Source organism: Pomacea canaliculata, linkage group LG3, assembly GCF_003073045.1.
Source record: "Pomacea canaliculata isolate SZHN2017 linkage group LG3, ASM307304v1, whole genome shotgun sequence".
In the NCBI taxonomy this organism is placed as follows: domain Eukaryota; kingdom Metazoa; phylum Mollusca; class Gastropoda; order Architaenioglossa; family Ampullariidae; genus Pomacea; species Pomacea canaliculata.
Genome location: NC_037592.1, coordinates 20,505,020 through 20,646,966, shown reverse-complemented (window position 1 = coordinate 20,646,966; position 141,947 = coordinate 20,505,020). Strand labels below are relative to the sequence as shown.

The following is a 141,947-nucleotide window of genomic DNA, read 5'->3' as shown; positions in this document are numbered from 1 at the left end:
CAGAGGAAAGATTTAAATCCTTGATGAATGAAATAACAGTAAATTTATTTTGCAATATCAAGTATCGACTACCATGGGAAATACAAATGTGTGCTGTCCCATCCCATCCCGTTTCCCATGGGATTCCCATGGGATTCCCATTCCTATGGACAACACTGTCTATTACACCATCTTGTGAGGTATGGCAAAGAGGGCAATTCAAATCTGAAACTAGGGCTGTTTGATATCTGGATTTGTGGGTTTTTAGATAAAAGAAATTCCCATACTAATTAGAGCATTTCTTAAAGCCTTGCTGACATAGTATAAATAGTATAAATAAGGTTCCACATGCAATGAAGACTTAAAATTTTCGTGAACGTTGCTCTCTGTAACATGACAATGCCAGTCTTGTTTATGATAGTCAACAAAACCCTTTTTAAACACAAAGAAATTTGCACAGGTTAATTCTCTCAGACATAAGCAAAACCATTCATATACAGCCGCACTCTTTCCCTCTATTATGAAGCTCGACCAGCACATTGTAAGCTTTGCATGGAAGTCTGCTGGGGTCAAGTCTTGTCAGGCGTAACCAGTATCGTATGTATGAGGCTTTGGAATACACATAGAGGGGGAAAATCTACCTGTGACCATAGACCATATCTTTTGGGGTTTGGAGCTGCATTAATTTTTTTAGGTGTAAAAGTATGTACCATTTCTACTGGGTGATTATTTTTTAAAGCCCCCATCTTTCGAATCCACGTGAGAGCAGAGGCTTTATCAAAAAGCTTCAGTGGAAGATTTGGGGTGTAGCCCTGGATTTTCCAAAGAGTTTTAGCGATTTGAACAATCCATTGTCAGGTGTTTGAATGCAGAACCCAGTAGTGAAAAGTGAAGGCTTGGAAAAATATAATAAGGTTTTGTTTGATAGTGGTTAACAGAAGGTGGCCTGGCCAGTCTCGGTCAAACAGGAAATTTAGCTCAAAGATGCAGGTTAATCAATAAAAACATGCCGCTATCATTGTATTGTCACGAAAATGTGTTGTGATGTTTTATTTTATTTTATTGAGAGGGAAGCACACACGGCATTTACGTGGAGGTCGCTGAAGGCGACAGCTGTTGCGAGAGATTCGAATACAGGTAGTCCTCGGGTTACGACGGTCTCGAGTTACGTCGTTTCGTGGTTACGACGCTCATTCCGACTTACGAGGTCAGTGCATCAAAGAAAAGGAAGGCCATCACCATGGAGGTGAAAGTGGATATCATAAGGCAGTCTAAGAAGGGGAAACAGCAACAGAAATTGGCAGGTCATTAGGACTTAGTCGCTCGACTGTCGCTACGATTATCAAGGATAAAGATCGCATCCTTGAACACGTGACAGGATCTGCTCCTATGATAGCGACAGTGATAACAAAGTGTAGTGTACTGCACAATATTTTACTGTACTTATGTTTATTGATAATTATGTAGGGTACTGTGTTAGGATAGGTGTGTGGATAGGCTAAGTGTTTGCACTACTGTACTGTTATTATGGTACAGTACTGTATGAACGTATGATCCGACTTACGTCGAAATTCGGTTTACAGCGGCGCGTTAAGAACGGATCCCTGTCGTAAGTCGAGGACTACCTGTACATATTAGGCCATGAAAACAAGATAACTTAATTCTTGGCCTCATTCCGAAAAACAGATGAGATGTTCTGTCTTGTGTGTTGTGAATGTAACAGACTTGTTCATTTGTATGTCGTGGAATGTACACAGACTTGTTCACTCAGTCTTATATGTCGTGAATGTAACAGACTTCACTCAGATTTGATGAATATTTCGTAATTAACTATACTCAGTATAATAATGTTGTACCTAAGCCAGCTTTCAATTGCAAAGTAAGTATTATGGTTTACTATTCGAATACAAGGCTAGTTTTCTTCAAAGTTTCAAAACTGTTTCAGACTCGCACGCGCGTATTCCGAACCTCTCACCTCTAGCTCATGGCTGACAAAAGGTGACTGACAAGCAACTGGTATTAAAGTCATAAAGCACCACATGTTGTGTGTAACATCATCTGTCGTGACCAGCGGTGGTAGCATCTAAGGCACCGCAAATATTCCTTCTTCCTTAGACTAGATACTGAGGTGCCTTGTGCCGAGGGCCTGGTGACATTTTACGACTGAGAGATTGTGTGAGCCATCAACGGTCCTTCCATTGTCACTCAGTCGATAGGCCAATACCTGCCAACATGGCCGCCCTGCACTTGCAATAGATCGCCAAGCAATTATCTTCCACCCGACAACGCACCTCGTCTTGCTGTCGAGGATAGAGGCAGCTTACTGACGTCATGCACACTTGTGTGACAGCCACCCGGGGTATGATCAGCGCTTTGACTGGGAGCCTTGCGCGGCCAGAAATTTGCGACGACAGGTTGTGATAGCCGTGGGTAGGAATATCATCCATCCGTTGTCATATTACATAAACACCTCCACAGCTTATCAGCCTAGCGAATCTTTATCTTTTTCACCGCGTACCTACTCGCTTCCGTCTCCACCCCTTCTTTCTCCACTTTCCTGTCTTCGCTTTTTGTTGCGTGGTTTCTAAGCGATTGACTTCACAGTTGGTCAGTTTTGTTTGTTCTTTAGAGTAAAGCTACCAGAATTTGTGTGTGCGTGCGTGCACACGTGTGTGTGACTTCTTTCTGAGCATGAATAGGCTTCTATCTCGAGAACAGAAGATGGGCTGGGAAAGGAGATAGGTTGGGGTAGCCTAACCTTCTAAGCTCATCCCATTAACCCGGAGCAAGTTGTGCATCCCTTGTGGGTAATAATATTAGATGAAATACGCGGAGATGCATTTACTCACTGCTGTCATTACCAGCTTGTAGTTACCGTATTAACAACGTGTGCTACAAGTATTAACAGCCTGTACTAACGGTATTAATGGCTATACTACTGTCACTAACAATATGTACTAACGGTATTACTGTGCTCTATGTCTCATTAACCGTCGTCTTCATGGCGGCGCTCTTCCTGATTTTGTATCCCGGTGTGACGAACATTCCCTTGTCTTGAATGCCTCAAAGACACAGGAAATGATCTTTGACTTTAGGGTGAACAAGCCTGATGCAGTCATCAGTACTATCCATGATGCTGTCACAGAGATAGCCAGCTTTTATAAATATTGAAGTACTATCTTTGTAAGAGCCAGCAACGCCTGTACTCCTACGGAAACTCAGTTCTTTGTCAGCTCTTTCATTTTCACTCGGTTCTATCAGTCATTCATTGAGTCTCATCACTTTTTCTTTCATTTCTTGGTTCTACAACCTCTCAATAGGGAACAGGAATAGATTGTTCCAAGATTACTGGAACTAAGCAGAGGGACTTGGTAGTCTTGAGTAATCAACAAATCCTTAGGATGGCATCCCGGATCCTTACTGTTCCTGATCACGTGTTAACGTGAGGGTAGGGGTGGAGGTGGGAGCATCAAAGGGAGGTCACTCCACCAGCTCGCCTACTACGTTTGTGAGGCACAAAAAGTGTTGACAAACACAGGTGAGTGTTGACAAACGCAGGTAGTAAGTACACTGAACTGAAATAGTTATGATACAGTCCAGTACGATGGCCGGGCCATCAGCCCCGATCTGTCCGTGCAGCCATTAATCGAAAGGGATTTAGCTTTCCTCGTCCCGTGCCTCCGTTCTCTTCCATGTTCCTGATCACGAAGACAGAATGTAGCAATGAGAGCAATCGAGGGAACTGAGAAACAGTTTCTTGTCCTTCCTTCAGGCTGTTGAGTTCAAATGGGCGGGGCTTCCGCCAAGGCGAGGCGTGCCAACTGCTAAATTTTGTGTCAGGATTGGCTCCTGGGCCCTGTACTCAGCGTTTTTTGAAAGTCAGTCTCTCGTGTGTGTGCAAGCGTGTTATTGAAACTTGTATCAGTTCTTGAAATTCTCAAACACACAGACCGCGCGAGAGCTGGAGTAAGGGAGGCTGTGTGTGTGTGCGCGCGCGAGAGATCGAAAACGAGAACGAGAGAAAAGAATATGTAGAAGTGTAAAAGATTTTTCTGACTAATGTATCATTAATTGGAGTCAATCAGAAATTGAGATGTGTACTGGGTCATTTGTATATCTATATGTGTGTGGCTAAGTATGCATCCATGTGCCGACTGCTTGCCTGGTAAAAAAGTAGTTGTGGGTGTCAGGCCTGTATGTAGACCTACCCAAGCCTGTACACACCCACAGATCAACGTGTCCGTTGTTCATTCATTTTATTTTATTCATTTACAGCATTTTATTTAAGATGTTGTTGAGAATGCTGTCTACATTTGGTTTGAGCATTATAAATAACAGACCAGCGTCGAGTCACAGTCTTATTTTGTTTTCTTGTTCTATAGTAGTTCTCCCTACTTTTAGACTAAAGCATAATAAAGAAATATTGCTATTAATCTCGCAATCAGCTTGTGTGTAGGTTTGCGTGTGTGTGAGAGAGAGAGAGCCTGTGTTAATGTTAGGAGGTGAATGTCTTCGGAGTTTTAAAAAGTTCTTGGTATACATATTAATCTTTCAGGAATGCAGAAGCTGAAAGATTGCGCCAGCGCATAGGTAACACGAAGATACACTTATACATACATATCTATCAGTTTAATTCTTCATGCATACATACATGTACACGCGAATACATACAGAAATTCACACATTTTACACGTTTGCCCGGCTGTACAATTCCCGTTTCTTGAGTATTTGTGTCCCAATCTTCCCTTACTCAAGTGAATTTTAGAGCACACATCCACTGGCGTGTTTTAATTAGCACGGGTACATCCTCACACAAGTACTTGAGGCATCCGATCGTCCATCCTAAGAGCATTCTTTAGTTTTGTTTTAAGTCAAAGAAAATATTTTATGTTCTATGCACGGTTATACTGCTACAAGCCCACGAACTCACAGACTGCAGGAATCTCATCAGTGGAAAGAATCTCAGAGTATTGTCAATAGTACTGGCAAACTACGAAGTAAACAGTGTGTCCATTGTGGGAAAACTTCTGTATTTCGACTGTGATACAAGGCACAATCGCATGATCCATGCCAGTACTGCCCCTTGGAATAGAATACAAACAATGTCTCTCTTATGTTGCTAATTGTGAGAAGAGTGCACCACACAAACCCTGAGAACTGCGCAAGTGGGCACTTGGCTTTACACCCGACTTCGTGTGGGGTAGAGAGAAGGTGGAAGGATGGAGGAAAGACAGGGAGGTAAAGCCTTATTTTGTAAACTGATCTGCAATAAAAAAAAAAAAGTAAGCATACACTCCCCTTAGAGGTGTTCCTAGGCTCTTGCTGTATTCCCACCCCTCCGTCACAGGTGAGAGAACAAGGGTGAGAGTGAGGTACTGCAAAGGCGAGGTCGCCGCGGGTCGGAGGGTAGAGACAAGTGAGATCTTGTCCAGACTGCACGAAGCTGTCTCCTCTCGAGAGTACCTTTCGTAAAGAAACTTCGACTTAAAGATCTCTCGACAACTGTAATATCGTAGATGTCGAAAACAGACAGAAGGACAATGTTTGAGCTTTCATCTTGTGTTGGTGAACATGGGCGGCCATTTCGATCTGACAAACTAAGCTTTGCAGAAATATTTCGTCCTGGAGCGTGCCTTCTTGTATTACTACTGCAGACTGGCACAAAAGTAAAGTTTTTTGTGGGTAGACAATGGTCAGGAAAGGGACTTGTCAAATGTGTAACCGTTGATGAATTAGCAAAGTAAACACCATTGAGTTTCTAGCGCGATGGCCAGTGTTATCACGTGGGACGTCTTCTTGTGTTACTTCTGCAAAAAAGCTACGAAGGTGACTTCTTGTGTTAATGACACAAACTAGCAAAGAAAAGGACTTTTTTGTATCAGTGGTACTTTGAGTGAGTATAGTGACATCAGGTAATTGAACCGTTGATTATTCGATACATGACAAGTGTTCAGGGATTTCTTTGTGGACTAAAGTTGACAGGACGATTTCTGTGTGGCTGGCACGGCGATTCTCTAACTTTTATATTTCTTTCAGATTTTTGTGTGTGTACCAGATTTTGTGAACTGCGCTAAATTCAGTCTACTCTTATCGAACACATACAAAAGTGCCAAGTGTCAGATAAAACAATTCCCTGCTTACATATGACTAAGTCAGGAAATCCAGGAGTGTTCAGCTTCCAGCCATGCATCTGCACTGCTCCACCCCGCATACACGCGCGTGTGTGTGTTCTCTCTATGTAGGCTATGAGGCGGTGGCTGGATCAGTGGTTGAATGAGAGAAAGAGAGGCAGATAACACACAGAAAGGGAAGGTGGCGATAGAAGAGAAGGATGGGGGTGTCAGAACTGGGTGCAGATCTGCCGGACTCCTGGAGTCCGGAATATTAAATGGAAACGCGGGGGAATCGCAAGAAAATAATGATGAAGTGGAATAAGTTTATTAAATAACCATTGCACAGACTGGACGGCTGCGTCTCCATCCATTTCCTAGTCAGTCAGGCAACGGTTGTAAAACACAGAAATCTGACAACCTAATTAGCAGCCAGCCGGCCTGCGCGCAGTAATACCTTCACCAGTGTTCGCGCAGCCATAGCACCGCTTCTAATTACTCCGCTGGCAGAACGCTGGGGTTTATTTGACAAAGGGTCAAGGGTCGCAGGCGCGTGTGGTGCGGGCTACGATTGGATGAAGAGGTGAGAGGGGGTTTTCTGCTTCGCAGAAACGTTCACCGTTGCCACGGTAACTTCAGGGATGTTTATGTTGCCAGCGTCACGACCAGAGCTTATAGCGACAACCGCAACAATGACCAGGACTGTGTCATCTTAAGGTCGAGAGGACTAACTGTATACGATAAATTGTCAACATAAACAACGCCCGCGGGAGCAGCACCAACAATGACAGGGGAGCCGGGTGCATCGGGAAGGCTGTCATGGTGTACAGAGAAAAATTTCCTCAGGGTGCTGTGGTCGTCGTTTGATGAAGATACAGAGAACTGCTGTATTCTTGATGTCGTCGTTTGACGAAGATACAGAGAACTGCTGTGTTCTTGATGTCGTCGTTTGACGAAGATACAGAGAACTGCTGTGTTCTTGATGTCGTTGTATGATGAGATACAGAGAACTGCTGTATTCTCAGACTGAAATACAGCAAGCACTTCTTTCTATTCTTCCCTTATGTATGCACCACCTGTGAAAACTTATCGCCCTTATCGTCTAAACAAATCAGTTTAGTAACCCTCGCCTGCTTTCGCTCCCTACGGAATTATCTCCCTTTTCCATCGAGAGACCAGGGGGCCTGGTGGATAGGTAGAGGGAGAGTATGAGTAAAATTTCATTGTACTTACATATATATACATGCTAGGGGTTGTTACTACTAGTATTGATTAATATATAGAAAATTTAACGGCTTTCATTGTACCTGCCAAGTGTTCCACCACCACCCTCACCCGGTTCCTACGCCACATTTTTCGTAGTGAACAGTCAGCGCTCGACCATCTCTACCTTGCCCTGTCTCTCAGATTCAGGTCTAACCCTGGTAAAATACCGATTATACAACCATTGGTCCTCGAACCGTATTTATTATTGTTGTTTTGCTTTTGTTGTTGATGGGAAAAGCGTTCATTTTTTTCTATCCTCTTTGTTCACAATTCACGTTTCCTCAGATACAGTCCCCAGAGAATGTTCTCAGGTTCATGTCGATTTTTGTTTTCACACGTCACAAGAAAAACAGGAAAAGAAAGGTAAAAACAACAGCACAACCGGTTGTTAATTGTTGTGCTGCACAGCAGTGTCTGTACCTGTCGTTCCGGCACCGCGGTTTGCCACACTCACTCAAGTTCAGCACTTGGCGGCTTTGTTGCTGCAGCCCCGGGACGGCAGACACGTCACAGCTGCAGTTGTCCTGCAAGCGCCAGATCTGTCAGGGGTCAGCGCGCACGTGCCGACTGTGACGTGGTGTTTCCGCTGTGGTGTGAGGTGGTGTCAGGGGGAGTTACTGGCTGAGTGCAGGCGCGGCGTGGACGCACAGCAGTCATCCCGCATAAATCAGGCGCCGCGCCGGGGTGAGCGAGGGCGCAGTGAGAGCGCCGCCACGCACTGCCACACCGTCCACAGAGAAAAAGAAGAAGAAAAAAGGAAGATTATGAACAAATAGTAGGAAGGGAGGATAGAGGAGATGACTGTAGGGATGAATAGATGCAAGAAAGAACAAGTCGGAAACATGGAGGAATTAGTATGAATAAAAGAAGCTCGTCTTCCGTGCCACAAACGCGGAAGAAAACCTAGATCCTCACTGCAGCAAAAAGCTTACTGCCTTAGTTAATGACAGTGATAAGTGACAGCGGGAGGTTATCATAATCACATGCTACGACGACAGGCAAAGTGTAGCACTGCCCCATTGTCTTAAACAAAAGTACGACTGGCAGTTCAATAACACACCAGGTCTAGACACATTTCTATTTTAGTTTTTCGCGTGGTTGTGTGTGTTTAAAAAACTTAATAAATTTATTATTTCTTCTGCAGTTCCGCGCCATACTTTTAGAGTATAATAATGAAACATTGCTGTTAATCTCGTAATCAGCTTGTGTTTATGTGTGTATGTGTGTGTGAGAGAGAGAGACTTGAATAGTGCTTTTGTTCATCGTAAATCAGAACAAAAGCTGGATTAGTAGATTGAACATAATGAATAATGATGTGAAGATTTATTCATCTTTAACTTTGCTGATTCCTGCTAAAATTCCTACCTAGCTGATCGTGAATATACATTTTAACTTAGCTTTATGAAGAAATGCAAATCTTGTCTTATTCATGTATGTGAGTTCATGTACCTGTACTCGCACCTACCCAATGTCATCATGTCTGTGATATCAATACTCTTCCTCTCATTTCTCTTTCTGTCCACTGGCACTGTTCCAGGCATCGGTTCCCTCCACTCCACCCCTCTTCCGCTTGTTCTTACCTACCTGTACACCCGGCAGGGCGGCTGCTGTGACAGTACACAAGGCCGGGTAGAGTTTGTAATCGAGAGTACAAGAGATGTGGACGAGAGTTGGGGCAACAACATTAATGACATCATGGAAGTGAATAATAAGTTTGTCATGAAATCGTCGTTAAATCTGACAAATATTTGGCTGTATCCAGGGTGATATCCAGGGATCTTGAGTTTTTTTGACAACAGTCAAGCTATCTTATCTGGGGGAGGTTATAGTCGGTGACTAAGTGTGAGCTGAGGCGTGTTCAGTCGCTGGATTGTGCGGACGTAGAGAACATGGCGAGGTTGTTGACCAGTTCCCTCTGAAATCATTGGCTCGCTCCTGGCGTTAAATAACAGCATTACAGTTGACAGATGACGTCACATAGGACGTCACTGGGTGTTGCAGGGCAGTGGCTGACCGTTGTCCTTGATATCTGTCGTGTGAGGACAGTACTGCTGGAGGTTACACATGCACAAGCGGACGATCATGGCGCTTGATATCAATACCCGTGAGCCTCACCCTCCCCTGGGCGAAGGTCTAATCCCTAATTTTTGCACCTGGCCATAACGAGTTGACACCTGTTACCTGTTTGAATCTCCCCTTTGCTCCTCCTTGGCCTCTGAGCTTTGCTTAGCTCGAATTATTGTAATTTGTCTTATCGTTTCCCGTTTATCAGTTAATATTGCAAGATGTCTCCTCCACCTACACGTGAGAAAAAGATTGTCAAACTGTGCTTTCGTATGGGGTGCGTGGGTGGGTGATGTAACTATATATGTCTTCCTGCCTGTCTGTCTCCTTCTACGTCTGTCTTTCTTCCCGTCTCTATATTTGCTTGTCTATCTGCTTGTCCGTCCGTCTATAAACGATATAATAGATAGTTTTGGTAGGACTGTAGAAAAAGTAATTTTTAAACAGCGTTTCTTTCATTGATGATCGCAGCAGCGATGTCGCCGATAAGATAGAAGGACTATCAGGGTGGGAGAAATGGGAGCATAAAAGCGTTAACCGTCCTCCCACTTCCCCCACCTTGTCCCCCCTCCACACACACATTAAAAACACATCAGGGCGCCGTCATGCCATTGCCCTGCACAGTTACACAGGTACTCCTGTCAATCGGGCGGTGCCCCTCAGGTCCCTCCAGCGACAACTGCAGCTTGATAGCTAGTTTATCACACGCCTTTGTACAGGAGCTTACTGCCCACCGCTGCCACTAAGGCGTAGATGATGCATCCAATGGCTCGTGCCAACAGTCTACCAGTGTCACCCCACCCCAGCACTCCATGCGGCCTTACCTGCCCCAGGTAATAATGGTCTTCTGGAAGGTAGCGCCACCTTGATCTTAAGGCAGTCAGAGCGCGCGCTACATCTTGTGAAGACAGACATGATTGCATGTTGGCACAGCTTTAGCTTTGGGTAGGGGGGGTAGCTAAGTTAGGTTACATTTTGCAAGTGTTTTGTGTGTTGATAGCAAGACCATTCTTAGTATGTCTAACTTTATCTTCCATTTATTTCTTTATTTTATACTTAACTCCTTTTTAGCCACACTTCATGACACAACAGATATTTCCCAAAGTTTTTCTTAGTTACAGATCAAATACTCCCTTGACGTCTCCCCCTCGCCTCTTCCCTAACATTTATGTTAGAAGAATAAAGACGAGATAAGTAAGTGAGAACATATTTCTGTAAATTACTGTATATTTTTGTACTGACAAGTACTAGCAAGAAGGCAATACACTCTTGTTTTACAATTCAAATGTCTTCCTGACTTCAAGTTTGTTAGTACTTGCTCGGTGGTACATGCTGTAACAATACATTGTATTAAATACTGTAATGTAAGAAAATGTGGGTGTGATACAACTCTTAGCCTTGTAGGATAGTTTTGACAAAGACTAGTATTTTTATTTATTTTAAGTCTAACACTTTCAGGTCCCTTATCCTACATAAAGTCACAACATATTATATCAGACATTGTGTCATATTACTTCTCCACCACCACCGTCACCGTCACCACCGCCACCACCGCCACCACCACCACCACCACCACCACCACCACCACCACCACCACCACCACCACCACCACCACCACCACCACCACCAAATGTGTACTTTCAATGACTCCATCACCTAAAGCTCTCTCTCAGCAACAGCCTACATGACTTGAAGTAGAAATCATTAAAATTATCTCTTCTTTTTGAACCTCCTTCACTGCAGCAGGCTGTGAGAATAAGAAGTAGTTTCATCGACTGCAGACCGCCATGTAACGTGACCTAAAGGACAAATCCAGTGAACAAAGTTCAGAAGAATTGATTTTACCGACAACATTTTGTTATTATGTGCACAAACCACTGCGCACTCGGAGGTTTGGGGAGTTTCTCCCGCCCTTCCACACAGCTGTTGCCGAAATTGTAACATTTGTCCCGGCACTTGGGTCGCCATGTCGATGGGCACTTAAGAAATGAAATTAATGATTCCCGTGAAAGGTTTTATTTCAATTTTAACTCTTTGCACCTCAAAAGACTTTGGACATTCATCATTAGAGGACATTGAAGACTACCACTCCCCGCCAACCCCTACACAAACGTACAAAATGAAACGGAAGGACAGAAAGAGACAGAGAGAGACACACTGGTGCATTTTAATAATAAATGTAAGCGGATGCAGCATGAATGTCATGTCAGCCTCAGCAATCAGCTCGAAACTAAATGACTCTCACCATCCCACTTGGAAAATCTACGTTCCTCGTTATTGTCTTCAATATTGTATTTTTAAAGAAGAGGTTCGAACTAGTTCTATACTTTCGTCAGCCATTCACCCGAGTTCTGTACTGAAATACTTCACACATCAGTTCAGGCTCTCCAGGTTTCTATTCGGACACCCAAAGCCAACCCTGACTACATCACTGGAAGCTCATCTCGTCACACTAAGCCTCAGTCACAGACCCTCTCCACCTCTTCCTGTGTGCGAATCTGGTGTAGGCAACATCCACCCACGCACCTGTTTGTTAACAAGAAGAAGACTAGAGATGATCAAAGCTGACAAACATCATATCCCAGAATTCGTGGTCAAATCGCTTTCCTGAAGGAGACGAGCAGCTCTCCCTTCTCTCGGCTGGCAGCGCTGCAGGTCAAGGTGCATCAGCTCAAAGCAGTCAAGCGTGACACAGGTTGCGCGCGCTAATGTGACTTTCGTTTGCCGGCCTTTGAAGTTTTCAATCCAGTTTCTGTAATTCTAAGGCCGACAATCTGTGGACTAGCTGTGACAGTCAGACTAGAGTTCCCCCCGTCGCGTGCATGCTGACGGCCACATCTACTGTAGAGACATTAGACGGGAACAGGCTACTCTCATTTAGTGCAAGGAGTCGTTGAAGTGAAGACTGCCGAAGGGGAAGAGATTAATAAAGAATCTTGAATCTTGTCTGCAAGATTTCACCACGAACATGCTCCTGGAGTTCACGATTTCTGTTTTGCTTTTGACTTTATTTAGTAGCTATCTATACGCTTGGAATTTTCTTGTCTACATCAATTAGTAAATTAAATGTCGTCAAGCTTGTCAAATAAGTTGACGAACTCGGGTACCTGCCTCTGTCGCACGCTAAGGCCTGCATCAAGGAAGACCATGAACATTTATCGGTGTCTTTTTGAAAATTTGGCAAAAAATCCTGCTAGTCTTCAAACGAGGGGCACTTAGCAAAGAAAATTTGATTAATTGTCAGACTATGGCGGCTGCACATCTGACATGACATCCGGGTGGAAACGATGCGCATGCTGGATGTGACGTCACATCGAACACTGCCAGTGAGTGACTGACATGCCTGTTCATCTCTCACTCCGCTCTATGGTCTGAAGCACTGCTCTGGCCTCTTTTCTGCTGCCGCAGCGGTAATGAGTGCGGGAGATTTATTACTCCGCACGCAAATAAGTTCTGATGGGAGGACGATGGCGTCTAGCGGAGAATTAAGGCGGCAAATTGGCGACCGACACGGACCCTAGAGGACATGATAATCAGACTACTTCACAGAAGAGAGAAAGTGAGCGAGGGAGAGAGGGAGAAGGAGACAGACTGGCATGAAGAGATGTCTTGTCTGTAATAAAACATGTTGTTGCTAATATCAGTGTTTCAGGATGACAGCGTGGAAACAGCAATACCGTTTTTATCTCGCCCACATCTTCCTCACCTTTTTTTTCTAGAAGGTATTTATTTTCTATGCTAAAATAAGCTTAAAATGTTTTCATGACATGTCACTGATGTTATGATGTTGTCACAGCTGTTCCTGTGACATGTCAGCAGAAGACAATCGATGACAGGGTGGTCAAGGGATGCCAGTGACATGGAGACTGTGGAGTCTTGCAACTTGAAGACAGTACAAGTGCTTCTATCAACACATCTCAGATTTCGCAGTCACAATAGATGGTGATGCTTTTGTGTAGTATAACATGAAGCACATTTTGACTCGTAGAGGTACAATGGCTGCCAAGTTATCATCATCATCGTCGTCTTCGTTATTGTCGTCGATTTTACAGTTAGAGTTGTCTTCTCAGAACACACACATGGTAAGGCATGGTAATTAAATATTACTTTAAATGATGATCAGGCAGTCTAGAAAACACGTACAAGGCTCGACTGCCACAACCCTTGCTAACAGTAACCAATTCCAAAGTTTGGCTGCATCATGGATGCAATGGATACCAAAACACTTTTAGAATTTCAAGCACGCATGCGCACGTGTGACTAGTTCAGACTTGGTAATGACTTTTGAGAAGCTGTATGTGTGTGTACGCGCATTCATGTCGCAGACAGGCAGACAGACTGACAGCAAGCAGGCAGAAAACAGGAGAGCTAAAGTGTCCTGACATACTGCAGGATGGACAGACAAGGTTAACTGTCAAGACATAGACAACTGTCATTACATGGACAGACAAAGTTAACTGTCAAGTAAACTAAATGAATAACTGTCTCTTCAACGGCGGTCTCTCCCGTGGACAAACAAAGAAAATTGTCACAAAGGGATAATAGTCACTCGGACAGAAAAGATAACTATCACATAGACAATATTCACTGTCTCCTGGGCAGACAGGGATAACTGATACATCGATAGACAAAGGTAAGTGTTAGACAAAGAGAAAGACAGATTAAAGAAGAGATATGGAAATTTTTTGGACGAGGACATTGAAACACCCGTGTCATCTGCCAAGAGAGAGAGAGGAATCAAGAAAGTCCTAATAGAAGGAAATGGCTACGAAAAAAAAAAAAAAAAAAAAGAGAAACTAATCTCATCGCATGAGCAACAAAAAGGACAATTAGAAGAAAAACTCCAGATATGCTGGAAAGGAAAAGTTCAAGCGCAGTAAACACATATTGTATCGCACCCAACATTGTGCCATTACCATATGAACTGCCCCGGTGATATACGTCAGCATTTGTTAAAATAAAAAGTGTTTCGGCATCTTCACACCAAATGTTACAGAGGTAAAGCTATCAACATGTCAGCAGATGTGAGAGGAAATGAATGTCTATTATGTGCCTGTGTAATCATGCCTCCGACAGCCAGGCCTTGTAAATATTTCTCAGGGACTCAGGCAGGCGTGGGCAACCTTGACTTTTATAGATGCGTCGCAGGGGCCGGAAGGAGAAACCAATGTCGTCGGAGTTGAAAATCATCGAGAAATCTAGTCGTGCGACAGATGTGCTTGAGATCTGTCCTCGCTGAAATTAACGGCCGGCTGGGGCTGGACGCCATGTTGGATGTAATCGCTCTGCCACGAAGCAAGCCGGCAGCTCTTTTGATCCTCCGCAAACAGCCGCGTTCACCTTTGAAAAACAACAAAATGTTGTTAGGAGTTATTGAGGGGGAGGGGGTAGGGGTGCCAACACAGTCAACACCTAATGTCAGGTAAGTCTTGTTCTCAGGAGCTGCAGACTGTACAGGTAGGGTGGGGAGAGCAGGGGAGTGGAGAAAACTAGTGACACCCTTTTTATGTGCATGTTCTCTGCAAGACTTTCTTACGAGTGGTCTGTCCTTTGCTGGAGCAGGTGCGTGTGGCTCACAGATACAAAAGACACAAACGATATTATATTCAGCTCAACGTTCTTCAGAGATGAAGGGTTTTGGTTTACAATTACGGGTGTGGGTAGGTATATATGAAAAAAATGTATATATATAATATTAAGATTAAATATCAAGTATCACATTTAAATACTTCCACCATGCATGTAGAGGTGAATTCTCTCTTCCCCACCCCTCTCCCCTCTCCCAACGCGATTGACCTCAAGCGATCAAGTCTGTTCATTAATGTCTTGCAATCAGAGAGCTTTTCATGCTTCTTTGCTTTTGTTTGTTTATCCTTCTCTATCTTTACATGCGATATTGTAAGTATTTATGAATGATGTATTTATATATGATTATGGACATACAATTCACCATTTGTTCTGATTCTGTTGTCACGTCTTCTTTAGGTCGTGAAACAAACCAGATCCCTGTTAAATAAACGAACGAACGAACGAACGAACGAACAAACAAACAAACAAACAAACAAACAAACAAACAAACAAACAAACAAACAAACAAACAAACAAATTATAAGTGACAGCTGATAAAAATAAAACCTTCGAGCCATCTGCAAGTGCACAGTGTAATGTGTAGCAGTGAATACTTGCGCCTGCATTATTCCTATTGAGCTGTTTGTTGTTGAGTATCACGTGATATGTAAATGAGGGTCATAACCCTTCTGCGCGTCATCAGTTGAGTTTGTTTTCTTTGCTCAGTTTTTTACAGCTGAGGTTTTGATAGGTTTTGTTTTAATAATAAAAGTGAAACTGGTATGCAAAATTATTGTTTGTCAATTAAAGTGCATCTTAAACTGCCCATTTTGTATCTCACTTTAAAAAGAATGTAAAATATAATACTTGTACTTCAATTCACTACGACATAACAAGTAATGACGGAAGTTTTCCTCAATCTTTGAATTCTTTTTAAAACTCTTTTGGGGGAATTATTCTCCTGATATACATTAAACAATGCAACTTTATCAATGTTAGTATAGTATCTACATGTTTTGAAATGTTTTCATTGATAAAATGATCGAGTCATTTATACATTTACACGTTGGAATTTCTTAGGACCTGGTAGATAACACGTAGGTTTCCAGTGTTCGAGGAATGAAACAATAATTTTTCAGCAGATGCACTGTTTTGTTAGGCTTGTTCGACTTCTATAATAAAAAATATTCACATTCTTGATTCTAGTTTTCCAGACCATGCATTTACAGATTTCCTTTTGGGATATTTTACAATGAGTGTGTGGTATCATATCCGTTACAGAGAATATCAACTGGGATGTGGGTGATTTTTTGACGTTTGTAAAACAGTAATTAATAACATATAATTCAAGAAAATTAATCAGAAACTTAAAAGAGCTGTCATTATCCAAAAGCAGTGTGATATTTCACGTAAGCAAACAAACTAAACTTTCTGTATCCTGTATTTAAGGAAACTAATAAGATATTATGAGTGTAAAGAGCAAATTAAGATATAGTAAAGTGTCATTGCGATACTCTGAAAATTAGTCCTCAGAGGGTTGCTGGATTCTTTAAAATATGTTAACAAAGTTAACACGAGAGTAACACAATGTTGCAAAAGGAAGGGTGTGAGAAAGGACTAGCATTATGGGAGAGGTTGTTAGGAGTAATGTTTACAGAAGTGCGTTTTCAGTGGACGTTTAAAGGATTTACTAGTGGGTAGGTGGCGGCTATGGAAGGGGAGAGAATTTCATTGTTTCGCTGCACAATAACTAAAATTCCTGTGACCATATGTTGTTGTTTTGGTGACAGGAAGAGTAAGGAGACGATCATCGGATGAGGAGCAGAGTTGTCTAGCTGGGATGTAAGAGAAGAGCAGTTCAGAGAAATAGGTGGTTTCAAACGAGCAACAGTTGATCGAACGTTTTCTCCGTCGTCTGCTACAGTCGAATCAAATGTGCTTTTGTTTCTGTGCACAAGTACAGTAAAAAGGCAGTTTGTGTGTGGGTAAACCAACACCTTTTTTGTCATTTCAGTGGCCAAGCTTAAAAACACAACAAAGCAAACTATGATGGTTGTAGCAGTAACACCGAAGTGCGGCTTTTCAGTTACAGCGGCTGAGCGATAGGAGGCTGGCTGCCCTCCACACGTGGTGTGAAACAGTTCAATACCGAGGAGTAGTATTAAAATCGCCAAGAACTACTTTGGATTGTTAAAAAGGAAGACTTAGAGACTTTCCTCGGCGAAAGAACTACAAACACGAACTGTCTCACAAAACAAACCTGATGCTAACCCAACCCTAAATAAACTTCGTCCTCTGTGGCGGAGACAAACGCATTCAGTCCTCAGCTCAACGTTCGACCGGCGCGGACACCAGGGGAGCTCACTCCGAGCGCTGGCTGGTCGCTGCTCGGGCCGCTGGTGGTTTCGTCTGACGAGATCTGTTACACGACGACGCTGCGCGATGAAAGAGAGGTAGACGGATTATGGGCCCCTGGGCCACAGAAGCAGAGCTGAAGCAAAGGCGGTGTTTCAAGCATCAGTCTCAGAACTCCTGGTGAAAGCAGTGGTGACAACACAGAGTTGTTTCCCTTCTCATGTCGCACCTGCGGACAGAGATGATGATGTCCGTGTCTCCACAGTCTCATCTCACGACAGTTCGCGTCCTGAGAGTAGCAACCCTTGCTACACGAGATACATCTTCCGCTGTTTCATTATATATATAAACTAAGTGTCAAAATCCATTTACTTGACAACTGGAAAACAACAGTAAAACAACTTCCAGGTATTAAGGGTGTTGTCGGTGTTGACGTTTCGGTTACGTGATGTACTCGTTATTAACAGGTTCGAGGTCCTGGCCAGGTACACCTTTTGTCCAGTATCATCGAGCCCCGACGTTCCAACACGCACCACTAACATCTAGCAGAGAGAATGCTGATCTGCATTAGTAACATGTGAAAGGGAAGTGCCGACCTGCACCACTCGCTGTGGGATCGCTTCTTGCCAGCTCACCGGCTGTTTTGCCTGCCGGACGTATCTAGGAACTCTGCCTGTAGACTTCCCTGTGGGACCTTGTAGACATGACGACAGGACCCTGCCTGAAGACATGCGTGGGGTCGCTGTGAAGACCCTGTGGACCTGACTGTGGGCCAGTCGTATCCCCGAGCCAGTGGGCACAGCTTGAGAGGAGAAGGTTGCTTGGGCACGAAGTATTGCCCATCATTTTTGTGGTGATATTTTCGTTTACACACCACGCGTGTTACACGCATGATGACATTTTATTTGTTGGTAAAATACTTTCCCACAGACGTCGTATCCGTTGGATGTGGAGAAGGTCGTAGATCTCTAGAAGCTGGACATTTGTTAAGAGAAAACCATGGCAACGCGACACACATCTCGGTTGTTCAAGGCACAGACTTGCATGAAAGGGCTGACGGGTGAGGGGGAGGGGTAGGGGGAAGAGGAGGGGAGGAGACATTTGGGACCAAGGGAGATGATCTTCTATGCTGAGTAATGGCGGGTCCTATGATTTGTGTACGAAGCTCTCAGTCAGTTCTCTCCCTGGTGGTCATGTATGTGGAAGTGGAAAGGGTGGGACACTGGCCTGTGTTTGTGCTTGGACGGCCGCCACCACTCGGTTGGGGTGTTTCCATGACAAACTTTGAGGCCACGTGGACCGTGCGGCATGTAACGTCACTCGAACACGAGTACTTCACAACTCAAGCAGTCATGGCAATTACGCATTCTTTCAACAAATACTAAGACGATTGCCTTGGGCGGCCCAGGTCATATGCATTTCACGAGACAAAGATCAAACAATACCCCCTTCCACAATCACCCCCCACAAGAATACAAAGTCAATTATGCGAAATACCACAAGTCAAGATCGGTCTCAACATAATATATTACAAGGTATCTCCCATCTCTCTATATTTATATATTCATTAAACATTACTCCTAACACCCTTTCCCATAATGCTAGTCCTTTCTCACATTCTTCCTTTTGCAATATCATGTTACTCTCAGCTTTGTTTCTGTAATCTAGCAGGAAGCACTAGCAGGTCCCATCCTTTGACACGGGATGATTATCCTCTTCGCCACTATGGTATCAGGAAGACAGGACATATACTCCTCCGACTGCGACCTGTAACTTGTATGTTAGCACTGTTAGCACTCATCTTTTATCTCATTATCCCTTTCGTACTTCTTTTCATATTATCCTCCGTCCAAGCATGCTGCTTACTAAAAAATTTGTGCTTCAATTGCACACAGTTCAACACTCATAAGCTAAATAAAAGAACTTACCCACTATAGATAAATGAAGCATTTTTTTCATGGTCTAGGTGAGGTAGCATACACAAAACAAAGGCTCGCGGGTACAGATAACTCCGGCACGTCGCTCGGACTCTTGCTGTCTTACATCCTACACTGTCGAGGGGGCAAAAAAACTGCCTCCCTTCAACCGCTCGATCAGTCGCTCACCCTCCTTCACTCACTTCCACCTTGCTTCCCTGGACACCATCTTCACTAAGGCAGCTTCTCATACTTACGCACGGTCGATACGTGACAGACAATAATGGCAACTATAGTGGTCATGATGTTGAGAGCTAAATCCATTTTCGAAGATACAACTCATTGTCAAAACCGGAATCACAAGAAAACAGTTTGACAAACAAACACGCTGCAGTGTACGTCAGACGGCAGACATGGAAACACGAAGCTGCTTCCAAAGAAAAGTGAAGTTCAAACACGCTTGCAAATATCGTGTGACATAGCTTGCAGGTTGACAGAAGGCGCGAGTACTCTACTGCTGGGCCTCTGGTCACACTGACATGGTGTGACGTCAGTGTGAATGAGCCAACATCACTGCTTACTTATTTAAGAACGTAGTCACGGCAGTTACCTATTTTCTGAACTGAGGATTCCCTCACGTGACTGGCTGGTAACAGACAAAAAAAAAAAAAAAAACCAAAAAAACAACAACAACAAACAAACAAACAAAAAAAAAAACAAACAAAAAAAAACAAAAAAAAAAAAAAAAAACAAAACAAAAAAAAAAATCACTTTGTTCGTAAGCACCCAATGTTTGCTCCCATTTACTTTGGCTTCAGCGACCAGAAAGTTCCACTGCCCTTGGATTCGGAAGGTGCTTAAAGTGAAACTAACAAGTTTAGCAATTAGTGACATACGCTCTTGGGGACATGAGAAACTGCCAGTGAGTGACGTACACATGTGCACGTGAGGCACTGCGTTATCTGGATGATGAACAACAGATGAGGGCGATGTGCTCTGCTTACCATGGTTTATCCTGTCGTCAGTAGCTACCACAACCAACGTCCAGCATCCAACATCCTCTTCCTTTTGTTCTCCCCAGCACGTCTCGAGTCCCGTCTGTAGCTTAAACCCAGGCCTGACAAGAGGGTGGGGACAGGTGTACCCGGGTACGCGTTTGTGAAGGGTCTGGCCTTGGTCAGTGGATTTTGTCTTTCTTTTCATTTTCATTTTCTTTGAAAGAAAGTTTGACATTCATCACTATTCATTGCCTGCCTCGGGGCCCTGCTTAAACCACTTTGATGCAAATGTCTAGCTTACGTGTATGTCGTGTAGTGCAAGAAATACATAATAGTGAAGACATCAAGTGTCTTACCATCCTCCATTGTAACCTGGCAGCTAGCCTACTTCATTGGAGCGTAATGTACACAGCAACTTCGATCGTCAGGCCAACTCCAACAGGTGACAATCCATACAATGTAGCAGGTAAAGCTATTGATAAGTATGCTAACATCTAACGTTTCTGCTCATCGAACAAGAATTCAAACGTTGGAAACTGAACTACACAAAAGCTGTCTGTGTGCTTTGAAATTGTGATGTCTGAACGTGCTGCCTCAATTAATTTAATGGCTTGATGAGGTCCACATCGGTCCAGCGGCACCTCGTGTCTTACAGAACAGTCTTACAAAGCCTCTGTGGCCGTTAAACCCAACTCACCGTTAAATGGCATTTCTTCTAACGACAACCTTCCACGAGAAATCTTTTACTTTTGCTTCTGCCATCGTGTGTGTCGAAATCGCGAAGCCCTGTGACCTTTGCCCTAGGACACCTTGAGTGACGTGCGCCCAGACAGCGAACCGTTTTTTACCTTTTGTCGCCAAGACGCTGCAGCACGCGCATGGGCTGCGCTTTGATCTCCCGCCTCTCATATTGCAGTAATATGATAATGACTAATCGAAATCAAAGGCAAACAGTTTTAATTACCTCCTTTGTCTCATCACTGAAGACCATAATTTTCTTAATTCATGATTGAATGGCGGGCCTGGAATGCCGATTTATTGTTGCGTTATATCGCTCTCTCAAATGGCGGGACGGCGAATGTAGCCCCAACGGCAGATAATTCCGACAAATTATATTGCAGTGGTAAAATTGGTTGGGTCGTCGGGCCAGCTAATTATTGCCTTCATATTTTAAAAACGAGTTGGCAGAACTAAATACAACAGGTTAACTGATCGCACACGATTCCTCCACTCCTTTTACTTTACTCCTTCCTTCTCTATTAATCTTTCTTTTCCTTCCTCCCCCTTCCATTTTTTTGCTTTTGTTTAAAGAGGTTTGCCAATCTCTCCTTCCGTCTTGTTTTTTGTTTGTTTATTTTTTTCCATGAGCGCGCGTTCGTGCGTGCGTGCGAGCGTGTGTGTGTGTGAAATTTTCTCCGTCTTTCAACCCTTTCAACTATCCTTCATCTATGCCCGTGGCTGTGATTGTGCGACTAAACGTGACTGAGACAGTCTGTGACCATGATTGTGTGACTGGCTGAGTGTATAACCGTGATAGTCTTTAACTGTCATTGTGTGACTGTGACAGTGACTATGCGTAATGGTGTGTCACTGATTCTCTCTCTCTCTCTGCCAGTCTGTCTTTATTCATTCGCCCACCCCTCCCTTACTCTATTCAGCTACTGTGCTGCAGTCTTGCCCAGCCTGTCGCGCTGTCGTCAGTATAAAATATACAAAAATATACAAAATAAAATAAAGCAGGAGAGGCAGTGACGCAGTCTGTCCTCTGGGACTGGAGTGTCCAGATTGTCGACATTGGGAAGGAACCGACATTAAAGCGAGATCACTTTAGAATCGTTTGGAGGTGTGGAAGTGGATTTCTCCAGTTTGCTTCATTTCAATGCTGGTGTTGACAAAGACCTGTGTATGTGTCTGTGGCCAGCCTGGAGCACTCTCACGGGCGCCAGACACGCTTTGTCACTCGGGCACGTGCAGCTGATTGACATGCACAAACGCCCGAGATTTCCGTCGTCACACAAGGCTCCCGCAGTGAGTGGCTGTGTGATGCGTTTCACACAAAAGATTCCGAATGGAAAGAAATGGATGGAAATGGTACAGGCAGCACTCGAGAAAGTGGAAACAATCACCAAACGCAATGAGAGCACAAAGCTTTGAGGACCTGACCTTTCTGAGGTCGGTCAGAGCTGGACAGAGAGGGTGGTGAAGGACAAAGGCGAGAAGAGAGAGAGAAAAAGAGGCAGTGACGTAACAGTACACTGACCAGTTTATTTATAACTTCTTAGGAAACGGTTTGAAGAAGATTGGGACATTTCTCGTCCATCATCAACATCTGGTTTGTGTTTCTTCCGTGCGAAGACACGGTCGTGGGCATAGTAGATACCTGTGCGATACCGTGAGAGTCATGAGACGTAGCGGTGAGACAATAATGTGACGTAGTTTGAGTAGATGTATGTCACTTTCTGCATCTGAAATGTTGGAATTGTTTTCTGATACTTCAGCTTGACAAAGGTGCTTTCTAGCATGAGACTGAGATAGCACAATGGCTGTGAGATACAACAAGTTGAGATAGCGTCACTACCATGGCCGTTAGAATTCTTGTAAAACGACCCTCCATGCATCCTTTGACTAAGTAAAGTAACGTGTCTTAAATTTTATTTTATTTGGTATGTGGCTGTAGGTCTGTGCTGTGAACTTTGTGCATTCCAGTGCAGAGTACTCAGCGTGAAAATTATTGTCAAAGTTTTGGAGTACTTAGTATTCAAGCCGTTGACGATCACACACAAGCGGGCTAGAACTACGACAAGTGCTCATCTCCTCTCCCTTGCTGTCTTAGCTTCCAGAACCCTCTAAGCCAGTCTAAGGACTCAGGTACCCATTCCCGCCAACTGGTCGACTGAGGGAAGTTTGATGCTCTACGGGTATCGAACCAATGAGCCTCTCAGTTCGGACATAGTTCTTTGCTTGATGTGGTTCTTGTTTGTATTTTTTCTTATGTTAGGTTAATTTATTTCTATGTAAGCCTTTAGAGGGAAGGAAAGCAAGAGAGGGAAAACAGGAAATAAAAGCAAAGCGTTTAAATATACACAGGCAGGAGGACCGCTGGCCCACGTGATGCTCTTGCGTATACGTCATGTGAGAGAAAGAGGGACGTGAGACAAGGACGAAATGCGTGCGCCTCCTCGCGCGTGTCGATCATGCAATCGTAAGATTCTTGTTCTCACTTTTCATTCCATTCCATCGGCCCAGACATGTCAGTGCACCTCACAGCTGCAGATATGCTTGCTCCCCAACATTGCAAGCACGTGCTGAAGATCGGACAGCAAGAGCGAGAATTGAAGTTCAAAGATGTCATCGCTCTTCTTCTCGAGATGTTCAAGACAATCACAGCGATGAGCACAACATCCACAGGCTTCCAGTGACATGCCAGCATCCGCCATGACGGTAGGTGTAGCCGCTGCACCTCGCTAGTTAGCTCCCTTCACAGACAGCGTCACTGCTACTTAGCTCCCTTCACAGTTAGCTTCTTCTACTGACAGCCTCACTGCTAGTTAGCTCCCTTTATAGACGGAATCGCTGCTAATTAGCTCCCTTTATAGTTAGCTTCTACTAACACCCTCACTGCTAGTTAGCTCCCTTCACAGACATCCTCACTGCTAGTTAGCTCCCTTCATAGTAAGCTTCTTCTACTGACAGCCTCACTGCTAGTTGGCTCCCTTCACAGACAGAATTGCTGCTAGTTAGCTCCCTTCATAGTTAGCTTCTTCTACTGACTGCCTCACTGCTAGTAGCTCCCTTCACAGTTAGCTTCTTCTACAGACAGCACTCATTGTTAGTTAGCTCCCTTCACAGTTAGCTTCTACTGACAGCCTCACTGTAGTTAGCTCCCTTCATAGTAAGCTTCTACTGACAGCCTCACTGCTAGTTAGCTCTCTCCACAGACAGTCTCATCTCTCCACCCTGGACCAGTCATCTGCAGGACCACAGAGCCTAAAGTCACTGGCAGCACCATACAAGACAGCGTCGACCACCAGTCACCTGTATGATAATGGTGTCATCAGTCACAGTAGTCAGCCCCACGGGTCCTGTACACCCTCCGCTGCACGCACTCCTGTTACCGGTACCCGGAGTCAGGAGCACAACAACATCTTTGTCCACAGTTTCCAGAACTCGTGATCATCGTCCGCTGACATTTGCGGGCAGGAGTCGCCATGGCTACAATCGCGACGACGGCGATGTAGGCCTACTAAGCAACAGGTTGTAACGCAGTGACGATGAGTACACCAATTGTCATGCGACGTCGTCCGCACCGTCGTCCAATGTAACCTGCCTGCTCGCTGACTGACGTGTCCGTCCCACTGGCACTGGCAGACGCCTGCGGCAAATCGCGGCCGACAGACGCCACTGCGCCATCACGCGGGGCGGGGCTGACAAGGGGGCGGGTGTTCACGTCGGTAAGACGGCGCTGCCGATTGGTGGGAGAACGCGCGCTGGGCGGACCTGGCGGTAATGACAGGCGGGCGCTGGGCAAGCGACAGAAACAGAGCGCAAGGGGAATGTGTGTGTATGTGCGTGTGTGTGGGGGGAACATGCGAGAGAAGGAGTGAAGGAGTGGAGTGGCCCTTCCCCCAGGATAACTACAAATGTGTTTATCTCACAAAAATCTCGTCTCCTCTTGCACATTCGAATGAAAGACTGGGCTGTAGGGTGGCGCAGGAATCATTTCATTCCGTTTGGCGTTGCGACTGCGCGCGCGACCGTGGACCCGCGGCCACAACAGTTGCTGTACCTGAGGCTGGTCGGCCACTTGACTACAGCTGTGAACACTGTGAACACTGACTTCAAGTCCAACTGCTTTGTATGTCGGGGGGAGCTGAGAGACTGTGGAGTGCCCAAGGTGTAGCTGACTCCGGGAGTTAGCGGCAACGGTTCTAAGATCAAACGGCGCATTGCGTGGGGGGGTCAGGGGATCTCAACGGCTAGAAGTGTGTGACGTCATCATGGACTCATCGCCAACCCAGGTATTACGAGAGCCGCTTCATTCGGCAACCCAGAGCCACAGCCCTACCCCAGGTACCGCACCTCTCAATACCAGCGTCAGCAGCAGCAGCGGCGGCGGTGCGGCAGCAGCAACAACAGAGACAGCATCAGCGCCAGCATCAACGTTGGTGTCAGCAGCAGCCTGCTCGGCTGTGGACCCTTGGGAAGTAGCACCACCACCACCGCCAGCAACAACATGAACGTTGGTGTCAGCAGCAACGGTTTAAGTCTCCTGACACACGGACCATCCGCACTGGCTGCTCACGCGGCTCACGCTGCCGCCGTTGCAGCCGCACATGCGCACAGCCAAGCCATGCTGAGTGCCGCTCACGGTCATCCAGGCCACCCGAACCCCCTGAACCTCATCAGCAAGGGCCTGGGGGTCAAACCCCCGGGGTCCTACAGTTCCCCGCCTCCTATGACCTGCCACCAGGAGAACAACGTGTGCAAGGTGATTGAATACCGGGGCACCAAGGTGGCGGCCTTCATGGTGGATGGCCGCGAGCTCATCTGCCTGCCGCAAGCCTTTGACTGCTTCCTGAAGCACCTGGTGGGCGGCCTGCACACCGTGTACACCAAGCTGAAGCGCCTGGACATCACACCCGTAGTGTGTAACGTGGAGCAGGTGCGCATCCTTCGTGGACTGGGCGCTATACAGCCAGGTGTGAACAGGTGTAAACTCATCTCTTGCAAGGAGTTTGACATTCTTTACGACGATTGCACGAACTCCAGGTAAGTGGTTATATTATTCCCATCCTTCATCGTCTGTGCTAAATTTAACCATGTAATCTAATGAGTCAATTCTTTATATGCACTCCCTTTATATCATAAACTTTTATAATTAATAGACACTCCCTTGATATCAAGGTTTAAACATACTAAAGCAGCATTCGTACACATACATGGGCGTGCACACGCACGCACGCATCCACCTACACACAAACTAACACACGGGCATGTCTATTTTGCGCCTGTCAAACAGTAGACACATACAACACTAATAAGAACAGTATACTTTTTATATTTGTGCGTATTTCTGATACGGAAAAGCTGTCCACAGGACTGATTTCAAATTGTCTTCTTCACACTGTTTCCAAACCGTGTGTGCTGACTATATTTGTTGTCAAGGTGACGTGTCTTTGTTGGGTCATACAATCGCCACATTGTTTTGAGCCTGCCAGGCTGTTCACGATGGAAAGATGGAATAATTTTAGAAAAGATTTTTTTCTTTTTTTTATTCTTCAGCCTAATATTACTCCGTGTATTTTTCTCCTATCTCTGTTGTACCGGATGTACAGAACAGCCCAAGTAATTCTAGAACAGACTCTGCTTTCTTCTAGAATTATTTAAAGACAATATCACATCTAAACACACTGACAAACAGAACAACACACTGAGAAAAATCAGACTACAGCAAGTGAGGTAGATGTGCTTGGCCAGGATTAATTTCTTTGTCTCGGCATGTTCAATTCCATGGAGGAGATGAGTGAGAAATTAGAAAGGGACTTGGTGGGATGTTGGTGGAACTGTAGTTGAAACTTCCGGCGGGAACTTGACTGTTGAACATGAAGGTCTGTTCACGCGGTCACGCTCACCTGTTGTGTCCGAGCGCTGTACGACACTCGGTAGTCCTGCTGTCACCTCACCTCACCGTTTTTATTTATCATGTCACGGAGCCGAAAACTGCGCTGGTTTTGTTTAATTGTTTCAAATATTCTTTCTCCAGTCCAATACATTAGATGCCCCACAGGCGTTGAATCCCCGCCCCGCACAAACACCTGACACAAAGGAAGCCGCAGTTTTACCTTTAGTTACTACTTCCATTGGAGTAAAATTAAAACTGCAACCAGAGAGAAGCAGAACTAACAAATTAAGTGTGATTTTTTGAAAAAAAAAGTATAAATTGTTTGGATCACTTTAAAAATGTTTAGAAGCGTTATCCTGTCTATCAGATAAAGAATAAAGTAATTTGATTTTCAAGTCACTGGAGACAGATCAGAGGTCAAATAAAAAGCCATGCTGTCGCATGATGTTACAAACAGGCGCGTGCAGGTGAACATCAGATGCACCGTCAGCTTGTCATCATGTCCACGTCAGTACCGTTAGTGACCAGCACAACTGTTAAAATAACCAGTATAAGTATTGTAGTAGGTAGCACAACTACACACATCCACTCTTCTCCACTCTCCGCCATGGAGGCTGTCTTAACTCCAAGAACTCTTTGTGTCGTGAAATAAATGATGATTGCTCCTTTTCCTTATTGATTAGTTGTTTGGGTTTCATTTCTTTGCGAAGATGTAACCACACAACATTTCCACGGGCATAATTACATTTTGTTTCGTCTCAGATAATCAGCCCTCGCTCTGTCTTGCATATATTGTACAAACAGGTCTCTCGTGTTTTGCATCCCTTTGCCTTCAGTTGTTAATTCCGAATATCTGTTTAGCTATCTACCTGTCTACCTGTCCAAAATTCTTGACAGTCGAATTCCCGAGTTATTCCATCTGATCATCAGAGGTCTCGGTAGACGCTTAATTCACTTCATGTGTTGTTGTTAATAATAATAGTAGCAATAGAAGAAACGCCTTCAAAGCATTTTACATCAAGAAACCAGAATTAAAAAGTCTGATATTTATCAGATTTATTCTGATATTAAAGTCAGCCTGTTTCTGTAGTGATTGTCGCTGGAATGTAACGGGTGAGTCGCATTTATGTGTGATATTAAACTGCGAGAACAGTCAACACAGTCTTGTATCAGACCTGAGCTCAGCAGGTGTCAGTACTAATGGTCGGCACGGCAACTACAGCTTGTTTGTCAACTTTAAGCTTAGAACCCATGTTCATAGGTAGGGAAGGGAGGAGAGACAGACTGCTGGGACGTGGGGATACATCACGTGACACTGACAGTCTGGAGACATGGATCAGAGCTGTTGTTGCAAGTCTACAATTTTATCTGTCGGAACGGATGCATCGCATTTTTTTAATTTCTTCCACCTTTCGCGCCCATATCTAGCCGTAAATTAAAGACATATCTCTTTGTACAAGATATATATATACTCTGATATATACACACACATACTTGTGTGTATTTACGGACAAAACACAAAGGTCTGTGGTAAACACATAGACTAGCAATATTTATTACAAAATTTAAAATTCTAACTCAGGTCGGATGTAAGCTACTTATTCAAGCAACCTACTTGTCACAGCAGTATTTGACAGTTGGTAAACATTGAGGCTTCTGAGAACAAAGGGAAGTAAACTGGATAGTTACATCAGCCTAACAACAAGTAGTATAGTTAATAAGAGTTCCCAGTCACATAGGACCACACTAATTAACAGTTCCGAGTGACATAGTAGTGTATTAAAACAACAGTTCAGATAATAGTTGAAATACATACACACAATTTATAGATAATAGTTGAAATACATACACAATTTATAGATACACAAAATATGTAAACACATACCCATGTAGCAGTACTATTTATTTTAACACATACCCCTCATTTTACACGCGCGCGCGAGCACACACACACACTCGCACACCCACGGAGAGAGAGGGATGAAGAGAAGGCGAGAGAGTGATTGAGAGAGCGGAGAGCATGATGTGTACACAGGGTGAGAGACATGGCCGACTGCTTCTCTCCTACCACATCAACACCGGTGCAAACAGCGAAACGACATTGCGATAAAAAGATTATTTTGTGACAATGGCAGTGTGGTGTCGGTGAGAGGATTCCGTGTCTGTAGAATGACTCCAAGCCACTGATGACTGACTCACTGTGGAGTGTCTGCTAACTGATCACCCGTGATTGCCTTATCTCGGGTACCGAGCGCTGGCACCTCACGTGGTTACCGCTGTTGTTGCTGAGCGGGTACGTAGCAAGGGTGGGGCTGTGGCCGTGCTGATGGTGGAGCAGGATGTGTTATGTAATTTTCTTCGACAAGGTTAGTAAACCCGAGGTTGTGATGTAGAAGCACATGCCTTGAAAGTGGTGTTAAATCTGGGTCTGTTGGGGGATCAGAGATTTGCCGGGTAGTTACTTGTTTACTCTACATACCCAACACTCCGCTTGTCAGATGTCTGTTACCAGCGACAACACAGCTTTTACATGCTTATCTCTGCTAGATACACTGCTTGCAGTAGCTTCCTGTCTAGAACGAATCCTTTAATACTTAGCAAAGCAAAACAGGTACTTTAAATATTTATTTAAATTTAAAATGTTTCTTGACATCGCAAGCGCGCAGAGGAAACAGAGGATGAAGAAAAACATAGAGAATAGTCCAGTGGATGGCTGATCTCTGCTGACTATACACAGGATAAACTGACCACAACCTCAGTTGTTACACACATTTTTGGCCAATGGAGAATGGAAACTTTTACAAGCGTATTTTTCTGGCCTAGATTTTTGTTAACTGTCAGATTAATTGTCTGCCTGTTCACATAACTGTTCATGAATCTTACGCCTGAAGCAGCATGTGGGCGCTTAACCCTTCTGTGGCTGTAATGAGAATGATTAAGTCTCGTCTTTAGTTTCTCTCGGTAATCGGATTCAGTGACAACTCCGTCTTAATTAGTGCATTAGCCGTTAGGTGGCGATAAAAGGCAGACAGGGTCTGCCGCCTCTGTCCCGCACCGCCTGGGAGCCTGTGACGTCACATCGCGGCTCCCCTCTGGTGTGACCGACCGTTGGCCGGCTCCTCCGAGGTGGCGAGTCCATTGTGCTCTTTGGATTGCATGCTGTGCACACGTGGGTCAGGAGTTTTTGTAGACTTGAGTAGAAAGAAAGGGTGATACCAGGTAATAACGACTGACCTGGTTTGGTGCAGCAGTTCACACAAAGTCGTGTTTTCCTGTTGTTGTTTTTTTTTCAAAATTTGATAACGATCATCACAGGTGACATGACAAAGTCGCATCGCGGGATTAGGATCAACGTGTCATGTCGCGCCCGATAGATAGTCAAATGACACCTCTCAGGTGACATCTCTCACATGCACCCGGCTTTTAGAGTGACATCACACAGGCTGTGAAAATGCAGACGTCACGATTACATCATAGACATAATGCAAGTGTCATGACACGTACGTCACGACACGCATGCTCCATCTCCAAGCACGACACGTGACTCTGGCTGTATTGCTGCTTTACCTGGGGTCAGACGTTATTGTCACACAGGCGCCGAAGGTAGTGAACCTGAATTACCTGCCAAGAAGCGACAAAATCCAGCTGTGACAAGCTTGTTGAGAATTTTAGTGGGAATTTTTTTGTTATTATTTATTTAGGCGGGGCGGGTAAGTTCACAGTTCAGTTTACTGTAAAGACTTGCCATGTTTTTTTATTATTAAAGAAAAGATAAGAACTAGTTGTATAAACAATAATGCTCGGTGATGAAGGCTGATGGTACAATGGTGACATAGTTTATGAGGAGCTGCTTCAGTGAGTGATGTTGTTGCTGGGTTTGTATGACAAGTTAATGTTGGAATTTGTGTATTGTCGACTAGCAAACTGATCGTATTTAACTCTCATATAAAATACCCATATGCAATAAATAAATAAAACGTGGAAGCAGACTTGCATGCATGCCTTTGTGCCTTTGTGCCTTTGCTATCCGCGTCCATAAGACTGTGGCCCACATACTCATTTTCTTCAAACTCATCTTCCAGCAGTTCCAGACATCCCTAGCAAAGGGAGGAATGGCCGCTTAGTTTGTTGTCCTGAGACATGTACTACCGGACTGTCTACTGTATCCGAGCCGGGAGGAAAAGGCACGGACATGTAGGGGGTGGAATAATGAGAAGGTGTCGCTATCAACTAATTACCGAGACAACTCACTGTGAAAGTATAAAAACAGACAAAAGTGTTTGGAAACACACCCTCCTGATTGATTTAGAAGGATATTGTAATCTAGAATTGCATTATAACGAGGAATTATAGTTTTAAAATCACATCTGGGAGTTATGGAATGGCTTTTGATCGTGACCTTTCAGGATCATACACAGTAGAACTAATTCATCACATTGTAGTGTGGGGTCGGGGTGCATCTGTAAAGATGGCAATATCAATTTGGTTGTTAACTTCTGCTGGAAACAGAACTTTTCTTTGGTTTTATTTAAAAAAAACCCTTTATTTTGCTAACTAGCTGTGGTCACTGTACAGGTGAGGTTTGAGTCTGTTGTCTCAGGTACGACTGCTGTTTCTTCATGATTCTTCTCACAGACTGTCGTGACGACTGGCCGACAAAGCAGCCGGGTAGGAAGCTGGGGTAGGGGAATAATGGGGGTATGTGATGGTTCATCTATTTACAGAGATGTCAGCTACACTAGTCAGTACGTTCGTGTCATGCATCGGACAACATTGTTCAACTTGAAGTCATATTATACGTTACTGTGTGACGTAGACATTGGCCGGCAACCGCCACAAAGACATTTCAAACAAAATGACATCTCAGTCGCTCACCCAGAGAAGTGAAAAGTAAATATTGACAAACTCGGGATTTCGCGGGCATCACTGACATAGTCGTTTGTTACATCACTCCTACATTTGACATAAATAATCCCGGTGTTTGGGTTTGTGGTCCTGTGCCAGTCGACAGAACTCTGAGTGAATGTGGCTTTTGACACTGTGTCTGTGTGCGAGTGCCTTTGTGTGTCTACTCCAAACTAATGGGACTGTTTTCAATAACAGTATTATTTTGACTGATTTATAACAATTCAAATATTCATTCATATGCTGTTTTTTTCCTGTACATTATTCAGTTAGGAGAAACTAGGGTAACTCTTTGCACTGCAGTTACCATCTGTTTTGTTTTTTCTGGAAGAATGTGAGCACGAACATGTCAGAGCCTCCACACCATACCCCATCCTGTGTCTCAGAGGGATGAAGAAAGGAATTTACTGACCGTTAAGTTTAGATATGACACAGTACCTGCTAAACAGAGCGGTATGATAACATTCACAGGTGTAGTCAGGTAGGCAAGATGCGCCGACGTACAAGTACCCGTCAATGGATGTACGGGTGACGGGTACATGTGATTTGTGCAGACCGATACCCTGATCTTCTAGCCTTATTATCATGTATTCAATACCAATACTGCCGAGAAGAGTAAATTGGTGGTGTTATGTTTCGAGCTGATCTGCTGTGTGTCCCAGTGATATCCACCAAGCATCTCTTGTCATCTGGACGCCTTAGTATCTGTGATCTTTCAGCAACAATGAGCAAGAGTCTGTATCCAGCCAAGCGGCCAGTTTGACCTAATGGTCCTGCTGAAAAGGATGTAATGATATGGCAGCACGATACAGTGGTATGGCACCAAGATATAATGATATGATAGCACGATATAGTCATAGGATAGCATAATGAGATCGTCTATACATGTTGACATGGTAACGAAGCGTTAGGCTCAGTGTATCCAGAGAGCAAGATTTCTTTATTCTCGTTGGCAGCGATCAAGATTGCGTACTGAGGTTCCAAAGTGGAACTGATGAGGGCGACGGCAAGCCTGTCACGTGACGTAAACGCCAGCAGCGCTACCTCCACCGACACGCGCCATCAAAGTCACGTGACCCACTAGTTACCACTTGATGTCGGTGCTTGAGACTGCACGCTGAACACATCGGTAAACACAATCAATGGAGGGAAAGGGGAAATGTAAATGCTTTAGATTTTTCCCAACAGCACAGCGCGCCTTAAAATATTACATTTGTCTAGACGACATTTTGTGTAGACAGTACATTCATTTGTCTATCACATCAGAAGGAGACATCTGAGTAAAGTGAACTCACCAGCTCATGTTTGTCAAGCCATGCAATACCTATCATATCATCTCAGTCACTTCTATGTCAGTCACTACAACCCCATAACCAATCGAAAACAGAAATGTCGAGGCAAGGTCGTGACCAGCACGTGTTGGTCCAGTCACGACACTCAATAGTCACAATTGTCAACCGAGCTCCGACAAGAAGCTGGTTACCAACAGACTCACAGACATTCTCAACAGACAGAACTGAGCTGCGATCATCGTCTGAGTGCACACAATTACTAGTTTCGGTTCATTGGCGGACTGTCACACTAGAAGGCAGCCACGGCGTCACGCTTCATCGAAGGAGAACAAGAGGTAAAAATAATTTCAAGCTCGATGAAAGTTTCAAATTGACACAGTGCGAGGGAGACGGCGAGGCTGCGCCATGGTGTAGTGGAGTCTCGCCTGCTTGTCATCGCCGCGGGTCAGTAATGCATTGTAATTCATTTTCACTGTCAGTCAAAAGTCGCCGCGGATCAACATATTTTCCATTTCAATTACTCCGTATTTCACGACATATCTGCTAGTTGAGTTTTCTGATATTTTGTCCCAGAATACTTGGCGTGCAGCTGGAAGAATCAATGAACAAAACTATATTTATTCCACTTGACGCGGCTCTAGGCAGGATGCCATCTGCTACAGTCCAGTAACACTGGTGTTGTCTGCATGGCGCGGAGTGGAAAAGATGTCGTCTGCTTTTGATTTGATTGATCGGGTCATGCAGCGGGCTCACGTGGAATGTTAAAGCTACAAATATCCCCGTGCCATTCAGGCATCGATTCGGATAAAGCTTTCATTTCAAGAAAAGGGTTGACGAAGCGATGAAATGTCTTTGTTCAGTAGGAGCCCCGGGAGAACAGAAGTTACCAATTACAACAGAATAAGCCATTGGCATAAAACGCAGTCCTTCATTCAGCAAAATTGCCCGCGACAAATGGAATTTTATTGTTCCTTACGAAACAATAATACGGTTTATTTCGTCTCTGAAAAGCGGTCAGAATTATTTCTTTGTACCATTGGAAGGCTGGAATCGGACTAGGTATTGGAAAGTTTGAAACTACCTTCAGAGGGCGCTCGTTTCCGGAAGTGGAGCCGATGAAATAAAGAGGGCGACAACGTCGTTTATCATAACAATGATGGACCATTGCCAATAAAGCTAGTCAAAACTTATTGTTCTGTGTGTCTGACATAGTGAGTGACTGACATAGTGAGTACATAGTGAGTATAGTCACTGGCGAGCAGGTTGCTGACAGGCCACGTGACTCATTGTATGCACTGTATGCATGTCCTGACACTGGGTGTTATGACACAAGCTGTCGCTGCTATTTCCACTTACTGTCACAGATAAAACAATAAAGATAAAACAATGGACTGGACTATCTTAAGGTGATGAACATCTGAGACTTTGAACACGTGTATACATCTGGCTGGACAAAGTGTTTGGGTTTTTATTAACCTTTCTTTTCACAAAAGTGTCCATGGGATTTGTTTGTTTAGTTTTATGCTACAACTGTAATTTGATAGCTTGATGTGTGCGTGTGTGTGTGTGTGTGTGTTTAAGACAAAAGAAATGATGTTTTTTGTGTAACGGGCGCAAAAGCTTGAGAAGATGCACTAACCCTATCACATCTTTATAATCCCTCTCGGGAAATGACCAATTCTGTGGCATTTTATAGCAAATCCTGGTACCACTGAGGGCAGTGCCAAAAGTAGTATATTTTATATAGTTTTCATCTTGGAAAACCGTTATATCTAATGAGCTTACAAGCCAAGGAAGATGTCAAATCCACTGATATACTATTTACAAAATATGTAAAACTTGTCATCGTCCATAGCGAGTCACACATCTAGGGTTGCTCCAGATAGGATTTGACCTCGCGCTGTATGAATTGTAGAGCACTGCTAGAAGCTTCCTCACAGAAGAATAGTATCACAAAAGATAGATGACTAGTGTCTTTTTGTTAATCAGAGAATGCGTATATGTTGTGTGTATATATACATCACCGAGTGTGTGTGTGTACTGTGGGTATAGAAAGCTATATAGCTATGGGTGTGTGCGTATATATAAAACTATATCTCTTTGTATATATATCTATGTATATATTGTATCCATGTGTGTGTATCTAGCTATATGTGTTCACGTTAGGTACTGTCAGACCTCGGTCGTTTGTGAAGGGGTGGAGGTGGTAGTGGTTTTAGGTTTTACCTGCCAGGCAAACACTTGGTGACTTGGTCAAAAACAAAATCAGTGATACGATGACAATGAGATAAATAAAAGTGTTGTTCCTTTTCCTCACTAGTTATTGCTTGCTGTATACTATGATAGATTGTGTACCCGTCTTGGAAAAAGTTTAGTAAGCCACTGTAGCTTTGATGAAGCTATTTATTTGAATGTCGACCGATTCTGTAGAAATAAAATTGAGTATCAGTTGCTAAATTCTGTTTGTATTTGTGTTTAAATTAAAAGCTCTTTCTGCAAATGTTTTTGGGAGGACGAAGGGACGGTGGATGTGAACACCGCTTGTCTGCAGGTTAGTGACAGGTTGTAGAGAATAATACACAAACACATCAAGACTTTCTTTATCCAAAAGGTAGATTAGTCTGTCTGCAAGTCTGTTACAGGTGACTGTACATACACTGTACATACTTGACGCTAAGGACGATGTCTGCGACATTAGTGTCAGCAGCGTGTGCAAAGGAGGTATAAATGATGGGAGAAAAGCTGGGACAAGGGGCGTTAATCATTCCTCCCCATCCTCCTCTCCTCACTTGATTTCTGTCAATCATGGAGGATGCTCTGTTGCCGCCGACAGTCTCCAGGGGGCGCGCGCCGTGAAGTGACCAAACATGGCGGGTCAAACGGCCACAGCGACAGGAATATTGTCGCCATTGTCCCCCCGTCTGTAGCTGTGAGATGTGCATGGAAATGCAAGGTTGAAAGGTCAAGACATCCTTGTAAGGAAGGCATTGTGTGTGAGTCGTGCATAGAAAACAGTTTTCTTTTTTTGACCTTCAGCAAGATTGATTTCTGACAGTGTTGGCCATGTGGAGGTGTTGAAAATACTCGTATTCCTGTTGTAGACCCTCGCTTCACACTTGACACAGGCAAGCCAAGATGATTTCTCCAAAACTGCGGCGCAGACACTGAAAGTGCTCGTCCTCACCACCGGTACTAGGGCATTAAAACATCTTTGGTGTCAGCTTATTGAAATATTATAATGTCAGCTGGTTGATAACGGTGATATTTGAAGCTTATCTCATACTTCAATCAAAACAGAGACGAAAACCTATGGTACATGTAAGACTAGGAAGTGAGACCTTTCTGTACTTCAGCCTCTTACCTAAAGATGAGATAAGAACACTGTAGGTCCCCGTGACAGTTTTTAAATTTTTTAATTAACTTTAAGTAAAAATTTAATTCTTTTAAAAATTTGATGTCTTGTAGTGGTATGTTTGTGTACATGTGAAACACGCACTTATTTCCAACACTCACTAATAGAACCCGCACCTATTTATAACACAAACACACCAACAAACGCGCGCACGCACACACACACTCACTGACAGCACATGTGCAAACATAAATACCACACACGCACCGAGTGTGCAAGTGAGCGAGAAATGTTTTCACGCAGTTTTGTGTATGATACCTTTTTGACTGCCTCGAACCACCCGTATTTAGCTGGTGTCGGTTATGAACTGTATGTTTACTCGCTCCCCGTACTTTCTACTTCGCTAACCTATCTTCACCCCCTTTCTCCCGCTCTTCATTCCCTAGCAATACCCGGGGTAGACCCGGCCGAGTGCCGTGTTTGTTCTGCGGAGCTCGGACCGCTGAGGTAGACTTTCACGGCGTCTGCAGCATTATCGCCACGTGAAACTCTAGGCGCGCTCTCAGCTGGAGACGAGACCGTATCCCATTCATTATTATAGTCACTGCCACCCGCCCCCACCTCTCCAGATCTACCCGTCCTTCCCTCTACCCGTCTCTCTCGCGTCTATTCCGGTTTAATCCCCCTGATCGCACCTTGGTCCCGCGAGACTGACGCCGTAGCCGGGTACCCCACTTGCTAACCGCCGGATGCCTTCGGCTTCACAAATACGTGACGGGCTGTAAGGCAACATGGTGGGGTGGGGTAGGAGAAGGGGTGGAGGGGGATGTTCGGCTTGACTCGGCTGTGGAGAGGGAGGTATCTGCGATGGGTGGGTGCCCCGTGAACATGTTTCTGGCGATGTCGCAGTCATCGAACTGATCCCGTGACATGGGTATAGCGTCCTGCCCTGGCACACAGCTCGTGACTTGTGTCCTGTTCGTGACCAGCCTGTGGTCATCACCAACCTGTGGTCATCACACACCTGGTTGGCCTTTGTTCCACCCTTTAGTTGCTAACTGGTCGTGTCCCCTTGGGGTGAGGAAGACATGGTGGGTAAGCCGCTGGCTTCACACGTCTTCAGTTGGAGTGCTGCGTTCACTGGCATTGTCATCTCTTTTTGTATGATTGTCGCGTTCACTCCAGCTGACATCTTGACCATACAGCGTTCACTCCAGCGGACATCCGTCCACTATACAGCGGTCACCCCAGCTGACATTGACCATACGGTGTTCACTCCAGCAGACATCCGTCCACCACACAGCGTTCACTCCAGCGGACATCTTGACCACACAGCCAGTGACCAGCAACAGAGCGGAAACCCAGCTTCTCTCTACTCAACATCACGTGACGACTTCGGGGATTCCATCCACCAGCATGCACGTTGCCGCTAATTTAGTTTAGGTGTGGTTGCTATTGGCGACCACGTGAGAACAGACCTCAACAAGTGTTGTACTTATTGTTGTTGACCGCACCACGAGGACCTGATGTCACAAGTTGTTGTTGCCAGTGCCTGTGGAGGATGACAGCGTGGCAGCACGGCGTGGTGTCGGTGGTGGTGTGCACGTGACGGCGCAGTCTGTCAATCAGTCGCAGAGTCAGGCCCTCGCGCGGTGACGGCCCAGCCAGCGACGCGCGGCGCCTCGTGTTGTTGTTCAATATTGTGTTACGGTAATCACGTGCCTCGCCCCGCCCACTTGTCGTCCGCCGTGATTGACAGCAAGCGGCAACGGGTAGGGGATGCGAGTGGCTTGCCCTGTGGCGTGGAGGAGACGACACTAATTTACTGGAGGGAGGGAGGGAGGAGGAGGGAGGGACGGTGGGAGCGCCGTAGATGAATACTGTTTCTGCCTACATTCCGCCGCCGCGGGTAGACCGTTACAAGGGTGGAGGGAACAGCCGCACAAGGCATGTGAAGGGTGCGTGAGATTCGGAGAAGCCCACAAGTCGTCCTGTGACCTCTGACCTGTGACTTGTTCAGTTGATAGCAACCGGGAGGTGGACCTCATCAAACTGCTGACAGATGAGATCGCTAGCCGACAGGTCAGATCACTGATAGGCGCGCTAGCTTACAAGGCTAATAGTTATGGAAATGTGCTCTGGCACCAAACTTTAAGGAGAAAGAAAAGAAAGAATGTTAAAGAAGAGAAGAGGACTGAGCTTAGTCCTGCATCCTAGACCGCCAGTCACGGCGAAGATGACCACGGCCACTGTGGCGCGTGCTTCAACCTGGCGGCACGTGCATCTCTCTCTCTCTCCGCCAGCGTCCCTGAGGCGTTTGTAAGAAGTTGCAGGAGACGGCGCGCACAACAGTCGACACCACAGGCAACCGCACGGGTGGCCGACTACCCGATCAATCCGGCAATCTCGTCCTGCGGTCAAGTCTCACACTGCCCATCAGCTACACTGGGTGCTGGGAGGTCGCGATGTTTTCCAATCATCCACGTACGCACGCACACACACACCACCGCACGTACGCACGCACACACGCACCACCGCCACCGCCACCCAGAAACTGTGGTGAGACTTAGAAGGCGTGTGTTAAACACCGAATGCTAGGGTGTGCGTAATCAATGGAACAGCATGACAATAATGACTTAATCAGCAGACTATCTGCCCAATAAGTTCTAGTAGCAGGTGTTTGGAAACCTCAGACCGGAACAGCAGCGGTTCCGCAGCAGAGTGGTGTCAGATTCAACACTTCCGTTATGGATACAACACAACGATTGAAGGACTGAACACTGAACTACCCCTACACCACTCATCTCTTCCTTCACCGTCTGTCCTGATCTCAGTGACTGTCTGATCACTCGTCTGTCCAACATCTTTCTCTCTGACCCTCATTAGGCCCTTCTTTGGATGAATCATAAATGATCCTCTAAAATTTTTCTTCGTAGTTTTACAACAAGAGTTATGCTTGTCATCATTATTTCCGCTTCATTTTTGACTTCCGGTTGATGTTTATGCTGTTTCTGATTACGTTTACCGTATTTCTGTTTATGGTAGTTCTATTACCCTAATTTTTGTGTTTCTTCGTGTATGCACTACCCTTACCATATTTTTGTATTGTTACCGTTTCTATTAACCTGACATTTCTTTGTGTCTGTGTGAGCGCACTTGTGTTTTACCTTTGATAGTATTTGTGTGTTACCGATCTTGTGTTACCTTATCATATATCTGCTACTGCATTTAAATGTTACCATATTTTTGTTTCTGAACATGTTACCGTATTTGTGTTTTACTTTTACCGTATATCCTATCATATTCTGTCTACGTGAATTCGTAATTTGTTTCTTTTTTTGACGAGTATTATTTAACATTTCTCATACTTTCCATCGCCTTGCATTTTAAAATCATGACCTTCTATACATCTGTAATATTTGCTGCTGATATTCTCGTTTATCTTTTATCTTCCGCCTGTCACTTGTTGGTAATCCTCTATGCTGGTAATCCTCTGGTAATCCCATGTAATCCTCTATGATTACCTACTGGATGCTGTCTCTTCCATCAGTCCTGCTCTCTACTTGTGTTAGCTATCCAGCAGGACAGGACGGGACCTGCAAGTGTAGCGGATGTTTCATCTTGCATTCCTTGTCTCCTGTCACGATGTCCAGTCACGTGACACGTCACTTCAAACAACAGACTTTGCTGTCTCGAGGTGACAAGCCACTTTAGAGACTGAGTTAGATAAAACACTTAGAAGTGACATTTCCTGTGACTAACACAGGAGGACAACAACTGTTGTCACAAGCTGACAACGAGAGGCGACGCAGAACAAACACAAGAGTTTTCTCATTTAATTAATCGGACAAACACTTGGCAACGCTCGGTTAATTAATGGCGAGACATGATGTAATCTTCAGTTAAAAATAATTCAAGATGGATATTTTACACAGCTAGGATTATAACTAAATTCGCCATGTGTTGTTAATTTATTATTTTATTTTGTCAGACCTAGTTGAGGACGTTTGGACACTTGATGTAAACATTAACACGTGGAGTAAAGTGATGGAGTCAAATATCAGAGGATGTAATCGTCCCTGAAATGATTGTAACAATCAGCGACTGGCAACGATCATCGGTCCACCCGACAGAAGTTTGAATGTTCACTTGCTTTGTCTTGGATCGCACTATGAGCACCTTGACATCTGCTTAGCAACTCATTTTAATAACTTTGTTTGTTTACACAGACTCGGGACTGTAACGGCTGGTTGGTTGACGGAGTTTTTACAGGTAGCGATGTCTATGTATATAGTCATTAACCGCAACGATGTTTGTCTACAGAATAATTGAGAATGCTGATGTCTGTACGGTCACCACTAGTCTCTGTCACGTGACCAGTTTGTCTTGTGTTTGACGGCCTAGAAACTTGCGCAACCATAGCAACAGCTGCTGAAGAGTGTAAACAAAGTAACAGCTGGTATGGGACATGCGACAACAGGTGTCGGTGACTAGGGTAGAGTACACCAGTGGACTGGCTGCCATTGTCCAGTTTTGACCATCGTCATAGTCGGAGGCAGTGAGGTGGAGGTTGTGACAAGAAATCTCTGGTCTTCATCCGACTCTCGCATTTTGTCCATCCTAGCTGCTAAGACAGTATTATACTTACAACCTATGTTCTCCTATGTTTCTAAACAATGGAATTCTCTCCCACATCACATTCATCATTTACACTCAAGACCCAGCGTTTAAATCCTTCACGAAAACTGTTTAAAAAAAATATATAATTCTTGATTTGTTTCTCATGTCACAACAGCTTATTTTCTTGACAATATTTTTTTTTAATTCGTCAAATGTCCGTTACTCTTCATTTTCTTACTATGTCTTTTAATATTTCATTTTCTTGTGTTTTTTATACGTTGCTCACAGCAAAGTGTATAACCTGCTTTAACTGCGATGCTCCAGACAAAACTGAATTAGATTGAATATGGAACTGGAGTAATGACAGATGACAACATTTGTTAGTAGTTGGTACTGAGGCCATGACATATCACGAACATGGTGATGACAGCTCGCTGGGTAGACAGACATGTTACAATGGCGCACAATGTAGGTCTGAGCTGACAAAGGCATCATAAACAGGGGAGTACCACAGAAGCGGCTCCATTCTTGTTCTGAAATAATAATAATAATGAACATTTTTATAGCGCTATTCCAATCATTTCCTCAGAGCACTTGACAGAAGTGATAGACATTTCTATACACATAACCATACATCCATATTTGCATAAAAAGAGATGCTCACTTAAATAACAAACACACTTATACACAAGTAAATTACAGACACAATTTATTTACACTCATGGTCAGGACAGGGACGCCAGAAGGAAAACGCAAGCGAGGTCGGCCCAAGATCACCTGGCGCCGAACTGTGGAGGCAGACATGAAGACCCAAAACCTCAGCTGGGTACTGTGGGGAGTCTAGCCCAGGACAGGCAAAAGTGGAGGACCTTTGTCGCTGCCCTACGTGCCGACCGGCATAACGGGAACTAACTAACTAACTCAGGACAGGGTCTGAGCAAAGTCACTGTCTTGAAAAAAATGTGTCTGAAGTTTGGACTTCAAGGTGGTAAGAGAATCAGTGACGAAGGCTGAGGGGTAACATTCCAAGTTGATGGGGCTGGGTAGGAGACAGACCTCTGTACATATGTCTTTGTCTTCGTGCTCAAACACCGTATCACCATATCAGAAAATCCTCACCAACAATCATTCTTGTGCTGAAATACCGTATCTTGTATTAGAAAATCCTTATCAACTGTCATTCTGATTCTGACATATCTCATCTTGTATTGGCAAGTCATTAACTCTCATTCTCTCACGGCCAGGACTGAATGGCAAAACCCACTAGCACTTTCTTTCTTTAGAGAACTTGATAGCACCTGCCAGTGCTGCACACACCGAGACTCATTACACACTTCGTCTTCCCTCCCCACTTCCCCCTTTTTTTTTTTGAAGAGCTAATTGTGACAGGAGAAGGGAATGAAAGAAAGATTTGCCCCCCGAAAACACTGCTGTCGTGACAAGTGTGGGCTGATGTTACAACTTTTCGACATACAACACTGATCCTCCATCTTTTCTGCCCTACAACCCCTCCGCCCATTCCAACTTACTTTTTTGTCCCGGTTGACAAAAGAAGACACACGGAAGATAACTTCAAAGAAGTGGGCGACGAGAAGAATGAATTCATTTTGAATGCATGATTTTCCATCTCCGCACTAAACTTGACACCGCCGCTCGACATCTGATGGCCGCCACCTTTTGATGTGACGCTGACGGGGGTGTGGGTGGTAGAGCTCGAACCCAGCTGTATAAAGAGGAGGGTGTGGTGGTGGTGGTGGTGGTGGTGGTGGTGCGGACAGTAGGAGCTTACCAACAGCAACCTTTGTCAAGCGTGTGTGAGACTGTGTGTGCACGTGACTGGTGTGGCGGGGAGAGACTGCACATGGCGAGCTTGTTAAGGTGTTGGCATTAATTTTCTCAATATTCATCCATATATTGTTGTATGTTTTGCGCCATAAAACACAGCGAACATGTTAGCGGAACATAAATGACAGTGGTTCCCTTCTCACTGAGCGCAAGACAGTGTCCCCTGTTCTAAAGGACTAGTGGATGCAATGAGGTTTTTTTTCGATAATTGTAAAAAGCTTAGTGATAATATTTTCTGAAATGTAAGTGAAAACACTCCTTGTATTCTCGAGTTACACACCAAAAAACATCACCATAGGTTAAAATCGTGACTCTGTACACACTTGCACATGTACATCGAATTAATTAACATACGGTGCCAGCTCTCAGTGTTGCTCGGATGCTGATGTAGGCGGACACAAGGCAGATGCGGAGAAGCAGGATGTCTGTAGTAGGGAACGAGCAGGGTGAGCATTGATACATAGTATTTATCATCTTAAGACAACAGCATTAAAAAAAAAACAAAAAAAAAAACAAAAAAACCAAACCAAACCAAACAAAAAAAAAAAAAAAAAACAACAAAAAACAAACAAACAAACAAACAAAAAGCAACAAAAAAAAACAACAACAAAAAAGAGTCGAGAGCGGCCTAAACACAAAAATATAAACAAGCGCATCTTCCTTTATCCGCTTGGTCAGGTAATAACTCCAGTTCTTGCTGACCTTTTTTTTTGTGACAATATTTATGTGTGCTTGTCCGCGCGTGCGTGTGTGCGTGCGCGCTGTCGCTCAGTTTGACTAACATCATCAATCGAGTGATCAGAGCTGGAACGTTGAAAACGGTGTAATAAATAGTGGTGGGGAGATTACTCCAGCTTGTTGCAGTGAGTGATTACCCTTGAACACCTTGGGTCAGCCAACTGCTGCATCATCGCTAAATAGCATAATGGCGGGGCGATGGCTGCAAATTGGCAGTGCATAAAGACCACACAAATGGCGCCCAAAGCCCCAGACGATTCCTGCAAATCAATGCGTCACAGACTTCCGTTAAAAATAAGGTATTATCGCAGGTAAGATCAAAGCTGTTGTCTGCAGATTACAGTCGATGTGGGGGTGTGGGGTGGCACACCATCCCCTCCTCGTAGTCTGCCCCGCTCTCCTTGGACGTGTCCAGCACGTGGGGGGCGCGAGGCTTAAGCACGAGTTGTCCTGCTTGCTACAGGAGGGACTAGTCTCACCGACATATCGATGCTTAGGAGGACGACACCATAGACGACGAAAACGATGCTTCGTAGCTTTTTTTTTTTGTGCGTAGTTTTGGCGACACAACACTTGTAACTGTTCTGTGATGGGGAGGCACAGAGATATGCCATGAAGGCCAGAATGTCCGCAGTCTGTGTACTTCGTGCGAGTGTTTGGGTGGGCCAGCTTGTCTTCACTCTTTAAGTGAGAATTTTATATCTATTATTCTTCCTTCGTAAACTCCCTGACAATGTTAGGATGTAGAAAACCAGTTCACGTCAGGGTTTCTTCGTTTCGATGCCAGCTTTGATCCCTGCACTCTTGTATCTGCCTCCAGGCCTCGCAGCTATGGAGAATTACTGACCGGAAACAAAGGATCCGCCTGGTGGAGGCAGGAACAGATTTTGGCGACGGGAAGATAACCCATTAAAAAGCCCATCCTGTGTTTGGTGCAATGAAACCCGCAATCTCTGGTATGAACTGGAGGTATAGTAACTCTGAAGGCAACTCCAGTCGCAACTTAACACTAATCCAGAAAAATGTTGTCTGACAATGAAGCCAGTTTCTCGTGTGAGAACATGACAAAGATATCGCCATCGTGGTGGGTAGGGCGGACTGTTGCCATATCAGTCTGGCTGTGGCATGTAAGAATGTCCTAATCAGATTGTTGGTATAGAAACAAAGGATTCTTTCAAATGAAGGAAGCAGAATGTTGATCGCAGGATTTGCTCTTGTTCGCTATTCTCCCTTTGACACAGGTGTCTTACCCACAGGTGTGTCAAAGAATAGTTGAAAGCTGTTGCCAGCCGCAATCGTTTTGAGCAACAGCTTGTCTGTAAAGACAAAGAGATAAGAGGAGTCAAACTTGAGTTGTGTTTCTTTTTAAATTTGAATTGCCTCCTTGATTATTTTGGAACGAACAAGAAGCAACATGAAATATTTGGTCCCGCTATATCGGTACTTATAAAACAACTTTGGGGATCCTTAGTTCCCATCCACTCACTGGCCAGTGGCAGCCTTTGAACAAGAAGGATAATAAAAACTGACAGCTTATCTAGCCGCCGTTTAGAACATGTTTCTCAGATATACATACAGTTACTGTGATACAGTTCAGTTCATTTTTCTTTTGTACCGCTTGTCGTCTCTTTTTGCCTGAGATGTGAGCACTTCTTTCTGTGTGTATTTTATATAAAAGTTAGTTTAAATATCGGCTTTTCGCCCTGCTTGATAGACATACTGTAACCTCTGCAATGTAATGTCCCTACTTTTTAATATATATATCTGTTATCGTCCTTATCTCTAACGTAAATATTTGGTCAGTTTCATTGGTGTATACAACCTGGTCTGACTACATGACGACTGGTGCTTGTACTTCTACCACCTGCCGCCTGCGTGTGTGTGTGTGTGTAAATGTACGAACAAACGCATTTATTACAACACATAACGGTTTGTCATGTCTTTTGCACTGTATTACACTGCTGTGCCATGCCTCTGTCATGCGTTTGACATGTCTGTTACATATTTACTGGCTCCTTGACGTCCACATCACGTTTCCATTACGTCCTCAGATGCTGTTAGGAAGGCTTTAACGCGTTTATAGAGGATGACATTTTTTTTCTGGATTTCGTGAGAGATACAACAAAATCCGATCAGTAAAAAATATTTCACAGGTCGCGTGTAACAACATGCAAACTGTAACTTTCAGTCACAGTGATATTCTCAATGATCATCATATTTTACTCTGCTACCGATACTCCTTCTGGTCGGCAACAGCTGTAAATGTGATGGAGATCTCACGAGGTATCATAGTAAACTGCACTAGACACAAAGCTGCTGAAACATTTGTCAGCTGCCGCCATTGGCAGTGGATGAAGCTCAGCCTGCCACGTGCAGCAGCTCAGATGCACGTGCTGATAGAGGCGTGGGCGGCATTTAACGTGAAGTGACTGGACATATTCTGTGTGACCATCGCAAGTCCAGTCTCCCACACAGAGCTTGGCATCACGACACTGGCTTTGGATTCTGTGGCCATCCACAAGAGCTTACTTCTTCTCGCACAAGCTCCTCATCAAGAAGTCCGTGAGAGGGAGGTATAAAGATCAGGAGGGACGCATCCGTTTTTCAGTTAGTTGGAAAGAAGGGAGACAGAGCACCAAGGCAGCTGAAGTCTGTCATGATGGCGATGAGTGGTCTATTCTCAGCCAGCTTCTGGTGGTTGTCCATGTCACCGACCGCTGCCCCAGACAAAGAGCATTCACAACTATTTGCCCGCCACACGAAGAGCGCGCACGCTCACACCAAGCTCAGCCATCAGGAGCTGAACTGACCATCAGCCACGTGTCGGACCTGAAGATAAAAAAGTAGTTGCAGTCAGTGGGCAGTGGCCATGCTTCTTTTGTGTCTTTATACTAGTCAGATCCCTTTGTCCTGTGTAGGACACACCTATGGTGGGCAGAGGACCCTGGAGATGCCCGAAGGCTTTTCTCCTATCAGTTTTACTTCCATATTGTTTCGGCTGAATCCTCGCCCGCTCTCCTTGAAAAAAGAAATTTGCACACGACACCTGCTTTCCACCCTGCCTGTCTGCAGCTGCTGCTCCCACCCTCTCTACCCCACCCCTTAACATTCAAAACCACGTGACTAGCGGCTAGAGGCATGGTGGATCTTTTATGCCCCGGTGGTGACCGGGTCTTGTACGAGGGCACGGCGTTGACAGAGACAGTGTGCAGTTGTAGTTGTAGTCAGTCTTTTGTGACAAAAGTGTGACAACCTTTCCTCTATATCTCTACCTGACGATATCACCTTGTTTGCTCGTTCGAGTAGCAGGTAAAATGAAACTTTAGGGCAAATTTCTACAGCCACCACATCTCCGTTTTCAGTAATTGTGGAGAAGAAGAGCTATAGAGGGCTTATCCGACTTTAAAAATATGAATAAAAAATTATCCAGAAACTGAAGGAGACTGTGATTGCGTCCATGTTAAAATTAACAAAGACAAATATTACATGGGACGCAGCCCACAAATGTCACACAGACAATGCAGTTCCCCAGACAGTTTAATCCATTATAATCCAAAAGTATAATCACATCTGGCTGACATGGATGCGAGAATAATAATTGCAATAAAATTAACAAATATTTTGGTAAGGGAGTGATAGAGGGTTTAAAGATTGGGAGACAGCGAAGAAGCGAAGCTTTCATTTGTAAGTAATAAAAAAATGCACACAGCCAAGAAAATATCGCAATTTGTCTGTAACAATATGTAAACAATTTGTCATGAAACTGTAAACAGGATGGACTCAGTCACCGATCATTGGTGTCGTAGTAGTATTGTTTATTTTGTGAAGGGGAACCTGGGTGTACACCGCCGAAACTTGTGACAACCTATTGCTTGAAATATATACGTGAAATAAAAATTCGTCCTTTGTATGAAATAGTATCCATGCTTGGAACAACGACCATGCGACTGTATGCCTTCCTGTACAGAGGCCGAGACTTTCATGTCTGCCGCTCACCAACTCACCTTTACAGTAATTTTTTTATATAATAAAACTTGCGCAGGAATTAATTGAAATACATTGTATTATCGCTTTTCGTTGTTAATGAACTTGTATTTGAAATTCTTTTTCGTTTTAAAAACTTTAAAAGCTAATTCCAGATGCTTACTAGTATCGTCTGTAACAAAACAAAATGTCAAGGGGGACTGTATAGTCGGCGTCCGGAATATTACCGTTGGTTGGCAATGAGGACAAGTTTGATGGAATAGCAAACAACGAGTCTGACGAATGTAGAGACAAGAACAACTAAAGTTTGCTTTTCTCGTGAGATCGTCTGATGGACATTATAGTCGACTCCATGCAGGGTTTGACAGTCCGATCATCTCCTCGTCACATTTAACTCTTTGAGTTTCTTTTTAACAAGTAGTCTCTCCGTTATTTTTCATGTGTCCGTCAATAAATACAAACAGTACAAACTTGTAATGAAAAAATATGCTTTTTTTCTTACACGGTGCCATCCAGTCTGTCTGTCTGTCTGTCTGTCTGTCTGTCTGGATAGACATGCAGATGCCGCTGAGAAAGACACTGAAATATTGACTTGTCATTTTCGAAATTTTCATTTCATTTCGAAATTGTCATTTTCGTGTCATTTTCGAAATTTGTGTTATTATTACATTCAAGTATAATATTTTTATAAACAAGCATAATTTGTGTTTTCAAAGTTTTGTACGTAAGCACAGAATGGGTTTCCATAAAATTTACTTATAACTGTAATTTGTTTTTCCTATTTTTCTTCGTCATAACAGCATTTCCAGAAAGTCTGTAAATATAATTTGTGTTTCCACCATGTACGGCAGTAGGTGATAATAGTGTTCGTGGAAGAACAATAAACAATAGATGCGTTGATGAACAAAGACGGTTGAAGATAGGAATCTGCTGGAAGAGAGGAACTAGACCCTGGAATAAATTGTGCACCTCGACTGTATGTAGCTGTCAAAGCGAAAGTTTCTGGCGCGGACACACACAAAGACCAGGGTACTGTCTCACCTTGTGTCCCATTCACCCCGGGTGTCGGGTTACAGCGCCCCCCTTTTGCTGGATGAGGCTTTAACAAGCTGCTCGTCCACATCTGTTTGTGTTGGGGCTGGGGCAGGGGCTGAAAAATGATCAAAACACTTCTCTTCCGCTGCTGTTGCTTGGACAAAGAAAGGAAACACTAGAAACACACACACACGCGCGCACGCACACACACACACATGTTGAAGGGTTGAAGAGAGAAGGGAAAGGAAGGAAGGGGGGAAGAGAATAAAAGTAGACGGACACAAAGTAGTCACAAGAGTGTCAGCTTTGCAGAGCTCTGGAAAAAGAAAGAAAAATGATATTGTGGCTGTCGAACAATCTGGTATGGTCTCAGAAGAAATTATTCACGCAGAAGTCTCAATTCGGATCAGAGGCCCTCGGCAAACATTATTTAAGTTGCTGCAATTGTGACAGAGCCTCCAAGAGGCGACGGCGTGTAGGTTGGCGTTATGTCAAGGGTGCTTGAGCCCAGCAGCTGAAGGCAGCCTTTCTCCCTCCCGCCACCATTTCGTTTCAAAAGAGAAAGAAGAAGAGGGAGGAAAAAAAAGCGGGACTATTTCCACTCTAACGTTCCAGCATTCAAATTAAACGTTGTTCTAGGAATTTCCAGTCTTGCAAGGGTAGATTTTAAACAAACAGTCCTGTGTGCTCGCGGCGTGTCTTCTCTTGTGGACAGGTCGTTAAAATTTATTTTGTTTGAGCCGGCATGTCTGCTTGATTTGATTAAACTCCACGGCGTCAGCACCAACAATTTGGGTATCGAATTTGCTTCGAGAAATAACAGGCTGTAATCAAACACGGGTAAAGAAAGGCCACAACTGGAACTAGCAGTGCGATTCCACTGGAAAAAAAGAGAGCCTTGTGTTGCAGGGTTTTATGTAGCAGGTGACGCAAACTGACAGCGGCGGATGGATACATTGATTGGGGTCCTGATGTGTGTGGAGACCTGGCTTTGGCTTCAATTGTCATTTCCTGTTAACAAAGAATTCGTGACGGAGTTGGGAACAGAGAGGTGCAAACAAGGCGCCATTTTTGTTGGCAATGATTATCGAGTACACATTGCATTCCCCTGCTTGCCCCTCCCTGCCTCTCCCCTCTCCCCCTGGTACGATCACGTGGCACTCGGGGGGCGATGTGGGATTAGTCTCTGGCGCTGTGCCCTCCATGGAGCCCCATAGGCCAAGCTCCAGTCATAAAAGACACATGCCTTATCCTCGCTTCATTACTTGGCTGTCTTTACAGAATCTCCCTGAAATATAATAGAATCAATTCAATTACCAAAAAAACGTATAAACATGCGCAGACCTGCTGTACTTGCTTTTGATGAACGGGGTGGTTCTTTGAGATGTGATCATTATTGTTATTTCACTGAAATAGTGGACATTTTGAACACAGCAATAAATATGAATTTATTATGGATTAAGAAACACTAATTATTTCGACACCATGTGAGGAGGAACACAAGGAAGAGGGCGTTACATTGATAATTTTTTTTGTGAGAAGTACCCTGGTACTCTAGTTTACGACATTGATTATACTTTTTATACTTTGAATAAGACTCAGTTAATATTTTTAGAGTAGTACTCCTTGAAGTTGAGGTATAAACACAAGAAAAAGCATTAATTTTAAATAAAAACGCTATGCCATCTTGTCATCTAGAAAAATCCACTCGCATCACACTGCAGAGGGCTGAGTGGTACATCAGGCCACAACACGAGCGCGTGGGTCTCAGCCCTCCCCCTACCCCACTTCCTCTCCCCCACCCCACTTCCTCTCCCCTGCAGTTGGTCTGTCTCCGCCGGTCGTGTAAATGGAGTGAGTGCTGCTTGTGTAGTCGGCGCCGATGGCGATGAGGTGGTGGTCAGGTCTGTGGTGTGTGTGAGCGCGTCACCGCTGTTTGACCAGCGCTTGGCGTCAAGGGGGGGACAACACGGACGGCCGAGTGGCAGGCCGTGGTTACACTCCACACCAGTGACTCAATATTTGGACCACGAGATCGGCCCATGCCACAGGCTGCACAGAAAACAGGATTTGTGAGTGTTTAGGGGTGTTTGGGAGTGTTTGAGATGCGTGTTGCTGGTGATTTGGTGGCTTTAATGACCTGACATGACAACAATGTTTTCTGCATTTGGCAACTGCTAGTACTGATGATGATGATGATGATGAATCGCATTCCGATTTTATAATACATGTATTATCTTCACTAAAGATGCTAGTACACAATGTTCCAATCACTTGAATATGAATTGTCTCACTGTGGCGGACTCTCTTTCTCTGTTTACTTTCTTGAAAATGAACTTTGCCTGGGTAGCCTGAAGACCGTGACAATGAACGGTGTTACTTCAAAGGTTGAACTACCCTTGTATGTCACACTTGATAAGATTATGCGACACAGTCTGCATAATTAATATAATGATTCAAAAATAAGTCACCAGGGCACATCACTCACTTGGGGCCCACAGGCACTCCCCTGTGAATGGCGGGTGACCATCAAGAACGAGGAAATCAACCTGCGAGTGACTGATGTAAGGACTGATGTCAAGTGCTGCAGAAGAATATATTATTTATATTACTTGCAGGCCAGAAAGACCAAGGTGTGATCCTCAAGACGAGGCTCTGTCTGTCACTATCTCGGGTGTTCGCCAGGCCAGGTGGGCGTGGAGGTGAAGGTGGACTGGATGGTGGGTGGATGGAGAAAAGGATGTAGTTAAGACGCACCTTAAGGACCACACTTAGTGTGAAGCTTGCACCCAGTTCACCTGCCAAGGTGTGAATGAATTATCCGCTGTAGTGTGTGGGGGTAACTCTCACGGAGAGATGAATGTGACCGCAGAGGAGGGATCAGCGTCTGTTAGCCCACAGCTCAAGAGGGTTGGAGGTCAGAGCAAAGTGTAGGGGAATCAGTCCCCATCCTTATTGATATGCACACATACATACACACACATACACATACACACATACACACAGTTACACGTTCAGGACACGCCAGACGCCGCGCACTGTGGGCTTTACACCAGACAGCTACTTGAGGGAGGGACTCACCGGCTCTCATTGGCGGACGAACTCGCTTGACTTGGCGGTGAGAGAGGCGCCGGCACAAATTGGCCACATTAGCACCAACCGTCGCCTCTTGCATGGATGGTGTTGCTTGGTGGTGGTGGTGGTGGTAGTGCTGTGTGTGTGGGGGAGGGTGAGCGAAGGAACTGGTGGAATATATCGGAGCTGAAGGTGTGTGGGAGAAGGCACAGCGAAAGTTGCGTCAGACACTTGAATATGTAGACATGGATATGTAACTCGTAGACATGGCTGTGTAGCATGTAACATGGAATGTAACATGAAGATGTTAAATATGCATTCCGACAGAACTTCCGCCATAAATGCTACTTTAAAAAAAAAATGTTCTGCAGATTTGGGTGTTTTGTATTCAGAATATCATGCTAGCTATCATTCAAATAGAAATTATAATTAAAATATGCCTTCAACTTGCTTGAATATCTATTTACGCAAGCTACAGCAACAGCAACAAGATGTAGCAATAACATCATAATGGGAAATAATTATTCTATTCCTGGTTTAGGAAGGAAAACTGTAAACACAGCTGTGCACCCAAGTACTCTAGGGTCAGAACTAGGGGGTGATATGGAATGGTTAGTAAACAAAAGAGGGTTTGTCGGCTCAACCATTATCTTGATGTTGACTGGCGAGGGGGAGAGTGGTCCCCTCAGTCTACAAGTGACTTTCCTGACAGTCTTCTTGTAGCTTTGCCACCCACCAGCCCACATCTGCCTCCCGCCTGCTTCTCTTGAAAATTCCTCAAAATCCCACATTCGCTCGAGTTTTTAACATTTTCATCTTTTCTATATTTTTTTGGTAGACGCCATCGTGAAAAGACTAACTTACATTTCTTAAAATACAGACGTGCACTCAGGTGTCAGCGAGTCAGTAAGTCAGTCCGTATGTATTTTGTCCTTCTCTCTTGCCGCTGTAACAACAATTACTTTGTCGTCAGATTATTACCAACCACAAACAAACAAATATTACCAACCATCTCGCATAGCTTAGACCAGATCCTCCTGCAAGAGCCGTGCCTGGGGGTTCTGTACAGCCGATGACAAACTGGAGAAGAAACGTGAGCGGGTAGCGGGTGGAGACACAAGAACAAACTGTGGGAGAAAACATGGAACATCCATGTACTAAACACACCAACATCTCGATCTTCTCAATGCTAGGTCTCCTTTGAGACACTCGCCCTCCCTTCCGTTCTCTCCTTCAGACCGCTGGAGCAGAGGGTTCTTCGATACATCAGTGAGATCTACTGTCACAACTATCTTTCGATGTCCTCTTTGTTCCTGAGGGGATATTGGGGGAAAGGGGGGATGTAATGGTAGAAAAGGGCCGAAAGACCTGAAAAAGTGAAATGAAAAAGTAATAAAAGACAAAAAGATTAGCGCGGGTATTGGAGAACAATAGACGAGGGCTACGGCGACAGCGGACAGTTGTTATCAGAGAGAAAAGCAATCAGTGCTTAGTGAGTGCGCCGCCCGCCAACTGGCCCGAGAGGCCCGCAAGGCCCCATGGGAAGGACGAGGCGTGACTGGTTTCATTAAACATCTCGTCGCGAGAGAAAGAATAGTGTCAACACGCCGAGCAGGCTTACCAGAAGTCCCCCTCCCCTCCAAAGGTCCGGGGGAAATCCCCCAAAACAACATTTTCTGTCTCTCTCACAAGCACACGAACAGACAAGCAAAACGTAGACAAGCAAGCACGCTGGTAACTGTGTCTAACCACCACGCTACAGTGAACAGTTGTTTCTATGGCAGACGCCAGCGCCGCCTGGCCCTTCTCTCCACAGACAAAAGTTAGGGTACACCGGTTGTGACGTCACAGGCACTAATCTTGTTCAGGGAGGGGCCTGGAGGGAACGAGGTTCAGAGGTCAAGATAGGGCTGAAACAAATGGTGGAGGAGCCGAAGAAAAGAGGGGCGATAGACAAGTTAATTAATAAACGGCAGCCAACTGTGTGGGGGACCTGGCGCTCGGTCTGTGGCAGTGATATGACTGACAATGAGAGGACAGACTGCAGTGCCCTGTGGTGTGGGGACTGAGGGGCAGGGGCAGGGGCAGGGGGCACACAACATTACGGGCACAGCGGGGCGAGCTGCGGGGCTCAGTGCTTGCTCCACTCACGAGCTCACGTCCACGGCTTTCAGTTAACCACGAGCACTAGAGTTGTTTTAAACAAAAATTTATTCCTTAATTTGTAAACATCAACAACTATTTCTTAAGACGCTTGCGAAAGTTTAGACTGAGGAACAGAACTTCTGCCACGACATTCTCCTTTTCTTGTAGCCGGTGTGTACAGTCTATTCATCTCATTTCACGGTTAAAAAAAAATATTGTTACACACCTGGCACAACAGGTAGAGACTGTCAACAGTCTTGTCGATACAAGCGATACAATTTCAAGATCAACATCAATGTAGACAGAAAGCAGACTATAACACACATTTCAAGTCGATTACAATGAAAACAATGCGGTAGGGACAAGAAAAGACAAACTTTACTTAACTACAATGTAGGTGAGCATTCCATTCACCTTTCGGGAACAACCTTTCATGTCCTCTCCACAACTGTCTGCACCGAGTTCTACGACACTCAAGTGCCTCAACCATTTCATTCGCCGACTGCTGACACCAACTTAAAAAAAAAAAAAAGTTTGGCCCGAGGCAGTGGGATCGTCTGCTGGATGAAAACTTTAATAACAGAAACAAGTTCGTCTTTTATTGACTCGGTGTCAGGCGCGTGAAATAAATGAGAAACAATATGGCTCGGAATGGCGCGCCCTCTAGGGAACACGAAGAGTTTGAGGAATGAGATGTGTTTTAAAAGACTTCTGGCTTTCATTCGCTTCTCATCCACTTGTTTGTGCGTCCAATAAAATCGCTTTCGTCTTTGACGTGCGGATGAAAATTGGCAAACTGTCTGATTTGTTTCATTATCACAAACGGTCTTACTGCCGAGCCGTCTGTCGACCTGCAAATGAAATTTTTGTTTTGCCACGAAGATGGCATTGTCTTTCTCAGCCACCGTGTTACAAAAATTAAACCAGCTTCACGCCTGACTCCTTATTGTTTGCAGGAAGCTTAATTTTTGGTAAATTATTAGGCAATATTTAAAATCTGAACAGGGGACATAAACGGAGGAGCGGAAAGCGAAAAAAAAAATATTTGAGAGCAAAGGAAGTAAGAAATGAAAAGGAGAAAGAAGAAAGGCAGGAAAGAGAAAAAAAAGGAGACAGAAGGTGGAAAGAGTGAAGAAGAGAAAAAGAGACGGGGGTGAGCGAGTGAGAGGTGAGGAGAGAGCGAATGACAGAAAGAATTTGTCGGGGTAGGAGGTATAAAACGAACTCAAAAACAGACATTTGGAAAGGAGAGAGAAAAGAAGGAAAAGAGAGCACGAAACGCTCGCGCAGACAGGTAAACAAAGTTTCTCCAGACAGTAAAAACAACTCCCAACTGAATTCACAAGACGAGGAGACTAACATTATGAAGGATGGGGATACGAGTGATGTGGAGGTGATAGCGGGGATTGGGTCTGTTGGTGGAGTGAGGGGTGGAAGCGAACAACAAATAAATTTCAGGTCAGGCTGACGTGGCACAAACAATGTGTCGGCCGGAAATTGTTTTCCTTAGTTAAGTGCGGGGCGCCAGGGAGGGTGCAAGGTGCACACACAGGTATGTCGTGTGAGTACCGACGATAACCCGCGCTGTCACGTGATATCACCCTTCATACCCACTGCTGTTTATTTATTTTATTCCTCCGACCTTCTTCCACCCGCAGTGCCACGACCCCGAAAAGCCAGTCTTGACCTCGGCCTGAAGTGACCTGGTGTCAACAGCGGGTGGTGGTGGCGGGAGGGCAGCAGTCGGGTGGCATGCGAGTAGCGAGAGGTGGCCCGAGCTTGTAAAAGACCGGGTGGATGGCTGGGAGAAGTGAAAGAAGGCATTTTCCGCGGATTTTCACGCGATACTGCGAGTGCGGCGCTGAATGGGATGAAGCCTATCGTCTTGCGCTCCACAGGCACTTGGGGGCGTCGTCTGCTGGCGAGCGACAAGTGGGAGGATTTCCGACCAGCCCGCCTGCTCGCCTTCCCTCTCCCTCCCTCCCACACCGCTGTACCCAGGCTCGCCTCCGAGCTGATAAGAACGCAGGGATGGGAGGAGGAGGAGGAGGAGGAGGGGAGTCAGCAAGAGTAACTAACGCTCAGGGCATGGAGTCATCGACGACAGCCTAAAAAAAAAAAAAAACCGGCGATGAATGTTAGCGATGGGTAGGAGTGAGAGATGGGTACTGGGTGTGCGATGGTAGGGAGCTGGTGTGAGTAGCAGCATATAAAAGTGTGCGTGAAATTGGCTTGCAGGCTTTTGCTTGTACAAAACATTACAACATGTTTACGAAGTATTAAGCTCAGTTTTAATGATGTTTGTTGCTGCAGTTGTCGGTGTGCGCCATGCGCTGAGCTCGTGAGGAGCCAAGTGCGCGGGAAATTGTCTGCGTCTGAGAGTTTGCACGGCGGGCAATTATTCAGAATTGTATTATTGATGAAGTCATCAAACACTAGTAAAATAATGACACACACACGGCAGGTAAATGAAACTGACAATCTTGACTGATGGAAGAGTTTCAATATTTGATTTGTTTGTTGTTTTTTTTTTCTATTCGTTACCTTGAGGTGATTGGGTGCCACCTGTGATATTTTTCTCCATGAAAGTAGAATGGTAACAACAGAAAGGTTTCTTCATTATCAAGACTTTAAAAAGTTTACCTATATTTTTATTAATTTTAATATTCCAATGTGTATCTATATTTGTATAGATTATAATATTTCAATGTGCATAGATTGTGAACATATGAACTATGACAAGTAGTTGACAAGAGAAAGCTCTGACCAATGATGTCATGACAGACTACCCCAGGGGTGTGAACTGTCCTGAATATAACTCAGAAACTTTTCTTTTCAGGAACCATAAGCCGTGTAATAGCCGTGTAATAACTCGCTTATCATTGCAATTGGTAGTATTAAGTCAGGGTTAGTGTAGAGCTTTGTAATAGGCATTCATTCAAAGAAATAAATAAGTAAATAATGGAAACAGCGCACCCAGCAGCTAAACATCGCGGTTACATACATTGTCGTAAAGATCATCGCCATCAGAGCGACAGCAGCTGTTATTTCTTCAGCCAGTCTCGTAGAAGTGGATGCTTGTTGTGACCTCCCAGTGTCAAAGTTTAACTTCTGGACCCGTAGTCTTACACAAGCAAGACAGGGCGGGAGCTCGGCACATAGGGTGAGGGAGCGGGTACAGGCGATCAGCTGGTCACACAAAACCCTCTCTACCCTCTCTACCATCTCTACCCCTCTACCCTCACAGGCGAGCGGAGGACAGTCACCTGGCTCTGAATTAATGGCGTCTCTTGAAGTGACACCACGAGGACTGGCCTTGAACCTTGCGCTGTCGTGGGCGGTTGGGTCGAGGTTAGAGGTTGTCTTTAGTCATAACTGAAATAGTGGTAGCACTTTTATCACGACTAACACCCCCAGCACTATATCACAAGTACAACTACCAGTATATCACTACTAGCACTATGCAACTAGTGCAACTACCACTATATAATTACTAGGACTATACAACTAGTGTAGCTAGGGCTATATCACTACTAGCACTATATCACTAGTACCACTGCCACTATATCACTACTAGCACTATGTCACTACTACCACTGCCACTATATCACTACTAGCACTATATCACTACTACCACTACCACTGCCACTATATCACTACTAGCACTATCCACTAGTGCTACCAGACTACAGAATCAATAGCACTGCGTCACGACTAGCCCACCAGCATCAACATGACGACTACAGCTGTCGGGGTTGGAGATGATGGTGATGGCGACGCACACCATTTACTGGTCGATGGCCCGAGGTGTGTATGTTTGTCGTCTGCAGTGCGGCAGTTTACTTCTTAAAAGTTTTTTTTAGTTTTTGATGTAAACTCTCCGTACAAGACGTTGATAAATGGAATCACGTGTTTACTTGCACGCATCCCCTGCTTCCTCAGCCCAGAAAATGTCTGCTCCCCTTATGGTCAGCCTCCACCTGCCACTACTACACCCCATCCCCATCACTTGGGGCATTTATTTGGTATCGGTCGAGTCCAATCTAGTTGTAGCAGCCTAAAGGAGACATCAGCCTCACCAGCCTCTGTAACATCAAACGTCTGAACAGAGCGGCAGCAGGGGCGACCTGTAGGTCAAAGGTCACAGGTCACACACTCACATGTTTGTTAATGCAATATAGTGATTATGTGTTCCACCATTCAGAGGCCACGTGTACAGCATAGTAATAATGACAGTTTAACAAAACTGTGTTTTTATCTGTAATTGTATCCCACTCAAATATTGACTTTAAAAAATTGTTCTGGGTTTTTGTGGAACATATTCTACTTTTTTCTTTAAAACCTTTTTTTTTTCATTATTTCCAATAATAACACATGGGTAGATCGTGTTGATAATACAACAGGGCGAGGAATATTTAAAGGAATTTAATTTTGCGTCAAGCTCTTTTGATTTTTTTCTTTTGGTGAACTCTGGCGGCGAAAATGTCGCCTTTTTGAGCAATTCGTACTGGTCAAAAAATGATTCAAATTATTTTTTAATTCAAAACCTCCTTTGCTGATTCATTAGAAGTACAGAAATACACATTTGGACTATTTAAAAAAACACACAAACACACACTATTGCTTTGATTGATAGTAGCATTTGAAATGTTCGGTGACAATCTTCCTACCAAACGTTATTTTCCTGTAACCCGCTCACCACACTCATACCGAAGTCACGTGTTGGTCTTTTTCATCAAAACTTGGAAAATTCCACGCGTTAACTTTTACAAATGTAGCTTTAAAAAAAAATTTAGTAATCTGAATATTCACTAGTAAGTCAAGTTATCTGCACATGAACAGTTTGTAGAATAAAGATCTCTGAAAGCTGAAGGCAATGCGGATGCCGACGAAGCATCATACGTCGCCCAACGTCGAGGTTGTCGTCTGCTGACGATGTTCACATCAGTCACATCTTCCTTTGTTCTCTTTAAAACATTCACGAGAAACCTCGGGGATTTGAAATAACTGAGGTTGAAGGCAGTTTGCTAACAATGTTTCGATGGTTGGGGTGGTGAGAGAGAGAGAATAGGCAGCGAGTGGGTCACGTGACTGTGTAGACCACCACCTGTCCTGTGTCCTGTGGTGACCTGTAGGTCAACTCTGGCATTCAACAGCAGGAGGCTCCCAGGGGAGGCGATACAGGGACGGCCTGCTTGCTCCCCCCCTCGTGGCCGTCAGTACCTGAGATTCTCTCCCCCTTCTTTGTTGACATGTTTGTCATTTCCACTGATCTGCGTTAGTTTGCTTTTTGAATCCCTCAACCGTTGCTGAAGTGAACATTGGCGCTGTCCGGTTAGACATAGGAGCCTATCCTTTGAAATAAGTAGCTTGCTTCTGTATATTTAGATGCTAAGATGCAGCTGTACATACCCTGCTATTCAACAGGTATTGGTTAAGCTACCTGTAGATGTTTGTACATGTAGATGGATGGAAGTATAATGAACATACCTATATATATATATATCAGTTATGTCCCTTTCTCAAGATATTTTACCTGATGACCATATTATACTTGGGTCCAAACTCTATGAAAATGTTCAGTTGCCTACTGATTGCTGTTGAACATGCTGTTTGGTATTGTAAACATGCTTCTATCTCCCCCAAGGTATAACGACCATGAGTCACTGGCATTAAAGATGTCATGCCAGAGACAATGTTTATAACACTCCTCCATCATTATCCGATTTCCAGAAGCTGTTGGACGATCTGATTTTAAAACTTAAAACTACTTAAAAGAGCAAATTTGTAAAGGTGTTAAAAATCCGCTTCTATGTCATTTAGGTGCGTTGCCCGAGCGTTGTAAAAACGTTTATAAAGTGGTTCTCATCGAAATTTAAAGCAGGTGGAAACTGTTCTAAACTGCATAAAACAGTTTTAAGATCGATTACTGTAGTTATCACAATCAGCTTCGGGAAAGAACTTAGAGTGTTTACAAGCAAACAACAGACGCTATGACGAACTGAGACGACGAATTCTTTCAGCGACTTGGGTTTACAAAGCCGACATCGCCAGAACTGTTGTAGATATTCCAACGGCTACAGACCAAAGTGCTCCAGTCGTCGTTAAAAATATTGTTCTTGGATACACTTTCATTATTCATTGATTGACAGATGTGTATTACATTTTGAAAACTGTATTTTTGCAAAAGACTGTCGAGTATTGGGAGTGTGGAGTGGGCTTGTGAGTCGTGGCTGACACTCCCTGCCTCCCCCTCCCACTGCACCCTGTGTTGTCACATCACCTTTGCATGCTGCTTTATTTGTTTGTAAACAACCAATAGCAGCTCCGTGTCCACTATGTTTTTCTTTATGAAAATTGTTTCTTTCGTTCGTTTTCCCGTGAGAGCTCTACTTACATGTGCTGATAGGAGCGTAGTCCGACCTAAGTATTTTATATCACACCTGTATAGAAACGGTCATGGTCATATATTAATTAAAACGATTTCAGCTATAAAATTTCTACATCTGTCTTGTGTAACGCGTTTAGAAACATTGTATAAAACTGTTTTACCTAAGTAGATTTAAGCCTGAAAGTTTAAAGCTAACAAAAGTGAGACCACAGGAATGAAAAAATGAAAAAAGGGCGAAAAGTTTTTAAAACTCGAAACATAGTGAACTCAACTTCTATAAATCTCCTCAGTCCCAATATGCATCCTTTATGACTAAAAAGAAACTGAGAATACGATAATCGTTAAAAATATTCAGGATATCTTTCTCAAAGAGCGAGTTATATATATACAAGCTAATTATAATTAAGCTGTACACTATTATAAACTATGGTCTCAATGCGGTCTTTGTGATGGGCTGTGACAGACTTTGACATTTTCGATGCTAGTTGTGGCAGTCAAATGCAAATATCTTGCAGGTGTTCAGGAACGTTTACTATTTTGTTTCTGTCTGTCTTGGGGTTTCTTTCAGACAAAGCTGATGAGAATTGTGGTTAAAATTTAACCGACACGTTCGGCCGTGACAGGACCACTTCTAGAAATCACTAAAAGAAAGAAAACTCAAATGTGGAGTTGTGCAGACCTGGCCTAGCCATTGTCACTTTGCTCCAAACGCCATTTTTATCTCTGCAACCACTGGTGGACAGTTCAACGGTAGAATGTTCACCAGTTGTTATCACCTCCGACACACCACATTGGTTGTTTCCTCCCGTGTTAAGATGTTGCCTGTGTATGTCTCTCAAGGCGACTCAAAGACTCTGTGTGTTTTAGAGGAATAATGCAATCACTAGCAGTTGTCCCCCTCTATATTCAGGCACAGCACCAAAGCCCACACAAGGGGAGACTAGCAGATGTTACAGCAGACAAAAGCGGAAATGGAATGAAAGCTGTGAGGCTTTGTGTAGATTTTAATGTCCACGAATCTCGCCTCCTGTAGAGGAGAAGTCTGGTAATGGAGCAATTACAGTTATTTTGACAAGCAACTCGATCCGGCAATTTCCTTCAAACGAAATCTTGGAGGAACACTGCTGTCTATAGTCGGAGCTTGAAAAAAAAAAAAAAAAAAGCCCCCGCTATGCCGGGCTTTGCTCGCCGCCAACCTTTCTTTCCTTTCCGCATTTTTCCGCGCCGTCCATTTTCACCTTACTTGCTTGGCGCCCTTTGTTTACCTCCTTTACAACCTCCGGACCGATGCAGTTTCATTCCAACGATAGCGGCCTGACGATTGTTGCGATACAAGATGCAGGCCTGATATCATTGCCACGGCGCTGTCCCCCTTCTTTCCCCATCAGTTCGCATGTTCAGCACACCACCAGCGACTAGAACGGCTCGAAACGGTCAAAGGGTTTGAGTCTATCTGATATTTCTTTTTTCTCTAAAAATTATTTATATCGCCAACTTGACTTGATAGAGAGCGAGCGAAGCAAGCTGTATGTCCTCCTCAGTCACTAAACTCTTTACAGGATATTGTTGATGGAAGTCATTCAAATTGTCAGATTCTGAATATTATGGACAGGACGGGACGAGCGATGTTCGTACTTTTTTCATGCTTTGACTAACGAACTAATTAACTATCTGTCAAAGCTCAGGGTGGAAAACATCTCGATGATCAACATCTGAAATAAAAGTGATTGTATTAAAGTTTAATTATGTGAGGACAGCGATTGCCATCAACTTCTGTCTCCTTGTGTTGGAGAAGGTTCAGAAAGAAACATCGCCCTGTGTGTGTGTGAACATGACCTGAACACTGGTATCGCCAGGTCTGGGCCGGTGGGCCACTCGCTGGTACTCGCGCAGCGGCGACGACAAAGATGGCGACTGTAGGCTGCTGCCGGAGGCCTGCACTGAAAGGCGGAGATTAATGACAAGAAAAAAAGAAAAAAAAGAAAAAACCCACCCGTCGGAAGCCATTCACAAAATCAGTCTCCCCTCGTTTTATGTGGGACCCGTAGAGCAAGAGGCAGGAAGAGAGTAGCTAACAGTGGATTTATTTGACTATTGTATGCGCCACAGCTCGGCGCCTGCCTCTGTTCACCTGGCCAAAGGCAAGTGTGTAGAATTACACCCCATTGCAAACGGTTTGTACAGGTTCTTTTTATGTCAGTGTAAAAAGAAAGACTCATATTTATGTATTTATTGTCCAGGAGATCATTTAAGTATTTCCTGCAGTCACAGAACTGTGTTCTCTTTATTTGCGCTACTCTACCCCAGAATACAATGGAGACAGTGGACTGTCAAGTTTGTCTGATATGATAGATACTGATGTTTTGAATCCTGTCCGATCAAAGTTTCAAGGTTGTGAAACAAGCACTCACTTGCAATCACACCTGAAACACAGCATTTAGTCGACTCGTGGAAGCCACGGTGTTTGAGAAGTCTCTCACGAAGGAAGACAAACTGTCCTGAAGTGTGAAGTTTGCAGCTTCAAGACCCGGGTGGAGCGGTACTGCGGTACTGTTTGTGGTTGTACCCACTGACCACCGGGGTCTTGGTGTATAAACTTGCAATCCTGGGTGCATGACCGACCCCGTAGGTATCAGTTCCTCCATGCTGCATCCCATCGTGTCTTCCTCTACTGGAACCTCCGCTACCAGCTCAGGGACGAGAAGAAAAATAATCTTGAGAAGACCGGAAGCTGGCAATCTGCGGTACAGGACAGAAAGGATCCAACCTCTGACTAAACAGGTTGCGTGCAGGGCTACAAAGTCAACCATTTTGTCACTGACAGCCAGCTGTTACTGTCATTACTGATGTAGGTATTGTATGATTTGTATTGCAGTCTAACATTGTTGACTGTCTACAAAGCAGACTACAGGGTGGAGGTGTCGAAGTTTGTCAAAACCCACGTGACTACACAGTCTTGAAGTCCTACAAAAAAATAAAATTAAACATACACAGACAGTAATACAAGATATAACAGATGTGAAAGTACATATCAGCCAGTCACGTGAACCAGAAGTGGATGTTACGTTCACCACTGTTCTCCCTCTGCTACTACCCGGTCTTTTTTCTCTCCCCACCCCGTTCACTCACCCACATACACGCACCCGTGTGTAATTGTCTCCAGTTTCAATTCAGGTGCAAAGCTTGTAAACGAAAGCCGTCAGCAAGAGACAAATCTGTGTCTACACAAAGTGGCAGACACGTCACATCCGCAACTAGGAACTGTAGATGTGCGTCACGCACCCTGCCTGTCATGGCGGACGGCAGCCATCACGGAGCTGTGTGGACGCTGGTCAAGAAAAACTACAGCGACACTGAAACTCGTGACGTGTGTGTCGGCCACAAGCAACCGCCGTGTGTGTGTGAAGCGGGTCATTGTACGAAGCGGAGCGCGAGAGAGGAGGGTGCAAAACAACCATTAAAATAAATATCTGCTTGGCAAGCTAGGCCATTATGTTATCGGGTATCCGCCAGGAATTCTCTCTCAGAACCCGGAGCTTTTGAGAAAAGACGCTCTTTTGAAAGGCGAAACAGGGCCCCGGATGCAGCTTCAGGCCAATAAAGACCACCTCGTGTGAACACGTGACAAAAAGAGAAGGGTCGCAACTCTGGTGTCACAAGACACCGGAAAGGTGATTGCTGTGAAAGCTGACCGTCCCTCCTAGTCTCGAGTGGTTAATGTCGCCGCATGAGTTTGAAAATAAAGTCGTGAGCTTTAGACAGCATTTACCAAACTGATGGTTCCCACCCAGAGGACTGCAGCAGAGGGCTGATGACAGAACTGGTTGACTCCGGTGCTGACGATGACTTCTCCATGGCGACGAGAATAATCATAAAGTTCACAGGGCAACTGTGTTTCATCTACATGAAAGAAAGAGTATACCAAGAAAACACAAAGGTTAAAAGCCATTAAATGTAAATAATTTTAAAATGGTGCTGCTGATGGTAGATGGGGTGGTAGTCGGGTAGGTTAGGGCATTAGCTGATTCACTCGAACACTGAACACGTGCTACCCGTGCAGTGACCCTGACCAGACTTTTTTTTTTTAATCCTGGAAGAGAGGACTTGAGGAAATCTGTAAAAATACAACAATACCTTTGTGTGAAGCACTCGTTACCTGAGAAAGGAGAACTGGAGGAGTAGGGCTGCAAGTCTTTATAGCAGCAAATCTGGTCACGTGACTGATGGCTGCCGTCGTTTCAGTTCGGCGAAAAAGAAAGTTCCGTGCGAGGGTTAAAGGAAAAAGCCATGAAGTGCTTGTCATCTGTCATCTTTTGTCGATGAAAGTGGCTCAGGAGATTATAGTCCTTCTCTTGGTAAGACGCCTGAGTAGCTGAGATGTGAAGTGTAGATTGATTGATAGTTTGACTAAAATTCGTTTCCTTGACCAGGATGCGAACTTTCGACCGCGACACACTGGATGCTAGACATTTCGGAAAGATGTTCATTTATTTACAGACACGACTTGCTACCCTAGAACAGACCTGGGCAAAGGCCGGCCCGCCTCCTGTCTCTGACCGGCCCGTCTGCTGGCCGCCCGCCAGTATTTCATTTGACTACAGTATTAGGTAAACTGCTATATTGAGTCGCCCTCTAAAACCATCCCAATTTCTCAAGCGGCCCCTTGGGAAAATTAATTGCCCACCCCTTCCCTATAATCTAGATAACTTTCTGGTGAAACCCAGAGAGTCACAAGGAAAAACATTATTTCCGCTAGAAACTTCGAGAAAGAGAAAAAACGTTGTTGGGCCTAATGTGTCCTGTCATTTGTATTTAGAAGTGGACATCTTATCCTTTCGATCTTTTGCTGAGTTACCTGGGAAGTCACGTGTGGTGCACATCCGTGTTCAGGCTCCATCATCATCATCATCATCATCTGTCAGCTTCCCTCTTCTCGATCCCAGAAACTATCATGCGTTCTCATTTCTTTTGATAAGATTTTTTGATTTAGCATATAAGTATATTGCTAAAGACAAGAGAAGGGTGGTTGCAGGGTCTGAGCGTCAGATGTACCCGGGGTTGTAACATGACGACCCGTGTCTCACTTTGTGGCGCAGCAGCCCGTGTCTGTCACTGTGGTCCACTGCATGATGGGAGATAAGTCAGTGGTGCTGTACGTTGGGGGAGGTAAGTCAGTGGTGCTGTATACTGAGGGAGATAAGTCAGTGGTGCTGTATCCTGTGTGAGATAAGCCAGTGGTGATGTATACTGGGGGAGATAAGTCAGTGCTGCTGTATACTGGGGGAGGTAAGTCAGTGCTGCTGTACACCAGAGTGACGTTGGGCGCTGCGGAAGGGGAGAGAATGGATTTGCATTTTTGACACACCTGCCTGGTATTGGCGACAAGCGGTTTATTTGCATTGACAGTTCCCTTTTCTGCAGGTTTTTTGCCTGTCACACGGCGTGTTGCAAGACAAGCCATGGTGGGACGGGGGCACAATCAAGCCACTGTGCTGCTCGGCATTCTTGCCGGGCTGGGGCGGTCTCCGGCGATCTGTTACTCCCGGGGCTGGCATTTTGACATGTTTTCCAAACACAATCTGTTTGATGTTGTTAAGTGAATTTCAGCTTCCATATTTTTTTTTAATTTTTGGAGCGGAATGCAGTGTTACTGGAGAGTGTGTCACAGGCAGACAGCGGGGTGAGAAATACGTATGTATGTTTGCTTGCCTCAACATCTACATGATAATGACACACAAATATGGAATATTGTTCATCCCTTTGGTGATTGACGGAGAACTTGTGATGGTCGTCGTGTGAGTTACTATTCAGCCTGGCTGCAGTATGTTTATATAGGTAACGAAGCATATGCCGCTGATAATCTACTTGTCAATGTGGAGACATTGAAAATAAGTTTGACGAGAAGAAAAACTACAGTTGAGAGAATTTGGGAAGAATCGGTGATTATGGTCAACTGAAGAAGTAAATTCAGGGAAAAAAAAAAGTTAACCTCTAACCATTGGCTGAGCCTCAAAGGTATCGAACCGGCGAACCTCTCGGTTCTTTAAGAACTCAGTTATCGTCTTCCCATTCTAACCAAGCGGCTATCCTCTTTCCCAACAGGAAAAGTTGTTGATAGATAACATATTTATCTATGTGGACAGCATTGACAGGGGTGAAGAGCAGACTTACAGAATAACGAACGAGGAGATGAAAAAGCTGTGAAGGGGAGGAGGCATGCTGTATTTGCTTGTGCTGTGATGGTAGATGTTTAACAATATCAAATTACACCTGTACACATATCCTCCTGTCCTAACACTCGAATAGCTGACATACTGTGTCAACGAACAGTGTCGCCATTGCCTGCCTTTGTAGCCATGCAGCACATCAAACCTGCACAGACCCTGACGCACGACAGACAGACAGACAGACAGACAGACAGTGGAGGTTAAGGGGAGGAGGTTTGTACCAGTTAATGATAAGAGGGGTTAAGCAACTCCTGGTAGCTGTGTAGCTGACACCAATGTCAAAGGTAAAACACATTAAACTGGATTTGTTCGTTGGGGCACTTGACAAACATGGCGGCGGTTTTGATGTGGTCTGGGATGTTTGCTCCTTTCTCAAGACACGAAACTTCATAGTATACAGCTTTACTTTGTCACAGTACACCACACGTCGTATAACGAAATGTCTCTTTATTTTACATCAAACCATTTACATCAACTTTTATTTTGCTTTCCCTTTCTTCTCTATTACATATCTCACTGGTAGATACTGTTTTGAGGTCTTTGATTTTAACTCACGGATAAAAGACTGGATTATACTCTTAGCTATAATTGCAATCATTTCTGTTAGCGCAAAATCTGATTAGTTTGTAAGCAAAATGGTGTATAACAACGAAAACAATGGCATGGGGATGAGGATATTGCGATGTGAAACTTTCCACGTATCTCTACCTTCCCCTTGCTCTCCTTATTCACTCTTAGCTGTCATTCCCGCTGCAGAAGAATGTAGGAAAGTAATTCTAATCTCAACTTTGACATTGCAGTGCACGACCAGGCCGTCCACCCAAGCGCAGCCCGTCCATCCACGCCAGCCCCGAGACCATCGAGAAGCTCAAGAAGACCCGGATGGACAGCGCCGACTTTCAGTTCGACCCGCGCCTCTACGGTACACACACTGTGATAGTTTGAAGTGTTTGTTGTTGTTGTTGTTGTTGTTGTTGTTGTTGTTTTGCTCGTCTGTCTGGCTGAGTGGCTTATGAAAAGAAAGAATCTCTGTTAGGTACAGTTCTTTTTTGAATGTCATAAAACGTCTTTGTTTGTGTCGTGGGAGGCAGGAAGTCAAAGAAACGTTGGAAAGGTCCATCTGACATCAGGAGGTCGAAGTGCAAGTAAGACAGGGATGAAGCTAGCTGACAAAAACACAAACATATACTTTGACCTACATGTCACTGTCACGACGCCGCCGGTGCCTATAGTTTCTCGCTCTCTCAAACTCACCAGCGGGTCGGACAATTGCGCGTTCTTTCACTCAGAAAAAAAAGATTCGCCTGTTCGATCGAGTCTGCCCTTGTTTACTAAACAAAAACTCAAAAGAAGAAATCCCGACTAAAAAAATACAGTCACTAACACGCTGGTTTCTTCTTTGACTATCACACTCAATCTTTTACTCACTCGCGAGGCACATTGTCTTGGCAAAGGCTCTCTTCTAACTCACTCCGTCTTCTATCCGCTCTTTTAACCTCCTTCTTCTTCCAAAAAAAATGTCCTCTCACGTCCTTCTGCTTCCATATCCCTTCTCAACGATCCTCTCTCTTACCTCACTATTTCTTTTGACGTCACTCTACGTCATTTTTCACGTTCCATTTAGAGAACGTCCATCATTCGCACGCTTTCATCTACACACGCGCCCAGTCCTAGCACTCTGACTAGATCCATGACAGTCACTGAGGCAACATATTAAAGATATGAGTCTACAGCTTACTAAAGTTCTAGAAAGCCCAGGATGGTGACAAGAGGGCAAAATACAGAGTGAAGCAGCATCAGGACATTTGCTAGCCAGTTACAATTCTAGTGCAGTGCAGTTTTTTTTCTAATGCTTGGGTAGAGCTCAATGCACGATAGTAGTTCCCCAAGAGAGTGTTTACGACAGTCTGTGGCCATTTCACTAGCTCCACTTCTTCGTTCAGATTAAGGCTGCTAGAATGTATTTATCATTTTATCTATTCCTCAGCGTTTACCGAATTTTGGATGACATTTTGAATACACCTGTTTCAGGAAAAGGCACATTTTAATTTTTTATAAGTCCTTAACGTATGTATTTATTGGTCCAGTCCTTTAATGTGTTCTGGAATTTATTGTCTACAAATCGGAGAATTATTGTTACTCGAGACCAGCTGCGTATTGCGACCCTGACGCCGAAAACTACTCAGTTGCTGGAGTATACTTATAGTTTATTTGTTTGTTTGTTTGTTTGTTTTTATCACAGACAAGGGAGGGAAAGAAATATGAAGGACAGAGTAGGTAAAAATTATTTTTGTAACCCCTCTCTCTTATTTTGTGACAGTATTCTGCGTTTCTTCTTTAGTAACATCTTCCTGGAAACTTTGTACAGAGGTGCAGAGTGGAAAACTCACTAAAGTTAGACAAGTTGCTTTACACGTAGTTTTTTTGCTTTACCGCTCGTTGGGCGGCCCGGTGGTTGCACGGTGAGCACGTTATTCATTGCACATGACACCTGCTTATAGGGCCAGTGTTTTGTGTGTAGCTCCAGTTGCTGTCTCGGCGTAAAACACTGTTACTCCCACCCACCACCTCTACCACCACCTCCACACCACCATCACTCGTCATCTCGTGAAGATTAGACGCTCCGACAGTGTATAGATTATTTTATCCTTGAGCTTTTGTACTGGAGTTAAAGACCGGAAAGGAATGCATTAAAAATGGAATTCATCTCAAACCCATTCTAATGCACGGGAATAATTTTATCTTTGTCAGTCTTTGTACGCAGCACAACTCAGATTCCCCCCTCCCCCCGACAAAGCAACAAAACAACAACAACAACTGTAGTTGTAGCATAAAGGACAGATAGAAAAGACGAGTGAATAGATTAATCCAGCGCATGCGCGTCGTGTCTCTCCCGCGCGTGAGAAGGCGGTCCTTCTGTCGGTCGTCTGTGGGTTAGACGACTAGTGATTGAAGGCCGAGTTGGCTTTTTTTTTTTTAAACTGTTACTTCCTTTTTTAAAACAGTTACAAATTTCTAGCTTGTCGTATTTCCATCAGCGTGATTCACCAGTAAACCTGTAAACATACGAAGAACATATTGAAATCCACAACCTAATTAAATGCTTATTAAATGGATTTTATTTATCTTACAACGATTTTCTCCCCAGAATTGTGCGGTCAGTATTCAACTTCTTCTAATCACTCTCTTGTTTGTGAATACAATTAAAGTAAAAGATAAACTGAATACCCACATTGAGGACAAATATGCACCGAATTGGGTCTTGGAAAATGTTAGTGACTTACTATAGGATTACATGGACCCCTACACGTCTACAAACCTTCTATTCTTTGTGTAGCCTTGTTTGCCAAACCGTTTTTGATTTGTCGTGTGTCCGAATCTTTTTCCTTTCGCTAAGTTGAAAGCTATCAGGTCTCGATGAGTCAGTTTGACAACCGATATCCACAACCGCACTTAACATCGTAATAACAACAGTGTACTTGTAGTTTGTTGCCGAGTTTCGTCTGTATTTTATTTTATATTGTGGGCAAAAATTTGTCCGACCTCTTTTCCATACGGCGTTAAGCAATAAACCGAAAGCATAACAGACCATAAAACTTGTACCTCCGTCAACAGACCATAACGCTTGAGCTGTTAACCTCTCGTCGTCTTCTTCCTCCTCCTGCTGATAGTGGAAGTGGACGCGCAGTCGACAGTTGGCCTCGTTCCGGAATGAACATGGAACATTTATCTGCAAGCAGTCCACAGGTTACATATCTTTATATATTTGGCTTCTCATCAAGCCAGTCGCGTCAAGGAGCATCTACAGTCAACCGACATCGAGGACATGACGACACGAGGACGCTGCAGACGCAACGTCACGTGACTTCGCGAAGTGATGTTGTTGGGGAAGACATCGGGCTTCGTTGCCCTCACAGTTATTAGCTACACCGTTACATCACATCACGATATCATCACCACGTTGTCGTCGTTATCGCAAATCGCATCTTATGTACAGCCTGGTTCAATCGCCGCGTCGATGATTGCAAACGATCGCCATGCCATGAATTCAAAAGCGAAACAACTGCAGATGTGAAAGTTCCAGAACACTAAACAGGAAAAGCGGAAGCTGAAATGAAGGAGAGGTGCGGAGGTCGCGGCCTGTAGTCGCTCACCTGTAATTTCTTTCTTTGTCACTCTCGCCGCCGCCAGAATACCTGGCGTGAAGGATTTGAAATCGAAGCTGGGTGCTGACGACACGCAGGCAGCTGTGGAATATACAATATCTGGCCGTCATCCTCGCGCAGAGACGGATCGCTACTCATTCGTCAAGACGGGGCAAAGAAATCCATAAAAGCACTTCCGGTTTCTCTTGCGCATGCACGTGCACGACTCCCGGTTGCTGATGCTTGTAGCACAGCGAGCCTCTCTCTCTCTCCGTCTGTTAGGTAGACAATCTGGAATAAGAGTGGCGATTATTTAGAGAGACGGCCACGAGAAGTGAAATCAGTTTGCTTAAGATGCCGCGAGAGGGCGCAGCAATACCCACCATTCATCATGCGCTGCTCGCTACTCACAACACGCAGACGCACAGCCCATGACACTGATGGATGCAGTCCACGCGCCGAGCATGCACACAAGCACCAGATCGTCTGCTTCTGTTTCGTTGGATCTTTTAAATCAACAATCTCATCTTACATTTGCGCCTTTCGATCACGTGTCTCTACGTGCCGAGACCTGCCGTGAGAGGAGATTGAACACTTGGCTGTCTTCACAGTCCCGTCACATCCCGTGTCTCAACTGTCTTGTCTCATTTGTCCACTGACATCACAGGGGCTGCCTGTGACACTAGTGCTTGTCCCCATCTGGCATAACAATCTGTTTAGTGTCATGACAATCTTTTGTTTGTCATTTTGGTTGTGGATTAGTTGATCATACACATCATGATCTCTCAAGTAAATGTTGTATCGTTGTGTGTTACTTGTGTCTACTCTATACCACGTGACTGCTGTTTATATGTCTACATTACTACAATTTGATTCTGCATTTTGCGCTCAGACCGTTGACCTGGGGTTCAGAGCTCACCTTCGGCACATGTCACTTCTCTCTGACTGTTTATAGCACGAGATTACCTCAGTGCCTGGCATGACTCTGTATAAAACACAATCAACCACCCTAACCCAACCACCCACCCTGTTTCTGATTTCAAAAACAACATTCTAAATCAGCTTGTATCGAGTTTCAACTAGTGTCTCTTCTCATCTACCTTTTTCAACTGTTCTCAACCCCGTGCGAGTAAACTGTTCACATTTCAAGCTGTTTTATCACCACGATGGGTTTTGAACCGCTCACATTTAAAGTGTGTTCAAGCATCGCAGTCATCTGCAACTTCTTGACATTAAAGCAGGTTTCGGTGTTACAATCAGCTGTGACTTGCCACAAGATGTCGGCACTGGTCCAGCAGCCTGTGATGCTGAATTTGTCAGCAGCAGTCAGAATTACGGTTAGTGCCGAGCAGTTTCACTGGCAACGACTTGAGGAGACTGTGCAAACATCGTGGCGCTGAGAGCGGCGCGGCCATTGTAACGGTCCGGCGGTTTATCGGATCAGCCCGGCGCTGGAGTGGAAAAGCGAATGGAGCAGCGAGCTCTTGAAGCTGGTCTAATGAGTGGGTACCAACAAGGACAGGGGCTCCTGCCTCCAGCCTCCCGACATCGCCTGTCACACCATCACGGGGGGGATATGGGGATGGGGAGGAGACAGTGTTCAGGTGATTCTTGTCTCTCTCTCACACACATATATTCGGATCCAGACCTTTTTTATTCTGCTATTCAACTTTCTTCTCATTGCATCTCAGCAGACAGTATCATGTGACTTTTCTCGTTTTCAAACCGTTTATAAGGCAGTAAAGCAGTTTGCTTGTCCTTTATAGACCACACCGGCCTTTCTTTCTGTCCTAGCTGTTAGTGTGTAGTTTGCCTTTTCATTGCGGAGAGTAATGTGCTATAATAGAATAATTTCTCATTTGATACTGGAGAGTAATGTGCTTTAATATAACAGAATAACTTGTTTTTTGATATTGGGATGTAATGTGCCATAAGAAGCAGAGTAGTTTGTCAGGGAAAGATTTAAAGTTTTATATTCAATGCCACTTTGCTACATTTGAAACTGCTATTTATAAAATAAATAAATGCTTATAAATATCTTTGATTTTTTGTTCAACATTGTGATTCCGTGCAACAATGCATTTTCATTATAATAAAATAACGTATCATTTCCTTTTATCCCAAGAGGATTTTGTGATTCATTGACAGAAGTATAACCCAGATTTTTGTTAAGCACTGAGTCGATTCTCATAAAGTCATAACCTATAACAGGTCTTAACAAGTAATAAGGTCATAACAATTAACAAGACAAAATAATATCAAGAGCAAGGAAACTAAAACAGGCATTCATGATCTCTTAGCTCTAAATTCAGACATTGTATCAACTCTTATCTTCAAGTGGAAGCGATTAAAGTCTAGCAAGAGGAGATATCTTGAGAATGCGCCTCACCTCACACAAACAATTGGTGAGTCGCTATGTCCCCAGTTTTAATGTGGTCACCCTCATCATCAACACTAACAGCATTTTCGGCTTTGATGAACCCATTTTTGCATTGTTATGACTGTTGTGGCTCATTACAGGTGAGCAGAGGACTGGTGTGCATGGACGAGTGGCTCACCTGTGTTGACAATGTCCTAAAACCTCTCAGCTCCATTCTCGCAATCACCCTCTTCATCTTCCACAAATGTCTGTGGCGCTGGAGTTTAAAACACTTTTTGCTCGGCGGAGTCCGCCTACTTGCCTCGCGGCACATCCGGTTTAGCTAAGAGACAGAGCTCCAAGCACCACATCTTTCTTATTTTCCCTTCATCATTGTCAAGTCAAATATTTGCACACAAGTAAGAACTCTCTAATGGAGCTGAAAAACATCGGTCGCGATTGTCTGCAAAACCAGCGGAAGTGTTTTCAAACGCACAGAAAGCAGTCGCAAGTTGTCCGCCTCCTTCAGTGGCTGATGCCGAGGAGAGCAAGACACCAGAAGGACGGCTGGACGGCTGGATGGCTGTAATGCATCACGTGACGCTCTCAAATAATCACTTGTATTTCACAGACTTCTTTACTCTGGCCTTAAAGAGGTTGAATTCCGGTTTGAGAGGCGCAAAGCGGATGATGATTATCTCAGAATTGCCTGCAAATGCCAATAGGCAAGCCAGCGCCACTGGGCTCAGTTGAAACCCAAAGATGACCGAAGAAAGGCCGCTGGAGATCGCAAGCATCATCTTTTAAGCCGTTCCTGTTTGAGACAACAAAACCTTTCCCTTGTCTAGTGGAAATCCTTTAAACGCTCAACGATCACCGTGTGTTGCTGGGTAGGGCACTCTTATTTGCGATCAATTTCACAGACCACTTTTGATATCTCGGAGAATAGGAGCGACAAGCCCGTACGCAAGCCGTGACTGCGGTTTTCAATTACGGCTGTGCCAGCTAATTGATATCGGGGTGGCTGCTAGCTGGTCTGAACTTGCTCACACACCACATCCCCGGCCACAGAGAAGCGGCAACCCACACGGCCGGATGCTGCCATAGAAGGCTCGCCATTTTGTCTGTCGTCTTTGGACAATCGTCCAATCTTGAAACGAAAGGCGAGGAAGTTCAGTTTTTCAGAAAGTATGCTTCTCATCGGTGAACTGCATACAGATGGCCATTGTCCGAGTCAGTTTAACTTTTTAAATAGCCATTAGATAGATCGTAGTTGTACCAGTTCAGTCTGTAAATAGCTGTTAGTTGGATTGTCAGTCCAACTTCAATAGTCTGTCATTGTCCAAGTCTATGTCTGAAGGCTTTGGATTGAATTCTCTCTCTCTCTCTCTTTTGTGTGTGTTTATACAACCTCAATTGTTTGCCGACATCTTGACCAGAAGGTAATCCTCGGTCCGAGACAGTCTGATGACGACAGTACTTCATCTCTGAAGACAGTCATTCATCTGCGAGTTGGAGACGAGGCTGGTTTAACCAAGGGATTAAGACCCTGCGCCGTGTGGGAGGACATGAGAGGTCAGGTGTGAGCACTGCTCCCTCCCCCTTGTCTGCTGTCACCTGCTCGCATGCAAGTTTTATCGGGTGTCGGGCACAGATACCCAAAAGAAACAGAAAATTAGTGACAACTGTTTGCACTGAGCTTAGAGACTAGAACTTGATGACATCTTACACCTCAACAGACTTCTCTTCGCAAAGGACATAGTAGTCAGACAGCTAGGCTTCTTTGCCTTACTACACAAAGGTCTGCATAGATAATTTTATGTATTTCAACATCTACACTATATAGCTTGTGTGTTCGTGTGTGTGTGAGAGAATGAATTTGAGTTGCATCAGCAAATTGCTAGTGTGCGCGTGTTCGTGTATACGTGTGCACGTGTACATATATCCTGTGTGCAGACGAATTTGAAGATCAGTTTTGTGAGATCGATTGTAGACAGTCTGTCATACTTTGTGTTAATTCCGTTTCAGTTAATGTGAACATAAAGTGCAGAAAAAACACAATGGTTTAAAGCAACTCTTGAGACTCCCTTTTTTTTTGGAGTTTTCGAGAAAAAAAATTTGTTTTCAGTAATATTTTCACGAGTGCTGAAAGGAAGTAATAATAGTTTTTAAACTGCCACTTTGGTGAACTCTAAAATAATCGAGAATTCAAAATCAGTGGATCGGGCTATGTCTGGAGTCGAAGCCAGCCTCAGGTCTCCATTCCACAGTCACACCTGGTAGACTCTCCTGTGCCTCTCCTCAAGGTGTGATTTTTCACAGTGGTCAGTTGTCAGGAACAGGATAGGAAAAATCCTCTTTATTCTGAAGACCGTCGATACTGAAAGTCTGAAACCTGTCCTAGAATACTACTCAAGGTCCATCAACAGCAAAGCCATGTTAGACAAGTACAGAACCTTGGCACCAAGACCACGTGCACAGACTGTCTCTGTACAGCCAGACATCAGAGGAAACTCCTATTCCAAGTGGAGAAAATTTAGTGGATAAATGATATCCATTTCACAGCCAACTACAGGCGCCTAAAAATAAACTGCCTGAAACTTCAAAGCCCGAATTACCGGAGGAAAGAATCACAGATAGCACAGACATTCTGCAGGAAACCCGCCCAGCGATCCTCCCCCGACTCTAATGGTCTCCACAACACGCAAGTAAGATCCTAATGAGCATTTTTGGAATCATGTGCAAGCAAAACCAGACCTCAGATCCTTGCACTGGATGAGATGCACAAGGTCCACCCGCCTGTAGGGGGATCGTCCTCGGCCAGTGGAGCAAAGACCGGAAGTCAAGGCTGGCAACAGCACGAGAATCCCAGTGACCAATGTCAGCATTCATGTCATTGTATCACACACATTGGACAGAGTTGTTGTTGTTGTTGTTATTATTATTATTATTATTATCGTCCTCAAATGAGTCTGAGTATTTGTGTGTTTCAATTTTAGTCTCCATCCAGATATAAAAAGCACTGCCACTTAATGAAAATTGACAAACACAAGAAGCAGACAAAATCTTAGGAACAAAACAAGAATCCATCACACAGCTGAGTCCACTCAGTTGTTATGACACGTGCGGTGCATGAAGATGCATTTGTATGTGAATCTCCACAAGACAGCAGATAAGGACGATGCCACTCGGGTTACCTTTGTCTGTTACTAAAGTGGTGTGATGTATATATATATTGCGCAAAAGAAAAACAACGGGATCGGTTACACGTGACTTCTAAGGTAAAGACTACCCACCCGCTCACCACCCGCCAACCCTCCACCCCAAGACAAGACAAGATGGCGGGGCTTTGACAGGAAGGTGGTAATGGCGCACACATTTCTTGTTCCGATGCCTTTGTTGGCTCACCTCTCCTCCGCAGCCAATCACCGGAAACCGCGTTTCTGTTTCAGATCAATGTCTTGTTTCTGGCCGCTCCTCCAGCCTCTCGTCTCCCCCAGTTCTTCTTTGAAAACCATCTCGAGTTGCCTCCTGTCCGCTCTCTGGTTCCCGAGCCGATGGTGGCGCTGTAGCCAGGTAATCTCATGCAGTGCTGTCTCGCCGACAGTTCCAAGTGGCCGGCCGGCCATCCAGCGCCGTATTAGTCACAGACACGCGCCAGCCACTGTAATTACTCACGCAGTTGTTGGAGGGGACACAGGACTACATTTCACCTTACCTGGCCAGGCCAGCGAATTTGGAGATAGATGACAGAGGAGATGGGAGGGGATAGATTGATGGGCTGGCTTAAGGTAAACGAGTAGGATAAATATTGCTAACGCAGAGAAACTAAAAAGACGAGGACGGCGCAGTGGTTTAGGGAGGAGAGGAGGAAGGAGGAGGAGGAGTTATCAAAGAAAATTTTACAATATGTAGGCATCACAGAGAACATTACAAAGTTGTTCTCATCCACAGTGAACATTATAATTTGTGCAATCAATATAAATTATACATTATAAATCTTTAGACAACTACAGTGAAATTAAACAATTTGTACACATCCACAAAGAAGATTCGAATATAAGCATATTGTAGACAGAATTTGTTTAATCTCTGGCATCCACTTACTAACTTACTTACACATACTAAGCACTTCTCTCTGTGGCCTGCAGCTGAGCGTGACCTCTGACCCCTCGCCGAGACAGCGTACCGCAGCAAACTAATAAATATTTAAATATCTAAAACAGTTTAATGCTTATGAATGCCTCTTATCGTTTCCCACACCAGTAACTTTTTGCGAGGAGGTAGGAGGCCGGAATTCATGTTTTCCAGCACGTTTCAGGTTTTTCTGTATGTGCTGGTTGTCCGTCTATACGTGTGATGGGTTCTTTGTTGCTTCCTTCACTTCCTCTGAGATGGCGCAGGGACCGAGGGCAGTTTGCTGCGACAACGACAGAAGACGCTGCTGATGGTCACGAGGACACAGCGAGGTCTCGAGGCATGCGCACACGCACAGAACTGGAAATCACTTATCACCTCCACCCCTTCCCCGTCCCCTCTCCGTCCAGCTATGGGTCAGTTGGAAAGAAAGTGTGGACCATACATCACGGGGATGGATGTCAGGAGGAAGTGATGAGCTGATTGCTATTCCTCCCCCGTTTGTTGTCCGTTGAATGACTCGGCCCGTGCACTGGTCATCGCGGACAGACGCGGCGTCCAGAAGCCAAGGGTGACGGACGAGGTGGGCGTGGGCGTGGCTGGGGGCCAGACACCACCCTGATGTTGTGTGTGTCTGTCTGGCAGATGCCTTGGCCATCTTTTCTGTCTGTCTGTGGAATTGCGACAGTTGAAGTTGATAACTAAGAGCACATCCTCTTGATTGTCATGATGGTGGAGCGCGCGTCAGAGCTTGTGTGTGTTTGTTTGTTGTGTGTGTGTGTCATTACGCGTGCATACAGTTTATGTGATTATAAATAGTGTTTACCTGAAATCCTGCTATTAGTGAGTCTGGATGAAAAGACATCTCAGCACATAACTAGAATATTATGGCTGACCCATAGCTCGGAAGATGCCGATTATACACAAAGTGCAGAAGAATATTAAAAGGTCATTTTTTCATTTCCATGAGAATAAATCTCCTGAAATAAAAAATTAGAAGAAAAACAACAATTTCAGAAATAAATCTTTATTTTATATTAATTTTACTACACGAATAATGGTTCTCTTATTTTATAGGAACACCCATGATCTTTCAGTTTTTGTTTTTTTTTCCAGAGAACAATTAATTTTATTGCGGTTTGGGCAACAGTCAAGACCTGGGTTGTTCGGGGAGCTGGGTGGAATATTTGTGTGTTCGACAAGCATCTTGTGTTTTTATTTTTCAGGGGAACATAAAGCAGTATTAAATGGCTTTCCACATCATCCGTACGCTCTAGGACCGCTGCCTTTCTTGCCTCTCGGTCATCCCATGATGTCACCACCCGTTTCCATGGCAATGGCTTCGCACTTGGCTATGCGGGCAGAGAATTCGACAGCTAAAGACAGAACATCTGAGCAGGACCTATTATCAAGGTAAGGCCATGATCCTATGTTCTTGGGACAATCTTGAGACACGAAGACTAGAGTGAACAGAGAGGGTCATGTCAGCTATTTCGTCCATGAGTATAACACAATGTCAACCAATCTACATACTTTTAATATTTCTTTAGGGATGAGTACTTGTGGGGAGGTTTGTAACTGCGGGTAGACTCGCGTCCATTTGAGGGACAGCGTGTTTCCGAGTATACTTGTGCTTGTGTTTCACTGGTAGTCGCTTTTCAGGTCGCTGGGGAATTAGGTGTGAGGCGTGAGGCGATGCTCATCTCCTGTCTCTCACTGCTTTACCTTCCCCAACCCTCTATGAACTCAGGTACCCATCCCGCCAGCTGATCGGCTGAGGGAAGTTTGCTGCACGGACACGGGTATCGAACCGGCGCGCCTCTCAGTTCGGACACCAGCGCTCTAACCACATTGCTATACGTCTCCTCAGTAATTCCCTGGACTGTCCTCTCCATCGTTGTTCTGGTCAAACACGACATTTTAAGATCAGTCGTCATTATTATCATCACAAAATATATGCACTTACATTATTAGCATTTAGCTTTTTTCGAATCGTCCAAACTATAGTCAAGTAGGCAACTTCGTGGCAAACTGGTGCCAGTCTTTACTAACGGTCTTTGCTCACAAACCACGAGAAACTCACGACAGGGCAGACGCTTTGTTTTGCAAATGGACTAAAGCATGTGTTAACGGGATCTTTGCGGAGTTATATTTTGATAGCTCCTCCTTATTTTGCAGATGACAAAATCATGTCTCATACAGTATAATGTTATGCTGATGATAATATGTAACAATGGCTACGTGATTAAAAGATATTTCAACAAAAGGCGATATTCCAGATAGATAATAATTTATGTAAGAACTACCTACATTTATATACACAATATTTACAGAACTACCTATATAGGCAAAGCCTGAGTTGCACGCGGCGCGCTGCTTACACCAAGGCCGTGACTCGGGATGGCGGCACCCGCTTGCCAAGAGGTCGATGGCAACCCCGAGTGTTCACTCCCCTTCCTGGTGCAGTTAGCAAAAATCACACCAATGCTCTCTCTCTCTTTCTCTCGCTTCCACCCCATCTCTCTCTCTCTTTCTGAGGTTGTGACCCTAATGACTGAGGGAGAGTGGAGGAGAGAAGGGGAGGTTGCTTGACAGCAAGAAACATGGCGTCGTAGCTTCTCCAGCCTCTTGGCGCGTTGTCTCCCTGTCCCAGCTTTTTATCCAAGCGCCCTGCTCACACATGTTTCCAATATCGCCATCAAAACAAGAAATTGGCGGAGAAGTGGAAAAGTAATTTGCCAAACACCCCTGGTGTGGAAGAGAGAATTTTTTCGCCGCCTGTGCTACTTACAAGCACGCACTGAACTGCCCTGCTCTCTGGTGCAAACATCACGTGACCAGAGGGAGGCAGGTTACCCGACTCGTCTGTTCCTGGCACTTGCAGTGGAAGACGGTTGTCTTTCTGGGTGATTTCCAGCTTCAGCAGCGCCGTGACTCAGCGACCTCCAATTCGCGGAGCTTTGCGTTTGACTCGTTGGCAGATGCTTTTCACACATAACTGGCAAATGATGAAGTGACTGATTTCCTTTTTTCTCCCACAATCTTGAGTTTTTTAAAATTCTCTTTGTCTTTAAAAATAAAATTTGTAATTTTTTTTGTGAGACAGCTTGCTGTACAGGTACACCTTTTCCGGAATCTTCTATAAACGTCCATTACCACACTAAAAAGCTTGCGTAGTAAATAGCCTATCTATAGCCCTTCCTAAACTCCACCCGGGGTGCCGGTAGTCTAATTTTAAAGTACTTCGCTTGTCACTACTGCAGGGATGAACTCAAGGTTCAGATCTCGTCTTGGGACACTCTGTATGTGACACCCCTCCGCAAAACTGGGCGTCGGGGATTTTCTCCCTGTACTCCTCCGGTTTTCTCTCCCTCCCTCTTCCTCCAAAGTGGAAATCACATTTAAGGTGGAAGCACTTTCTTACTAAATAAACCAACCAACCAACCCTAACTCCTGATGCCTTGCAGCAGACGGTGTACACGACCAGGACGTAGTGTGGACATGGGCAGAGTTCTGAAGGCATCCGGTTCGGAGTCAAACAGAGCAATGCAAAAGACTAATTTTTGCATTCTCCTTCTTACCAGAACTTTAGAGATAGTCTGCGAAGCTAGAGTCTGTCAACAAACAATTACTTTTTATTTATCAAATAAAGAAAAAAAAATCATTCAATCGTCCCCATGCAAACTGACACTGACCCTACAAAGTTCCTGTCGATCACACCCTGCGTTTCTTCGACTGATGAGGTGATTAGGTCACGAGGTAGTCACAACGTGTCACGATTGTTTTCCATTCCACAACGGCATCCTACAAGTGACATAACTCCTGTTTGTGTGTGGGCGCATTTCTTCTCCGAAAATCTGTGCGCAAAGCCCCGTTTATCTTCCATCTGTAAACATGGAGGTACAGTAGGAGTTCTCTGAACTGTGTGTGTATGTGTGAGCTGGGTATCAGGGTATCGGGGTGGGATGGGGTGGAATGAGGAATAGGAGGCTAACCGAGTGACATGGAGTACGGCAAAGCCCGGATGATGTTGACACCAGGCGGGGTGGTTCGGGGTACCTCGCACCGGCGGGGATTTTGTGTTTAGTCTGCTTACACCGGGTACTGTCTTCACCTCCACTCCCGCACTCCGCCTGACCCGCGGGGGCACAGTTTGGTTTCATCATCTGAGTTACTGCTGGCACTAATTACCTCAAGAACCTGTTCGCAGCGTAGAATATTTACATCTTAGACCATTCCTCCCTTCCTGGTCGTTTTCTTCCTGATCCCTTTCTTCTTCTTCAACATGCACACAGACAGGAATGCGCCTGACTACATGATACACCCCGGGTGTAGACGGAGCTACAGACGGCATTAGTTTGAGGAACGGAAACTTTCCAGGGCGGAAAAGTTGTCGGGTGTGAACACTTGTCCCATGACATAAAAACAAAGAGCTGCAGCCTGGCCCCTGTAATCCCAGTGAACCAGCCCCTGTTTATTCAGTGGATGTATTTAATGGCACAATCTCCGACAGGTGGCGGAGTCATGACTCCATAAAGCTTTCTTATCGCCTGGTCCCTACGGGCACTCAGTTCCAGCATCGACACATTGGAAAAAAATAGTGTGTGTGTGCTTTTACTGTAAATTATTTAAGTCGAAAAAATGTATTATCTTCCATTTAATATATTTTCATTAAAATAGTTAACATTTTTATATTAATTTTTACTCTAAGACTCATTTGTGGTATTTACTTGTCTCCCTTCTTCAAAAAGTTGAGTGTAGACAACAGACATAGATGTCATCTTAGCACTTTCTGCTTGCATTTATCTCTTGGAACTCTATTGGACCATTGTATGGAGCATACCAGACACCACCAAGAGCTCTACTTTCCCCAGTAAATTCATCCGCCGCCGAGCACTAAGCGGTGGAAATGGGCAATTTGTGAGTGTCACAAATAGAATCGGGTTTAAATGGCTGTCGAAGTGTCCTTGGGGAGAATGGAAGACGTTTCCTTTCCTGCTCAGCCTCGTCCCCTGGAGGCAGGATAACAGTCCACGACGAGTTTGGCGAGACAGTTAAAAAGCTTGTGCGCATGCGTGACATCGAAGGGGGTCGTTTCCGGAGGACCATCGCCCTTTGTTAATGCCGAGAGTGGAGTGTGACCAAGTTACGTAGAGATCGCTCCACGTTGTTTGATTTTCGCATCAGCTTGACAAATGGCGGGGCCCTATAGATGGCCGCTACATTTTCCAGGTCTCAGAGGGCGGAGGACGAAAAATGGCAACGAGACAGAAGAAATACTTACTGCTATTCACTACTTCCATCTCGGCGACGACAAAGAGCAAGCACACTGAACCTTCAGTACACTAAGTATTGAACCTGGAACTTGCTGTAAATTGGCATTTAACTTTCCGTCTGATGTATATTCAGTATAAAAGTACTGAGGTTCTTTTTTCTTGCGAAGCTTTACAGTCTTGAGGCCTTTGCTCACCAATCATCGTCTTCCGCTCTTATCGAGATACTAAGTGTGGAGCGATCTGCTCATGCGGTGTACTAAGTACACACCTACCACCCACTGGCCACGAGGACAAACCTGTCTGCCTGCCTGCGCTTATTATGAGTTCATTACGCTCACAGTATTCGCCGGCCATAATTTGTCCCCAGGCTGACTCTTTCGCGCAAATCCTCTCCATTTTCACATTTGTCAAGTGGTAAATGCGTCTCCAATAGAGTTAAGGTCCTTAGAGCTGCCGTCGCCCCATTTGTCTCATCAGTTTCCGTGCACTCATATTTGTCTGCATCTGACCTCTGACCTCAGTCTTCCATTCCTTTCTCGTCTGACCCCTTTCCATTGGCGTCGGTCGTTGTTTGCTTATTTGCGGATGATCTCCTCTTGAGTCAGGCAGCTCATTTTTTGTCTCGATGCTAGGCTATGGTGGCGACTAGCTCCCACGTTGTATTTGCCGCCAGCGGCATTAGCGACTACTTCTACTCTTGGTGTCAGCAACGACCACAATGAGCGCCGGGCGATGACAGACGCGACTGATGACTTGGTGGCGATTGTTTACCACAGATGCCAGTGAAAGAAGGAGAACATTATAACTGCTACAGATGCTGCTAATTGTCTAATTTCAAAGATTTCCTTCTCGGTTCCTTTAACCTTTTCTGACATTTTGTGACTTGCTTTCTTTTAGTCAGCTAGGACCATCGTTTGTTTTACCTTACATAAAGACAGTTTACAGAGGCTAATAAGTGTGACCGACCTATAAAATACAATTTAATTTTAGTTAAAGATTTCGTGCATGAAAGACAGTGGCAGGGGTGTGTTTAAGTGATGTCTAGCTCTCAAAAAGCAGAACTAACCTACAGGTAGAGGCAAGTGGAGGTACCACTAGGAAGACACGTGCATGTATTGTGTATTGTGTGCGATTATGAACCCTCTTGTACATAAACAAGTCGTCACAGCCTGTACAACCAATGTTTCGAGTGTATATTTATACAGATCTGACCAGTGACCTTCTGTTTTATGTGCAGGCAGCGAGAGGAGCGTCTGGCTAGTCTGGGGGCCATTTATGGAGCCCCCCCGTTGATGGACCCGCACCTGACAGGACGGCACTCGGACATGGACCCCAGTAAGCAGCATGGCCAAGCCAGACCATCGAGTGACCATCAGTGTCACACGATGACGAGGCTTGGCTCATTTGTATCTCCAAATCTCTCCCCCCCCTCAACACACACGCACACATACACCACCACACACACAAGGAACTGTTTCGTCTGGAGTGTTCTTGCTCTGTTCTGTCAGAGCGCCAGTCTCTAGAAACTCAAGCATCGGACTCTTTTAGAGTTTGAAAGGTTTTTCCCTCAGTCGCTGGGGTTGACAAGACATTTTTCACTTGAATGTGTTATTGATGAAATTATTGGACATACGGCAATTTAAGATCTTTGCTACTGTGGTTAGGTAGATTGAGTGGCGAGGCAGCCTCACACCCTCCAATCAGACAATGGCACGAAGACCATAATATCATTTTAGTCAAAGAACAAGACAGTAATATTACCCGCTGTGTCATTTCTTTCTCGAACGGTGAACATTGTCGAATACTATGTGAGGATTCAAATTTTCCTGCCTCGTTTCCAGACAAGCCGCTCAACCTGCAAGTGAACGGACATATGAAGGAGACGGCCAGGCAAGCAGGCCTACTCCGCAGTGACGACGAGGACGACGATGAAATAGACGAGGACAAACTGTCTGACGAGGACCGTGATGATGGTAAGTGTCAATGTAGAGTACCAACTTTCTTAGCTTTCTAAATTTTTCTTCAATGTCTTTATGAGTTTTTAGAGAAACCTTTCAGTTTCTACTGTTTGTCGGATGGCGGGTGCAACTGCTGTGTGTCACATGACATCGATTGTGATGGAGTAAAGGAAAGAACAGTAAAACACACGAACACATGAACGAAGCAGCTATTTCTGCCATACATCAGTTTTGTCTCACCGGAAGTGTCCCTTCCAGCCTCACATCATGCATGCGCACGCATCTACCTGCAGCTAGGAATTGAAGCAGTGGTAACTGAACTCTCGTCACGCTGTGGATGCTGGTGTAGTGCGCTTCCTCTCGGGTGCACAGATGTTTGTTTGGGGGCAGAAAGGATTTGAATTATTCATCTTTACTGGCTGTCCAAGCATTCGTCAGACTGGACTGATGTACTGACCGGAAGTAAGGAGACAGGAGGTCCAGGGAGGATCGGACAGGCTACTTGCCGGCCCACATCCGGGTGCTTATGGAGGAGAGAGCTGCTGCCGGAAAGCAGTCTGTCGCACACTGACGGCGGAACGACGATCGCCATGATGATGGGAACCCAAGTCATTCCCGACTCTGGAGATGAAGCAGGAATAGTGATTATGTTGAACTAAAGAGTCTGGAAGTCGAGCCCCCAAATTTCTACACAGGAGGTGGGGAAAGGGTTTAGTATCAAGCAACAGCAAAGAAAACAGAAAATAAAATATTCCAGAAAAAAAACATGTGTAAGATTGTCCTTTACTCATAAAAATGACACAATGTAAAGGATCTTTAGTTGCGATATATTGAAGTTTTAAAACATCCCCTCACCCGTATTTGAGGCTAAGACGATGAGACAGAAACACACACATCGAGAGAGAGAGAGATGGAGAGAGAGAGACTATTGCGGGAGAAACGATGACAGAGGAAAGGAAAGAAAGAAGACGAGGCTGAACGCCTGACTCAGTCGTGACCTGATTGCGGCAGGCAGTGACCAAACTGGCGTGCCGGGGTCAAAGAAACAAGTTGTTCTGTCACCTACAGGCCCTGGTCAAAGGACTAAGCGCTTTTTGCTAAACCCCCTGAAATTGCTCGCATCGCCTTCAAAGGCCGAGAGCGAGGACTCAGACAAGCCAATGTCACAGCCCGCAGGAGACAGAACCACGTACACCACAGACAGCTTCAACTCGCCGTCTCGCTCTCTTGATGTTTGATAGGTCAGACGTTGCACTCAGACACTTAGACTTTTTTTTTCTCAGTGTGTGGGCGGGAGGGCGGTGACAGGGGTACAGGCCACCCCGCCAGAGACGTTCTTGCGTCCGTGTGAGTGGGGTGGCTGTGGTGTACTGGGAGGACTTGCTGGCATCGTTCACCATGTCCGTGATAGATGTCATGACCTCTCCACTGTCTTCTAAGACTACTGAGATGCTGGACCTGATCTTCTTTGGGTATCAGTTAGCCTTTTCAGCTTTGTGATGTAACAGCTATGAGCTTCGACGTCCCTTTCGTTCAGAATATCTCAGTCATCTCGCCTGGGTGCGTGTGGTTTACAAGTTCTCGCTTTCTCTCTTTAATCCTTCCATTCATTCTTTCTTTTAGGTCATGGAGAGCATCCTTGTCTACACCTTTCGTGTTTCTGGTAGCTTTGGTCATCGTGAAGGTTGAAGATATCAGGATTTAGTCCTCTGGCTCTGATGGAATAGTAAAAAGCTAAAAGCCTTTTGGTGAAACAGCCAGACATAACCAAAACCCACTGAAAGTAGCATCCACTTTTCCTTCTCTACTTCAACCATAATAAATTGCCTCCTCCTGAATTTCTTTATTGCTTCTTCCCCAAAGACCTTGGGACTGCTGGCAGCATTCTCTAGAAATTTCAGTTTTTGTTCAATAAAGGTCTGCTCCTTCATTTTTAATAAGCTTGAAGGAGTTTCGTTCTTTACAATAAACTATCCTTTTCCTCTATTTTCTTTTTCTTATACAATCTCAGTTTTTCTTACCATCATTTTCTTTAGTTTATACACTTCATCAAACTATTCAACAAGGTGTGCTCTTCCTTTTGTTGTGCTAACACTAATATTCTTAGTTATGCAATCTGAAGCTTTCTTTAATGCTTCAATGAATTCTATAAGAACTCAGTCAATATTAGTTGGAACTGCTCTACATGCCTCTGTGAAGGCACTCTGAGTGATTCAGATATCATATTACTTTGAAACTTAGCAACATTTTTCTCATCCCATACAAACTTCTTGTTAATTACTTCTGCTTCCTTAGTAATTATTTGTGTTTTTTGCATGTGAGTTTTAAATTCTTGCACAATGTGGAAGGACTTTATCATCAATAAACAGGTTTGTTATCCTGTGAGGCAATACAGCAGTCTATTATGCTCTTTCCTTGATCTGCTATGTAAGTAAAAAAAAAACTAGACTGCTCTCAGTTACATAAACTTTAAAATACTAGGATGAAAGCAAACACATACATCTAATCACATTTTGCCTCCCCAACAAACCCAACACTAAGCTCAGTCTCTGTAGAAACTCTCCCTTGACACATGTCATCCATACACCCTGGGTGGACCCTGTGCTGTTTGCAATCACTCGTGCATCACGTTTGAGCTCATTGTGATCATACCGACCATCCCTCATGCTTACACTTGTGACGAGTAGTCTCCCCGCAGTGATTCTCTGCCCTTACTCCATACCTGAACCTGACCTTTAGTCTGGCATCGGTTGAAGCTTCTTTCTCTAGTCATTGTTAGTCTGGGGATGCGCGAGGTTCCAGAAATAAGGGCACGAAAGGTAGTTTAGAGGAAAGTGAGATGGTGGTAGATGACAAACTGTCCACGCCATTGATGGTGTCATCATCTACATCTGTACTGCTGAGTTGGTTGAGGTGCTCGGTCCTACATGGCTGATGCCTCCACCTGTGTACACCAAGGACTGCAATCCGCGGTGCACAGACTGTAGGTTTCTGTGTGCAAATCACATGCTTACCCACCCTGTGGGTATGAATGACGTGACATGAGGTCAAGAGTGCGATGACCGCAGAAGCACGTGCTTCGTAATTATCTAGGTCAGAATCGGGTACACGGAATACCCGTACATTGTATTCCAGCTTCTCCAGTTTCGAAACAACTTATGTTTGCTAGATGTCAGGTCTCTGATACATTTCACTAAGAGTTAATAAATGTCTGTTGACAATAATTTATTCACAAGTGTATTACCTCAGCACACAACTCTTTCAACCTTGAATTTTTAAAAATCCAGCAACGTCTTTCCGACAAGCCTCAGCAAGGGACGTAACGCTCACCTCTTGACATTTTCGCACGCAAACATTATGTATATGTACATGACACCAGATACAATATACCCTACATATTTTACACATATACACCGCCCTTTATTGCTTTTATTTTCACACATCCTCCTTTGTTTTTAATATCACCACCTACTGACGTCACCAGCTGCACGTGTTTAACGTTTCTTGATATGACGTCATATCGATCTGATGTAGAAAGAAACGGAAGAAACGGAAACTGTTTTTGTAAGAGATGGAAGGAGGAGTATAGGAGATGGAGGGAGGAGAGGAGAACTGAGGGAGTGACGAAGGGCTGTAGAGCGGCTGTAGGGTTAGCTTACTTTGAAGATCAAAGCGAGGCTTTGATTGGCAGCCGTAAAAGACAGTTTCCTTGTCTTTGATAACTGCAGTTCTTACAAAAGCAAATAGGTCGTCCTGGTTTATTATTCTGTTTCTGTCTGTCTGTTTACTCGGGGCTACTTATTTCTACAGTTACTGCCTGTTATAAGCAGTTATTGCTTTTTGTACGCACTTGCGATTAGCTTATGAAAGTCTCACATCTCTGTAGGAGGCATGAATGTATTCCTTGGCAAAGGCTGGTAACTATATCTTCAGAAGGCTTTGTAACTGTATCTTTAGAAAAGGATAGGAGGAGGTTGTTGATAGAAAATGGTTGGCTGAACGGTCCACATACACACCCCACACCACACACACAAATCCTTAGAAAATTTAAGGGAGAAATAGATTCTACGTCTTATCACTGAGCGCAGTTCTGAATAAAATAGGTGATTGTCATGTAATAAAAGCTTCAGTATATTTTCAGGGGTAAAAGTATTATTCCACGTTTTCATAGAGGGTTTTTTCCCCTGTCCTAGATTTCGGTCAATGTTTTCCAGTCTGTGGAAATGCTCAGCTCATTTCTGCTTTTTAAACAGAAATGTATTTGTGGGCGAAAGTCTCTCTTTGTCTTAGTGTTATTTACACCAACAACCGTATAAGTAACTATAGCCATGTAGACGTGCAAATCAGTCCCATTGGTAATTTTTTACAGTAACTATTCAAAATTTGACAAACGATGCTTACCATGTATTAAGCAAAGTGTGTAAAGTCGTTCTTCATCGTCTGCTGCCTCAGCACATTGTGTTAAGGGTTTGAACCTTCTTATTCCTCATGTAAGGTTTAATACTTTCAAGGCTAGACAATAGTTTCGTCTTCGCTACTAAAGCACGATAACTGAAGATCATTTGATGAACCCGATGATCTCTACCTTCTGGTCACAGTATGCTTCCTGAGATACGATGTGGACGCCAACGGCTGTGACGTCACACGTTATTCGCGTGTAGGACGAGATTTTACAGGACTTAGTTTTAGCAAGTTGTCTAAAATAATTAAAGATAGTATTCCAACACTCTACCTGTGTAGGAAACTGCCCCTAGAACAGGTAAGCCCACACCGAGAGTAGATAATCTGATCCACAGGAGACTTTAACTTGTCAGAGCGGAGTTAATCTCCACTAACAGGTGGATTGGTCGCAACACCGTTAAGTGAAAACCACCTGGAAAGTTTGATGTCGAAAAAATGGAAAACCATTTGTGTCAAAATCACAAAAGGTCAGGGCCGTTTGCATGACATGTTTATGACCCTCTTATCTTAGAGCGCGCTTTGAGTCGCACGGCAAACTATCGATTCATTGGAAACGCGAACGGCCACAAACAGTTGTGGTTTATTTATTTAGCCGCAGGCATCTATTGCAGCATGCTTTAGCTCTGTTCTTCAACATCCAGCCTACCTGTCCCCTACATTTAGCTCTGTTCTCAAACATCCAGTCTACCTGTTCCCTACTTAACTTGGGTGAGAAAACAGTTGTGCCTGCAAGTTAATATGTCTACCTTGTTGTAGACTATCATTGTTGTTGCATATAGATCCTGCAAGCACAAAAAGTATTTGATTTTGTCAATTGTTAAAAGGAGCGGAAGAAGAAGCCGATATTTACCCTTAGCTTAATTTAGTCCCTTGGCCTATACTGGTCTAACATTCATCACAAGGACTTGACTAGGTTCACCAAAGGGTACGTGTTGAGCGACATCATCAGGTTTTGCTACCAAGCACCGATTGTACCAGTCCTTCATCGCTCCCGTCCTGCTCTACAGATGCAAAAGGTCGACTGATTGCTGATAGACAAAAACCATTCGTGACCAACTTTAAGAAGACTGCTTCCAATCTCCTACACGGAGCGCTTGACCACCGAATTGGTACAGAAGACGGTCGCCATCCTAGTGGTCAGCAGCAACCTCTTCTGACAGTCAAGCGGTCCAAGAAGGTCTGGCTGACCAGGAACGAAGCTCTAAGGGTGCCTTGGAGAGTGGGGGACATTGAGGTGAACGAAGAGAAAAGATTGGACTGTTGATTTTATGCAGACTTGATTATCGCTGCTGACGACACTCATTAGCAAACGATTCTTGTGGCGAGGGTGGGTAGCCGCTGTGTCTGTCCAACTTCTCGAGAAGATTTATCTGCGAATGTGTGGAATGCATGTTGGTGGGTTAAGGTGACTGTTACTTCGTAGATATATCTACCTAAAACACAACATTTATTGAGTTCTGTTTGATCTGGTGAATTCAGAAAAATAAATAGTATAATACTAGAAATATTAAATAACTGATATCTTCCTAATTCCATGTGTAACAGTATTTCGACGATAAAATTTGCATCATACAAGTAGCAATAGGCAGGAGAACAGTTATAGTAAGCCGATAATGTCCTTTTACGAAGAGACATTTTCAAAATAATATTGCTAATTTATGTAGAGGACCTATGATTTACAAGTTTTGAAGTGTGTGACGGTAGTTTTCAGCCAAACAAAGCTTGTGTTCCAGTAAGTTATAGGTCAAACTAGAGATCCATCATATTACTACACCCACAGTAGATAAATACGACACGTACGTCACTTACACGTCACCCATGCACCTCTCCCACGTGACTTTGTCTAAAGTCGCATGACAAGAAGATGTTCGTTTGACCCATTTCTGAATACATTATAAAGATAAAGTAAGTAAAATAACACGACTACTCGACATTTCAAGTTTTTCCCGCACTGAAGATACAGACAGTCGCGAGTGTCTGTGGATGGTCAGAACTATTTATTGACTGCGGACTGCACAGAGGAGTTCCAGGAGTTTTCTCAACTGCCACCAAACCACCTTCCTGCCTTTTGTCTGTCAACTTCAAAGACGCCGCAAGTGGCTGCTGACGCGGGGGAGACAGGTTTACGACAGGTAGCGGCGATAAGCGAGAGAGAAACATTTACTATCTGGCACGCAGCTTAGTCCCCGTGTCAGCTTCAGGTTAGCCCCCCAACACCGAGACTCGGGTGATTCTGTGGGGTACACGGGTGGAGGCCATGTTGCTGGACGACGCGATGTTGTGTGATGTCAACAGGGACAGACCGGAAGTGCCGAGTACAGAGAAAGCAACAGCTTGCAGACAGACTCAACAAATTTTTTACTTTCAAAAAGTCTTACAATCCACAAGTAATCAGGAATCGGAGTAAAAGACGGCAGCTAAATATGTACAAATAGATGATAGGGAGAGTTATCATGTCAGTAAATTATTTATTTACTAGTGCGACGACTGGAATACATACCAGACTAGCACCCAGACCCTCTTCAACTTGCCTAACTAATCAAATTTTCGCTTTGCTTTGTTTTGTTTGTTCCCATCGTTTATCAATAGCAAATTCATCGACACCTTTGCCCATCCTTTCCCACCTAACTGTTATCATTTCCGGCCTGCCGACTTGGGCGCACGGGACAGAAGCAGCCATCAGAAGGCCGACCAGGTTGTTTCATCGCACTTTACTTCAAACAAGCCGACAGTTTCCTCGCCTCCTCCTCCTCCTCTCTGATGCTCCGACCACAGAAGCAGCAGCTGCAGCGTGGCTGGCTGATACAGCTGTAAACTTCCGAGTGGAAATAACTGTAAACATGCTGACAGCTGTAAACTAGACTGATAAACATGACCGACTAAGGCAGCTGTAAACTTCCGGACGGAAGTGACTGTTGATATTACTGGTATGTACAGCTGTTGGCTGACCGAGAAAATAACTGTTCACATAACTGATGAAGACAGCTGTGAGCAAAGAGTCTCGAGACAGCTGCGAGCAAAGAGTCTCGAGACAGCTGCAATCTGAAGGAAGGAGTGAGACAGGAGCACAGCACACCAGCTCCACACAGTTTGTTGTCGTCGGTGTTCTGGGTGCACACCTTATCGCTGTTTGTGTTCATTACGAAAATTACTCGCCTGACCCCCGTGTCAGGTTCGTGCGAACTCTGGAGGTTGAATAGGGCTCTTGTATACAAGGGGGGTTCGACTCGCTCGTGGTACGCCGAGGGGAGGAGGGGAAGGTCATGTCGGTGCAAGTCACGCATGGCTGAGGTGCGAGCTCTGCACGTGATGTTCTTATCGTCAGAGCGGCAAGCAGTTGGAAGGCTAAATACTGGGGAGGGGGGAGAGGACTGGCATGTCAGCACATTCTCATGCCCGACGGAGTGAAAGAGACTGAGAGAGGAACCGAACGTCCTCGCTTCCTACTGTTGTTCTCTCGGCACAGCTGGCACCAGTCCATGTTTGAATGCTGCCCGGTCAAACAATCAGTCAAGAAAGATAACAAGAAGCTCAAAAATCTTGCGACGACAAGAGCAGGCAGGAGCTGGGAAGAGATAGTCCTGCCGAGGTTATGTTTACTGCACCAACATAGCAACATTACACGAGCATGTCGGGTGCCATGGTAAAAGCCAACAACACGGGGCTGCAGACTGGAAGCGAAGGTGAGCACCGTAACGAAAGATGGCGCTGCTTGCTGGGGCGGAAGTTGCTGCTAGCGGCCGGCGCGAACTGAGGATTTAATTCCAATCAGAAAGAGTGATGACTGTAACAGGCCAAATGTAGGCAGTGCATATTACCCGCAAGTCAACTGGGTTCACTTCTGTCTCGCACCGAATGGCGGGGAGCGCCATCTGTTTATACGTGAGCTGCACGCAACCTCAAAGCAGGCGGGAGAGCACCCCCGGCGTGTTTCCGTGATTTCATCTTGTTGCCTTTTGTAATGAGCTCTGATTGTCTTGTCTGCAAACACTATTTGCAGTCTCTGTGAGCCTTTGAAGCCGAAGCGAGTCCGAGACGGTGAGTTTGGCGAGTGTGCAGGGTGTGGGCACGCACGGTGAACACTAGTTCTCGTGAGGTATCCGGTCTCGGGAGGTGAGGGTGAGGGCGGCGCTTAATGAGTTGCACAGCTCAGGGTCTTCGGAGGTGAGCGCCTCTAGCGGCACGAAAACTTGTCACTGCGTTTGATGCTGTAAGAAACGGGGAGAGAGTTTCAAGCTTCCGTCAGCACTGCTGCTCATGCGTACTGTTCGTCCCCCCTCCTTGTCCTCGGTGACCTGTCGACTCGACCACAGAGCACAACTCTGGAACCTCTCTACAGGGCAGCACTGAAACCTTTCTACAGGGCAGCACTGGAACCTCTCCACAGAACAACACTGGAACCTCTCCACATAACAACACTGGAACCTCTCCACAGGGCAATACTAAAATTTCTTCGCAAAAAAAAAAGCGGCTTATTTATCTACTTGTTTTTGTCATGCTTTGTTTACTTGTTTTTCTTAGTTGCAAGTCGTGAACTAACCCCCCCCCCAAAAGTATGGAAAATTTCTGCATCTAGTGAGAATTGGAACAATCAGTATAATTAAACACTATAAAAGATTGTCAATAATTTAAAATTTAAGCCATCCTTTGATAGTTATCTCTAGATGCATCAAAATATGTCGAGGTTCTGAGCCATTCAATCTTGAACAGAAGTAGATTCCTGACAATCATTATCCGCGTCCGATCAAGGGTGTCAGCAAGAAATCAGACAGCCAGACGGGCTTTTGTTGTCAGCTGTTAAGACAGTTTCGGGCGTTGCTAAGGAAACTAAACAGTTGAAGACAAACTGCTGAAGCTAGGAGATCATTCCAGTCGATTTAATAAGCGCGTGTTCGCCACCCTGCTCCTCGCTGCACTGGGGGGAAAAGTGGGGGGGCATCTTGTGGGCAGGTCACGTGAGCTGTTGCTGTGTACGAAGTGCTAGTGAGGAAAAGCCCAGCAGGAACGAGAAAGTGGCGTTGAGTGTAAGTAGGCGAAGATATGCTGAGGGTAGGTGGGTGGGGCCCTGTCCCCTCCCAGCCCACGTTAGTCCAGGCCAAGTGGACGTCGGGTGGCTGGCTGGCTGGCTCCTCCCCACATCCAGCGGCTGAGGAACTCGCGCCTGCTACTCCACACACAGTCTACAACACTGTGGTTCCTTTCTCCGCCCAGCTCCTAGGCTCTGTCGGGCGGGCGGGTTTGAGGGAAAACTGATTATGTCATAACTTTGGTACATAGAACCAGGAGCCCGCTGGGAGCGACCAATAGACTAAATGAGCTACACCCGCAGATGGTCCACGAAAGCACTTTTATCCCTCACTTTGCCTCTGGGTAACGACAACTTCAAACGCAGGAAAGGCTAGATGGCGCTTCTCCTTGCTTTAAAAAAAAAAAAGCAAGAAACCGAGTTCATTTATGTCTCGCGTGAGAAGAAGGTCGTTCCTGGCTCGCGCACATTGAATATTTGCATCTGTGCTCAAACAGAAAAGCAATTTTCGCATAAAGATACCCCGCTGCTAATTTCGTCTATTTGGCTTGGGAGCGCTGAGCTTTTCTGTAGCTTTGATTCTTGGCCTAAGTGTGTTTAATTCCCTGCCAGCGGTTGATTTTTGTTCAAAGAGATAGAGAGAATGTTGAGCACAAATGCAGGTACCTCTTACTTCACTTCTAGCACAAGAAAAAAAAAAGCGAGCGTCTTAATTTAAATAGCAGCAGGGGATGATGGGGAAAGCACGTGCAAAACGCGAGCATTACAAAGTGCGGTGCGCTTTCCATGTGCACCGACTGTACCTGCTTCTCTATCCGTTCTCACTTCTCGCTCCATCCGGGTACATTTCGCCCATTACACCGCCAGCATGTCAAAAACAGCAAAGACAACCAAACAGCAAGAGCGGCAACCCGCAGGCAGGACGTGCACGAGTGGTCTCCGCGCGTTCTTGTCGCGAGATGAAATAGCGTTACAGTCGCGGTGAACGCGATCTTCGGGCTTTGTCGCGAGACTTGAACACTTTTATCACATCAGTGTTCATCAACCACTGCGGAGGATCAGAAGCAGACATTTTTTCCCCACACGTCCAGACAAGGCAGCTGACAGAACCTGTGTAAAATACGAACATCCCTGTCAAGATCTTGTCCGAGGACGACCCTCTCTCCCCCCATCGACCCTGTCTCCCCCAACACATTTAAGATAATTATTGTCTTTGAACTAGCATACACACAGAAATTTGCGCGTACACACACTAACATACACACTCAAATACATGTAGATAGAATAGGAGAAAGACGGAGGGGGTATCATGAGAAGGAAGGAGAAGGAGAGGGGAGAGATAGATAAAGCTAGAGACCTATTTGTAGAAGCCGAGTTTTTTAATAGAGTTTAGCGCTCTCAACTGCACCGACAGCTTTGTGTCAACAATGCACAAAAGGTGTCTTTTGTGGGCCGTATATGCGAGGGACAATCTCCGCTAGTGTTTCGACACTCAAAAGCCCTGCAGTTTGTGGGCGTCATAAAGTGTGTCACAGCCACAAACACCTTCACCATAAATATCAGTGTGACTGTAGCCTCCACGGTGTCTGCTGTCACTTCAAACAGCTGCTGTCTTCTTGTCCAAAGATGTCGCTGTTTGCTGTGTGTGTCTTTTACTGTGTTGTTGAGTGTTCGGTCTTCGCAGAACAATCCAGCGGGACGAACAAAGATTCAGTGACAAAAAAAAAAAAAAAAAAAAAAAAAAGAAAAAGAAAGAAAACTGATGATGCGATCTGTCAAAATGAGAAACTAAATCACAATAAAATGCCCTGTGCACAGCAGGATCAAGTGTTACATAAAGATCCCAGTGTTTAGCGCTTGCAAGGGGGAATAAGTGGTTCACAATGTCTAGCATGTGTCCAAACCGAGCCATTGTACTTCTCACAAGAATTCCCCATTTCCTCCCACTGATGTCATCAGAAGCAGAAAGAGGACAGTAGACGATGGTTGTCATTATTTGACTATTTGACACAATTTAAAAAAATTAGTACAGCTGTACCGTTTTCAAACATCTAGTGTCTTTTGTAAGCTAACATACACGCACGCAAACACACTTAAAAGACTTCACAAATACACAGGTGCACGCACGCAGGACATACCTACTCAAACATAGATTCCCGATTAGTGTCACTTAAAGCAATGGACGTTTACGCTCATTCTCTTTCAGCCAATAAGCCAAGGAACCGTCCAACCAACCAACCAACAAAAGACAACCTTTCTGTTGCAGAGCTGGAAGACAGCATGGATATGGCTGATGCATATGGCAGCAGCGCAGATATGGACAAGCCCACAGTCAGCAGTCAGCATGTGTCAGGGTCAGCAGGTCTGCTAAACGGTGATGGCTCAGGTATGCCGTCCATCGAGACACTGCTGCTCAACATCCAGGGCCTCATCAAGGTGGCCACCGACACAGCCCGCCACCGAGACACACAAGTCAGCCAGGACAGAGGTCAGACTCCTTATTAACGCATTTTTTTTTTCTCTCTTTCTAAACGGTTTCCGTCCAGATTCACAAGTATGATGAGATGAGATGAGATATGGGCATGCAGTGCAATTTTGTTCTTAGTTTACAGGGATACGGCATTCACCTGTATGTTGTAGATGTTACTGACCCCCAGTATATGACCCCGAATGTACAGAGCTTGGTCTTTCTTTCTTTGTGTTTGCCTACCAGTACGAACACAACTGCAATATAAGTCTTAATTTAATTTGTCAGAAACTTGACAAAGTTGTTGTCCGAGTGAATAATCTCCCCTCTTTTATCGCCGGTGCACTTCAAATCCTGCTTAAACCCGCATAGCTTCATTCTTTCTAACAAACAAAAATAAAGTAAAACAAATCGCTGTCGCACAATAGCCGACGCTGGCCCGTTAGTTGAGAAGAGCGAGTAAGAGAGATAACTTAATCAACAAACCGATTGTAAGGGGCGAGAACAAACGCACTATAAAGGAGTAATCACTAGACTGAGGGGACGACAACTCTCCCTCCGCAGAGAGACACCAGGTAACTCGAGTGCAATTTGTTCATTAGTTATGTCTCTTTTATGCGCTCGTCGGGCCAGGAGGAGGAAAAGCGTCTGGCGGTAACCGGAGAACTCCGCGAGAATTAATCCGCGCGCGAGTTCGCTGGAAAAGCACGTGCATACTCGAGAGAAAGCGGGCAGCAGCGGAATGGACAGATTCGAAAAGGCTTATAGAGTTGCTTTAATTATTGTACTCGCGAGCGACAGCGCGGAAGGGGCGAAATCAGTGCGAAAAATAAAGACAATCTTCTCGGCAGATGAGAACGTCAGCGACTTCTTTGTATTTCTCCGGCGCCGCCATCTTGCCCTCTTTTCTCGGTCTGCTTTGCGTTATCTCCCTTCACCTCACGTTGACATTGGTGTTTCTACAGTGAGTAGTGAGTAGTGAGCAGTGAGCAGCAGAACTTGTGCTGACTATTATGTTCGCGAACAATGTGTCGGTGCTTGAGTCCCTAAATGTCGTCCTTCAGAAAAACTTGCGAAGACAGAAAGTCTTTCAATTGTTTGTTGATTTTATTAATGGCTTATTGCAAAATGCAAACACACAAACGCACTCGCGCGCTCACCTACTCAATACCCATACGCATACCAGCGCGCTTACCCATAGACATGCGCACACACACACATATATACATGCATACACAAGCGTGTTGACATGAATGTAAGAGGACAACTCTAATGAGCTCATTAGCTAATCAGGATATTTGGTTTTGTAGATCGTCGCTGTCAGTGTCTGACATGTTTTATCATGGAATTATTTCCCATAGTCCGATCCAGAATATATCTTTGTGTCTGTCGCTGGCGGGTAGCATGAAGAAAGCCGGATTCGTTTTATATTTTTAACTCACACCTTTATAGCTTTATTTCTTGCATAATCCGAACAAAAATTTGCGAAATAGAAATGTAAAAAAGGCTAATCGCACTACACAATTCGCCTTTTTTCCCCTATCGCTCCATTCTGCCTCCAGTTGCAAAACATATTTTTCCAGTTGCTGAAAAAATCATGGTGTTATTTGGGACTGGAGTTCAACGTACCGAGAGATATAACAGATATATTAGATATAAAGCGGTCCCTTTGAGAGCCTGAGGAGAGCAAACTTCTTTTTATTTTCTTTTCCTTTTCACGAAATTCTTCGCCGGGTCTTTCTAGTGCAGGACTGTCTAAGCTTTTTGGTCTCTCGATTTGCTTCCATCCCTCTCTTTGTCTTCGCTTCTGTCTTTGACTGTGCATGTTGATCTGTTGCTATCTCACTTTGTCCTCATCTACTTTCAAGAAAACATAAAATTAGCCTCACCCTCCTCCCTAGACCACACCCTGTTGCCTTCCCGAGCACTCTCCTTCTTGTCGGACCTTAAATGGCGAATATTTGAGCTCATTACTGGCAAAAGGCGACTAGGAAGAAGGTAAAATTAAAATGCCCGAGCGCCAAACGCTAGTCGATCAACTTATTAAGTGGACGGCGCAACGTGCGAGGACAGTTGTTGGCCGCCTTGACAGCCATTAGAACCCGGATGAAACGATGGGTTGCGCTGATGGAAACTGAGGAGAGATAATTAACTAACTGGTTTATGGCGAACAGACGTTCAGTTATGTGTCCTCAGACTCAAAGAAAGGAATCCACAGACTTCTGCAGATACCTCGAGTCCACAACACGAAATCTCCTAAATGTGACACACGTACCACTAGTGAGAGAAAGAAAGAAAAAATAAAAAGGAAAATATGAAAGAATGAAAGCAGGCAGAGATGAAAAGTACGGAGAGAGAGAGAGGTGGGAGAACTAGGATGGAAGCACAAGCAGTTGCTTATACCCTGATTTTAAGTTTTACTGGTTCACAGACCGTGTATTCTGAATTAAACAGAAATCACACATTCGATCAACACCGAGAAGCAAACTATAAATTACTTGTAAAACTTATTTATCAAGAAAATATACATGGAATTAGACACTCTGTTGTTGTGATGCCGTATTAGGATAATTAATTATTGCTAGACATGAAAACATTACTGAATCATCTCTTGTCCAAACAAACAACAGATGGAGAAAGGCGAAATTCCCACGTGAACATGAATTGGTGCATTTAGTTATTACAGTTATTATAGTTAGTTATATCTCACTCCCTGCGAGAAACAGAGCAAGGAGTCTAGAAATCTATAGCATAGAAATAAATAAATAAAACTAAACAAAATGAAATAAACCTTGAGATATGAAAGGGATATTAGAAACTTTAATATTTTTGATGGCCGAGACAATATGTTGGAATGATTGATACACGAAAGACTTCACAAATAAACATCCTTCGATATTATCTGTGAACTCTGATTTGTTATAAACAGCAGGTGAACACCAACGTGTGAGGAGAACAGAATAAAATATATACAAAAATGTGGAAAACATGGCTGTACTAACGATAATCAACCCATAAACTATAAGATCCTTGCATTCAGTGATGTGGTTCTTCCACTCTTTTGTAACAATCCTATTGGACTTTTATTATTGATCATTTGAAAGCAAAAAGACCAAGAAAAATGTACCTTTAATTGTATATAGCCTTAATTAGTGATTCCATGAAGTGAATTTAGGAATCAGTAAATATGTCTCTAATGCCACAACCGTAACAACAGCTATTGGAAGAGAAATAAAGCGAAACTTCTTCTAGAATTTTATAAGTCTTTTGGAAGAAACAATAGGTAGTTGTAACTGGAAGAAGCTGCATTGAATACTGTTTTTAAAAGATGAGGGGTGGAGGAAAAAAGGAAAGGTCTGGAAGTAAAAGCCCGTTGCTGCGAGTGATGTGATCTGTGAGGGATGACGGGAAGTGTACGGCGGATGGCGGAGACATAACGGAGTTGACACCACTGGTCTCCAACAAATGGAAAGAGCCTCTCCTCCCAATTAGACAAAAATAACCCGCGCCCTGCAGACGCATTTACGAGCCTAGGAAACAGACATCAAGAGTGGAATTTAATTTCACTTAATGCCCAGAGAGTGTCTTTGGGGCTGCCAAGTAATTTCTGTCGCACAAATAGGCAAAGTAGCAAAACAAGGGAGGGAATTCAATTTCAGTCCGTGTGTTGAGGCGGCGACCGCCATGTTCAATGAAATGGTGGCCACGTGATTTTCAACGCGCGCAGGCGCCTGAGGCTGATGCCCGTGGCTGGCAGAATGTGTCTCACTCAGCCATGGGTGTTGGATGTTAGATGAGGGTTTTGACATCCCCGGGACAGCCTCTGACCAAAGAAAATGGCGTGAGAATGGTTGTAGACCTGTTCTGTGTGAAGGTTTTGCTTTATTGTCTCTAATCAGTATGTGCCCTGCTGCATGGACTGAGTGCACGCCTGAGTTTTGAATTCGCAATTACTTAGAGAAAAAAAAAATCCAGAGAGCAGGTCGCAGTAACATAATTAATTTCTTCAAGATGTGTTCGGCCACATGAAAAACCTCCCGTGATTCTTCGCGTTTGTGTGCGTGGAATGTCTCATCCTGGCGAGCCGCAGCGTGTGTGTGTGCGTGTGTGTAGGGGTGTGTGAGTGGGGGTATACTTTCTGAGTGGACACAAAATCCTGTGTCATGTCTTCTAATGTTATTGCTCCTGCTTAGTTCCCATCTTTATTGTCGACACAACAGAAGGTAACGCTCAGTGTAATGCTGTAATGTTTAGGAATTCAAGTTGCAAAGTAATATTTTCACTGATGTGTTAGTCTGTTTGTGACAATAGTTGTTTTGCTTTCAGACAGTTGATTAGCTACTGTCGAAATCGTCTGGTGGTTAGGACGTGTTAAATTTTTCTTTATAGTTTTGTACTTTTTAGGGTTGTGTTTGTAATGCCAGTAATAAACCAGTTACAGTCATATTTTAAAATATTTTATTAATACAATGTGTTCATAGTTCACCACGTTGAAATGTCAAAATCTTAATACAATTTAATTGACACGTTTCTTATCATTAGTCATCTAAATGCATGAAACAATTAAAAAACTAATTAAAAACGTCGTTTCATAATTTTTTTTGAATACTTCATTAGTTAATATTTGGATGATAAAATTACAGTTTCCTCCTTTAATAATTTTTGTTTTTATTTTTATATCACTTAAAAGGTCTACTTATATTCCATTTTGAGTGTAGTTCAAGCCATATTGATGAGGACCCGTTAGATCAAGAGTAGTTTTCAAAAGAATAAGTTTCATTGTATGTCTGCAATATTCTGAGGTGCAATATTTTTTGTGTCTTTCCATTCACTCTGTAGGTCATTTAAAAATGTTTGCTTACATTCGTTCATCTGAATACGATGACTTGGGATAAGAAGCGAGGAAGTCAGATATAAAAAAACCGGAGACGACATAGTCAGTTTTTTTTCTTTGGGTTAAAATCTTCTTACCGTTATTTTAATGTACACAAGACATGCATCATCTGGAGAGAATAGACGTAGTTACATGTGCAGATTAGGGCCAGTGTTGGAACATTCCCGGAGTCTGTCCCTCGCTAAGTCGTGATTCCAGTCTCAGTCTGCGAGAAAGCCTGACTTCAGACAGCCTTATTCCAAGGGAGGTCATTCAGTTGCCCTCTATTAGGGCGGGAAGCCGGGGCGATAGGATGCAGTGCTAAAAACCCTCGTGTACATTCAGTGGCGCACAGCATTAGCCACAATTTCATTTGCCGCGGTCCTTACGCCATTAGCTCTTGTCTAAAGGGTCCATTTCTCTGTTGTCCCGTAATCAGCAGCTCACTACAGCCGCTGGTGCTTTCTTATGCTTTCTTAGAGGCATCCTGGGTAAGAATTGTCGTCAGGGTGGATTGCTGGTGCACTCTAGATGCGGGTGGAGCCGATTGTAAGCACTTTTGCTGGAGAATGAACAGGATTTTTCCTTTTTTTGAAAAAGCGCCATCCCGTCTGTCTTTAGTTTGACTTTCTTGTCTTGTCAGACGGTGATGACGGTGAAGACCGACTGTAGAAACCAGTATTCTGCTGCATGCCAGTCACACCGGCCATATTCCAAGAGTAACTCAGTGTGAGACAATGACATAAGTGAAAACATGGCTGTAATTCAACTTTAGTAAATGCGAATGACACATATGAGAACACGGAGAAAAATATAAAAGCTTTCATAATCAATGGTAGTTAATGCCAAAGATGGCAACTGATGATTTAACATAGATGGTAGGACTGAAGGCTTCCTCCTTGTACAACAAGATCAACAGCAAACTTCACATAATTCAAATGGTGATGTGTGCGAAGGCGTTGTCTTTTCACCCACATTATCCGTGACTCAGGGCGATGTCATCGCAAGAAGGTGGAGCAGAGATGACTGACTCCGATCACAACTCATTTGTGGCTTCTCCAATGTTTTCGTTGAAATAAACTTCGTTCCTGGCCGCTATCACCTAAAATGCTCGCAAATTTTGTATAAGACAATACAGACTGGAGTAAAAGCAAATAACTACTACAAAAAACTACGCAGCTGCTATAAAAATATCAAACGAGAATCACAAGATAATTGAAATATTTTTATAATCATCTTAATTACATCAAAATAGTACGAAAATAAAGGCAAAAGAGTTGTGGGACATCTTCACTTGCGGCCGCTAGCCCCTGCCCCACTTCCCTCCCCTGCTTTGGTATGCCCCGGCTTTGGCTGAACCACTCTCCCCCAAAGCGAGGAAAATATAATCCACTGACATAAATGCTTTAACTTGAAAAGTTGCTAATCAAAACTCAGCAGTCGCGGAAAAGATGTTTCTGCTGTTTATTTGCAAGTTCTGTACAAACAAAGTGGAATTAAGTAAGTCCGACAACAGCACCCAACATTTCCATGAAGACTGCAAACTAGTCTGTCGCCACCCGACGGTCTGTTTCCCTTCCGTCAGGAGAGCGTGGTCTGTGTCTGTCGCCGGCTCTACGCCTTTGGGGCCGCCATTAGGAATCAGATCGAGGCTAAGGCCATTTTCCGCCCCACTCTCCTACAACCTCTCATCCTGACCATCATTACACCGGCTCCCCTAATACCCTCTACCATACACCCCATACCCACGTTCACCAAACGAGTGTCGGACGAGGGAGAAAAGCAAGAGGAATGAATAGAATGTGTTCCTGACAAGACAAACAATACTTGTTGCTGATAAATACTGATGAAGAGGCCAAAAAAACAGCGAGAACTACTAGTTTGATTCACTTCGTGGCCAGGTCTCTCCCATCAACAGCCACCACAGATCTGGCCCCATAACCAGGCCTCCAGACGACCGCGATGAGCGAGGAGACAAGTGTATTTACCTTTCGGTATACACACGCGGTGCTAATGCATTCCACACTGCAAGCGGCTGCTGAGGACAATGTGAGCTCTGCCTGTCTTACACGCAACATTTCACATCCCCCAGAGATTATTTTAAAATTTGTTTAGTTTTAATGCTGCCGGCTTGTATAATGTCAGCTGCACAACTATTAAGAAAACGTCGTGAGGAACAAACAAACCCAACTTTCTACCCCTGTTCTCCCTCTCACAAATAAATAAATAAACGATTTCCTAAGAAGGTGCACACAGCTCAGGGGGAGGAGCCTGCGATGTGTTCCTGCTGCACAGTGTCGTGACCCTGGGACGGTCTGCTAAAGGACAGTTGACCTCTCACCTCTGACACACGCCATTTTTCTCTGCTTGTAGATTGTTTACAGGATTGGACCTCTTGCTATAGTCTCTCACTCAGGACAACCCCACCAGCTCCCCTACCGGTCTAGCTGACCAACCTCTCTATGGATGGCCGTCCACACCTCAGGGAAGACGCCATTCACATTTGCGTGCAGAATGACTTTTTTAAACGTGGCAATCAGATCACACCACAACAGACGTTTTATATTTGGTTATTAGCAATCTACAGAGAAAGTTATGAAAATAGTTTGAGGACTTCTTTGTTTACTCCAGACAGTAACAAGTGGCGAGGACACGGAAAGTGTTCGTATAGAAGACATGAAAGATGCAGTACGGTTGGTTGCGATGTCTTCCACAGCAATTAGCCTTCGGAAACACCCCGCAGTTGGATATTGCAAAAAGATATACAAGTCTGTCTGCGAGTTCCACATGCTGCAGACCTCAGTGACAAGCGCATGAAATCAACAGGATATCATCAGTTTTATGAATTTTCCTCACTTTTTTTATGTTATCTGTTAAGAAAATTCACCTGTCGCTGACAAAACACACCTGTGGTTTCTTGAAAGCAGAGTCTGAAAGTTACTGAGTGGCCTCAACATTACATCTAGCAGTCTCAAAAACTCACAATTTGTTTTGAAATACTGAAAACCACGAACATCGGCGGTATTTTTATACAACACTCCAAGGCTTCATAATAGGTCTGCGCTATTTCAAGATTTAGATACTGTGGATGTAGAAGCGACTTGTATCCAACAACTGATCATGTAGAGGCAACCTTTGTCCAACAACCGTGCATGCAAAAGCAACTTTTGTCCCAACAGTTCAGCATGGGAAAAAAGTCTGCTTGTCTCCCCCTGGCGTAACTCTAGCCGGTAATAAAGCGCAGCTGCAGAAATCAGAAAGCAATTCATTCTGCGTACATAGTTTTGAGTGTCTTACTTTGCCTTTGCTGAGTTTATAGGCGTTAAAATTAAAAGACAAGGCCTAAAAACTTCACAAGCTGGCCTGCCTTGAAAGCCATCAGACCAGCTAACCCAGCGGGAAGCAACTCCTTAGCGAGGCGAATGGAGAAAGCAGAAGCCGAAAAAAGAGTTTTAGGATGCAGGGGAATGTAGAAAAACAAAATAAACAAAATGCGTATCTTCAGGTCGTTAGAATGAAACCCATGCTGAGCGAGTCTCCGACAGTAACCCTGGCCTCGACCTGCTCGCTGAAAGTGTCTTCCGTCAGTCTCAGGTCAGTCAATCTGTTGCCTGTTACTCGGTGTTTAGTTGGGGAATTTCATCTTAAAGATGGTCTGTCTGAGACCCGATACTTTCTCTGCAGACAACGCACCTTGTCTTCGAATTTCTTTTTTGTTTAAGTTTCCGTCTTTTGTGTCTTGTGAGTGTTGGAATTCATACACAATAAATTGTGGCACGTGGCTGTGGATGTGCACTGTGTTACCTGTAGACACCTCCCTGTTCTAGGGGTCAGCTTTACATGAGGGCGGCGCCCATCTCCTCTCCCTCGCTGTCATCCAACAGTCACTGTGGATGATATTAGCAACGATTTGCTGGACTTAGTGTAATGTAAAAATATTAGGTTTAAATCGAATTTAATGTGTTGTTAAAATTGTGTCTTATGGAAGGTACAATGGGAGGTTTTACTACAGTACTGTATTTACTTCACGAAGCAGTGCTGAATTTTGTTAAAAAATATGCTAAAGTATTTCACGAGAAAATGAACTGGTTTGGGTGCTCAGCATTCACAGAGTTTCTTGAAACAATGGTTTGCGTGCCGCGCAATAATATTGTGAGAGAGTCAGGCACGTGCAGTCTCACCTGCCCGCCCCACCCCGCCTCGCCAGGCCCCCGCCCCATGTCGTGTGTAGTCTCCACGCTACAACATGCTGCCTTCCATTCAGACATCCACTGGCTGTAGCTTTTTTTTTTTTTTTTTGGTTACTTTTTTGACCGGCGGAGGTGAAAGGAAGGGGGGGTTCACTGACTTTTCTGACCTTCTGACGGTTCTGATAGAATTCTTTGTTTTTTGGTCTGAGCTTTCATTTTGAAAGAATAGCATTACAAGCCAAACATTGAAGTACTCTGTATCTGTATCTTTATGCAACAAAATTATTATTTATTGATATTATTATAAAGCCTATAACATAAGCAAGGATATAAGTTACCGAATATAATAATCTCGTACAGATTCCTCCAACCCTTTTCATTTCTTCGCCGTCACTATCGTGTAGACTTGTGGTTCTCAGACTTTGGACCTCAATGTGAGGCTAGAAGATATGAGATGTCAAACCAGAAATCAAATAATACATTCCTTTATTTTGCCTCTTTTTACAGCTTATGCTGTTGCTATTAGAAGTTTTAGAGATAAGTATCGAATGACAGCAGTTATGAAAGCGGGGTTGTATGAATTTTACAAAATAAACGCTACAGAAAAGTTGTACAAAGTGATACGAAACAATTTTCGACTCGAAAGCCCTTCTCTCCCTTTCCCGAAGAGTATATGCACTTGTGTAGGTCAGGTTGAGTCAGGTCACGAAAGGTCATCACACCTAATCGCCGCCGACCGGTTCGCGAGCGTGATTGGTCTGGGCAAGACGGCGAGCACTTATCTGCACTCCCTGACCCCTGGCCGGCGCACGCGGTAAGGAAGACACGTCAGGGTGGATCGTCTGCCAATCTGGGCTGAGCTCAGTCACCTGGAAGCCCAAAGCAGTAATCGTCATGAGCAGTGTTGGTTTCCACCGGAACTCGGAAGAGGAGCGAGGGAAGCGAGAAAACTCCGAATTTCCCCGACAATTTATTTGGTGTGCGTCTGGGCAAGAAAGACTCTTTTGTTCTGAGCGCATCCCGCGCCCCTGGACCCTGCTCTTACAACAGTTGCGTACTTTTCTCTAATTTCATCATCTTCCTCGTTGAGATGAACTCCAAAGACCGCGCTACCCATGACAAGATCTGAGCAACGAAGTTCAGGTGAATGTAGGGGAGGGAGTAGAAAGTGGGGGACAGACAGAAAGGTGAGTGTGTAGGGTGGGGTAGAAAATACAGAGTAATTTTTTTGTCCTGTTTCTGTTGAGCAAAGAATAATGATGGTTAAGGTTAATGTCTGTGGTTAAGGGAAAGCCTACTGTTGGGCACAGACACGGAATCCAGCACTTGTAAATAAGTCGAATACAGGTAGTTCGATGTAGATATCTATGATAGATACCTGACTCCATGGATGGACAAAATAATCTAATATACTGATGTATTCACAGCCAAAAAAAAAAAAAAAAAAAAAAATAAATAAATAAAATAAAATAAAATAAAAATAAAAAGTCATCATTTTATAAAGAGCTTCCCCTGGTTACAGAAGACATTATGGCGAAAAGAAAGGCGCCGTAAGTTTATAGGTAAAGTTTATATGAAAGAAAGAACTTTGACCCATGTCAGTAGGTGTCTGTGTGCATTTTTATTTTAAAATACATTTGTCTTCTTGCTCAAAATTTCCTTGATCATCAAAGTAAACTGTCAGACTGAACATACAGCAAGCAAGCATGCACACAAACAGTAAATAAAATGTTTGCACGCACACTCCACGCATGAGAGCAACGTGCTTGTATATATAAAAAAAATCCCTTTTAATTCACTGGCTATCTGAGCACGCGCAGGGGGGAAAAAATCTGAGTAATACGGATTATGAAGAGAAGTGTAGACCTACTGACAGAGTAAGAGGCGGCCATTTGCGCCGTCTATCCTTGCACCAACAGACAATCAGTGTTTAAGTTGCATTTGGTCGGCAGACGCCGCTTGATGAAAACCTAGCGAAGCGAAGAGTTTCTCTCAGACAATCACATTTTATGGCAGCTTAGGCAGAGAGAAGAGGGGGACGAGAGAGAAGGAGAAGCGAGAGAGAGAGAGAGAGCATCTAGCAGCTCTAGGGGAGACCATATTTTGCTACCATTATTTTTCCATCAGAGATGGGCGTTTGTCATGTCGGATTGTCGGTAATTGTGGGGCGAAGACACTCACCCTCCTGATTGTCGTGTCATGGCGGTAAGAGTAGAGTGAAGGCGCCCGCACTCTTCTTGTCTGCCACCCGGTCTTACTGCACCACCAGTCTCACAGAAAGTTCTCACCTCTCTTCTTTTTGCTGATGCTGTAAGCAACAGCATGCTAGGGTTTGCTTCTGTCCCAACCGACAGCTATTTTCTTTCTTTCTTCGTATCTATTTTTCTTTCTTTCCTTCTCTCTCTCAGGTAAGAATGTGAAACACGATTCTGTGAACCATGAACTTACCCATGTATGAATAATGCCTTTTCAGACCATAATGCAAACCGGTACGGGTAGATAAGCTCACAGTTCGAACCATTATCGTCACAATTTGAAATTTTCTAACAATGATTGTCACAAGGGATGATTGCAATCATTATACCAAAAATTATCAATATCTAACCATGACTGCAAAGACCTGGCGATTGCTACACAGTAGTCCAAACATTCTGGAGCAGAGAATACTGAGCTACACATCAAGTGTCTGGTTGTCTGGCATCTCAGGCTCAAGCATGTCTCGCAGTCTTGTGAGGTCTGAGGGTCATCTCATCTGTAACACAACATTCAGCAACTGCAGCGCCTGCTACTGGAAATGTAAACAAACTTGAAAATACATAAAACTACATACATTGAAAGAGAAATAGCTTTACAAGTGAAATACAATGATCGGAACAAATGCTCACAGGACTGGAACAAACTACAAATGTACACGACAAGGGAAGGTGAATAGAACAAACTTGACAAAATATTTGTTTGTTTGTTTGTTTGTTTGTATGTTTGTTTCAGCATGCCGCTAACACTCCACACTAAACCTAGGTCAATTAGCAAGTGACTGATTACAAGGTTGCGGTTACACCTTTGCCGGCAAAATATGTAATTTGGTGTGTGTATATATGAGAAATGCTCGCTGCCCACAATATGGCAGGAAGTCAAGTGGCCATGATGGATGCTACCCGAGAACTCTCTATCACCATCACCAGCGGCTGGACTAATACCGAGAGAAGGTGAAGTTCACCTCACATGTTTTTCGCGCTGTTGGCAAGACCGCCAGACTGTGTCTGGATGAAGGAACAGGTCGCATGTGACCAGGAAAAGGACACAGTGGGAGAAACCTGACTGAAGACCACAGCGCCATCTGAGTGTTTTCCAGCGCCATTTCCTTCGGGCGGGTTCTGGACGGAGGTGTTGGTGGTAGAGGCTCGTTCAAGGAGGAGGAGCAGCAGAAATCATTTCCTGTGGCCTGCCTTTGTGCGGTGCCGGCCCCAAACTCAATCACTTCTCATAGCTCTAATGCTTTGCCTGCTACAGCCACCAGCCTCTTCATTGTTGAAATTATTGGAAAACTGTCAGCGAACTCTCATCCATTTTGAACCTTTTATTGCGTTTTTTTTCCCTGGTCCGGCCTGGTGGAGATTTTACAGTTGCAGAGAGAAGAAATGAGAGAAATTGGCCATTAACCGCTGAGATAATTCTACGTCATAATGGGCCGGTGCGAGAAACAGTCATTTACGTTTATTCTCGCTACAGCGCAAGAGCGGCTCGCTGAGGGATGAATGCAGGCATTGGAGCAAAGAAATCTATCAGCGGCCCGCCATCCGACCCGCCAGGCCCCTCATCATTCCCTCACAGTTCAACCCCACCAGCTCTCCGTCCTCAAATCCACGCCATATCAGACCCCAGGCAGTGGAGGCCCGCGGCGCCACCTGATTCATCTCAAAGATAAATTAAAGGGCAATAAATGTGAGAAAAGGGGCGATAATTTACCATTGAGCGGCTAAAGACAGCCCATGTATTCGACCGTAAATCTTGCCTGCAAAGCCAGCAGCGACGTATGACGTGTTAGGAAACAATGATATTTCACACTCCAAGACAGTTCCAGAAGTTCTTAGAAACTTGCAGATGGGAATTGCTTTCACGTACTTTTCCTCTTCCTCTTCCTTCTTTCATCGTAGTTTCTCGCCTTTACTTTCCAGTCAATCACTAAAAAAAAATCCATAAAAGGAGACTGAAAACTGAAAATTTCAAAGACCATCTCCCCTCACACACACCACCACCACTACCCTGGTCTGTGCTGATCTATCAGTACGTGCTTTGTTGTAAGAAAGAAAGAAAGAAGGAAAGAAAGAAAGACTTGATGAATAGCTTTATTCGTGTCACAAATAACAGCAGATCAAAGTACATAAAATTCTTCAAAGCCATTTTTTTTGGCAATGGAGAAAGGGTAACTACTTTCTCCAGTGGAACATAACAGCATCATCCAATACAATAATATTATGTTCCAACATAAAAAACACAAGCACGAGCACACACCTATTCTAAGAAGGAAGCATACTAACAAACGAACCAGAAAAAATCTATACATACCCTTTCTGCATGCAAACAGATTTCAATAAAAATGTTTTTAACAGCTGGAATATTACTGTCAGATACACTATTGACTGAAAAGGAAAATAAAAAAAGAAAGAAAGGAGACAGAAAAGGAGGCAAATGAACAAGAAGAAGGGGGAGTATTTAGTGACTGGAATTATTAAAAACATTGAAAATAGCGATTTGCTTTTTGCGCGCCATGAATGCCAAATGAAGTCGCGGACCTCTGTGGCCAGCGAAGGTGATGGCGGTGACAGAAGAGAGTAGTTTCCCCTGCAGTCTGACATAATCTGCCAGGCAAGGGAGACAATGTTTTACCCTGTCCCTGCACCAGTGCCCAACAGCACCACACGCCCAGGAGTTCACAGAAAAGGTCAGTGTGGAAGATTTACACGGGCTGTGGATTACGAGAGGTTATGGACTTGCAAAATGGAAGTTTTAATCCGGGGCCTAGCGAGCATCCCAGTGCAGGCGGCTCCAGCCCCTACATCACCGCTCTTGTCGTAAAGCCTAATCCACTGGGACGGCGAGATGTAGCTGGGCTTTGTGGGTCTCTCTCACGTGACTTAGATCGTGATGGTGAGGGGTTCATCGTGTCTAAACTGTCTTGGAGTCGACGTTTCTCAATGTCAATGAAAATACGAGTAGCCATATTTATACAGGTTCTCGCTGTATGTCTGGCCATCCTACCCTGACTTAGGCCCGTGTGGATGTGTCGGACCAGAATGTGTTTGCTGACATCGCAGTCTCATGAGCATATTTCTGAACATCTTACACATAACACTTGCACACCATAGCTTACAATCACATTCTAGACATAATACTTGCACATTGCAGCTTTCACATCACATTTTACACATTTTGCAGTCTGGTGCCATGATTACAAGTAGTCTGCCGTGTCTACACCGTGTTGTATTTCTGTGACATAGTTTCTTGTCCATCTGTAAGTAATTTATCATTGAAGGGAAAGATATTGTCATTTTTATGCCACACACCTCTCTCTCTCTGTTTGCCATAGTTACTGTATCATGAAGAGGCCTTGAGAGGTGTGTCCAGCGATTTACTTCTACACGACAACCACATGCACTGTGTGTGTGAATGTTTTGTAACATCCTACAAAATGTTCCCCAAACCATTTTTGCTTTTTGACAAAACTTGTAATCGTTCTATGCCGTGACTTGAAGAGACCTCACCAGTTTTACCCGAGCTGTAACACAACTAGTTTCATCTGTGAGATGTACACAAATAATTTTACCCGTGAGATGTGGCACAAGTAGTTGAGAGTTCCACCCCTGAGTGACGGTTTGTGATAAGAAAATTCCCGACAACGGCCGACGAAAACCTGTTTGTGTCACTCTCCATGGCGGCTGAGAACCTGTCCTGGCACTCCTGTAGCCACCGAAGCTTTTCTCTCAGTGTGTAGCGGGGAGGCTGGAGCTATCACCGAGGCTGGAGGACAGGGATGCGAGTATTGACTATCGTATATAGGATTAGAGTGGAAAGAGGAGAACATGATTGCTAGTGATAAGGACCATCAGGCGTCTTAGTGAGTCTGCCACCCCATGTACAGTAATGGTGAGCGCCATGTCGGTGCTCCTCCCAGTGTCGAAGATGGTCGAGAAGAATTCTTCTGCTGTCTCCAGTTTGTATCTACGGCCGAGTGGAAAGTTCAACATAGTCATACGATTTGTTTGTGTGATCACGTGACTGAAGTCACTAAGCTCAGGTGATCACGATCAGACAGTTTGACAGATTGACAGTTAAATCGACTTCTGATATTTATATATATATATATCCTCTACGATTTCCCTGCTACTTTAGTTCCCTGTGACACTAGTTCCCTGTTATTGCCTGTGTTCCTGTGTTATTGCCCAGACTGTATGGTGTGTGATGTATTCCAATGATGTATTTCTTTGTTAACAGCGGAACTTAAGCTGGAGGTGCTGCGAGAGAGAGAACTGCGACAGTCTTTGGAGAAACAACTTCTGGAGGAACAGAAAGCTCGAAGTAAGAATAAAATCATATAACATGTACTATTATGGTATACATGTACTGTAGGGCGTGGTCGTAAACAGGGTAGAATTTCTATGAATGTGGTAGGAATGTTGTCACTTAGTGAAGACTGTAGGATAGTGCTGTTGACAATATTTTACTTACTCAGAACATGGCAACTGTAGTATTAGGACCCATGGCTTTATTTTAAGACACGAGGTTGATTATACTGAGAAATAAACTAAAATTCTGATAAGCAGTATCATGATACTTGGCAGTGATACTCCAACGCCGTCTACGCAAGGAGAAGAAAGCCAGAAGGAGGCTACAGGAGCAGATCGAGGCGGTGACGGGTGGAGGCGGAGTGGGGTAGGTCAAGGTCCCTCAGTAGGAATGGACTTAGCGATCAAGTCTTCCTCCAGCCCGGAGTGCTCCCGCAATCTGACAGGTAATTGTGGACTAATTAGCTAACAGTAATCGCATTAAGCAATTTTAATAATAGAAACTTCAGTGCCAGACGTCAGAAAGTAAGATGGTAGCTGAGTGACGTCACTTCCGGGATGGAAGGACAACTTGCGGACAGCTTCTGATGTCAGTGATTAATAATGTTTCGGCTAGACTGTCATAGAACAATAACACAAAAATATTGATATGTCGACACGTTTGGATTATTACTGACGGAATATGGTGCAAGCTAGACCGAAACATTTCAACAGACGACTGTACTTATTCCACGTACTTATATAATGCACAGACTGTATCGTAAGGAGATGTTGTGAAGAGGTCAAAAACATACAAGACCATCATTCGTAAAGAGAATGAGAAATGCATCTTGCGGACATGAAAAAGAAAGAATTTAGCGAATTTTTTGAAGAATGTAAATTTGTTAAGGATTTTTTTCGCAAAGCTTTCATGCAAATGTCCGATCACTTCAGAAATAATTTTCAATGAATATTTTGTTTTATTTGGATGCTAATAACTTTAAAACAGACAATTTCTGTGTTACTTTTATTGTTTTGCTTTATCATTTCATTCTGTACCTTTAGTTCCACCTAGATTTTTATGTTGTTGTATTTATATGATGGCGATAGAACAATTAAAGTGGGCACTGTGACTGTGAACAAAACATTAGTAAATAGGTATGAGTCAGGGTTCAGTTAAGTTTAGTTTTAGTTAATAATAATTTAGACATCATGGTTTTTATAAGATTTTTGCAGGTTATTTTGTATGTAAGATTTCATATAAAATGGTTTTACATTTCATGTGTATTTTCAGAAGCGACTGAGTCGGAGACAGATGGAGAGAAAGTCACGTCTGCTTGCGAGCGCGAGCGGAAATCTTCAGGTGCGAGCTTGACCTTGTCTACCTTGCTAGCTTCCGTGTGTACGTACATGTGATTGTATTAGTGTTTGTGTGTGTGTGTGTGTGTGCGTACATGTGATCGCACGTGTTTAGGTCTTAGTCTTTGTGTGTGCATGTGTATGTACGTACATGTGATTGTGTTTGTGTGCGCATGTGAGTGTGTGAGTGAGAGAGAGAGAGAGGAGAGAGAGAGAGGAAGAGAGAGAGAGAGATGTTTTGATTTGTACATATTATCTGTGAACAGGACTAACAGCTCGTATTATAGTGAGGTGGACTAATATTGTATTTGTGCTTTTATTTTACCCGTTGTATAACAGTATTGCACCCGTGTTGCATTATTTGAGAAACATCTTTGATGTGAAGTCTTCCTTTACTTATCTCTGTCCACTACACATGTCGATCATGATTAATTGTCCCCTTGTCGACCTTTTGTTGATTGTGATTGTGTTTCTTCGTCGTGTGATTAACTGTCAGTTCGTTTGTAGTTATTCGTGCATAGCTCCCCCTGATTGGAAATGCTTTCTAAAAGCTCAATTATTTTGTAACAAGGTAAAAATTTCTTAATAATAATAATTATATTGCATTTCAAGCATGTGTGTCACATTTAAGTAGGTCCAAGATGTCTTGGACTGTTTAGTACAGCACCAGGTGCAAATATCGATGCTGTTAGCACAAAGAACCTACATTGAATTCTATCAGCCACAGATAACTCTCAACAGCAAATCATTGAGAAAAGGAAAGCATGTTGAAATCTTATGTCCTTAAGAAAATGAAAAAAAAAAACCTCATTAAAACCTTTTGATTGATTTGCAGATTCGTCCGACAGAGCGGTGCATCGCGACATGTACGACGTGTTCAGTGCGACAGCCGCGCACAGCACCTCGGGGCAGGTGGCTGCAGGCAGTCCGGTTCGCTTCCCGCCATACCTGTCGCTTGTTGCCAGCGAAGTGCAGTGACTGCCCCTCGCTCACCTTCACCACCCGTACCTCAGGCGGCGGGCCAGGCTGGCCTCCGCAAGCAATTGTATTCTTCGTTGATGTAGTTATCGTTGTCGTTCTGTCCAGTCCTAGACGAGCTGTCGGCAAGAGTGTTTTTGTCCGTCTTTTGCTACCAGACCCTGACGTGCACCAGCTTCCGGTGTGTGGCGCCTCCGTGTGAGCTGCGCTTCCACACAAGACGAGGAACAAGACTCGCAACCCGCCATGAGGACATCAGGTCTCCACAGACATTTTGTAAAGCAGGTGTGAGCAGTGAAACAGGCAACGGAGGTGGTAGGAAGCTTGTTTCTGGTTTGTGAAATATAAAACTGCGGTGACGGCAAAGTGCCTTGGCACTGACAGGATGCGATGTTGACCTTTGACCTCTGCGATTTGGTGAGTGAGACGACACTCGTCACCCACCGACCACAGAGGCCGCAGAGATGGCGATGACGTCCCTCAGAGAAAGTGTTGTTGTTGTTGCAGACGATTTGGAAGGGGGAGGGGGAGACAAGATGGCAACTGTAGGGATTCGATGACCGAGGGAGGACGTGGGCTGACAGCAATGGGCTTTGCAGCAGTGGGAGGACCCGTGTTTTCAGCAACTACAACATCAGTTGACGTCCTAACTGTCGCGACACAGCAGCCACGTGGTGCACAGTCGACTGTTCTAGATGTGAACCCTGCACGTTGTGTCTGTTTACACATTTCAAACATGTAACTGTGTCAAATGTGAATAGGCCTGTCATCTCTTGTAGCTGTCCGGTGTAGCACCAGGTCCAGTCATCGTTACTGTTAGTCGCGGTCTTCAGTAACGGACAGAAGCATCATCATTAATGTCACCGGTAATTCTGAACAGTCTGTCTGTAAAGTCCTACACAAGCACGCGCCACCTCTCCATCTCTCAACTACAGCAAGCAGGTCTGTGACATGCGCACTGACGTCAACTGACGAGTGCTTTCCCTAAAGATTTAGTGCGCCATCTAGCGGCTGATAATACTACAGGGGAAAAACCCACAGGTTGATGGATGTAGCGTTCAGAGTTCATAGTTCACTGTACACAGACACTGTCAGAGACTGAGACACTAGCCACGTGTAAACAAAGATCCTCTTAAAGCCAGTGGCGGGATTTCTTTTTAAAGTTGACTTCCTAGTCGAAGTGTAAGCCGAATTAAAAAATAAACTCTGGTTAAAAATGGAAACTTAAATCCATTGTTTGGTAAACAAGTCCTGCACCTCCATATCAGCAGCCCTTGTACTAGACTCCATGGTGTAAAACTATCATCTATTTTTTACAGGGTATACAGGCCTGAAGCCGTTTCCTACAATGAAGAGTAATGGCTGAGAACAGTTGTACTCCATGTGACAAAAAGTTCCACTGCTTCATTCACGTAAGAACGCCAACGTCGAGTCCACCGGCAAAGTCAAGCAAGCCATACAGATAGTTGAATCATTATTTTAAAAATTTTGTATCCTGAAAAGCTCAGTCATTTCACAGACTATAAAGCCAACACTATCAATTTTTTACGGGTCGTCAGGCCGTCAAAAGAACGCCGAAAATGATTTTACAAGACAACTGGGAAAACATTTGATACTTGCGAGAAAGCCAGAAAGCGGGACATTGGGCTTCCAGCCCGTGAGCAGGCGGACACGTAGGTCAAAGCGACTGTCCCGCCTAAAGCGGGACGTCTGGTCACCTTATTTTAAGTGATCTGTTGCATTTTGAAACGAGGCTTTTGCACATTTTGACATTTCTAACATCGGCGTTAAATAATTTGACATGGAAATCCTGACATGGTGACTACGTGGTGGCGGGATCAGCTCTCAGTGACTGTCTTCTTGTCTTTGAGAAGCCCACAGCTGCAACCCTGCAAACATCTTTTGCAATTTTGTGCGTATTGTGTCATCAGAGTTTTTGAGCAGAAGTAAAAACTGATAATACGATTTCTGTGCTGATTTGTGATTGTCCCTGTGATTTTTCTCCCATTTAACACTGCACTCCGCTATTTGCCTCAGCAGAATTTTTCTTGCAGCAAGTGGCTCAGCCCTCGACATGTTAAACCCTTGTTTTCTGTCCTCCAAAGCAGCAGATCTTGTAAAATGTAAACCTAGTTATACCTTAAAAGAAGGAAACACGCAGGCAGACATATAAGCCACTGTAGCCACAGAGGTGCGGAGATGTCGGAGAGGTGTGTGGTTGGGGGAAGGGAAGAGGAGAGACGAGGATGTCGGTCACATTAGTGGAGTCCCCCTCTCCCCTAGTCATTGCTTCTGTTGCCTTTCAGTCAACGATGTCCTTCCTTACCTCCACGGCAATCTCTCTCTTTCTCTCCGATAGGGACTGAACCTGAAAATTGAGTAGAAAACTAACATTACGTCATCGATGTAATCTTCCTCAGCAACTACTTCTAGAGCAACACCATCGGCATTAATAAAAGAATGACAATTCTTAGTGGACCTCAGTGGGAGGATATCTGCAGCCATACTCGCTCACCTTTAATTCTGACTGTCATGACATGTACGACAGTCGCTGCTTGCTGGTGTCAGCAGGTGAACAGTTGTGTTGTTTGTAGAAATGTAATTATCACTTATTGCGTTCATTGGACTGCTTTTGACAGGATGTACTGGCTGCCACCGCCTGTAAGATCAATGACATATTTATGATGCATTTGTTTATCTTATACACAAACCTCTATTTGCTACCTGCCACCCTTGACTGGTTCTTTTACTTTTGTTTCTGGTGTGCCAACAATTTATAGCTTACTGCATGCATCTTGATGTCCACTTGTATCTTTTTGTTGCGTCTGACTTTGCATTTTCCAAATGTTAATAGAACGCATTAACTGAATGGTTTCTTTATACCTTTACTGTATTTATATTTGAATATATTCGTGTAATTCTGTCGTTCAAGTGCTGTGCTCAGGTAAATCTAAACGCAAGAGTTAATATTAGGAACTACTTGACTGTAAGCAAATTTTCGAATGATGAAGTGCAGTGCAGGAATTGTTCCTCACAATCTGGTGTAAACACACCTTTCGTTCTCGAGATACGCACCGACTAACATCACCATCTCATTATGCAAAGGAAGAGGTTACAAATCGTGACGTCACATTTGTCCACGGATATGCCTAACTAACGATTGGCCCGCGTGACTAGTAAATGTATCCATGTACACGCATGACGTTTGTTGACCTCTTTGGTTCATAGTTGATCTCGAGAACGAAATGGATATTTACCTAGGTTTGGGGAAATTTTGTATTGAGATTTACCCAAGTATTGGATAGAACTGTGTCCTCCTCTTGTCCTTTCAGCCTGAGTATGTCACGTGAGACAAATGGCGTCTGACTCAATGGCTAGCCACTGCTACTTTGTCTGAGAATAACTCGTGAGTGAAGCATGTCATAGGCATTAATGGGCAAATAGGAGGGAAACTTGACCGTTAGTTTGTATCTGTCTCACTCCACACCCACACTCACCTGTCATTAACTTGGCATTAAATTCAACGTTTCAAGTAAAGTTAATGGCCGCCACTACATGAAACCGCACTTTCTAATGGGAACTAGAGAACATTGAAAACAATACAAACAGAATGACATGTTTTACTTCTTTTATAGGCTGATATTAGATGTTTTCTCATTCTTCCTTCTCTGTTGGCTGTGTGTCTGTGTGTGTGTGTGCGCGCGCGTGCTCTCTACATGAGTGTGTATTGTACAGCAATGAGGAAGGAAATACAGAGGAAGGAGAATATTTTGGAAGCTGTAAACAGTGTGACTGGATGTCCTCGGTAATCACACAATGTATTCGTTACAATGATGTCAGCACCTTTTTAATGTTGGCTTAAAGTGGTTGGCTTTCTGCACTCAGGAATAAACTGCATTGAGAGGACTCGACAAGCGAGCAGATGGTGGGGTCAGATGGTGGGGTCAGATGGTGGGGTCAGATGGCCGAGGAAGCCTCCTTCATGTGGGTTGATGGCTCACACGTCAGTGACTGGCATCATTCTTATACAGTTTCTTTATTGAAGTATCTGACTCTTTTGATCTCCTTGGCGACGACTAATACAAATATTATCATTTTCAATTTCTTTTGTTGACTTCTGAAACGAGTGTATCTGCCAATATTGCGTTCACTGTTCAGTCGTCTACTCACCTTTGCCATTTGCTTCCCAGTATTTGACTGGCAGGTGCAGGTGGTCAGCCTGCTCCTGTGCACTGAGTGGCCAGCGAAATATCTGCTCGTCATTGTCAAACTGTGCCCGAACAAGACCAAAAAAGAAACAGCTGGTGGTGGACCGCTAAATAGTGCTTACATCAAGTCTGTCTGTAGTATCCAATCAAAATGCACGGTGATGATATCCTATAATTAAACAGCCTAACTTTGACATTGATGTACTTTTAGTAAAGTTGCCGCAGTGTATCGGTAAAAGCTTGGGTCCCGGGGCTCAGAGCTTATGTAGTCGAATCTCATCTTGTCGTTTTGAATGTTTTTAATTTTTTTAAGGGGGATAGGCTTCTTTTGTACTTTTTGAAAAGGTTTACGTTTACCTACGATCGTTAGCATATAACTGTGCTTCATAAGATAATGTTCATTCAGTCTCTTGTCACCTTGACCGGCACCATCGTTGGGGGATCACATGGTAGACACGGCAGGTGACAGACCCGCCACTTTCTACTGTGGGCGACAGTCAGAAGGTCCTGTACAGGACAGTCCAGTCTTTGATGTTCGTAAGTCAGTTCTTTCTCTGGCCACCGCGGCGTCGACCACCCTCCAGGGTACATTGAAGGACAGTCTTCGACAAGGTGTCGTGCCGGGTCACATGACCAGATCAGCTTACTTCACTTGACTGTCGCAAGTAGAAGTTTCTGGTGTCCTACGAGTGTGGCAACCGTGCTTCTTACTAATTCCTTGGTTTTATTCTCTCTGTACGAGATCTGGACCAGACCCCTCCGGCATTTGCTTTCGAATGCTTGACTGCATCTCTCCGTATCGGCAAACAGGTTCCAAATTTCACCTCCGTAAAACAGGATGAGTACTGCAAGGGTCGTGTGTAGATTGTACTTCATAGTCAGCCTTATGGTTACGCCAGACTCTCCCATCTCGCCATTGCTGCTGTCGGCTGTTGCCATCCTGATGAGGGTATCTGTCGTGAAGCTGCCGTCATTGGAGAGGGTGGAAGTGACCGTTAGTAGTTGAGTTTGGGTTAGGTTGAGGTTAATCGAAATGCTGTTAGTCGTAAGCAAAGGACACCGTGTAAAGATACTAACATCACAGGATTTGACAGAACAGTACTTGGCGGTCTGCTGCCAGCTGTACTTCAGACGGACATGACACAAGGGACATGACACAAGGGACATGACACAAGGGACATGACACAAGGGGACAGGTCATTAGTCACAGAGACAATGTTTGCTTCGCCGAGGTGTGCACGCGGCATGCAGACTTATCAGCTAACTCGTATGCTTTTGAGTTTCATGTGTTTGAGGTAATAGATTGTCTTGTACATTGTCACCAACATCCTATAGTTTTTGTGAGCATCCCGTACACCTGACACTACCTGCAAATGTGCCCGCTCCCCCAGTTGTTTTGCATGAAGTGAACTGATTCACCTACAGAAGGATGGAACCGCTGTAGTTCATAGGTAAACAGCCACACTCTTAGTCAAGTTGTGGAGACATTCCTATTTTGTCATCGGTTAATAAAAACGTGAATGTGTCAGTTTGGGACCTTGTGTTCTTTTGTGTGTGTGTGAGCGAGAGAGCACTCGATCATCTTGCTTATTACAGTCCCAGCAATAGCTTAGATATTAATACATTAATAATAAATATGAAGATCACTTGAGAGACATGAATGAAAGACACCAGCAGCTATAGAGAGAGATTGTGTGAGCCTCATTCATGCGTCCTTTATTCATTGTCGCCAAACTATAAACTCATCCCTTCACTAAATACTGAGTAGAAAATAATAATAATCAGTAAACTTGTATAGCTAAAGCCTGGCTCACTGTGCACAAAAATACAAATGCGGCTCTGTGATCTGCGTAGTGAAATCGCTCCAGCCCATGTGCCCCCGATACGAGCACTGGAACTGACGTCATCAAGGCTGGACAGTTGGGCAGAGCGCCCTCTACTGATGAGTCCAGGTTCGCTCTCGTCCACAATGATGGCAGATAATTACCAGAGGAGGAGGATTGGTTCATGTTAATGATAGAGACCACGACCGACATGACGGCGCATCTCTCATGGCCTGGGAAGACATACATCTTCATGGCAGAAGCCATCTTCATCTCGGTCTTGGCTGGCAGCCTGCACGTCCTCTCAGTACACCTGTCTTACAGGTCATGGGTCATACTGTAAGGTGACAACGCCATGCGACAATGTAACCTGCAGGTGACCGACTTCTGGCTCACATCTTTACCAGTCGGACTGGTCATCGCGTTCACCTGTCGGTTCACCTGTAGTTCCTGTCAGGCCGCGCTCAGGCCAACCACCCAGAGGTAGCAAACATAATTCTTCCAGCTCATGCTCACCATACTTGAAGGGACTCAAGTGACACTTGTTCACTTTATTGGAGAAAGACTCAATGAATATGTGGCTTTAAATGGCGGCCACGCACGTTTTTCATCGTGTGAAAATCCACTGGCAGTTCCTTGAACTTTTTGATTAGGGGTTGGAGTTGTCTGGCTGCCCATATCTTTACAAACGAAAATTTTCTTGGACTTTACCATCAAGCACTAAAAGTCAGATATGTTACAAAATAAACAAACTCACCTGTTGTGGGCTGTGAGTGATTTTTCGTCTAGCTTGAGCATGCATTACTCATCACTCTCCTCGTCTAGTAGGAACACCACAAGCATTACTGATTGTTGTAAATGTGATTTATCTCCATCATAGACTGGCGACAAGTCTGTAATGTATGCATCCAGAGATTGTGGTTGTCTGTAATGGCATTACACACGACCTGTTATGTAGGTGTTCAGATGTAGATAAAGCAACATTAGGTTAGTAGGTGGCCAAGTCAAGTATATGTAAGGACTGCCAGGGTCCAGGCGACTCAGTGAGTGCAGCTCAGCACCCTGACGACCAAGCTCTCACCATTCGTTCACCTCCGCCCCCGTCTCTCACCTCCCCGACTCTCAGAAAGAAGAAAGAAGGTCAAAAGGTTCGCAGGCAAAGTCCAACATACCAGAACTTGATCTGACAGAACAAACCCCGGTGTTTGCACGTGTCCCAGGAATAGTTTCCCATCGTGCACATCTCACGCACCATGTTATCAATCATTAAGGGAGGAAACACATCAAAGATGTTGGGGAAGTGTGAGGGACTGGTCTGATGGCTTGTGTGGTGCGAGAGGAAAGTGAGCGAGGAAAAGGTAGGAGAGAAGGGGGAGTGCGATGAGGGGGTGCAGTGCCAGTGGAGTACGATCACAAGATCACAAGAAGATGGCTAATCAGAGATTCTCTCATAACAGCACCCTTTGCTCCCTTCTGGAGGGCCTGCGCTCTGCACGTGCAGCTCGGAAGAAATTCTATAATTCGCGATTCCTGGCCCCCAGTGCTTGACTTTGGTGCGCTCCATTGATTCTGGTGATGGCTGAGTCCTGCTTGCTCTCCTCCGTCTTCCCAACATGCATTGGAGAGCAGACATGGAGGGTCAGGGGAACCACGTGTACGGGCTGGTGACTGGTGTGAGCCACGTGCACCTGACTGCTGGCGGTTTACACTCGCTGGGACCAGGAGGTGCCTCGGGAAGGTGCAGGGAGCAAAGCGATGTTTCGATTGCAAACAGAATGAAATCATCGTTCTTTTTACGACAACCGGACACACAGCCAGACTGATTCAAGGGAAATGAAGTAATGTAAAAAAGTCATGTATTTATGAACATGAAAACCTGTTTTCAGTCACCGATCTCGAGCCTGTAGACTTGCTGTCAGCACCACTGACCAACAGTTGCTGTACAAACCCTAGGGGCTGTGCAAGACAATTGCTAGTCCACTAAGCAGTCATCATCGCCCTAATATCATAAAATTCAATATGGAACATGAAAAGATTGACACTTCAGTTCTCAGTCTTGAAATCAAGAACTAAAGCAGTTCCAGAAAACAACAAAAATCATGAAACATTGACAACAACAAATATACACACACTGACAAAGTATTCCAGGTACTGACACAGGATGACATTGAGATCTTTGCTCACAGACGTGTTCAGTGGTTGTGAGAAGTGTTCAGTTGAGTGACGTCATCTCTGCCTTGTTCTTGCGGCTCTTCGCTCCTGACCACACCTGAGACACACCTGGGCACGTGCACATGATGGCGGCGAGTGTCCCCACCCCGCATCAAAACGTCACATGACCTGCACCAACAGTCCAGAGCGTTATTGCAGCCTGAGAGAGAGAGGAAGCATAGACAGAACGAAGAAAGAATGAATGAATGAAAGCCATAGACTCTCCCTTTGAATTTTTTTATTTTAATCACACCATCCATTTCAAGAGTTCTGCCAATAACATCATAGAACGTAGACAGGGATGTTTTCCTTACTGTTGACTTGTTATGACTGCTGACCATATCTCTTCTTCCTAGCTCCTGACTCCCGAACCCCACTCACCTGTCTCACATTGTGCGTGTGTTTGTAGCATGACGCAGTCACAGTTGTTTCTCCTGTGTCTCCTACGCAACATGACGCAGTCAGGTGTCTTGTTTATCTCCTGTCTCACTTGGCTCTCCTGTCTTCTTTATCTCCTGTCTCACTCGGCTCTCCTGTCTTCTTGACTTTATCTCCTGTCTCACTCGGCTCTCCTGTCTTCTTTATCTCCTGTCTCACTCGGCTCTCCTGTCTTGTTTATCTCCTGTCTCACTCGGCTCTCCTGTCTCTCCAGCGTCTGTTTCCTGTTTCACGCCACTTGTGCACGAGGCGACAGGTACGCGCTTCATGCAGCGCCGCCTCGCCACGCACCGCTGACTTCATCACTTACAGTCGCTGTGAAATCAAATAAACTCATTTCCTCTTCTTGCCCAGACCAACAACTTGGGTGGCGCTGCAAGTTCCAACGAATGTTCTACAATTTGTGAGGCCGCAAGATATTACGAGAAACTCTACGTATGTTTCATCTAATCTGTTTAAACAAAAATTTCATTCAGTACAATCCTGTCAAGGTGATGGCCAAAAAAAAACAAAAAAAAAAAAAACAAACAAACAAAAAAAAAAAAAGACAAAAACCGGCAAATACACTCTGGTTGGTTAGCTAAAATGCTTCTGTGGCCATATATTCATCATGGACATCAAGGGGGGGGGGAAAGCTACAGTTTAGATAAGAATGTTTTACAAACTTGTGATTTGCGTGTTAGGAAAGAAGTCAAATACACTTCAGCAAGTAGATGGCATAGTTTTCGTGGAAAAACACAAAATTGAATCCAGAAAGATTTTATTACAACAACCTGTCAACAAAATTAGTACTTTGTTCCTTTTTATAACATTTGGTTCCTTTCTGTATTATTTGAATGTGCGTCTGCTGCTTCTAGACACGAACTAAAAGCACGACCGACAAGTCTTTCAAAGAACGGGCTAGGCAGTCCTACATCAGTCTGCATTGATTAACAACAGCAGCAGCAGCAACAACAACAACAACAACAACAACAACCGCAGCAGCAGCAACAACAACAACAACAACAAGCACACTTCAAGCAAATAAATGTAAAAACGAAAAAATTTGTTCTAATAAAAGAAATAAAAATACATGCGCACAAGGGGAAAGAATAAATTTTATTTTCTTCAGCTGCTTTATGTATGTCACTTTTATAAATTTAAATCGCTTATCTGTACAGATAAGTAATGTTGTTAGTGTCTTTACACTTATTCCCCATTATAGCTGATGAGTAACAAAATTATTATTATTGTTATCACAGACTAAAAAACTAGTGAACATATGTCACGCATGAAATATATTAACTGTTCACGGACACAGGAAGCACGCATCTATTTCAATCTAATTTACAAAGAATTGCAGTGTCGGAGTTCAACATTTTAACAAGATTATTTGTCAACACTGATGTTACTAGTGCATTAGGATTGGAAGCAATAAATTGTGTTCACTATATTTCTTTACATTAATATCAGCCAATTTCTGTCCTAGGAGGAGTAAACATGGCCAACATGAAATAAAAATGGATTATTCCTGTCGTATTAAAGATAATAATGTTTAAAGCATTTTCCCTGATAAATGGAAAATATTTTATACTGCCATGTCTTAAATAAAGCTCCCTCCGAAAAGGCACAACATGTTTTGTAAAGTTTCAACTTGACTAAGCGGCTATCTGTAAACACCAAATAAGTTAATATTAAACAGAATCACAATAACCACTAAGTAATTTGGCACTCGATCGTTTAATGTATATCTCTTCAGAGTTTTGTGTCAAGACGGAGAGCTCCCATCCTCCCGCACCTGTAGAATCCTCTAGTTGTCTGACATCACACCCACAACATCCAGGATGGAGAGACGAGGTGAGATGAAGTAAGCTCAGTAACCGCATGCAGCGCAGTGCTCCGCGCATGTTGTTAGCGCACTTCCTGTGGAGGCAGTCTGTTTAGCATCACGGTGCCAAGCCTGGTCATGCCTTGCCTCCTCCGCTCCGCCACTTGTTCAGACCCAGATGCTGGCGAGTGGCTCTGTGCTCCAAACACTCGATGGGCGGACCTGCGGGAGGAGAGTAGCCACACTCCTTCATGCAAGGAAGTCTGCACTTAACCTCAGTGCACTTGCTCTCCTCCACGCCTTACCTCCTCCTCCTCCTCCTCCTCCTTGTCTCACTGGCTCCTTGCACCTCCCACCTGTCTAAACTGCATGCTGACCAAGACATCCCTTCTTGGATTGTATCAAGTCCAGACCATGTTCTCTCTGTGCTCGTCTCTCGTCTTGGTTAGACCACTAGTGTATGCTGGTTAACATTGAGTATTAATCTGCTTAATATGGATAAATTAGCATCCAAAACACTACAAGACGCTTTGCCTACAATAACAGCTGTTGACCAACTGGACTCCAGACATCTTAGACTTGTCCATGTTTGTCCTTACAGCTCGCCATGCTCTTTGTTATTTGTGTTTACCTAGGTTCTTTTTGCTGTCCTTGGTGTGACTCTATACATGTGTTCAGATGAGTGATAGCAAGCTCTGTCTTTCCCGTCTTCACAAGAAAAAAACAAACAAAAACTACAGGAAGGTGAGTGAGATGTTTGTTGATGGAGTTGGGAGACGCGCTGGACCTTCATCTCCATTTATAGAAGAGAGACAACAAGCCAAGTCACCTGCCCTGCCAACGACTGTCACTACATCTTCAACTTTGAGCTCATAAGATGAAGATGATGACAGTTACATCCATGATAAGCTACACATTATCACAACCGTCTCTTATTATACCTACCCCAGGGGTATTTTCGGAACCCCCTCCCGATTTAATTAAAAGCATTGTTCATCCACATCGTCACGATGCGACACCGATGCACCCATCGACCCCAGACAACATCACATCTGGCTCTTATTGTGTGTGCGGGTGGATGTGTGTGTGTGCGGGTGGATGTGTGTGGCTTGCATACCTCTCCATCCGCATTGATGATTCTACTTGCCAATCTGCTTGTTATGTAACAAGGTTGTACTGATAAACTTTGCAAGTCTGTTTTCACAATTCCAACACGCTCTGGCAAACATTAAGAAGGTTTATTTATTGATTTGCCAGGGAGCCAGGTGACCAACATTACCAGCGGAGCACACAGTCGTATCCTGGTGATTCACACTTGTAGCCTCGGGGTCTACTGGCAGACGACTGCCTCCCCCACGCACACTCGGGCAAATCGTCCAAGATGCTGTTCCTGCGACACCAGACGCCGACAGGCTAACAGGACGGCTGTGAGCATGCTAATGGAGAAGCTGATGATAATACCGTCGATAATTGCCTCAGCCACGCTCCAGCTTTCATCTCGCTAGATTAACTCTCCTTCTTCAGTGATTTATCGCGGCGTCGTGCAGGTACTCAGAAGCGAGGGCGAGTTTTTGTGGAGGAGCTGCAGCAGGCCATTCTATGTACATTTCGATTTTTCAATCCAACGTAGAAGCGAACAAGCAGCTTGCAAGTGTTGAAAAACAACGCGACCCCGTGCGACCTTTGCCCTCTAAACCATAATTTCCCAACTTGGCAGCGTGCGAACAGACGCAACAAATGCGCATTCAACTCTGGTTTCCATGATGCCAAAATGCGGGGAAAGATAACTCCCAATGATTTCTTTTTCATTCCGAAGCAGAAGGACGAGACCCGCGGCGGTCGTCATCATAACTTCCAGTCGTGAAAATCATGTTGTTTTGAATAACAAAACAAAATTAACGGTCTAGCGGGGGTGCAGTTTATTTTTGGTGACTGGATAAAGCTCAAGGTAAGAAGCCATTCATAAACTCCGGGACTATACCATCCCCTCCCACCTCCTTAGTGTTCTCAAGATACTCGCCTACAGACATCCCCACTGACAGAACGACGGCATGTACAATGCTTATGTCAGTGTTGTTGACCTTGACCTGTGCATAATGATGTTTGTTCGCGTGCTTTTCGAGAACGGAAGAGGGGTAAATTCTCATACAAGCCTTCTACAGTTATTAGAAAAAAAAAAAAACAAAAAACAAACAAACAAACAAACAAAAAACAACAAAAAAAAAAACAAACAAAACAATCCATAGCACCCACTTGACCTTTAAAGACTGTCTCTGTGGGCGGGGATTACTACTATAAAAAAAACCATCACATCACACTAGACATTTAAAGACAACATAACGAGGGCAGATATTGTTATCAAAGGAAAACTAGACCTTTAAAGACAATATTCTGAGGACAGGCAAATTTATTAGAAATTTATTTCAAAAAACCGTTGCACACACAAGACCGTTTACAACAGTTTCTTGAGGGATGATTTTGTTAAGAGAAAAAAATTCTTTCCACTAGACTTTAAAAGACTGTGAAGGCAGAGTTTGTTATGAGAAACAATTGCATCTGTTACACCTTTAAAGACAGTAGCCTGAAGACAGATATTGTTGTTATCATAAAATCGCACACTTCCTTTTAAAGAGTTTCCTGGATTACAGATATTGTTATTAAGAAAAGGTTGCAGCGACTAAACCTTAAAAAATAGTTTCCTAATTGCAGATTTTGTTATAAAAATTACACCGCTTGTCTGCAAAAAGAGAATCCTTACAGAAAAGACTTCATCCACTGCACCTTTTAAGACAGTTTGATAATTGCAGATACTGGTAGTGGCAAAAATTGCTCCCACTAGAAAAACGAAAGATTTCCACGGCTACAGTAGATGTTTGAGTCATTTCTTTCTTTCCTTTCTTAATTATTGATTTTTTTTCGTTCTTAAATAATGATTAGTACGGTGGTGAATGTCAACATCCAACACAAACACATTTTAGTATTTTTTCCGCTTTTTAAAAAATCAGTTGCCGGGGCGTTATACTATATCCATGCTCGGGACATACACGAATACCTCCCAGTCTAACATACAGTACCTGTGACTGTCACCTGCATGTCACATTCGTCACGTGATCGCTATGGCGTCCATTGACAGCGGCATTGTATGTCACAGCAGCATTTCTTGCCATAAAAAATGTTTGTTTTGTGAGTGGGTGAGCGTGCGTGTGAGGGTGAGGCCGGAGGGTAAGTGTGAGGGTGATGCCGGAGGGTGTGTGGGAGAGCGTGCGTGTGAGGGTGAGGCTGGAGGATGTGTGTGAGGGTGAGGCCGGAGGGAGAGGCGGGAGGGTGTGTAGGAGAGCGTGCGTGTGAGGGTGAGGCCGGAGGGTGAGTGAGAGAGCGTGCGTGTGAGGGTGAGGCTGGAGGGTGTGTGGAGGAGAGAGAGGCGCACACTCGGGGTGGTGCAGTCGTTGGCGCTCATCACGCACTAAATAAACGTCTAATCGCCGCGCCACGACGAGCGCGAGGAGGAGGAGAAGCCACTGCGCGTAATCGGAAGAAGAATAAATCTCGGCGTCTATCAAGCGACCGCCCCACCGCCAAACACACACAGCGCAAAACAAGCAGAGATAGCGCCCAACCCAGAAAAAGAAATGGATAATATTTTTGCCTATAATGAGATCTGGTCTGAAGAAAATTAGGAATTTATTGCACAGCAGCTGTTTAGCCTGCTGTGTAAATTCAGCCGCAGGCGACTTGAGGCGGGAGATACGGGGGCAGCTTTATACGGACCGACTGCTTTGCTCTCTTTTATGCACGGGGTAAATCATTTTCTGTCAAATCAAATACTTGCGTTTCCTCTGAAAAGCCCGAGCTGTGTGTTTCTCCAGCCAGCCTCACTGGCTCGCAGTCTCTGATCTTCTGGCATCACAAATAATGGGGGGAAGGGGGGAGGGATCTGAAAGAACTGGAGACGGTTTTCTTCTGACCGTGACCTCTTACCTTCAACTTCTTTGATTTTACATTATTGCAAATTATTTCTAGAATAATTAGCGAGACAGTTTGAACATTATGTTCCGGGCGTTATGTTGTTTGTTTGCCATTTAATTAAATCAAAGAATATACATTTATAAAGTTGTCGTCTGTCTCCGCCCCGGCCATTTTCAGAATCAGTATTTGTCATTTCATGAAATCATCAATATGGCTTAGTAGGAAAACAAAAACGATTGGAAATTAAAAAAGTAACTAGTCTGCGCTTGATGTCTGCTAATTGTCTGTTGTATGCAGATGAAGTGGAGAGGTTAAAGGCTAACCCCAAAATATGAATGGATAAAAGGATGAGGGCCCACCCAGGAATGCAACAAATCATGCACAGGAAGAAAGACTACTGAATGAAAGGTTGTCAGGTAAGTATAGATACAACAAGCGCGTCACGTGACAGTGTGGACCTCTGCCAGACATGACAGGCTGGACCTGTGGACAACTGTCACCATTTTCTGTGCCACAGATCTCGTGGAAAGGGTCGGACAAAGGTGTCAGTGATCAGCCCCGAGTTTACATGCAGTCACAGCGAGGCAGTTTTGAAGTAGCAAGGGGAGAGAAGCAAGGTGATAGGGGAAGCAAACCACGCACACAAGCCCCGAAGACATGTTGTATACAGTAGCGGAAGCTTGTTTGTGCAGCGAAAACACGCCGAGTGCGCGGTGCAGGCGATGGCCTTGATGAGGACATCAATTCTGTCCACTGTACGCCAGGTGCGTTGCTTACCGGCGCGTGCCGCATGACGGCGGTTTACGTTGCGCGCGTGCAACAGGAAGTCGGGGGCAGACGGGGCGCAGGCGGAGTGACGTGCGCATGCCGAGGCGCGCAGCGGTAAGGACTGCCGACAGACTGTGTAGACAGTGTACACTTCCCATGTCGAGAGTCACAACGCAGACTACAGCATTTCTACATCTGTACTCACGAGCATGAACACCTTTCTGTATCTAAGTGGGCATTAACAGATTAAGTGGGCATTAACAGATTAAGAAAGCATTGCCATCAATCTGTCACCTGACTACATGGCCTCTGTGTGTGTGTGTGTGCTTGTCTGTGTGGCAGGAGGGGAGCATATCGTGTTTGTAGGGGTATGTACTATTTGTTGTGTACATATCCTTTAATAGTTTCATGGCTCTGCTTACGCAAAAAATTGCGTACAGTACGCATTAAAAGTTCGGAGGACCCCTTCAATTTTCGTCAATGGGGTCCCCTTCAAATATGGGCAAAGAACAGGGACCCCTTAAAAATTTGAAGAAGGGGTCCCTGGGACCCCAAAGAATTTAGCCTTAGCAGAAACCCTGAGTTTTGAAAATCTAGAATTATCTCTGATGTCTTCTTTATACCCTACAGAAATACGATGCAGCTTGGACTTTATTGTTTTATATCAGAGTAAAAGCATAGTGTCAACTAAATGTTTTTATTTGTCGTGTACTATTTATTACCAGTTGGTGATTACACATTAATTGAGGTACAGAAGGAGGATTTTTCTGAAGTAGCTCGGCTGCATTATCTGCATGCTTACAACGCTCCCTCACCCTCTTCAGAAGCCGCCGTCTGATCAGATGGACTGGAGTAGATGGCAGGTTGTCTGTGGCGCCCCGCCGATAATAATCACGATAATAATCGCGGGTGTATATGAGTCGTAATCGCGGTACACTGCGAAACTTATCTCAACTCCCACCCCACCCACGACCCGTTTGTCGCTGACGTTGACCTTTGAAAACTGAAGAAGTGGTCTGTAGACGCCTCGGGTGTCTGGTTTCGCTATGCAGCTAACCGTAGCATGCAGCCGACGACTACACAGCAATGAAAAGAACGATGAACATCAACGACTACAACAACAGTCACAGCCGTCATAAAAATGGTGCACAACAGAGGACTGTCGGCGCCGAAACAACACAAGCAGCGGGGAGACAGGCAGGGAGGGGCAGGAGGAATGAGGAGGGGTGGAGGAATGAGGGAGGAGGGTGGGGAAGAAAATGGCGAGTAATAACAGCAGGCCTGTCTATGAATAAACGATGATGTGCTGGCTGTGCTGTAGCTGACAAGTACGCGGGAGGATAGCAGGGTCGGAAAAGAACATGAGAGTAAAGGAGAAAGACAGATAATTCTCTCATCTTAATCTGCTACACGTGTACGTGTACACCTCTGCAAGCTTATACTGTACACTTTGTGTATGAATGCATAGAAGCTAATATCTAAAGCAAAAATAAACTTTGAAAACAATCTTTGCATTATGATTGAGGGCTGCATGCAGTTTCTTTCTTTCTTTAAGGAAGAACAATTCCCACCTCTCCCTATTTGAGGAATAATAATAATAATAATAATAATAATAATAATAATAATAATAATAATAATAATAATAATAATAATAGTGAAACACATTTGCCATGGATCTGAGCTCGATGTGCTACACACGAAAGACTACAGACGAACGGACAGTCAACCAAACAAGAAATATATGATTCAGCCAACAGATGACCCCATGAACTAAGTGTGTGGAGGAAGAAGTGAGAAGTACAGGGAACAATATTCTTTATGGGGGGGCACAAAGTCGACTATCGGACAGGGTCTTTGTGACAAGTGGATTCCTGCTCTTGTCTGGCTGTCAGACGAGAAGTTTACTCGTTGTCATGGTTTGTACCTCCCACCTTAGGGCACTTCCGCCTCACCTCTGGTAAAACTCTTACATTTCGCTCAACTTGTTATCTGTTTATTTTATTACATTCTTGTCCCCGCCTCCTACTTGACATAACATGACAATAAAGGTGAAATATTCGATTGCAGAATGGAGTACACTGACAGGTGACAGAACTGTCCAGGTGAAGGTACGTGTCATCAGTGTCAGGTGTGCCACAACAGACATTACAGAGAACAAACTATAACCCACCTGCCTCTACACGTAGTATCAAAAAGGAAGGATGGATGAATAAATGGATGGATAAAAATGAAAGAATAAGGAAATAGTAAATAACACAAGCTGGAGTAAACAAAACTGTGCGGCAAGTGATGAGATACCACCCCTCTCTACCTTTCGTGTTAAATTGTATTTGGCACCATTTCTGACCGAGTAGAACAACAACTTTTAAAGCCAGAGGTATTTTACATCTTTAATGTCTCAGACGTGATTTTACAAGATTAATGTGCGCTGAATGTAAAGCTGGAGGCATGGGGAGGGGCCAGTCGTCCATGAAGAGACTGAAAACTTTCGCACCTCCACGTCATTCCGTGGCGTCCTGGCAAAATGTTGTTTCAGCTCAGACGTGCGAGAAAGTAGACAATAACCGCCGCTTGAGACTGCTTTTCAGGCGAGACTTGAGCTCAGGTAGAAAGTCTTTCTTTTCAACCGCATGCATGCTGATTTTTTTTTTTTATCACCTAATTTTTTTTCTTTACATTTCCAGTACAAACAAATAACACAAGTCCCACCCGAATCTGAAGTCATTCCGACACACTGACAAAAACAGGTTAATGTGGTTCTCAAAATGACATTCAATTCTTTGTTGCTTTTTTGAAAGAGGTCTGGGGCAAATTTCAAGAAATTTGATATGTGCTATAAACTGTGCGCATAGAAAGTATTTATTGTCAGTCTGTCTGTGGAGGACTTCTGTGGGCTTTTATGATAAATGAGGCCCTAAACACACTGTCAGGGTGGATTCAACTGCAGGTCTTATCGGGCGGTCGGCGGCAAGAAAGAGGGGGACTGGATTCCTTCCTGTACATCATAACTGAATAGAAGTCCCCGTGCCAGGACAAAGAGACCCACAACAGTACGGAGATGTGGCCATGATTGCTTGGAAATCAAGCGGGGGTCTTGAGTCAGACGACATGTCGTCTGGGTACCCGGGTACCACCCACAACTCTGTCGGAGTGCTGACAGTCGAGTTAATTACAGGCCAAGAAAAACTGAAGTGGATTGATAGGTAGGTGTTGTCGGTAGAGAATGGCTGGCTTGTTCATCTACATAGGCTAACCGACCTGCTCCTTTTTCCTGCCCACCCCAGTTCGCCATGTGAAAATACATAGGTGAGAAGAGAGATCTACTCACCTGTCACGAACAAGTGTTGTAACAAAGTCAGAGAGCTGGAACAAAATAAGGAAACAACACAAAAAAAGAAAGAAAAGAAAGAATAAAGAAATAAAAACGAGAGAAAAGTATATAATGTGTAAAGCGTGATTAAACAAACAAAAAAAAAAAAAAAAAAAACCAATAACAAAAAACAAAAAAAATAAAAACAAATTACTTGAAAGAAAGAACTTGACAGCACGACAGACAAAAAAAAAAAAAAAAGAAAGTAAAAAGTATATTATACAAAAAACTGTTTAGTGCATGAAAGAAAAAAAAATATAATAGTACATGATAGAAAGAGCAGGATACAACATGAGAGAATGAGTGTGACTGAAGAAATATGATAGAACGAATATAATAAGAACAACGTGACATAGAGATACAAACACTCGCTCAATAACACGCAGGAAAACACTTCACAAAGACAACATTAACAGTTTCAGAGCATCTTGCAAAGTTTCAGACGATGAGACTATGACGAGGATTATGAGAGGAATATTTGTGGTGGACATGAAGCTGGCATTCTTAAAGCTGAGATTATGACAATTAGAGAAACAATCATTTTCAGTCTTACTTCTCTCTGTGTGTGTGTGTGAGTGAGAGAGAGAGAGCATGACAGAAAGTGGACGACTGTAAATTAGTGCCAACTGTCGTTGTACCTCTAATGAAGAACCACACAAGCTAGGAGCGAATTTAAAAGCCAGACATCCAATTTCTGTCTAGCAGAAAGCCTCCACAGACCTGTGTCTAATGACCATAGCAGATTGTGTGACTACCACAATAACAGGCCAGTCATATTCTATCACTTTCATTCATGCGTGTGCGCATGCGCACCAGCCCTTTGCACACGACTCTGAAGTGCGACGTCATAAAGGCACTGCGCACAGGAGCGAATCACTCAAAAATCGTTAATAACGAAAACGAAACTCATAAACCTCTCGCCACCACCCCGCACGCCAGACCCCCGGGGCATCGCGGAAATATGAAGCACGACCCTTCGCCTTACCGACTGCTACCAACAATATCCAGTTGAAAATGGAAATTGATGCTTCCATTCCCCTTCTACATCCTTGGCAGCCACTCACCTACTCACCCTCCATGTCGATTCGTCCCCAGCCCTCCCAGTCTCGCCCTCCCGGTGGCTGTGAGCAGCTGACAGTCCCACAGTGGCCGCGCACAGCAAGATGGCTGAGAGCCCCAGCCACACATACACGGTCTGGAAATATTAAATAATGATCCCTACCATCTTGCCAACCATAAACCATCTTACCGACATTTTTGTTTTATGTGTTTTCTTCACGGGTGCATCTTTCCATCTATCTCAGCTACAAGGGTGTATCTTACCAGCGGCTGCTTTGTGACCAACATTCTCGGCATTCCAACGGCCGCCATTCTGTGCATAGCGACCCTGTCATCTCCCTCTGTCTCACACACTTCCGCTCCCCTATCTCAAGCCCTCGGTACGCATGTTATTCTCAGACTTCAGTAGATGTTCAGTGTTCTTTCCTGCCTGTTATTAGTCTTTTCCTAATTTCTCCAAAATATTTCTTCATCACTCGCGACCGTTCCTGCTGTCGGTCCGTTTTGCCGGCATCCTTCTCTCTTGTCTGAGGTTCGCTTGGTCAGGATTGTTGTGGATGGTTTGTCAGCGAAATCTCTCGGACTTGGCCAGTGTGACAGCTTCATCTCAAAACTCCTCGAGCACATATGTAAAATTTACATTTAATGTGCCATGTGGCTACTCATATAACATGTTGAGACTGTTTACTTTAGAAGACTTTTATCTGTAATTTAATAATCATGTCTGCCACATATTTCTTTCAGCGTGCATACAAAAAAGTCTGTGAAAGGCGATTCGTGTCCCTTGTAGTGCCAAATACTGTGGTTTCACATTCTGTTGATATCACTATTATATTACCTTGATCCTTGAACATCTCGTCTGCACCTCATATATCAGAGAAAATCTTGTCCAAGAGACGGATACTTGGCAAGACATACTGAATGTGACCGGCAGGACTTGTAAGTATCGCAGGCAGTCCACCAGGAAGAAACATTTTTATTCTCTTCCCTCAGACAGCAATTTAAAGAGGATATCTTTCCTCAACAGACAATACCAACAATAAGAAGGCGAGACACACTGTAACAAGACTGTAGAGACAACAATATAAGAGGAGAGACAAGGCAGACAGTGAGAGAAAGGAGAGATAAGGGCGAGATAGTCCAACAGTACGAAGATATGGACAAAGTCTCAGACAGGAGAGACAAGACACAACATACAAGACCAGAGAGGAAAGAACAGACAGGAGGCGCGATGATGAAGGACATTTTCAGTCAAGGAAAAAGGATGATGCAAAGAAAATTGGAAGTGCGCGGAAAGAGACAATAAAACAATATCGCTGTTTTAGAGCGCCCCGCACTGTGGTGGCGGTAGAACAATAAAATGGAATTGAAATATTATCACACTTTTGAACTTCCCTCCAGGAAACTGCCCCCGGGTACTGTCGCAGAAATACAGCGTTGTTCCCTCTTGCTATCAGCGCCCTCTGACCGCCAAGGCGGCAAAAAGAGCTTTTGATCTGCTGGAGAAAATATCCAAATCATCCACCAAGGACAATATTAGGACCATGCGCGGCGGCTCTCCACACCAGGGTTTTTAAGTTTCCACTGGCGGAGCAAGTCATTCGAACATAACGGGCAAAAACACAAATAGCGAGCTGTGACCAAGCGCTCGTCTAACCCAATCAGCCCCGAGATGTGCTCCTCGCCACCCATCGGGGGCGCAGTGCCGAGGGAAGAGGGCACAGGGCGGACGGAGGAGGACGAAGAAAGTAAGATGTTCAGGGAGGGAGTGGGCAAGGCTGCTTTTCATCTCACACTAAGGTCTTACTGCAAAAATCATAATCTGTTCAACTTGCTACTTGGCAACGAGTTTCTTTTACAGCATCCTCCTCTCCTTCATTCACCTACTCCTCCACTCGTTCGTATTTGTTGACTCTTTTCCATCCACCCACCCGCCCACCTCTTTCTTCCTCTCCTTGTGGCATTGCCATTTTTTCTTTTTTTTTTTTTACTTTCTGGCGGGGTGGTCAGTCAAAGACAAAAGTTTTCGAAATGGAATTGACTTGCACCGCCTAATGGCTCCGTCTTCGTTAAAAATGAAAGGGATTCTGAGTGTATTACCTTACTCTAAATTGAATTCCGCAATTATTTCTTCAGGAAAATGCCATTCCATTTGAGATCTTCTAAACAGTTTTTTTTTGTCTTTTCATGTCTTTTCTTCATTTCTTTTTCTATCAGTCTTCCCTTTGTAGACAAAGAGCCATTTTTGCTCTCATTTCCAGCTTCAATGAAACAAACAAGGTGCTGCTGTAGCGTGCCTTTCATTGCACTTCGTTTTCATGACTCCGAAGATGTAGCGAGCGTCTGAAGAGGAAGCAAATGTCATAAGAGTCAGATGCCAGGCCAGACGAAAGCTATCCGGCGAGGAAAGCAGAGGGTAACCATCAGCATTGTAACGCTAATCTCGGTGATGAACATTGAACACTGGCGGCTCTCGAGTAGACCGACTCGTGCTGTGAGCCCACATTAATTTTTATTTCATTCCAGCGACGACCATTGGGACAAATGTCTTTCTTTTTATCCTTCTCTTTAAAGTCAGTTTATAGACTGGTGCTAAAATGAGTTTATAGACAGACACGAGGGGAGAGCGGCGTGTGCACGTGACTGTGTGTGTGTGTGTGCACGTGACAGTGCGTGTGCACGAGTTGGCTGTACTCGGGGAAGGATCTCAGGGGAGGGGTAAGAATGAGTGGTCATATTCAGCCTTTCACTTTTTAAAAATTCTTTAAAAGCTTTAAAATTTTGACTCTTGGTGTGTGTGAGGGTGTGTGTGCTGACAAATCATTTGGATATAATATATTGGCATATAATATTATTACCTACTAAAATGATGAACGAGGTTATGTTTATATAATCTTATTTGGTTAATCTATTGACCGGGTGAAAACAGGATTAAAGGTTGCTTTGTGCACCACACAACTGACGTGTGTGATGAAACGTTCGTTAGTATCTTCCAGGCTCGGTACAAGCGCCACACCATACCCGGGGTAGTAAAAGTCTTCATGCTGCATGTTACAGTCAAACCACGAACTAATACCCCTGGACTGCTGGCAGACGATTTTTTTTCCAGTTAACTGCTTAAACGAGGCATTAGATGACATAGCTTCCGGTTTATTCACATTCTTTGTTACGGCTCGCCGAGACTAACTTCGCAAGAGGCTAAGCGTTGGTCTTGGCAGACAGACAGCAATCTACATGTCCACGTCCTTGGTCAAACCTTGGGTGTGAGTGACCGAGTGTCATATATCGGGGACCAGCTCCCCCTAAACCTCCTTCCCTTACAAAAAAGATAGGTGACCGCCTTGAACTGTGTCTGGCCATGATTGTGTGCAACCCTCAGGGTCTTTGTTGGATGAAGACAATCGCTCACTCTCACGCGCATGGGAAGAAACCTTTTTATTCTTTTTGTCTCTCATTCTTTACGTGTTCTGGCCTCAGCCTACCCCTTCATTCTCCCTTTTTTCTTTATCTCTCTTTTTCTTTACTTATTTCTTTCCCTTTTTCCATATGCAACCACGTGAGGTGGTAATTGTACAACTCTCGCCTATCACTGGTGTGTAAGATTTTTTAGTTATCATTACTGCAGGATATAGTTTGTGGCGACCATCTTTTCTCATCTCTTATTGTGGTATTCTAAAATGACAAGAGTTCTGTGGCATTAATTAACCTGAGACAAATTTGTTTAACTTTTCTCTCAGAGTTTAGAGTTTCATGTTATTGAACAGAACCTCTTCTACTTTGACCTCCATGACTCAATTTGATTTGTTTATTTGGTTTGTTCGCTCATTTATTGCTTCTTTTCGTTCACTTTCACAATCAGTTTATTCTTACTTATGTTCTAAGTAGTTTCGAGTCCATTTCCGACTATATTATTATTTCAAACCTTGCTTGATCTCTGTCTCGCTATATTTATCTTCACACTGTTTCACATTTACTTTATACTGATTCTACATTCATGTTAACTATGGCCCCAAACTACCTCTACCTTCACATCATGTATCCGCTCAATATTAGCTATATATAATATTACCTTCACATCATGTCAGCCCAATATTATCTACATATCATCTTATCTATTGATCACCTTCACATAAAGTCTCAGCCCAATATTTTACAAACCACGAACCATTATTGCTCTAATATACTGTCCACCTACTTTACAAACTACACCACACTTCGTCTGATGACCGTACTCTCTCCTTGTCATCACAACGAACCACATATGGTCACAAGTTTTAGCTACTGTGTTACAAAGCAGTGGAATTTTCTTCCCTTCCATATCCGCCATCTACCCATCACCGATTCCTTAAACGTGCACTAAACACATCTGTTCCACGAGCATCAATCCTTACACCAATCAAAATAGTTGTCAAAAGTTGTGATCATAGATAATTAACTAGTCCACCTTATCTTCACTTTCAGATTTATGAAACTCTCCATCCTTACTGTTTGTTCCCGGATACCTCTTCGTGTCTTCTGTGTTTGTCTTTTATTCCTTGTCTGTAGATTTTTTTCCTTCCATCCTTCATATTCTGTCCTTATTAAGTTGTCTTAGAATTGAAAGCATGCTCTTTTGTGAGCTTGAATATGCACTTATATAATTCACATATCACAAGCAACCATTTTTGCTTTAAGATACTGTCCACCTACTTTTTCTACCCTCGTGTGGTCTATTTCCTGACATTAGCTCAAGAAGAGCCCAAGGTGATTGATTCATTGAAGCGTGTTGCTGATCGGCAAATGTAGGCTCCAGACAAAGAGGCTGGAAATCAATAATTTTCGACATCAAGATTTGAAGAAAATTCAGTCTCATCCATTCCCATCCACAGCAGCAAAACTTCCCTTCTGTTTCTTCATTATGTCCACCCAGCAACTCCTTACCTTCTTGCAGCAGTCCATCATGCTGTTCGCCACCGAGCATAAAGAGGATGTCTTCATGCGGACACCAGCTAACAATATGTCCCGACGGACGACATACAGACCTGGGCAACTTTCACTTGCCGATGGCGTGCGCAAGGGGTCTTGATGTAGTGGGGGGACTACCACATCTGAGCCCCTCAGAGATTTGAGCAAACTGTGGGACAAGGGACATTACTCTCGCAGAAAGAGAGTTGCAAGGAGCAAGACGGCGCTTGTTCCGACATAGTCTCGAGGGGACTCGAGCAAGGAGGACACATCGCCTCAGTAATGGCCGTCCTTATCGATCACTGTCCGCTGCATTTATTTCCGCACTTTTGACGTTAGTTGTCTCCCTTTGTCACTGGAAATGGAGTCTTGTGTGGATGATGGCGAGATGTTATGGCTGTTCAGTATCTTGTACTTGTAATGACTTCGCTTTTCCTCGCGGTCTCAGAGTTTGCCATCTGCTACAATAATATCTTGTTTCGTTTGCGATTTTCCACCCTCGCTTCTACATCGATTTTCAGTTAATCTTTTTCATTATCATAATCATCACCGCCGTCGTCACCGTCCTCTTTTATTCTTTCTCATCTGCTTACAGCCAAGACTCTTTTTCCAAACACTGTCAGCGCAAAAGTAAGGGCGGTCACTCGCATCCGGGAAGAGAATCGCTCAGGTTTTATTCTTTCTGCCTGATCACACTGCTGTTCTGCTCCTTGTGGCTGTTGTCCCCCCGGGCTGTGGCAGACGACAGCGCAGCTGAGTCGAGGTCAGTGTCCATGATGAACACACACACACACAGACCACGTGACATCATAGGTTGGGTCCCTGGTCATCTCTGAGAGTCTGATGCAGGTTTAAATACAACCCCACCGTCTACAGCTGCAGGTTCAAAGACAGTCTCCAGCTCCTCCCGCTATGTGAGTAACATTATCCAGGCCGCGTTCATTACCAGCGATCAGAAGCTAGAGGACTTCATCCTTCAAAGACATGTTTTGGATGCTGCACTGTGGCCAGTTCAATAGACTGTAAATAGACAGGTTTGGAGGAACAGGGCGCGTGTCGGGCCGAGTAATGCAATCATCGTTTTCGCCAGACATTCAAGAGCTCTCCCCTCTCCCTTTCTCTCATGCCACCTCAGTGACCCTGTGTGATCACAGCACATTGCTACATACAGCAGTCTCGTAATCTCCCGCGATAAATAATCAGCCTGCTGCTCATTAAGACGAGTAATTCTGCTTTAAGAGAAGCTAGAGCGGGGCACCCGGCGATGGTCGGGGAGAGCTCAGCGTAAATTGTTTGTCCCGAAATGGATTTTTTTTACAAACTCTCCAGACTGTGATTTGATTGTCGGCTTTAGCTCTGCCACTTCATCTGAGTTAAACTTTTTTATTGTAGCGAAACAGCAAAGCAGTTGTTCCAAGAATGGGACATGATTAAGTACTAAGCTGGGTCTTTCTTTGTGTCTCTTTTGCTGTCCTTCCGTCGGTCTGTCTGTCAAACTCTTTGAAGGGAGGTCACTGATATAAATCTCATACATACATGAGCAAATAACAGCCTTTTCGTATTATACAAAATGCAAGACTACAGACATTTCTATGCATAATGTGCCAAAATCCAGGGTGTGAGTGTTTGAGACATTAAAGTCTGTTTCTCCCTTATCTTCGTGCACAGAGACGTGTAACGAACGTCTGGCCCCCACTTTCCGTTGTCCACAGAGATGTTTAATGAAAGTCTAGTCCCCCAGTCTTCACTGACTGTGGTTTTCTCATGTGTATCCTACGACATTCCTGATGTAAGCGGTTTTTCTCTTCACCCTTTTCTCTAAATGGCGGTGTTTGTATGCATGCATCTTGAGAACAGAAGTTTATTTCCTTATATTTTGGGAAACAGAATCTGAGTCCATCCCTGATATCTACAAAATAATTTACAGTCTAAATTATGCAAAATATGATGATGAGGAGGAGAGGGGACCGAGAGAGTGGGTGGGAAGAGAAGAGTTGCGGCGGATGGACAGAAAAGGCACGAGGGTAAATTATCTCAGACTTAATAAAGGGCAAGGAGTTACATTCGTTATGTATACTTTGGGGGAAAGAAAAGAAGTTTGGCTCCTGTGAAATGTTTCTTTTGATTACTTTTCCTGTAGGAGTGTTTCAGATCATTAGCAGCCCACTTTCATCGCCGCCTAGCGTATTATTTTAGCATCATACATAACAATCTATTAAACGAGGCACGCATGTATCTCATTTGATTCCGGTCTTGCCAGTAGAAAACCTCAGCCGTGCAGACGACAGAAATGGTACAGGCGAGGCATCTGGCCCATTCCCCCGCCCCGCACCCTCCTCTCGTCACGAGCAGACTTCAAGGAAGGGAAGTAACTGCGTTTCAGCAGGGGGGATAACCCGCTGATTACCTGCCTGCGCTGCACTTTTTGAAGTTGGAGAAAATGGCGGTTGTAGACTTGCTGATTGTAATTGGTTGTAATAAGCACGGCGGTCATTGCGCACCTCGCGTCCTCCTGCTCTTTTATGACGAAATGGACTTTTCTTTGAACCTGGCTTCAAATGAATTTCATCCTTTGCTGATATGATTTTTCCCGATGTCACGAAAATGTTTTCGTTTTACTGGTGTTCTCGGTGTTTATCACCCCTGACTGTGCCGTCTCCTCTCTCGCTGCCACTGCTCCAGTCGACGGTTCATCTCCATCGTGTACCCGGGCTCTATACCCCACCCCGTTCACTGCAACTGATGAACGCAGCTCTCTCCCTTTCTCTCTCTCACACACAGAAAATCTCATGCACCAGGACACACAGCCCTCTGCTCAAACTGCAAATCTTCAAAAAAGAGTCTCATCTGTACTCTACTCAGGTGTTCACAAAATGTCTGACAGTTTCACCATTTTGTTGTCGAGCCACTTTAATTTTACATTTGGCAGACGTTGTTTTATATTGAACACTTGGATCGAGTATTAATATTTATTGCTTAACATATTTTCTTTTGCTCTTTATTAGACTGACCAGAATAAGTCACGTGTGAAAGTTTATCCACAAAAGAACAAGTGTGACTCATACCTTTGAAAAGTTGGGGAGAGAGTGAGAGAG

General features: G+C 44.3%; 1 protein-coding gene across 2 annotated transcripts; it reads left to right on the top strand.

Moving 5' to 3' along the window:
- Positions 1-24,776: 24,776 nt before the first annotated feature.
- LOC112559099 (dachshund homolog 1-like) lies at positions 24,777-115,675 on the top strand. Of its 2 annotated transcripts, none has more exons than XM_025230024.1 (10): positions 24,777-26,025; positions 67,288-67,409; positions 78,355-78,541; positions 83,642-83,739; positions 84,246-84,377; positions 96,116-96,337; positions 111,872-111,955; positions 112,219-112,388; positions 113,216-113,284; positions 114,116-115,675. In XM_025230024.1, the coding sequence occupies exons 1-8, from the start codon at positions 25,490-25,492 to the stop codon at positions 112,311-112,313; spliced, it is 1,476 nt and encodes a 491-aa protein (XP_025085809.1). In that variant the 5' UTR covers positions 24,777-25,489; the 3' UTR covers positions 112,314-112,388; positions 113,216-113,284; positions 114,116-115,675. The 2 variants fall into 2 exon arrangements, with proteins under 2 accessions (XP_025085809.1, XP_025085811.1); XM_025230026.1 differs by having other exon boundaries at positions 113,216-113,323.
- Positions 115,676-141,947: the final 26,272 nt, after the last annotated feature.

Bases quoted from the DNA above. Each gene is read 5' to 3' on its own strand.
- LOC112559099 (XM_025230024.1), top strand. From the start codon at position 25,490: ATGAACGTTGGTGTCAGCAGCAACGGTTTAAGTCTCCTGACACACGGA. The intron at 26,026-67,287 runs GTAAGTGGTTAT...TTGACATTGCAG, and splicing joins GACGATTGCACGAACTCCAG to TGCACGACCAGGCCGTCCAC. The intron at 84,378-96,115 runs GTAAGTGTCAAT...TTTCTGTTGCAG, and splicing joins TGACGAGGACCGTGATGATG to AGCTGGAAGACAGCATGGAT.